Source organism: Ochlerotatus camptorhynchus, unplaced genomic scaffold (assembly GCF_037179485.1).
Source record: "Ochlerotatus camptorhynchus isolate MF236.1 unplaced genomic scaffold, CSIRO-AGI_Acam_v1.1 ptg000417l, whole genome shotgun sequence".
Lineage (NCBI taxonomy): Eukaryota > Metazoa > Arthropoda > Insecta > Diptera > Culicidae > Ochlerotatus > Ochlerotatus camptorhynchus.
Window position 1 is genome coordinate 803,183 of NW_027040903.1, and position 101,654 is coordinate 904,836.

The 101,654-nt window shown below is 39.6% G+C and overlaps 2 protein-coding genes across 2 annotated transcripts; one reads left to right on the forward strand and one right to left on the reverse strand.

The window, feature by feature from the left end:
• Window positions 1-4,777: 4,777 nt before the first annotated feature.
• LOC135711073 (L-dopachrome tautomerase yellow-f-like) lies at window positions 4,778-14,727 on the forward strand. Its single transcript, XM_065233820.1, has 4 exons — window positions 4,778-4,935; window positions 5,010-5,242; window positions 5,302-6,069; window positions 14,454-14,727. The coding sequence occupies exons 1-4, from the start codon at window positions 4,815-4,817 to the stop codon at window positions 14,592-14,594; spliced, it is 1,263 nt and encodes a 420-aa protein (XP_065089892.1). The 5' UTR covers window positions 4,778-4,814; the 3' UTR covers window positions 14,595-14,727.
• Window positions 14,728-15,610: 883 nt separating this feature from the next.
• LOC135711062 (uncharacterized) lies at window positions 15,611-100,402 on the reverse strand. Its single transcript, XM_065233806.1, has 8 exons — window positions 100,222-100,402; window positions 79,450-80,341; window positions 46,544-47,591; window positions 25,781-26,015; window positions 16,197-17,769; window positions 15,977-16,135; window positions 15,778-15,912; window positions 15,611-15,693 (listed from the first exon to the last, which is right to left on the reverse strand). The coding sequence occupies exons 2-8, from the start codon at window positions 79,546-79,548 to the stop codon at window positions 15,613-15,615; spliced, it is 3,330 nt and encodes a 1,109-aa protein (XP_065089878.1). The 5' UTR covers window positions 79,549-80,341; window positions 100,222-100,402; the 3' UTR covers window positions 15,611-15,612.
• Between the last annotated feature and the right edge of the window lie 1,252 nt (window positions 100,403-101,654).

Here is a 101,654-nt window from a genome sequence, read left to right on the forward strand (position 1 = left end):
TGGTATAACCTAACATTAGAATTATACATTAAACTGGTGCATCAATAACCGCAACTGGACCTGAAATATTACATCAAAGATTTGCATACTTGCAAATCATTTGCATACTTCAACAATATATAAATATTTTGTATATAATTTAATAATGTAAAAAATATTATCAATACCGACATCATAAGTAATGCACTACAATATATGAATATAAATATTCCAACTAATATCATGAATCTGAATCCTGCAATTTGATAATTCAATCGAAAGAATCAACAGCATGGAATACGAAATAGACATATGTCATAAGATTGAATATTATATAGGGGAATTTACGTATTCTCGGCAACCTAAGCAGCGACCTTCTTTCTATAGCCTTTTTCTCTAAGGAACGCACACATATGCAGTATTGGTTTGTTAACAATCTATTACTGCCAGCTGCTCTAACAATTTCAGTCGAAAGAATTGTCAAAAACTGTTTTGAAACGCTTTTACAAAGCTCCAATCGTCTTTAGTGAGAGCGAGTATTGTCGGCAACCAGTTTTTCTTCGGCAACCGTTCCATTTGAACTGCATGTAAATCTGCTGTTCTATTATCGGCAACTCAAAATCAGCTACAATTTGTAGTGCGTGTGTTTCATTTCAAGAAAACCTTGCTAGATTGCTTTTTCTCAGTGGTAAAAATATAGTCAAATTGAAGCTGAAAGCATAAAGAATCGTTTGCATGCATTCAGCGAAGTATTTTCGTAAGAAAATCCAGTGAAAATAGTGTTTCAATTTGGGTTGCCGAAAATAGTCTGTCATGCCGAAGCCGTCATTTCCCCTAGTAGCATTTAAAATCAAGAGCAAATTTTCATTACGTCGAATGTAACAAAGGTAAACAAAGTCGAGCTATCAGTGTCAATCGATGCTCCTGCTATTACACTATATACTGTCCGAATATAGGATCACATACCATTTTTAAATTTATTTACCAGTCAAATTGCTTTTTAACGTAATCACCTTCCGATCAAAATAGTTTTCGATGTTACTTAAGTCACCCGATTTCTATGGAGATGCCGTTTGCCTTAAGTAACAGCACTGAGAAACCCGTGAAAAGTGTACTTTCGTCGTTTCGCTTTCTCATTATTAAAGTGAATAAATCGAACTGTTTGTTGCTAAGATGATTTCGGTGGTCCTAAAATGATGAATGGGCTGCACGTAAGGAGACGTAATTGATAATTCTCCCGAATATCCTGGTAAATACACTTTGACTTAAGTAACAATAGGGGCCACCAAACGATGTATAATAACTTTTGACTCAAAAACCAGTATTTCTTAGCATGAAAGCTAGCGATTTGCCTTTGTATGATTAAAACCCGGCTGAATATGTTAAGGGGGGAAGTAGAATTAGAAGGCCTAAAATGAGGCCTATCTTTGAGAGTGGATTGCGAGTAGGGAAATAAATTAATGTTAGCGATTCTTTATGTATGTTATTAAGGATTTAATAAAGATTAATTATCAGTGACATTTTTATAAAATTTTGCAATTTAGCCCAATTATTATAAATAATGTGAAGTCAATTTTTTAAAGCAGCACTTCGCGCCGTGCAGTCCCTACGTCCATGATCACGTCTGAAAAAAAAACAGGACATTAAATTTGAAGGTACAACGCACAACATGAATTAATTCGTATGTAAAAATAATGTTTTTTTCACACAAAAAATTTGAAGTTGAAAAAAAAAATTTAAAAACCCTTTTTTTCGACTTTGTTTATAAAAAAAAAAACATGTTATAACAAACAAATCTAAAAAATCTTTCTATTCATGTTGTGGAGAATTTAATTATGAACATAAAACAGAAAACCGGAATCGATTTGAATGAAAACTCTGACCTGTACATTGCACGGCGATTTTGAAAACACTACTTTTCAGTAGAAGCATTTAAAGTTCAACTTTGACATGTTCAGCCATTTGACATGTACTCACTGAATTGCGTTCATAATATAAGTTCATGCTTTTAAAGGCTCATTCCCAGATACATATAGAGTAAATTAAGCCAACAAAATTTTTTTCGAAAAAATAAAAATTCTAATTGTACTTTCCCCCCTAAACATTGCTATCACTATGAGATTATATGTGTTTAATTGGAAATAGGAATAACTTTTCGGTCATCAAAACAAAACTTTATTTTTGGATCGGTGCGAATGTTACTTACGACATAATGAAAATTTGCTCTTGAAATATGACATTGAAAGAAAAATATATATAGCGCCAGGTACCGAGCAACAACAACAAAAATACATTAAATACGTGTTGCCAAAATCTGATCCACACTGCTGAAGCCTGAAATAAAGTTAGTTAGTGAGATAATACGATTATGAGAAATACTTAGCATCATAGCATCAAAACATAAAACTAAAAACCAAGTGACCACCTCGACCATCATGATTGAAAAATATTAATTTAAATTAATTCATGATAAACTTTAACACAAATTTAACTATGATTATTTAATTGCACATTTCAGCTGATCTGGCAACATCTGGAATCTTAAATTTATGTTTGTTCCTCATGGAGCATCTCATTCGTACTCTCCTGCGTTAGTTTACGCTTTTCTGTCGCTTACACACATTCCTACATGCAACTAGCCGAGCTATATTTTAACCATTTTCTCCATAATCAACGGAACCGCAAAAACTCTCGTATGACCATAAAGTATGCATCCTCGAATTTAAACGAAACACTCATAAAATGACTAAAATCTCACGCATCCATGAGTAGCTGCTAGTACACAAATGAATAAAAGTTATTCAATTATAAACCAGAGACACTCATAAGAGGCGTAAAAAATAAATAAAATAAAAATACCCAGATTCTAGGGGTATCCCCGCTTCCCCCGAATATGCATACTTCATAGTAAAAATTAAGTCCTTTATAGTCATTTTTTGCGTATTTTGCGGATTCCCACTAAACGCTTTAAGGTTCAATTTACTTCTATGCCTCCTCGAAAAATCCAAAAGCAGCACCCCCCCCCCTTACCCCCCCCCCCCCCACAACGCATCACTTTTGATTGCAAAAAGCCTGCGTCATTCTTTTCCCTTTGCTATTTTACAGAAAATGACGCGAGCCTTCTGCAATCCGAAATCACGCGTCGAAAAAAACCGTCTCCGAACTTCTCGAAAATGCACCAAAGTCCGTTTATTATTATCTTCTTTGCTTATTTTAACTTACTAGGGATTTCGTAAGTCTACAGCTCAGAGTTATATTATATTCTTTCTGGATTCATAAAAACAGCATGGTATTCACATTGAAAATTCAAACACCTGATATGATGTAGAATTCCTCGAAAGGTTTCCAGATAGTAAATTTCCTTGTAAATTTGATTCTATCCTGTGGAAAAAACCCAAAAATAAATTAAATTGAACTAAATAGCTGTATCATGATCTACGGAGCTTCAATATAACATAGGACAGTTATGTGTCCACCGGTAGTAAATATATACTTAAAATAATCTGAACGTTGATACAATGCAAACAACAGACCAATCCACCTATTGGTGATATGTACCTTTCCGGTAAACAGTAAAAGACAGGGATACCCAATTTTACTATTTTGATTGTCGGATCCAAATGTCTGACTTCAACTAACAATAAGTCTTCCCCTACTCGATGCTGATGTCGAAATCATCGAGAGAAAACGTTGTTTACAAAAGCTGTTACGCCCTTCTAGAATTCTATCTAGAATTGTTTTCTATGGCCATTTTGACCTCTTTTAAAAAAAATGGCGTCACAAAGTTGTAGGAAAATAGATAGTCTTTCAAGAAAAAAATAGCATATGGAGAACAAAACACCAATTATGGTTTAAAAAATAAACAAAAAGGGATAAAACATTAAATATTTGAATTTTGTTATCTGTAATTTTAAAATTGGGAGGTCGATGATGATAACGATGGTCCCACCTATAACCCCTTAAAATGTTAGAGCTCGATGATTTACCAGTTCCAAAATTTAACCAATAGTTAATGTTCTGCGATTTTTATTGATTATTAAAAGTCCAAACATAAAAGTTAGCATCTTAGAAAAGGTTTTAACTAAAACATATTTTAATAATATTGCGTATTTACCAATTCAATTGTTAAAATTTGTATTTTTTTGACAAACTGTGTGGATTTCTTAAATATTATACACGCCATTTTGAGCAATAACCCGAGCAGGAGAAAATAACTAATAAATACCTCATTCTGATCTGATACCAAAATTTGGTATTGATAAGCATGGCATAAGAGGTAAAATACCAAACAATACCCAAAAATTACATGCAAAATACTTTTTAAATAACAAAAAATGATATTTGGATACCAAAAGAATACCTGTTTAGTAGTTTTGGTATTGCATTATCATAATTTGGTATTGGAATAGTATTGTGGGAACATTTTTTTTGGTATGTATTTTTTAGTTTTTTACCTCTTATGTCAGGCTCGTCCATACCAATTTAAGGTATCGAGATATTCGTTCCTGCTCGGGAAGTCAGTCAAAATCGAGAGTCAAAGCGGCAGAATTCTAGCACAAATTTCAAGGATTGTCCATAGTGAAAGAAACATGGAAATCTGAGAAGATCAAATCTGAAATGTGTGTTTGTTTTTCGTTAGTCAGCCTTTATTTACTCTTAATATAAAGTATGCAATCGGGACTAAACATTTAATGCTGGTGATAAGACGATAGAAAAAGACACACAATTGTTGGCATCAGAACCAAGTACAATTATCACTCTCTTCAGTTGCCGGATTGTGCTCAACCGGACTGGTCGCGAAAAAAAAACAACCGCATAAATTCACTACCCGGACAATGTACCACTTGGGTCAGGTTTTTCTGGCTAGTGTTCTTATTCTTTTCACAGTTCGATGCACTGCTGACGAACTGGAACTCGTGTACCAATGGAACCAGCTAAAATCCGGCTTAGAAACGGGTTTGTCAATTGTAACCGTATCAAAAGAAGCATTTAAATTAATTGTACAATGCTTGTTCCTGTAACAGGTGGAGTCGATATATTCTTTGATGCAAATTCGCCAGTTTCGAGAGACAATGAACAGTTCAATGCTTATGGAAATTTACCGATGGGTGTGAGTCATCACAAAGGTCGTCTGTTCGTAACGATACCCAGGAGACGCCCGGGCATTCCAGCAACGCTGAATGTAATTGACATGAGCAAAACTAAAGGCACGAATAACCCTCCCATGGAGGCATATCCGAATTATTTAGTCAATAAGTTGCATGTAAGTTGCTATCAGTACGTAGCATGAACACCATTAATATCCAGTAATCTTTTCAACAGTCCGATTACTCAGCTGATCCCCGACATATCATCTCGGTCTATCGTACTAAGGTGGACATATGCGATCGCTTGTGGTTCGTAGATACCGGATACTTGGAATATCCCGATAATCCACGACAAGTTCAGCGACCAGCTCTTTGGATTATGGACCTGAACACGAACCGTCGTATTCAGAAATTTCAAATTCCGAAGGATATCGTGGAGTTGGGCTACGGAATACCGAGCATTACAGTCGACGTTGAACCAGACCGATGTGACGAAGCGTACGCTTACATTCCGGATTATGAACACCAAAATTTATATGTCTATGATTTCGCAAAAAACCGTATGTGGCGTTTTGAGCATAGCTTCTTTTCGTTCGAACCACGCTACGGGCAATTAAACGTGGCTGGATTGCAATTTATCTGGAATGATGCTGTGTTTTCGCTGACGATTGGAAGACGGGATGTCGAGACCGGAGTTCGACCGGTTTACATGCATGCGATGGCATCGATTAGTGAAATTGTTGTGCCGAATAGTGTTTTGAAGAATGAGACGTTGGCAGGTTCGAGTGCCAATTATAATACACTGTTCAGACATTTGGGTTCGAGGGGCCCAAATACGCAATCTTCTATACATGCTTTCGACGAAAAAACGGGAGTTTTGTTCTATGCCGAAGTCAACCGCAATGCCATCGGATGCTGGAACAGTGCCATGGAATTTAACCCGGATAACCATGGCATCGTGCATTTGGACAACAAAGAGATGATCTACCCAGCGGATGTTACGGTATGTATTTGAACAAAATCGAATTGAGCCAAAATAGAGTAGGAGAACATGCTATCAAACTAAGTAAATGGCTTAAAAACCACCCTTAACTATGGAATCCCTTTTCGCCTAACGTTCATCATATGACAAAAAGAGTAAGTGATTTAAAACTTATCATAACCGATGCTACCACTTTTCTTCAAGTGATGCAAAAGGTAGTACAGTCTTTAAATCATAATCTGACGTTATTTTAGAATTCAAGATCGCGGATTGGTATGCATTGATGTATGTACAACACGTTAATGCATTAGGGTGGTTCAAAATATTGATTATGCTCCACCCTAATTTGAGCTCATTTGGATGCGAACTCGTACTATACTGGCCCTTTTGAGGAATTACTATGGGGAAAGTTAACTTTTTGAACTCTCATGTGAACTATTGTGAAAAATTTTCCAGCTACAAGACCAAATTTTAATTGAACGTCAAGATAATTAGTTATTAATTACCACTGAAAATACCGGGAGCAAAATACTTACGCGGAATACCAGGTTCACGAATCACTCGGTCCTAAATGTTCAACCAGCTGGATCTCGTTGGTTTCGCAACCAATTTTCAAAATTCTTTAATCAATGTCTTACTCATCTCATCTAGTTGAAATCTACTGAACATTGGTGGTTTTAGGGGTGTTCAAATTTCCTCTGAAGCAGGGAACAATTGCAGTTTTTCACCATAACATACGATTCGACGGCTCTTGTGTTCACGGATCTTCATGAATAGACTAATATGTCTTCTTCTTATTCGCATTTCAAGCTTATTGCATATGGCATATTAGCTTATTTATTTATTTATTTATTTATTTATTTATTTATTTATTTAGGTATTCTGATATATCTTGATATTTTTAAAGATAATTTTCGACAGAACTTCTCTGCACTTCGGCAGGACTGCTGAACTAGCAGGAGTTTCCTGGACTTTGACAGGCCTTCCCTGAACTACAGCAGGACTTCCCTGAGGTTCGGCAGGCCTTCCCTGAGGTGCGGCAGACCTTCCCTGAACTTCATCAGGAGTTCCATAATTTCCAAGAATTGAAATGAAAGGACTTCCCTGAACTTCAGTAGGACTTCCCTGAACTTCGGTAGAACTTCTCTGAACATCGGCAGGAGTTCTATGAACTTCGGCAGGAGATTTCTTTTATATGACTTTTTCAATCTAGGTCCAAACTGTCAGTTATGCATTTCCCTGTTTGGATTACCCTAGACTGAGAACGATGTATACAATAAATCTCCATACGTTCCGTACCAGTACTTCGACAGGATTTCCCTGAACTTTGGCAGGACTTCCCTGAATATCGGAAGAACTTCCCTGAACTTCTCTGAATTTCCTCAGAACTTCCTGAACTTCGGCAAGGCAATTAATATAATTATACAACAATATTGTGTTTACGAATATGTTCAAAATTTCAATACTTCCCATTTTTCTAATTTGCAATGCTTGTTGATATTGGTGCATTTCGAATTTGGGTGTGGTTTGAACGGGTGTGGATTCAGTATCAACGGAAAAGCATTAACTTTCACCTTAAGGAACGACCTCGAATCAGTCAAACCGTTTAGAGCTTAACATCTAAATTACGAAGACACGAAATCGCGCAAATTGGGTTCTTTAAGGGTATTGAGGAAAATGCATATTCGTAATCTGTATTAAAAATGGAACCCAAACCCAAAATTTCATCAATTTTGGTGTCACTTTGTATGTGAGAGAGCTGTCAGTTTGTTAGTTTAGTGGCAAATAGTGAAGTTAGTATTTTGCTTTAAATCTTGATTCAAAAATCCAGATGAAAGTGTGTGGGTTCGAAAAAAATACCGCTGTGCTTAAAAAACGAAGCTCTTTCAGATGATTTCTAAAAATAGATACATTTTTCAAAAGTAAATAACCCAATTGCGAACGCCGCGCGAGACAACCGTAGAGAAAAACAGCTTATTATCACTTGAAGAGAGTGCCACCAAAATAAATGTGATAGCCTATTGTTTATTGTTGGCTGTAGCCCAAATGATGTTAATAATACTAATCATAATAATAATAATAGTAAAATTACATGTCAAATAATCACAGAAAGAAAAACAAAGCAACATGGTCAGAATGTAAAAAAACATAAATGGAAATACACTAATTTTCTCTGTCAGTCACTGCGGCCGGCAAAAACAGATGAGAATCTTCGACGAAGCGCATCACGTGTGAGGTGAAAGTCGACTACAGATGCGACTCTGTTGAACACACGCTGTAGTCCGCAAATCGCACCATATGCCCCGTAGTTCGTGCGACGCAGTGGCAGTCTCAGCATGAGGTTGTTACGAAGTGGTCGGGGTTGCACGTTTAGGTCAATTTGCCTTAGGATAGCCTCACAATCTATTCGTCCCTGTAGAGTGTCGGCGATAATCAAAGCTCTGTTGGTGTCCCTTCTAATCCGGAGTTATCAGTTGGCAGCGACTCTCGTAGCTGGGCAGCCGAAGCGGATCTCTCCAGGGCAGTCTACGAAGCGCAAAACGAAGAAAGCGACGTTGAACAGATTCGATTCTCTCGGCACCATTGTTGTAATTCGGATTCCAAACCGCAGAACAATACTCAAGCGTCGATCGTACGAGGGAGCAGTAAAGAGATTTTAAGCAGTAGACATCGGTGAAATTCTTAGCTATCCTGAAGATGAATCCTAAAGTCCTAGACGACTTATTGATGACATAAGAAATGTGTTGCCTGAATGTTAGCTGTGAATCCAACACCACACCCGGGTCTTTCACCTGATTCACGCGTTCGAGTGTCGTTCCAAGCAGGTCATAGCTGAATACAATCGGTTGCTTTTTTCGTGAGAACGTTATGGCAGAGCACTTTGCTGGGTTCACTACCATTTGATTTAAAGTACACCAACTGGCGAAGACATTAAGCTGATGTTGAAGATTGTGGCAGTCAGCGATCGAGCAAATTCGTAAACATATTTTGAGGTCGTCTGCATATGCTAATCGAGGTCCTTCGATAACCAGGTTCACGTCGTTGAAGTAGAGTAGAAAAATCAACGGTCCCAGATGGCTTCCCTGCGGTATACCTGATGTGGCAAAGAAGCTAGCTGATTTGCAATCTCCTATAGCAACCATAAGTTGGCGACCAGTAAGATACGAACGGAACCAACTCAAGAGATTACCGCTCACCCCAAGCCTGTCGAGTTTAGCAATCGCAATGTCATGATTCAACTTATCGAATGCCGCGGATAGATCGGTATATATAATGTCCGTCTGTACCCGTTCAGTCATACTATCGGTAATGTAGGATGTGAGGCATAGCAGATTGGTGGTTGTAGAGCGACCGCCAGTAAACCCGTGTTGATCAGCACTAAGATACCGCTTGCTGTGAGAGAGCAACGGTTCCATAATAACAAGCTCGAATAGTTTCGAAACAGCACTCAGCGATGTAATTCCACGATAGTTTCCACGGCTCGTTTGCTTCCCTTTTTGTGGACAGGAAACATGTGTGCACATTTCCAGAAGGATGGAAATATACCACTGGAAAGAGACATCCGGATTAGACGGTGAAGTGGAGTTAACAAGCAAGCAATATGTTTCTTCAAAAACACGGACGGAACTCCATCGGGTCCAGGGTTGAAGGACGATTTGAGCTGCGTTGCAGCGTTAGAAATCATCTCAACGTTGACATCAATTGCACTCAGCGTTTGACCATTTAGTGGGATGTTCCTGGCTGCGAGGGAAACATGGTCGTCACTTAGTCTCTCATCAGTGAACACACTGGCAAAATTGACAGAAAAAAGGCGACAAATATCCTGCGGAGTGGAAGCGACTTCACTGTTCAATTCCATTGACGATGGGAGGCCAGATTCTCTGCGTTGCTCGTTCACGTAGTTCCAGAAGGATTTCGGGTGTAGTTTAAGGTTACGCTGAATACCTCGTTGAAATCGCAGAAAGCATCGACGACTGGCTCGCTGATACTCGTGATTAAGCCTCACGTAGTGATGTTTCAGAGGAAGCGTGCGATACTTCGTAAATCTTCTCAATGCTGCTCTCTTGGTCGACTTCAACCTACGCAGCTCAATCGTCTACCAGGGAGGGTGAGAGTCTTTGCGTTGAATTCTTTTCGGAACGTGTCTGTCAATGACATATGCCAAGACATGAGAAAAAGTTTGCGCAACGTCGTCATGATCGAGAATGTTTTCCCAGTCCATGTTTGACAACACATCTACAATGCTTCGATGGTCGGCCTTTCGAAAGTCATTAGAAACCGCAGCAGGAAGACTATCGAAATCACGAACGAGATTGTCCTCAACAGTGACAATCAGAGGAGGGTGGTGCGGAACAAGCTTAACTAGTGGACAAGGTGCTGTGGAAATGAACGGAGCATTGTCCTGAGTGCTCACGAAGCAGAGGTTCAAACTACGGTTGTTCTCGTTGACTACGTAGTTAATTTGAGAAAGCGTTGCTACGCTATAGTTATCGAGAAGGCCGATAGCTCCTGCATGAAATACAGAACGTTCTGGATCTGGATAGAGGAAGCCGCTATGGGATGGTCTCCACGAAACGCCTGCTAGGTTAAAGTCCCCAAAAATGAATAGCTCATCAATTGGAGTCGCTCTTTCCATTACTGTGAAGACTGATTGACAGTGAGTCTCGATGAGTTCAAGATCACGAACTCGATCTGGAGGCATGTACAATGCGCACAAAAATAATGTGCGATCGCCCAGTTTAATGGCTGTCCAAACCTGTTACACACTGTTCCACGATTTATTTTCGATTGCTCTCACCTCAAATCCGGAACGGACAGCCACAAGAACGCCACCACCAGTAGATTTTTGGCTGTTGTTTGGATTCCGATCGCAACGAAAAACCTCATAATCGGATCCGAACACCTGGCTGGAAAGCGTTCGCGATACGAGCCACGTCTCGCATAGGACAATCACATCATAACAACGATCCGATACAGCAAGCTGGTAGTCGTCAACATCAGAATTCATTCCACCGGCGTTTTGGAAGAAAATCACGATGTCCTGCTTGCGGCTTACAATCGAACGTCTGTTCTCCCTGGAAATCACGGAAGCATCAGGCAGCGAATGAACATTAACAATACCATGCGGATACTCGCCATAGTGACTGGGTTGGAAGACCCCCTCTCCACATCCGACTACAGGTCCGGAACGACTATGGTGAGCGGCGGCAGCAAATGGCTGGACTGAGACGGAGGGATCAGGGGCTTCCACGAGGCTTTCTACGGCGCGTTCCGGGCTCCGAGGTACGAGAGTTGATTCGGCGGCATTCAAGGTGCTGAAATTTGGATCGGCATCAGACATCGTATTTGCGCTATTAATTATGTACTCGCCTGTTCTAGCAAGTTGGAAGACCCCCAATCCACATCTAAAGTCAGGACCAGGACGACTATGATGAACGCTGACAGGAATTAGCACGACTGAGTTAGAGGAACCGGGGGCTTCCATAAAGCTTTCCACGATGCGTCCCGGTTGCAAAGCAGATTGGTTCATCCAGAGTTCAGAAGACATCGAGCTTACTACGTCGTTTTCAGAAGGCGAGGTTGGATCGGATGGTTGCGTTAAGTATTCGCTGCTGGAAGCGGAAGGTGGCTCAGAAAAAGAAGGTTTTGGAACGTATCGATACTTGCCTGTAAGTACAGGCTGGAAGACCTCGTCACCGATTCCAAAACCAGGGCTAGGACGACTTCTGATGATTAGATCTACAAACAGCTCGAATGGTTCGGAGGGTTCGGAGGGATCAGAGGCTTCCGAAGCGCTGTGTTGTTGCGTCCCAGATCCGCCCAACAGCACGTTAGTAATTGAATTTCTTATGAGAAGAGGCATTGAACGTCTCCTCCGGTTTCTTGGAGAGTATTGTTGATGGTGGGGATGACAATAGGGTTACATTGATGCCATATTCGTAGTCGTCGTCATCATCGTAGTCATCATCCTTACCAGTACCATCATTATCAGTGTTTAGGATGGACGAAGAACAGGAAAGAACATCCGCGATGGATTTGCTTTGAAGTCGCAATTCCTCTACTTCCCCTTCTCTATTATTTTCCATCTCTAATCCACTCATACTGTTGCGGTCTCCTGGCTGGTCTTCCCGTCCGCCGGATAGTGTTATTCCGAATTCTTCGGTGGTCTCTCGTCCTACAACAGTTCCTTTCCGACAGAAAAAAAAAACCCACACCACACCTTGCACCGGACAACAATCCAACAGCAGCATCAAGGCAGGATCAGCCAGCGCCAGCTTCTACGGGGTAGCCATGGTAGGCGGACAATTTTATTCTTCGCTCCCTGTCCGTCCGTACCCTAGCCGTTCACTTTGCGATCGGGATTGCTTGTTCGCTTCTAGCTGCTTTTTATCTTGTTCCGTCCGTCCGTCGGACGAAACCCCACGCACACCACACACACTCTCGGAAGCTCAGGGATAGGAAAAAAAATAACCAGCCAAAAAGCAGCGGAGAAAGGCTAGCACTGCGGCAGCAGCAGCCCGAAAGAATCTTTCGCACAATCTTTTCCCGATCGGAAATGCACCTTTTTTGCGGTCACACTTGGCACCAGCTGCTTCCCGCGGCTTCCGGCAGTAATTTTGCACCACTTTGCGACAATTTTTCACTAATTTTCACCAATTGTTCGATCACTGGGAGCCACCAAAAACTGCGAATATTGCCCCTTTGCTCAGTGCGCGTTCATCCAGCTGCGAATATAAACTCTGTGGGGTTGGTGCAAAGAATTAAAAAAAAACAAGTCATGGTATGATTTCACATCAGCTGGAAGCGACTTTCTATCTTGAAGAGTTTTAAAAATTAATTTAACATTTTGGTGGTAAAAACACACACAAACAGTATGTGTGCCACTCGTTCCTGCCATAATGCAATGCTTAGGACGGTATCCTTGAAAATGGCATGAACCTCTTGCAAATTACACAATACTAATCTTCGTTGTATATAAACCTTACCATCAACATTTTATTGTAATAACATAATCGCGTTTTCCTGGACATGCTCGGCTTATTTCGTCACTGGTATAGAAATCACGCACGAGTGATAAAGTTTCTTCTGCTAAAGACGCCCTGCTCAGCTTTCTTCCTGGTGTCGTCATTATCCCCTATTGAGAAACACCGAATTCCTTCGTTATTTTATATGCTGACCAGCTTCTAGGTAAAATCGTGTTTCCTTGAGTTGCTGAATGATTTCATCATCGTTTGTAGTAGGCACACTGTCAGTACTACTGATCAATTGTAAACTGGGTGCTTCTAGTGACTCTGAAAATGAAGTTAAAAAAACATATTTGACATTACTGTTAACACTACACTAATTTCGGTGAAGATACTTTAAAAAGCCTATTAAAATCTAGATCCATTCGAGCCTGACGTTGCAAAGTTTTCAGAATGCTATAATGTGACGTCATGCTCGTTTGACTCATGGCTACCGATGTGAATACATTTTTTTAAATACAATATTCACCTTGGCTGTTGACAGCAGGAACTCCGGATGGTCCAACGGTGGGCCATTCGGGTGCGGGTTTATACAGTTTGAGATAGCAATTTCTGCATATGAATGAACTGCCATCTAATTTCACTTTCTTCATCACCGAATGAACTTGAAGGGCTTTGGGTGAGATTCTTCTTTAACGCATTTGAAACCCACAAGCAACAATAAGAACACTTAAAATTCATCGTTTGTAAAACACCGGTTGTACAGTACAGCATATCTTTGGATTAACAGAGCTTTTGTTTCCTTACTGATTATTTCACTTCTAAGTTCATACTTAAATATACCACCATGCAGTGTACCTACGAACGAACACCTTACCTACCAAGTTTTCCGTATGATTTTAGCATGTGCTCTGTCTAGGTAGCTATTTACTTGTTGAAGTATTCACTTTGAATAAACAAGCCTATACCAACATAAGCAGAAAATTGATATGGAATATGTGAATATGTCAACTATGTACCAATGGAGACGAAAGGTAGTCTAGTCGTATTGGAGCAATGAGCGAAATTTCTAAACATGATAATTTCAAAAAATCGTAACTCAAAAACGAAGAAAAATACATCGCTGATTTTTTTATATGATGTGTACAAAAGCCTAAATTTTCAAATAAAAATGCACGCCACAATGGAAATCCCGAGCCACAGTTCAAACACTTATCCCAAATCAGAATGAAACACATATAAGATTGTCTAATGGGTGTGTCCTGCAACAATGAGTGGTATCCTCTACATGTATACATTACACACAACAAGATTTGAAAGAAACAATTATTTTCTGTGGGATACATTAAATTTAAGATATACTGCCTATTTAAGGCTATTACTGTTGTATTTTGCGCTTAAGTGTTCTAACTTAATACATGCACTATCATTTATTTTTAGATCGATAACGACGGCATGTTGTGGGTCATCTCCAACCGGCTGCCAATCTGGATTTATTCGAAGCTGGACGTGAATGATTTCAACTACCGAATCTGGCGACAGCTTCCGGAAAGGGCCATCAACGGTACCATTTGCATGTAAACGGCCAAACCAACCAGATAGACGGTGAATACAGGTTCAATAAAACTAAAGGCTTTCTTTTGTGTTCTAACCTATGTGAAAAGCGGAGTTTTTACTAATGAGTCACAATTATAATTCCATGCATTTAGAAAAAGTTCCAGCATTTTTTTTATTACGTTATCGAAAAGAATATACTTTACGGAAAGAAAGTTGTATCACCTACGTTTTTGTCTGCTTTGTTTGTGAAATTGGTTTAGCTGAGCTGTCCTGTTAGTAAATGTTCTTTATGGTCAAAAATGGTCTAGTATAAAAATATGTTCATTTCTATGCGTTTCTTTTCTTCTATTAGATTTATCCCTTGTAGAATCAAATAAGTTTTTACCGAATTGTGGTATTTCTACTGAAATTTTTATCAATAATGTTCATATGTTGGTTGCTTTCAATAGTACGTATGAGAATGTTTTCTAGATATTCGATATATGGGGAAAAATGCATCCTAATGCTGCACTACAGTGGGAGGGGGACTCAAATTTGGAATATACCTTGGAAGGATCCACATTCCATCGTAATCAGTACTTGTTTGTTTAATTTTGTTTGCTATTAGAATCTAAATATGTATATATATTTTCACCGTTTACTAGTACAGCCTTTAAAGTTTCTTTGATTTGTATTGTAATTGGTTAATTTACGCCTAAAAGTTTACACGATCTATTTGTTTTGGAAGTTGATAAATTTTGAAAACCATTACCTAAAACAAGGGTCTAAATTCGAAACGAAAAACAAAGACTTTCTGATTATACCGTCGGAAATACGAAAAACAAAAATTGAAAATTGTTCCTAGCCCGCCGCAGGCGATTGGATCTATCACACATGTAGTAGCACTGCTTGGACCGCAGCACGTATATAACGATTTAATTCGTTTTCGATTTATCCGATAGCGATTGTTTGTTTGCTCCTGGTAAAACATGGTAGGTTTTGAATAAATATGTACCTACCTTTCGTGCTCGATCACATGCGGTTTGCAGTTTGTTCCTTTCTTCTATTGCACAATAAAGTCTTTGTGGCCACGCAGAGATTTCAGTTGCTTCTTCAATTTGGTCACCAAATCGGCTGGTTGCACCTGGTTAGGGAACAGAAAATAGTTATTAGGGACAACCTTACATATATAAAAGTAGTAGTTTGTTAAATTTTGATTACCACTTACCAAAATCGAGATGTCTCTTCCGACGGCATTCAGACGGTCCCGGATCTCATTATCCTTGAAGAATAGATTCAGCGGCCGTCCATTTATTTCCGTCAGCACCCAAAAGGTGAGCGAAAGACCATCACAGGATTGAGCCTGTTAAAACAGGAGTATTGTTATATTCTTTATCGTGTTCGATGAAACAATGATTGAACCAAACCTTCGGAGGCAAACCATGCCTCGCAGCTAGACTATTTGGCACCACGTCAACTATGGTTGCAGTGTTTCCATCGCGAATCAAACCCAAGCACTGACCATCCAGCTCCCGTCGGATGGCATAAACCCGACCGAACGGTATCCTTCGGATAATCAATTCCACCTATCAAAAGAAACCCATGAATAATTGAATTTCAGTTGAAATTTTGTTTCAAATATCTTACAAAAAGTCCCGGCGCTCCTCGGATTGCCTTGTGTGCCTCCGCCGCACTAGTAATCGCCTGACCTGCCACCGAAATCAGCTGGTCGCCAATGTGTAAGGCATTATACAGCACCGGGTGTTCCTTCTGTTTCCAACCGGCAACCCAAACAGCACCGAATGCGTCCACCAATCCAATCGAATTTATGCAATCCTTACGGCGCAACTGCAATCGAACCCCACCGGGATGCATCATTTCCCGACGCAACTGCATCACCTGTTGCTCCCGTAAGGTCATCTTCCGATTGGATCCATTCATCGATTCCAGCTGATTGATGAGTTGATGGTGAGGTCGGAATGGTTGCGGAGGTGATTGCAACCGGGACGCTCCGTTTAGTCGAGCCCTCATAACGGGATTTCCGGACGATTCAGGTTGCGCATCGGAAGTCGACGAGCTTCTTCGTCTCTGCTCGTTGATTTCGTTCCGAAATTTATCAACCGTTTGTTGAACGACTGGTTGGCGCCCTCGGGCGGGATCTCGCCCTCCAGCTACGACTGCATTCGTTGACCTGCTTATAACCATTTCGGTAAGTCCCCGTTGCAACATAGGCCTTTGAGGTTGTGGAGTATAGATGTTTTTATCCACTGGGGCCCGCTTTGAAGGGCTCAGATTACTGGAAGGAACTGCTGGGCTACTTGCCGATGGTAAGATTCCATTTTTATGACCAGACGTACTTGCAGCACCACCCTCCCCTTGATTCTCCTTATTTCCTTGGCCGTTTCGGAGAAGTTTGACTCGATTGAGCTGAATTTCGGAATGACTAGATGAACGTTGCTGTTTGCTAAGTAATGTGACTTTGCTCTTATTCAGCTTGGCTGCCACTGAACTGCCCGACAAAACCGGAGGTGACTGCAGACTAAAGGGTTGATCCAGATTATTGACTACTTGTATTGGTGAAGGCAGCAGAAACACCTGCTCATAGTGTTGCTGGTGCTGATGAGGAGGAGTTCTAGGCCTATCACATGACGAGTTAACCGAAATTTGTGTTACTGTGCCGAAATTGCTATCACTTTTGATTGGTGTCGATGAGGTCGCCACCGCCGCTATCACTGTGGACTGCACTGTTGAAACACTAGTTGAGCTGATGGTCACACTCCCACTGCTGCCGCTATTTCCATTATTGCCACTACTGCTACTAGTACTACTACTACCGTTGACAACGAGATTAGGTACTTTAACGGTTGTGATCTGTCGATCGTTGATCGATGCAATGATCGACGGTTCCTGATGATCCTGGAGGCTTACGTGTTGATGGTGATGATCGTATTCAACGTTGGACGGAATAATTTGCACGTTACTTTTGTAGTTATCATCGCTCAGGTCATCGGCAATCAGGGTACTGCCGTTGGACAGTTTCGTTACCAATTCCGGCTTCGGCGTGCGAAGTTTTGCTTTCGGCGAGGCCATCAGCTTCACTGGCGATTCACTATCGCTTGAACCGTTCGACACTTGGATAATGGTGACATTGGCGGAGGATTTGTCCGACTTTTGCGCCGATTTCCGGCGGGTTTTCTTCGGATCATCACGATGCCCGTGTCTGGAAAAAAAGTTCAAATATACAGTTAATAGTATAATTCGCGAAATACTGTTTTGTTTTGCATGTTTGCAAAAATGTATTTGAACCCACATATATGAGAAATCATAGTTTACCCAACATGTACAATCTAATTGAACCATCATTTGGCCTAAATAGCCAGACATATAAACAATTCAAGACCAACAATTGAAATGGCCTTAACTCCATTTTGTAAACAAACCTTGTAAGGCAATTTTCTCGCGAACCGAAACCTTCATTCGCAAACCTAAACCACAATCGAGTAGAGTAGAATTTTCCCTACCTGTTCATTATGTTGGTTTGCCTTTGCGGACTTCAGTTCTCGAGAAAATGGCCTTACAAGGTTTGTTTACAGAATGGAGTTAAGGCCATTTCAATTGTCGGTCTTGAATTACTAAATACAGCCCAAGTAATTTTGTTATTATTGAATAACGCAGTAGTCTGTGATAATCTGTGTCACTATTGTAAAGAAAAAATCAAGACCAACAATTGAAAAGGCCTTAACTCCATTTTGTAAACAAACCTTGTAAGGCCATTTTCTCGCGAACCAAAACATACATTCGCAAACCTATCACACAATTGGGTAGAGGAGAATTTCCCCTACCTTTTAATTTTGTTGGTTTGCGTTGGGGGCCTTTGGTTCGCGAGAAAATGGCCTTACAATGTTTGTTTACAAAATGGAGTTGAGACCATTTCATTTTTTGGTCTTGAAATATAAAATAAAATTCATTGCACTGTATAACGTTAACCAATAAAGACGTGTTTCAATCGCACTCTACAATTGGTTATGGGCTCATGATCCCTAACCGGAATATTCAGAAGATTTTTCATTGAAGCAGCAGTATGTCCACAAGCGGAATTTTGCGATCCGGACAGCAAGTTCAAGGGAATGGAGATGGCAACGGAAGAGGCAAGACTGAAGCAGGAAGCGTTCGAGTCAGAAGTTCCGTTGCGCTGCCAGCCATTGAAAAGCTGAAAGGAAGAGAGAATTATACGACGTGGGCTTTTGCGATGCGGATGATTCTGATCCGTGAAGGAAGCTGGTCTGCCATTGACGGAGACGGTGAAGATATTCCTGAAGACGTGAAGTTGCAGCCTCTCGAGACGATCTGCCTAAGTCTGGAGAGCTACAACTACAGCCTGGTTCAGGATGCGGAAACTGCGAAGGAAGTTTGGACGAAACTGTAATCTGTAGTTAATTTATCTTTTCAGAAACTGTAATCTGCATTCCAGGACAGCGGATTCCCCAGGAAAATAGGGGTGCTCAGAAAATTCACGCAATACGGCTAATCAATTGTGCCAGCGTTGAGGCGTACGTGGACTTATTGATGAGCACAAGTCACAAGCTCGCATCCGTGGGATTCAAGGTGGACGATTCTTGGCTCGCGGCGGTTCTGTTGATGGGACTTCCTGAGCAGTACGAGCCCATGATCATGGGACTCGAAGCGTCCGGTACGGCCTAGACAGCAGCAGCACAGCAAAACCAGCCGAAAGAAGTCCGGCGAGCTAAAGGACGGTAACAAAGGTGAGAAGCTGTGCTACAACTGCGAGAAACCGGGGCACTTTGCAGCCAAATGTCCCAATGCCAAAAAGTCGTCTTTGAAGCCAAGCAAGTCAAAATGACTGTGCTGTATTTTCGCTATTGGAGATGTAAGGACCGATGAGTGGTATCTGGATTCCGGTGCCACCAGCCACATGGCACGTTCGGATCAACCTTTCGTCAACGCGGTTGCCATGGACCATGACGGTGGAACAGCAAACAACAGCAACATGAAGGCCGTTGCAAAGGGAACAGTTTCCGTGGAAACTGCAGAAGGAAGCGTGAAATTTGCTAATGTGTTGAAAATTCCGGACCTAGCAACCAACCTGTTATCGGTCAGCGCCATCTGTAAGCAAGGAAACAAGGTAGTATTCACGGCGAACAAGTGCGAAGTCTGGGATGAAAGCGGCGAGCTTGTCATTACCGGAGTTGAAGAAGGCGGTCTCTATCGTGTCAGTCGGCCGGAAAATCGTTTCTGGTTAACAGCATCGAGTTGTGGCATCACCGTCTTGGCCATTTGAATGAAGGAAGCTTGAAGAAACTCAAGGAAGCGGCTAGCGGAATCGACTTCAAGAATGAAGCACTTACCAATTGTGTGTCGTGTCTCACGGGCAAACAGGCACGATTTTCGTTTGCCACCAGTGGTTCAAAAGCGAAGGAATTGCTAGAGCTGGTGCACTCCGACCTGTGCGGCCCCGTGAAGGTACCATCGTTTAAAAGAAGTCGCTACTTTATTACCTTCGTGGACGATGCCAGTAAGAAGGTAGTAGCAACAATCAATACGAAACTAACGATTTTAAATTGGCTCACTACTTGACTAGTCTATTGGTCCCAAGCAAACGATTTCTAGTCGAAATTCTAGTACTACGCAATGTTTGTTTTGATTCGCTATGAAAGTTTGACAGATAAAATGAGGGGTTATTGATTTTTCCTATGTTTCGAGGGGTGAATCGATTAGCTTGGGACCGAAGAGAGTACCAGAGCTGAGCCAAAAAGTTGAGCACGTCATTTCGGGACCTTCTAGTCTTAGAGTTACCTCTATGGTAGTAGTGTTCTTTCTTGAAGGGAAGAATCAGACGCTTAAAGCATTCAAGAAATTCAAAACTAGAGCCGAGAGACAAAGCGGGAAGAAGCTGAAGATTTTGCGCACAGACAATGGGACGGAGTACATCCACAAAAGTTTCCGTGAAGTTCTGGAACGTGAAAGTATCCGGCACCAAACCACGTGTCCGTATACGCCTGAACAGAATGGTGTTGCAGAACGCATGAACCGCACGTTGGTGGAGAAAACACGGTGCATGCTCAACGGTGCAAAGCTTAGTAAGCAGTTTTGGGCGGAAGCTGTTTCGACAGCTGCCTATCTGGCCAATCGATGTCCAACGCGGTCATTGGAGAACATAACGCCAGAAGAGGCATGGTCTGGAAAGAAGCCGCACCTCAAGCATCTCAAGATTTTTGGATCTCAAGTGATGGCACACATTCCGTGAAGCGAAGCGGAAGAAGTTCGATGCCAAGGCCAGAAAAGCGATCTTCGTCGGCTATTGTGAGGACACCAAAGGCTACCGTTTGTACAATCCTGACAGCGGTGAGTTTCAAATCAGTCGAGATGTTGTAGTCCTAGCAGAAGGTGAATCAAGTCCAACTTAGTGTTCTAGATGTACACAAATATATTTTTCCATTGGGGCAACCTAGTTTTGGTATTTTTACGATATTTTCTGAACAAAGCGTATAACTTTTAGGGCACATTGTAAAATGCCGGTAGTTTACAATTGATTCTAATGGATAACTCATTTCTGACAAAAATCCATATGAGACTGTTATGATTTTATGGGCGTTCTTAATTGAGAGATTTCTAAGCTTGGACTCTTTTTGCATTAGTAAAGCTCGATTCAAAGTAAATCTGGACGCACGGTTTAATGCACCACCGCGCCCCTGTGGTTGGAACAAAAACATTTGACAGGCATTTGTTGCTGTTTAATTGACGAAGAAATTGGTCGATTGATCGACGCATCCCGACATTACGGATCATGGAACTTGAGAAAAGAAAATTTATTGTGCACAAACATCTAAAGAACCCTTCGTGGTCTGCCTCAAAAATAGCAAAAGTGGTGAGTCTTGTAGTCAAACGTTACAAGGATACTCTGAGTGTGGATAGAGCACAGCGCATCTATCATAAAAGTGGCACTAGGGACAAAGAGCTGAGGAGAAAGGTGTTGAGGTACGTGAAAAGCAACCCAGGTGTCTCCATACGTGATTTGGCAAAGAAATACGATTCCAACTTTTCCACCGTGCGTAACATCCTTTCAAGAGAAGGATATAAGTGTTTTTGTGCCAGTAAACATCTGAATCGCTCCCTGAAACAATATTTAGTGGCCAAAAAGCGAGCACGATTACTATACGAACGAGTTTTGACGAAATTTGATGGCTGTATTTTAAAGGATAACGAAACATATGTCAAAAGGGATTATAAACAAATCCCCGGACGAAAATTTTACCTGGCAACTGGTCGTGGTGATGTCCCTTCCAGGTATAAATTTGTTTTTGTTGATAAGTTTGCTCGGAAACTAATGATTTGGCAACGAATCTGCAGTTGTGGCCTTAAAACCAAGGTTTTCATCAAATCTCACACAATGACGTCGAAGGTTTACATTAAAGAGTGTCTGAAAAAGCGGATTATAACCTTCATTCGGCAACACAAGACCAACGTTATGTTTTGGCCGGATCTAGCCGGCTGCCACTACTCTAAGGAGGTACTAGAATGGTATGCTGTAAACAATGTTAATTTCGTCGCCAAAGAGATTAATCCTCTGAATTGCCCTGAGTTCAGACCGATCGAAAAATATTGGGCAATTGTCAAGCGAAAACGTTGAGGATGCGGTAAAGAAGTGACAAATGCACAACAAATGCGTTTAAAGTGGAATAAGTTCGCCGATTCAGTGTCACCAGCGACTGTGCAGATCATGATGGCATCGATCACAAGTAAAGTGTGACAGTTCGTTCGAAACGGTGAAATGTAATAACTTGTTATATATCGTTTGAAAGCTGAATAAATACCCTTTTGTTTGTGTTGTTTAATTCTTGAGTTTTATGGGGGAATTTGCGACATTGCAAAAACATCCGATCAGAGATGAACCAGCCAATGGCTGAAAGTCTCTTTAATAAAGAAAGATACAGATAAAAAAAAAACATCCTCCAAAACTCCAGCAATTTCCGGAAATATTGGAACAACCAAAACATCGATGTTTGAGAGTCCCAGGAGTTCAAGGCACGTTGTTATTTTTTGGAGTGTCGAGAGTTCTGAAAGTACCAGAGTACCGACCGTAATATTCCAAGAATTATGTTAAAGGAATTTCACAAGTTTCAGGAGATTTGCAATATCTACACAAGATTTCAGCAAGTTCTTTAGAGTTCTGTTAGTTGCTGTAATTCTAGGAGCACCGTATGTTTTCGGAATGCATGAAGTTCAAAAAGTTCCAAAAGAACAGAGAGCGTTTAGAGATTTGTTTTTCCTTTGGTCGGGTTGTAATTACTGCTACCAACACACTGATCTTATGTGATGTAAGGGTAATGAGGTATTCGTATTCGTATTCGATACAGTTATCATTCATATATGCGCTTCTCACAAGAAGTCTTATTCAATGATGATGTTAAACATCATTCGAAGAGTTCTGGGATCAAAATAGGTCTCACTACAAGAATCCTTATTCGATTGTGATGTTCCGTATCATTCTAAAAGTTCTGGGACCTCTACAAAGACGCGCCAAAATGGGTGTTCTTAGTGACAAAAACAAGCGATGATACTGATATTTGACCATGCATCAGAACCCTGGTTCAAACCTTTTGTTATTTCCCATCTCAGTTCCCTGGCTCATGATCGTCAACAAGAAGGGGCAGACTTCGATGTGGTAGATCTTACATCGTTAACGTAGCACGAAAAGGTTTTATACTCTAAGGGGGTTTCGAGAATTACTTGAGTTTCTGGAGCTCCCAGAGTTAACCTTACATATTAACCTTTCTGAAACTGCAGGAGTATTCTCAGAATTTTGTTTACCTTCTGTGTTCTATGTTCTATAGAACTATGATTACTAGACTGATGCAAAATTTGAAATTTTCGCTCCACAGTGTTCAAACGGTTTCAAATCGGGTCCTGATTAGCCTACGAAAGTTTTAACTCATTTGATAAGAAACTGACTTGGCACAAACCATTTGAAGTTTATATGGAAATTACTATGGGAAAACAAAACTTTTTGTTCATTGTCTTCTAGCCTCTTTAGGTATAGTACTGTTACCAAATTCTATTAATATTCACATGGAAATTTTTATCAGCTACAACTTTGCAAAACATCGTTTTTCAGCCAAACGTCAAATTAAATAGTTATTAATTGTTTAAGAAATTGATAATCTTATGACATGATTAAGCAACTGTATTGTGGGCAACACTGTATTCTGCAGTGTGACATAGTAGCCATGATTTTTGTCCTCTATTCTACGCGCCATAAACACCAATGTTGCCTGCTGAACAGTTGATTGAGCGTAATCATAAGACATCAGTGAGTTGAATCATTAATAACTTTTGTTCCTTACATTTGATCGACAACTGGTCTTGAACAAAGTTGTAGCTCAGAAAAGCTCAGCTATCGTTTTCTAAAGTAGAGTTAACTGGTGAATTTTGAGATAGATATGAACCGAAATTATGGTTTCTCCACAGTAATTCCCATATAAACTTAAAATGGTTTGTGCCAAGTCTGTTTCTCACTAAATGAGTTCAAATTTTATGAGGTCCCAGTTTGGAACCGTTTGAGCGGTTCCAAACTGGGACCTCCATGGAGTAAAAATTACAAATTTTGCATCAGTCTAATGATTACCCGTGCAATTCTCATAAAATTATTAACAATTCTTGCTGTATTCCCTAGGAATTACACAAAGAATTCTCCTGAAAACATCTCTGTTGAGTATTTACTAAATTTTGGAATAATCTTCAGAATTCTCTATATATTCCCTAAGAACTCCCGCCTTGGGATCTCTAAAGATGATTACAGGAACAACCTTGAAATTCTACATACAGATTTCCGTGCAACTTAAAATACTCCTAAGAGTGCTTTTGGAATTAGAATTTTTGGAATTCTACTTACAAGTACCGTAGTCCGAGGGAAAATTGATCACCGGGGAGAAATTTTTCAAAATACCTTGCATTTTTTTTTTTTTTTGTCTCGCACCTAATTTTTCAAGATGGCGTATTCTATATTTTTCAATAGCACATAAACGACCCATCTGATCTAAATGACGTCTGAGATAAAGTTGGCCCCTAGCGAACAATTATGCAAAGTTTCATGCAAGTCAGAGTGGGAAAATAAAATCGATTCGTCAGTTGACGTAACTGCTCTATTGTGAAATCCACAAATATCCTGCGGCCATTAAAAATGATTGACGAGATAAATCAATTAAACTCCATGTATCGAACCACCCGAATAATAATCGGAGCATATATCTGCATCAGCGCATTAGGAAATTCCCAGCACACAATCGCCTAGTGCGAATCTCAATTCGACAAATCAATAACTCATAAATTGAAGCAAAAAGCTGGACAGGTATCTATTTGCTGGTCTAAAAATGTGGGCCGAGCCAAGCTCGCTAATGGATCTAGTAATAGTTTGAAATTCAATCCTGGCTCAACGGACCAAATCATGGTTTTCCCGAACTGAGCTGGAGATGCTGATGATGATGATGCTGTTGGCAGCCCGGCACACGTTTCAGTTCAGAATCACAGATAAAGTACACCTACCAATAGTACCAATCTCGAGCGCTCTGTGAACCGTACTTTTGCAATTACAACTAGTGTCGGAATTGGATCTAACGAACAAGACGTAGGAGTAGAGTAGGTACCCTCACCCCACCGCTTGATTCGTGCGAAAGCTCAAACCCTATATTTATAGAAATATGTATCACACAGCCTGGGCGAAACTAATGTATGTTTTTCAATAAAATGATAAATATTACCATTAGTCTATCTCCGAAGCGTACATATCTACGCCTCAGCAGGTTCTCAACCGTTTGCAACCGGCCGGTACGCCGGTGAAAAAAAGGCGATGGGATGAAGAGATTGAGCCTGATGGCCGTATGCAGGTGAGGGCACTGCTTGCGTCAAGCTATTCTGCAAGTGCAAATGTATTTCAAATAACATTTTAGTATCACATTTAGCAAGCTTTGGGGGTAGGTTGTTAGCGAGTTTCTGCTCTTTTACTTTCAATAGAGTTTTCTTTGGATAAACAAAACCCCTAGTCACGCTTTGGTTGGAGCCTGACACAGGAAATCTAATTTTAAAACTACTTAAACCCTTTTTCTGCGTGCTCTGCTCTGTTCTTTCGCTTTGGCAAAATAGCCCATCCCACACCATCCAGATTTGTATACGGAAAGAAGAAACCACCAAATTCATCTCTGGGGAACCTAACTTACCTTGTCTTGGAGAACGGTGATGAAGATATCGTGATTGGCTCGATGGAGGATTGGGATCCTGCCGCCGTCGCTGATAATAACGATGATTCATTGCCACTTTCCTCCCCGATTGCTCCGTTCCGGTTGATGCCAACACTACTGCCACTTCTGCCGCTACTGCTGCTGCTGCTGCTGCTGCTACTGCTCCTACTACTGCTGCTGGAACTGATGGTACCAGTGCTGTTGCTGGCGTCAGCTGAAATGGGAACCGAAAGGAGGGGACACCATTATTGAATCAAATTTAATATGAAAGAGGAACCAGTCAGTCAGCGCCAAAGCAACATAGCACAAACACAAAAAAAGACAGGAAAGTGGTGAAATTGAAAGTTTTCGTCGTACCTACATAGGCATACCCTCTGTATGACAAGCGCGTTCTTTGTGTGCTACCAAACGAGTCGCAGGCACGAATATATTTTGCAAACTGCCAGTGATACGAGGGATAGGCGGAGCAGACGTTTAAAGTGGATAGTCTGTATATTATTCGTTTGGGTCTGGTCATGGAAAGGTGAGTCACGTGAGAAAGGCAGGAAAGCTGAATGAACTCGTAGAATGGGACAATTCAAACGATTTATTTCACACTTATTTGCAATATCCTGTTGCGTGATTGTGGATCCTATATTTCAAAGCAAATCTAATAAATTTGGTAAACATGACTAGTTCGATAACTTTGGTATTACCGATAGTAAATGGGTATTTTGTAGACGTATATATCCAGTCTCTCAAACTTAATTATTCAATTCACTTCTTCTTTTTCATCGTGAGTATCACACCCTAAATGGAACCCAAGGCAATAGCTTTTTAAGCACTTTGACTACTTCTCAACCTCTTATCATTATTGCATTTGTATATTGTGCGGCAAACACAATGATGACTCTAAATTTCCAATCTGAATATCTTTTTGGCCTGACCAACAACCTAGCTCATTATCCACGTATTCCATGTATACCAGATATTTTAGGTTCTCCTATCGTCCTGGCGGAGTACAGATCTACTACTAGATCAATCACGACTGGGACAGTTCCTTAAAAACGAACAATGTCCAAACAGATTCACAGAGTTTAGGCGCACAATTTAGGGGACAGGGCTGGTAGTGCTGATGCGATATAATAGCAGTGACTTTAGTGACTAAAATTACGGAAAAAGTGACCAAATAGTGACTTGTAAATACTAAATAAGTAACTATTTATATGGTAACTTAGAAATTCAAATACGGATTGATATTGAAATAAACTTTTTATGTCATGGAACTTAAAATCAAATTTCATAAATTCCTAATTTAATCGAATCTCACAACGGAATCTCCTGTGAAGAGCATTTCAAGTGATTTGAATAATTTACTTTTGTTTACGTTATACATAATGACTAGCAAATAGTAAATTCATTTTTTATGATCTTAAATTTGATTCTGCGTTCGAAATCTTTAAATATTTGATATATCTAGGTAGATAACTTTGATAAGTCGCTAAGGACTTTTCACAGAATTTCTTCAGAATGATCTCAAGAACTTGTTTAGAATAATTCCCCTTCTCTTAAACTTAGAGGTAAATAAGCTTTTACAAAAATAATATTGCACTCTTGAAATTCTTTGCTGAACAATCAACAAAATTCTTATAAATACATTATTTTCGTAGTTGTAAATGCTTAATATCAAATATCAGAATTTAAGTGGTCATTTTATACGATAGATGAGGAGATGAAAGTAAAGAGTTGATAGTTCCGTTATAGTGTGACAGTGTGAAATTTGTATATAGAAAGTAGAAAGCGAACAAAGGACAATTTTGAGGAAGGTACGAATAGGGAAAACCTTCTCCTTTACCAAGCTCATCCATTAATGAGGGATGGTGAGGGGTTTTTCCCCCTACCACCACTGGCAAAAGGGATGATCGCCGATTTGCTCATATACCTCTGATGTGCGGTAACAGTTCTATCGATTGTTTCACACTCAAATCGCCATCTGACGTAAACAACTACGCGATTCGTACCTTCCTCAAAATTGTCCTTTGCTCGCTTTCTACTTTGTATAAACAATTTTCACACTACCGTACTATAACGAAACTATCAACTCTATTATTGAATCTCCTCATCGATCGTATAAAATCTCCACTTTTAGTCTGATATTTGACGTTAAGCATCTCCGACTATGTAAACCGTTAAATTCACGCATGAAGTAATAACACATAAAAAGTTAAAGTAGATTATTTTGAAGGCTCCTTCCATAAATCCATCCTCAGAATTTCCATGGAATTAACCTCAGAAATTTCAGAAATTTCTGCTTAGAATAATCTTGAACTCCTCCCTTGCATTCAATTGGAAATTCAATTCGTATTCTCCTTAGAATCCCCATAGTATTTCCTCAGAATTCTCAATACAAAAATCCATCAGAATTCCTTTAAGATTGAACCCTCAAAATTCGATTCTATTGGAATTCTTCTCGGAATTTATTTCGAACTCTTTAGAATTCTCTTGGAAGTATTGTCAGAAATCACCCAGAACTCTTTAAGAACTATCCGCAGAGACCATCTTTGAAGTTCACGGGATTTAAATGAAATTCTCATCAGAGCCCCCTTAAGCAAAATTTCAGAACTAATTGGACCTAGAATCCTCATGCAATCATCATAGAATTCTTCTCAGAACTCTCGTTAAAATGCACTCTCAATTATATTAGAATTATTTCCAAAATTGTTTCGGAGCTGAATTTTGCGTCTCTAGTAATTTAAACAATAATCAAAAGCGACGCTCGTATGTGTTAAGCTATGTTTAACTATATAGGTAAAGCTGGCTTAAGATTTAAGCGGAGAAGAAGAAATTGGTCCTAATTTTACATGAGACTTTCGTAGTCTGTGCTTTGGTATTCTTCTCTGATATATTATTATTATTATTATTATTATTATTTAATTTTTTTCATCGGACTATTGTCTACATGAAACAACCTTAAAGCTAAAACAATTCAAGTGTTTCTAATCCGTGCCAAAAAGCGAGATGAAGATTCCCCAAATTCGAATAATTCTTCGACAGCCGTAAACGTACGCATCATAGTTGTTAGTGGTTCGTTGTAACCGAACGCCGTTCGATGGTACCGCGGTTGGAAAAGGGTACCACTTCGTAATGTTCTCGGTGGTACCAAGATCGCTGAACTGGTCGGTTCTTTGAAGAACCACACCGTTGATGGCATAGTCAAAAACAATCGGCTGCCTGATGCGGTAATACGACATTACCATACATTTAGGAATGCTGAGGGTAAGCTTATTCCGACACCAATCAACGAACAGATCCAATACCGATTGAAGACGAATGCAATCCTCAGCAGTCCGCACCACGAAGTACAGCTTTAGGTCATCGGCATACGCAAGCTTACAGCCATCTCCAAGTAGAAGAAGTGCGTCGTTGATGTACAACACAAACAGCAACGGGCCAAGATTGCTACCCTGTGGTACACCTGACGAGTTCGTGAAATACGAGGAAGTACTGGAATCGAGTTTCACTCGCAGAGACCTGTCAGTCAAGTTGGAGCACAACCACGAAGTCAAACGGTCCGACGCACCGAGTTTGGATAGCTTTGCCAACATAATGTCATGGTTGATCGTATCAAACGCTGCTTTTAGATCAGTGTAGATGACGTCTATTTGTGCCCCATTTTCCAGTTGCTCAAAACATGTCGTGGTAAAATTTAGAAGATTTGTGGTAACCGATCGTCCAGGCATGAAGCCATGTTGGTCACTAGAGATATAGCATTTGGTGTGCTCAAGAATGAAACCACTCACAATTATCTCAAACAGTTTTGATGCTGCAGAGAGATTAGTAATTCCTCTGTAGTTTTTAACGTCACGTTTATCTCCTTTCTTGTGTACCGGAACCATAAATGACTCTTTCCAGATTGCAGGAAATTTCGACTCTACAAAAGATTTGTTGAAGATTCTGCAAAGCGGTTCAACAAGCGCTCCAATGGTACGACAATACACTGCAGAAGGAATGCCATCTGGTCCAGGCGAGAAGGTACATTTCATTTTCTTGGCGGCATTAGTTACCATAACGGGCGTTATTTCAAAAGTGTTTATGTCAACAAGGTTTGAAGACACATCCGAAACAGCCGAGACAAGTTCAGATGGATTCTGCGGCAAAAACCGACGAAAAATGAGCAGCAAAAAGCTCACATTTCTCCCCGCCTATCGACGATTCAATGTCATTGAAAAAAACACTTGCAGGCATTGTTGAATTTTTCCTCTTCGAGTTTACATAGCTCCAAAAGCTCTTGGGGTTTCGCCTTAAATTAGTTTGCACTCGTAAAATGTACGATTTGTAGAGCGAAGAGTTTAGATTACGGTACTCGTTACACGCCAAGTGAAAACTACGCTTATTTGCCAGGGAACGGTATCGCCGAAGTCTACGTTGCGAAGCATTTCTATTTCGTTTTAGTTTTCGTAGCAAAGCGGTGCTCCACGCAGGAGAAACAGCAGGCCGACGAATCGGTACGTTTGTATCCATCCAATTATTTAGCACAGCACACAACGTTTCAGCCATTTCATCAGCATTCAGTCCATCGAAAAGAAGATCCCAGTCAGTGACGGAAAGGAAGTCCATTAGAACATCGAAATCAATCTTGCTATAGTCTAACGCAAGCTCATCACTCGCATTCAGCAGCAGTGCACCGTCATCAACTAGAGATGGTAAGCAGACGACTAGTGGCGGATGATGAAGATCAACTGGCAAGAGTGGTGAAACAGATCTCGAGATTTCCACAGGAAAGTCCGTATGGCAAAAGAACAAATCCAGGATGCGTCCTAAGTGGTTGCGCTCGAGATTTCTCTGATGCAGGTTGTGGAAATCCATGCCATCAATCAAGAATGAGCTAGCAACTGGTAAAGGAACAGAGTTCACAGGTCGAATCTCGCCATCAGCCCAACTCCAGGATATCCCAGGTTGATTGTAGTCACCGCATACCAGCAAGCAATCGCTGTCAGAGCCACTGTTACAAAGCTCTTGGATCGATTCAATATGCCCATTCAAAACGCTGAGATCCTTGCTCTTGTCTGGAGGAACGTAAATTGCACACAGCAATTGTCGCTTGGATCCAATCCTCGTCGATACACACACTTGTTCTATCGTATTCTCCGCTCGTTGCAACGACACTGCTACTGATGAAACGATGATGTACGGCAATTAGGTACACATTGTAGTTGCTTCCGAAAAGCTGCGTCGAATTGATAGCCTCGTTAAGCCCCGTCTCGATTAAAATGATGACGTCAAAATTGTACTCCAGGACGTTGCAGTAAAAGTCGTCGATCTTGGTGCGCAGTCCACGTACGTTTTGGTAATAAACCCATAAACGACTAGCGTCACGGGTCGTGTTCTGCAACATGGACATATTTGGCGCGGGAATATTTGGTGAATGGTACAGATACTCACCTCTGGTGGAAACCCTAGGGTTTCCACCGTCCACAGAATGTCGCAAAGAATGATTATTGATAATGGTGCTAACCCTAGGGTTTCCACCGTCCACATGATAGAGCCTTAAGTATTTGTCAGTGGATTGCCGTTGGATCCAGACTGGTTTTTTGAGTAGTCGGTGAATTCACGGAATAATATCCCATCAGGCCACGTAGAAGCGTCGAGAGCTAGTTCTTTAAGCGATGGATCCAAGCCAACTTTGAAGGAAATGAAAGTCAGCTTCGTCATATCCACTTCCTTGGGAACGAGACGCACGACGTCAGCAGGTGTTGTTAGATCCAAGCAGCGAGAAGTAATTTTTTGAATGTCCTCAGCAGTTATTAACGGGTGTAATCCGGACAGGTAGAGCCAGAACTTTGGAGGGGAGATCGGTGGTGTTAGACACGGTACAGACAAGTCACTGAGATCAATTGCATTGGTCCCACGTACAGAAGAAGTGCCAATCGGTCCACCTTCATTACCAGGACGAAGTTTAACACCAAGTCTGGGCCAGGCATTTCCCTTCCTTGATCGATTCGATGGTCGCTCAGCAGGAATATCCATGGAAATGCACTTGTCAACTTTATCACTCAGCGATTCCACCAAGTTGAACAGTTGTTGAACCTGAGCCGGTAAGCCATCAGGTGACGGAGTCGTGTCGTGTGTGAGCTCATCAGTAAAATACTGTTTCACACTTCTGCCATTCATTTTATCCCGGCAATTTGAACAAACGAATACAGCCTTGCCTTGCGATAATAGGTCTTTGCTCGCACGACTGAGGTTGAAACCACAACATTGCATGCTGATGTGGAAGTAAACCTCACAAAAGCCGCAGCGCAACGGCTCGATTTCGTTGATTTCCAACTGGCATTCTCCGCATTGTTTTTTCTCCATCCTTACAGCGAACAAAACAAAACTCAGTGAACAGCAACAAATGATAGCGTTAGCCCGAATACAGGAATGTGGTTGAAAATTAAATCCTTCGGAATCGTCCAAAACAGCAAATTCACAAATCAACTCCACAATTTAGCGATGAAAGCAGGTCCAGATAATACGTCAACGTTGAAAAAACGATTAAAAACTACAGTCAAACGAATTAAAAATAACTTTTAGCGGACAAAATGTTAACGCGAATGTAACACACAATGGAAGCGATATGCTTCCTATCTTGGTGTCATCCCTAAAATCCTTTAAAATTTTCTTAAAATTTACTTTGGAGTTCTTAATCATCCTTGAAAGACTTTTGAAAATCTATCACAGACAAATTCCTTTGGAAAATTTCCAGGATTTACAATTTATTTTTTGGGAAAGGAGATATATTTTTCCCGATTTCGATTAAATCGAAATTGTAGGCATTTTCCAATAATTTTCCTGGTGTTCTAAAAGTTTTGCGGTTTTAAGCTCTTAATCTAATGAATTAAAATGCCTGATTTTTACCGAACAGTTCAGCAGTTGAAAGTTCGGTAAAAATTACCGAAGTCGGTAATCATTTCTAAGTGTGAAGCCTATGGTAAAATTTAACCAAATCTGTATAAAATTTACGCGTTAAATGAAGTGAAAATTGATCTTGATTATTAAGTACTTTCCCTAATTTATTTTGATTTTCAGAAAATTTCCTTTTCAAAGCATAAAAGTTTTATCACGAACCAAAAAAGTCTTAATAAGGCAGGAAGAAATATTAAGTTTCACTTTTGTAGATACGAGACATCAGATATTAATAAAAAAGTTTTGATGTTTTGAATAGTCATATTGAAAGCATTCTGGATTTGATAGCTACACCGCGACACGCGCGCGAGGAACCTAAGTAAAAAAAAACAGTGAAGAGTTATTAAGGTAATTCAGTTATAGATACCTTAGCTGTTTCGTAACAAGGGAAATTAAGGTTTGAACAAATCTTCAAGATTTTGGTACTCGAATGTTGTTCATCATTCTGGAACTCAAACTTGCAATACGCAAGACATGGAAAAATTCAGTAAGCAACAATGAGAAGGAGAAGTTTGCGTGATTCTGAAACAAAATAAAATAATTTGGGAGAGGAAAAGTTCTTAGCGCAAACCGCAATTTAGCATATCAATACAAACAAGAACCTGCTGCAGAAATTTAGATTGAGTTCTTATTCGAACCGTAATTCATTCGTAAGTTGGGAACCAAGGGGTAGTTAACCTATGTAAAACAAACGTATCGTGCAATTCTTTCAGAATGAATCATCAGGCAGTGAAAGCTTAGCTTCTACTAGGGTTCCTTCACCTTCTTCGCGACCGCAAATAACACATATATTGTTGAATATACCAAAGAATGTACATACTGTAAAACGGAGTAACATTGACAGTTTTTTTTTTGTAATTATATTCTTAATGTTTTTTTACAGCAATGAATGTTTTTCAAATGTTATTTTTTTAAAGTACTGGATCTGCAGTCAATTCAGTAGTTATATGTTTAATGGAAATTTCTTCATTTGCACTATTTTTTAGTCTTGTAACCGAACATCAGTATTTTGATTTAAGGTTACTTTGATAATGCTCGATGAATGTAGAAAAACATGCGTGAAACTCAAATAATTTAGTTTAAGAAATATGAAACATTGAATGGGAAAACATCATAAGCAAAAAGCAGACAACATTGAATTTGTAATGGCTATATCGGAAATGCATTTCATAAGTGATTGTTTGAGTGCTTTTTCGAACAACGAAGAACAACAAAATTGTAAGACATGATGATGATGATGATGATGATGATCCACTCATTGTAGCACGGAAACTAAGTCCGATAGCAGTAGGCGCTCCTCACTGTTTGATTTGATCAAGCTTAATAACCTCTGATTGTCCTCAACATGTCACTGTATGAAGGGCGAAAAACGGTTTTGGTGGATCGATAGGTAAATTCACCGAGAATCTCCTTCCAGCCACATGATCATACAATTGGTCAAAAAACGAGCCGTCCGACAGTAGGATACCCCAATGATTGTGGAGAAGAGCATGCCCTTTTTCCACGAGACGTTAACAACAGGGAGTTGATAATTTCACTCTCCCCATCCAAATCGCTTATATCTCTTGTGCCTTGATGGTCTCTCCCAATCCCAGCATTGTTTTGTATATATGAGCAATATTGAAAATTTAAAATTTAAAACGATCACCAACTTTCGCTGTTTCAGAGATACCCCGTTTTACGGTACCTGAATTTAGTCATCACCCACAACAACGGGTCCCCGCAGACCAAATTGTAAATCCCAACAGACCTGTGATTCAATGGATATGCACTTTGCATATCCGGTCAATCATCATCGCACGAACCGGCAGGGGAGCACCATTCACCACTAGTGAGCTGTAATGCAAGAGGAGACGACCGACGTAAACGTTACTTAAACCTAGGTACGTTCCATTCTGGGACGAATTGTAAATAGCGAATGGCGTCGCGGTCCTAAATTGTTCAAAAAAAAAAGCCGGTTGTCTGTTGGGGTAGTTGGTTGTGGAACGAGACGGTGGCACGTGGCGCGACTAATTCAATACAATTGTCCTCCGCTGCAAAAACGCTAGTAAGCTAAGAGAGCTGAAGTGCGGAGAAAAGCGTCGCGCGGCTTTGGTTAATGTTTTTTTTTTTCAAACAATAGAACTAACACGCTTCGATGCGAAATCGTCAAATGCTTGTCCAGCACATCATACCTCGCGCTTTGCTATTCGCAGCCAAGCAAAACGTGAGCTTTTTTGTGCAGCTACCATATTTACCTGAGGCGCGATTGGCGTTGTGCTGCTTTAGGGTTACATTTGCAAACGCACCATAAATTAGGACGGCGTCAATTATCTGTCAGTACGTACTGTACTCGGTAGACTTTCATTGGAAAGGCTTGCTCTGCCAGAAGCAATATTTTACGTAGACCTACTGATGACGGGGTTTGTTGGGAGTTGTATGATTGCTCAATGAATCATGGTAACCGCATCAGCTCTCTGATATTGCAAAAACCTGATTGGGCAACTCATCGATAGTTCGGCGTACGATTTATTTCGATTCCAGACTTTTGGATGACTACGAATAAGGGGAACTACCAGAAATTCCGACAAAACTGCCGTTTCATTCAAAGTCTTATTTTACGTCTTCTTGGCTATTCTGACACTATTGTGCAAATCTTGCAAATTTATAAAACTCCATCCATCATAATTTTTTTACTATGTCCCAGAATCATGACAAATTTTCGCTCACAAAATCTTGAAAATATCTTCATCTAGTTTGGAATATTGGAATATTAACTCTCTCTGGTATTCCTTCATAATTTGATCTATAATGCGCTAGGAATTTTCTGCAGAACACTCTTTGCATTAATTTTTGCAGTATTAACTTGAGATTCCCCAAAGAAATCTCCTGAAAATTATTATGGCAATTATCCTCACCATTCACATGGAATTATTCTTGGAGCTTCCTTTAAATTATCGTGTCCTATAAATTCAATGAAATGCTTCTAAGAATTCACATGGAATAACACCTACACTGAAAAAAGTTTTCATGTAGCTTTCATTGGAAACGCACATGATTTTCATTCATAATCAAAATTAATGGATTTCATCTGAATTTCACATAACATTTATGCGATCACATGAATTGTATGTGATTTTTCATATGAATTTTATCGGCCTCATAATATTCATGTGATTTTGTGCTGGGATTTGCTGCTATGTGATCACAGGAAATTCACATGGATTTCATTCATTAGATATGTGTTACATTTTTTGAGTGTAGTAATTCTCTTGAAATTATTCGGTATTTCCTCCAATTGAATTTTCAGCTAATCAATCTTAAAAAAAGATTGTCTAGTGCTATTAATCTCCGTATCAAAATTCAAAATATCCGCACCGTAGAGCCACACTCTGTGTTTTCACTGAAGGTACACTTGAGAGTGCTCTCGACAGCATTGCGAAATCTGGTTCTGGGTTCTGAATGTGACCAGCAGCTTGCTTGGCACTAGTTTGAAACTTAAACATGAAACTAAAATGTTTTTAAGTTTCTGACATGATGAGGTACTTCAATACATTCCTTTTTTAATGTTTTCTAGGTTTTCCTGGAAGACACCCTGCGATTTCATACTTATGGCGGGTACTGTAATAGGAAGACGCCTGTGATTTAACCCACGATCTTCGGTTAAGTAAGCAAAAACGGTCGCTACTAGACTACCGAGCTCCTTTTCTGGGCGGTTTTCTTTTGTGGCTGAGAGATTTTGCAAGCCTGTATTAGAGCATTTTCAGGTGAAATCAGCCAGAAAAAAAACAAAATTGTGAAACTTTCAACACGAAAAAATGTATAAAAGATTATGATTTTCCATAGATTAAGAGACCATTTCGACTCAAGACTAATTTTGTTTTCACATATCAAGAGCAACATGTGAAAAGGACATACAACTTTTTTGAAAACGAACCTTTATAGGCCCTCTTCTCGCCAACCGATGGTCGCCTACGCAAACTAACAACATCATCGGGAAGGGGAAAGCTTCCCCTATCTGGTGATGTTGATGGTTTGCTTTGGTGTCATATGGGTGGCGAGAAAAGGGCATAAGAAGGTTTGTTTATAAAAAAGCTTGTATGCCCTTTTCACATGTGGCTCTAGACAAGGGAAAGACATCTGTACTTAGAGTTAATATATTTGCAGCGAGTAAATTTGAGCTACTCACATTTACTCAAAAATGATCAAAGTAGTCTCGATTTTCTGATCAAAGAAAATATCGTCTGACAACATATTAAATATGCTGATTTTGGTTTTTAATATACACACAGTTCTTAAGCACTACTCTTGGCCAGACCAAGGATCGATTGGTTAAAATGATGTCGTTGAAAATGTTTGGTGATGTGGTGGTGTTATTTCAGGACCGTGCATGTTGATACTCGCCCAGAGATTTAAGAAGATTCTGGCTTGTACGGTAACAGAGTCCTCTCATCTTGTTGATTTAACTTCGGAATCCTACATAAAAGTTGAGGTGTATCGTAGATTAGGTTAGCTGGTGCCTCCCTTAGCTCAGTCGGTAAAGGCGCAGCTACAAAGGAATTTTTCGGGTTGGAAAATTTCTCGACTACCCTGGGCATAGAAGTATGATTGGACTTGCCACACAATTATACCACTGCAAAAATGGTACAGGCATCGAAAGCTGTCAATTAATAACTGCGGAAGTGCATCTAGAACACTAAGTTGAGAGCACGCAATAAGCTAATATGCAATATGCAATAAGCTTGAAATGCGAAGAAGAAGAAGAAGAAGAAGAAGAAGAAGATTAGGTTAGCTCTGGCATGTTCAGTTTATGTTGATTGAACGTTGAAGTAATTCTCTTTCGTGAGAGTTGGTAATATGCTGGTTCACAATAAATTAATTTAGTATTTGTTCATATCTAGGTTCATATTGTATTCAGTTTAGTTTAGTTCAAATTAAAGTTCTTTAGTTTTAGGATTTAGCTTTAGTTTATAGTTAAGATTAGGATTAGGTTTATACAATATTAAAAAAAAACATCAAGTTTTAACTATGATCCGGCCACATTCAGAATATTGTCATTCTTGATCATGACGATCTGTCCCACCATGGCAGCGAATTGAGGTTTGCAACCTTTCGTTGCTCGATACTGTATTTGATCAAGATACTCTGGGTACCATCAGGCCCAAATACGCTGGAATAACTTCTGGGTGAGTTGCCAGTGGTCCAGACGGTTGTCCGGCGTGTTAACATGACTTGGCACCGGAACGACTTGCAGGCTTGAGCCTACCATGAAATCGCCTGGCGTTAGAGCCTCAGTGAGATTGGATGGAACCGGTGTTAACGGTCTCGAAATGTCATCGTCGCCCACTGGTCAACCACCATAACCGGTCGAACTCCGGACGAAGCTAGAACAGCACTACCGTTCATACTGGCGACAACGCTCTGATGAGACAACGAAACCCTACCCCAAGCTCCTCCCCTGATCCTATCCTTCAAAAATGTACCCTTCTAACCTCGAGTAAGCCGCGAGTAATCGGCCCAACTCCTACTAGACATAGAATTAAGTGAATTTTGTTACATACAGTGAACAATGAATTATCGGCTCCGTAAAGCTAACGCGATTGAGCCTTCCAAATAAACGAACTAGATAAAAAAAAACGGTCTCGAATTGAGGCACATTTCGATCGGTGTTAACAGCTTTATCATGCCCTCTTGAGGATGCTGATGTTTGGCCAATTTCACGTTTATTATTGTTTTTGCACTTTTCGTCGCAGTTCTAATGGAATACTGGAATAGATTATTAGAATAATTTTTAAGATTGCTCATCATTGCGAACTGGACAGTACTAGTTTCAACCTTGCTTTCAAAATAACAATCGTAATCAGGTTGCTATGATGTGTATACGATATTGAGCAATGCGATTTACTCAGAGCTACTCAAATTTAACTCCGGTTTTACACATGATCGGTAGGTGTCTTGCCCCCAGGCTTTAGATATGTATTTTTCAAAAAATCATAGCTCAGACATGATTGTAACAAGTTGTAGTGAATCAATTGAATCAATGCTCGCACACCTGGACCCTTCTTACACGAAACGAAAATCAATTATTTTATTCATGTGCTTCACTTATACATTTTTGCCAAAACCTAAGCCTTATACATTCCATAAGACATACCACATAGGTCATATAAGAATGCATTAAAGGTATGTGTGACCGCTTATACATTTCATTTGACACATGATCGTCATTAACTTTTTGCAAGGCGTCTGTTTATTACTTGACTTATACATTTTATGAATAATCAGCAATAGAAATTTGCCAAAAGGTATAAGGAGATTTCTATCCGTGTATCGACTCATCAACTCATGGACCGAGGACCAACGGATGATTAGTATTTGATGTAATCTATCAGCAGTGCTGTTAATTTTTATATCATTCGATTGAAGATGAACCAATACAACAATTCAATCAATTCTGTGAAAACGAATTCTCACATGACCATAATTTGAAGAGCCCCTTTCTCATTCGAAGCTCATTGTCACTGTCAATTGAGTCACTCACTTTCATTTGATATACGACAGTGGAGTATGGAAGAAACCATACAAAATGGTCCGAACAGACAATTCGAACCGATGTCGACCCAATGTCGTGTTGTTGTCGGGTCAATTTTGGGTTTATGTCGAGTCATCGTCGGATTGGGATTTGGTAGAAGTCAGGTTGGTATCGGGTTGGCTTAGCTTTTTCGCTGGAATGTCGACAAGAGCTCCGTTTGTGTGTAGGTTACACTCAATTGGATAATATCAAGCGTTTTTCAAATGAGAATGATCCATGCCTTCGTCGAATGAAATCCAAGCCTCGTTACATTACTGAGGTGATATATTCAGGCCTCCATTGTAAAAAATCGTTAATAATAGAAATCGGTGGAACGATTCGGAAAAATAATACGTATATTTAGATAACTGTGGCGTACGCCTGATCCGGTTCGGAAGACATTGTTAACTGCTTTCGAGGATTTAATTTAATTGAAATAGTTTATTGTAACCGATAATGAACGATCGTCGGTCATAGCTTGTTGTGATGTAAGTGGCACGGTGGCCTTAGAGCGACCGTTTTTGCTTACTGAGCAGAAGATCGTGGGTTAGAACCAAAGCCCCTTACACTACTGAGCATAATGACATTCGGTTAAGAAAACGAGTACGTAAAAGAAGCCATATTTGAGTTTAGGGAAGACCTGTTGATTGGAGATCCATATCAAATTCTTCTCAAGAGCAGTTGTTGTCTTCGTTGGTGAGGTCGTCGAAACATAGTAACAACAAATTAAACGGAAATTTGATCGTAATTGTTTTGTGAGCAGTTTCTATTGCATGCACTCCGCAAGTTAGGTTGGACTGTATTTCTTCTGCAATCTTACCCAGCTCGATGTATGCTGATAAATATCCAGGCATTAAAAGAGCGTCGTAAATATGCTATGATTTCATTCGTAAACGATATCGTATCACATCGCATTGATTCAATAGAACTATTGTCATCCTTAAATTTACACATAAACAGGCGCGTCCAGATAATTCCCAGTCAGCAATCCAGCAGTTCTACTACTCAATCGAATGGTCCAACTAACAGCGAACCCCAATCTCTCACCCAGCCGAATACTGACAATGCTAGCCAGCGTAGTACCAGCAAAGCCACCACCCTGACTGATAGTGGGAACACGAACCACCCTGGTGGTAACAGGAATAGTACCGGGCCTTTGAGCGTAGCAAGACTAGGCCAGACGTCTGACGACACGGTAGCTTTTTATGTGACCCCGTTTGCCCCAAACCAGAAAGAGGACGACGTAAAACAGCATATCCTTGATATTGCAAATGTTGATTCTTCGTCGGTGAATGTTGTCAAGCTAGTTCCTCGTGGGAAACGTTTGGACGATCTATCATTTGTTTCCTTCAAGGTGATCGTTTGCAAAACTGTATCCAACGTGGTGGGTGATCCTTGGTACTGGCCAGAAGAAGTCACTGTCCGTGTGTTCAAACATGTTCAAAAAAAAACGGTTCTGCTGCATCGCGTCCGAACCTGCCGTGAAAAAAACAATCATCAATCAGCCAGCCTCTCATAGTGGATTTAAAATAAACAGTTCCATCCCGGGATGCAACAACCCAAGCCATTTGGAAGCCCCTTATCCCTCCATCACAGTCGTGTCTCTCCGGCCAGCGCTCAGCAGTCAGCCCGGACCTGTGTATGGTTAGGGAGACCGGGTCTTCCAGGCCATCACTTCAGGCAAGTTCACTTCCTCTGTTTGTCATTATGTACCTGATACTCGCTACGTTTCCAGCCGAATTCCTTCATCACATTATCCTGCATCATCATTCATCAGCCCACTGGGATGCATGCCTGCAAGCCTCATGGAAACCCCTAATCCTCATTGCAATCGAGCCCCCCCGGCCAGCGCCCTGCAGTCATCCCGGTCCTGTGTATGAGTATGGAGAGGGGATCTTCCAACCAGTTACCACAGGCAAGTATACTCACGTTACGAACTATGCACTTCCTGAATCGTCTATTGCTTCCAGTTGCTTCATACCACCACGTTTTCGTGTGGAAAACAATATTGCCAGCGTTCGGAGTCAACCCGATCAACAAATTGCATCGCTTGGAATCAAATCAAAACCAAATCCGTCTGAACAGTTCATCTCTATTTATTATCAGAACGTCAGAGGCTTACGGACCAAAATTGTTCAGCTACGCTTACTACTGTCTGGCTGTGATTATGACGTGCTAGTTTTCACACAGACTTGGCTACGAGAAGACATCGGCAGCGCTGAAATTTCTTCGGATTACACCTTATTCAGATGTGACCGCAGTGAATTGACCAATCAGTACTCGCGTGGAGGAGGAGTGCTCGTCGGGGTCAAAAACAACATCGTTTGTGAACCTGTCACTTTGCCGAACTGCGACCAACTGGAACAAGTGGCAGTTTGCGTAAGGTTGGGGCATCGTTCCCTTTACATCGTCACCATTTACCTTCCGCCGAATTCATGCTCCGACTTATATTCAGCTCATGCAAAAGCAGTTCAGCATATGTCAATCCGTTCTTCAGAAGGTGACATTATTCTATCACTGGGCGACTTTAACCTGTCGAATTTGCGCTGGCATTTGGATGGTGATATAAATGGTTACATTCCCTCAAACGTTTCTTCGGAACACGAACAATTCCTCATCGAAAATATGTTTGTTAACGGCTTCCAGCAGATAAACAGTTTCGTCAACATGAACGGTAGGCTTCTCGATCTCGTGTTCGTCAACCTACCTGAGCATCTAGACGTCATCGCACCCTCTACTCCACTGTTACCCGTTGACAATCATCACGATCCATTCATTTTACTACTCGACGAGAGCAGCGACGATCTGGCTGCAATGGACGACCAAGACGAGAGTTTCAACTTCGATTTTAAAGCATGCGACTACGATCTCCTAAACAACGCGTTTGCTGGTATCGACTGGGATCTTCTACTGCAGAACAGAACAGTGGACGAAACACTTGCAGTTTTTTATGAAAAGCTGTACGAAGTTTTTATCGAGCATGTACCTCGGAAAAGGCGACCCATTACCTCAGTTTTCAGCAAACCATGGTGGACTATCGAGCTGAGACATCTCCGGAATAATCTCAGGAAATGACGCAAACGGTTCTTCTTAACAAGGACTGATAGCGACAAAGTTAACCTCCGCGAAGTGGAAACGTCGTACAAGGAACTTCTTTTCTCGTCATATAGAAACTATGTATCGGGAATCGAATCTTGTGTGAAACAAAACCCTGCATCTTTCTGGGATTTTGTTAAGAAACAGAAATCTTCCACCCGGATTTCATGTAACGTTCATTACGACGGAACTCATGCTTGCACCAACGCTGAAGCTGCTGACCTGTTTGCGACGTTCTTCGAGAGTGTGTTCACTAATGTGTCACCTGTACTTCGACATGACAGCTTTGCCCATATTACTACACATAACATCACGCTTCCTGTTCTCCAGTTTTCTTCACAGGAAATTCAAAAATCTCTTGAAGATGTAGAAACGAACAAAGGGCCTGGGACAGACGGCATTCCTTCACTGTTATTGAAACAATGTTCGTCCACACTGACATCTCCAATCGCTCGATTGTTCAACCGTTCGCTGCAGGACAGGACTTTTCCAACTGCGTGGAAAACGGCATCGATTGTACCAATCCATAAATCTGGCAGCTGTAATCGCGTGGATAATTATCGTGGGGTGTCTAAACTTTGCTGCCTAAGCAAGGTTTTGGAAAAGTTGGTCCACAAGTTCTTGTATAATGCCTTTTCCTCGATTATCTCTGAGAGCCAGCACGGGTTCATGAAACATCGGTCTACAACAACAAATCTGATGTGTTACGTCACCAAACTGTCTCGTGAAATTGAACAAAGAAGGCAAGTATACGCGTACATTGTACATTGATTTTGCTAAAGCGTTCGATACTGTACCGCAAATTCTAGTCACTGATAAAATGAGGCACATAGGATTCCCCGATTGGATAACAGAGTGGCTTTTGTCGTACTTATCGAATCGAAATGCTTATGTGGTTGTTAACTCTGCTCGATCCCATTCATTCAACATCATGTCTGGTGTACCGCAAGGTAGCGTTCTCGGTCCTCTAATATTCAACATTTTTATTAACGACCTGTGCATAATACTTTCATCATTCAAACTTTCCTCATCGGCAAATCTCAAAGTGTATCGCATCGTTGCCTCGTCTTTAGACTGTGACGCTTTGCAGGAGGATATAAACGTCATGCTTATCTGGTGCGGTGACAACGGCATGCACGTTAACAGCAAGAAGTGCAAGATAATATCTTTCACTCGCTGTATCAGTCAAACTCACCATCAGTACTATATGGACGCAGAGACACACGAACGGGTAAATTCCATCTGCGATCTGGGAGTCACCATCGATTCAAAGCTGAGGTTTAACGATCATGTAGGGATTATATCAGCCAAAGCTTTTTCGGTATTAGGATTCATCCGTCGACACGCTTCTGACTTCACCGATGTATATGCTCTAAAAACACTCTACTGTTCGTTGGTGCGCAGTATCCTGGAGTACGCTGCACCAGTTTGGTCGCCGTATTACGTAACACAGACTCTGACGATCGAACGTGTGCAGAAAAGGTTCATAAGATTCGCTCTTCGTCAACTTCCTTGGAACGATCCAGAAAATCTTCCTCCCTATGTCGATCGATGCCAGCTGATTAAACTCGAACCTTTTTCTGCCAGGCGAGTCAACATGCAACGCTTGTTTGTCTTTGACCTCATCAAAGGATTCATCGATTGTCCTGCACTTCTCGAACAGATTCCACTGAATGCTCCACTCAGACGCTTCCGCCACTCGCCACCCCTAGCGGTTCCTTATCATAGGACAAACTACGGCCATAATAATCCATTCGACTCGTGTCTTCGAGCATTCAATAACGTTAGCGATGAGTTCGATTTGAATTTGTCTAAAAATGTGTTTAGTTATAGGATTAAAGATAAGGTTTATGTTTAATTATAAGTTATTCAGTCTGTACGACTAAGTCGAAGATGGTGTAATAAATAAATAAATAAATAAATTTACAATATACACCATCTAGGCACCTACGAAATAGAAATAAATTTTCAACAAACCGCCATCGTACGAATTATGCCAAATTTGGACCCTTTGACCAAATGATGGACACATAACACGCTGCGATAACATAGACTTTACAATGACAAAAACAAAATTGAAGCAATATTTTAATTCCTTGCGTAAAGTCTCCTAAAAATTAATATAACAAAGACAAAAATTTAAACAATAGCACTTAAGGCAACTATTGTAAAACGGTCTACACTGATTGACGACAAATAAAAAAAATAAATAAAAATCAATAAATAACTCAATTTCCGTGAAAATCCGGAACCGTTAATCCGACGTGACCAACAAGTATGATTTATGAAACTCTGATAATTTCTCGATTATTTGCAGGGTGTTTGGTTTATAGCTGCACCACTGAATAAGGTAAGGGAGGCCCCGGTGGGAGTCTACCAACCAAAACTGACTCTTTAGATTCTCATGCAATTTCACGCAATCACACTCACATTGCCAAAAACTGATTCCAAGGTATAACTAAAAAAACCACTCGAACGTTAATTGGTGATGATTGATCTAATTTCCGTCATACTAAGCACAAACCGCGCTTTACCTCTCTTTTCTGAACGAGTTTAAACAAAAAATGGAATAGGGTAGAGAACTACTTCGGCCTAATCACCCATTTTGGGCCTATAGAGCAGAAAACTTCAAATAAATCCATGATTTCAGAGTTAACGGTACGATACTTCAGTTAATAAGCTACAGAACGAAATCAATGAGAACGCGTGATATGAAGGTTTGCACCCATAATTCCCAAAAACAAAAGAAGCGCTCCGACCGAATCAATTTTTATCTTCATCCGATAGGCCGAAGTGAATTCATTGGCGTTTCAATGCGTTAGGCCGAGTTTAGAATCCGTAGAACGAGTTTGGCGTCAAGAAGCAGTGTTAGACTTTTGACAATATCTCAACGATTGGTTTCTCTTTATCAAATCTTACGGTACATACGGAAAGGTAAATACATTTGGAAGCCATCAGTAAAAATAACATTCCGTTTGGTGCTAAGCTGCGCTAGATTAAGAAAGACTAAGTGCGGATTTTGCTTAATAGGCCGAAAATGGGGTAGTTAACCCTATTTCTGTCAAAGATGGCTTCTAAATTTATTCACCTTTCCATACGTACCGTTGGATTTGATAATGAGTAACAAATTGTTGAGATATTGTTTAACATCTAATACTGCTTCTTGATTCTAAATTCGTTCTACGGGTTTCAGTTGCGTCCTAACGCATTAAAACGCCATTAGATTTTCTTCGTCCTACGGATAAACCTAAAAAAAAGGATTCGCTTGGAGCGCTTCTTTTTTTTTTTGAGAACAATTAGCGTAAATATTCAAACTAACGATCTGATCGATAGAACGGAAATGGGCGATTACGACTAAGTAGCGCTTTACCCTAGTATGTTTTGTTAGTTTTCCATCGAATAGTGCAAAAAATAACTACCAAAACATAATGCAAATAAAATGTCATTGGTGATTAAATTTCGCAAGGCAAAACTCCTAGGCGAATAAACTCATGCCTAAGATTTGAGTTTTTCTCAAGATTGTGGGCGGGAAAACCATCAATTTTGAAATTCCCGCATTTTTCTTGCATTATCCCCCCACATCCAACAATTACAATCATTTTTTTTTTTGTATGGACCATTGATTAAATTCCCCCCACATAAACTGTCCATATGGCCCCTAAGGTGCGAAATGCCCAAAAATTTTGAGTGCTTAAAGCGTGCATAATGTAAAGAACCTGCAAATTGCAGGTAACATTTAGCACCTAACAAGTTAGAGCACAATAGAGGTTATTGCGGTGTCATAACTCCATTCCTGAATCGTTCATGCGTTTTCTTAATAAACATAACCATGATAACAACAAGAACCATCTTTATTACACTATACTATTATTTATGAAGTTAATGCTAAAATAATTTCCTACCTATATTGTCATCCGAATGAATCATCCAATTACGGACACTTTCTTAGCGTTCAGTGCCAGTTAAATACCAATAAATTTACAAAACGCTCATATAACACATTCCACCATTCTCTCGTTCTTCTATTCCACTTCTGGCATCTCCAACATCACACAGAGACCGTTTGCCATTCCTGGCAAATAATAATTTATACACTCAGGCAGCATTGATCTTAATTGAACTTAATTAAATCGGTCGCTATAGAGAACAGTAAAAAAATCTACACTTACCTTCCTCATCACTCCCACTATCGAAGAACGCAGCGGCGAAATCGTCCGCTTTCACGTCGACCAGCACTTTCTTGTCCGTACGCTTGAGTGAAGTTGTGCCGGGATCGGCCAGTACGTTGTTCACAAAGGTTGTGGCCAGGGACGACGATGCCATTGGGGCGCCACCGTTCTCCTTGACCGATTTTTGAGGTTTACCCAAATTCGACGAACCGCTACCCGATGGAACGGCCAGTATGCTACCGGAGCCTGACGCCAGGGTGGCATTGAGTGGTGGCGATGCTAATGGACTATTGTTGGATATGAATCGTTTGATAAGATCACTCGAATACTCATCCAGGCTGCCGTCGGAGAGATCGGAAGATGCTAGTGATATGGCATCGAAAAGGTGCTGACTGCTAATGTGCTGATTGTTTATGCTGCTCACAGCTTGCAGTGGATTCGTAAGCAGGTTCATGAGATTCTGAGTTGAGGTGTTTGACATGGCAGTGGTCGGAGGGACATGCGGAGTTGAGGAGGATACATTCGAGGAGTTTGACGCGGTGCTTGTAGATGGAACCGCCGGAGGTATACTGGAAGGTTGCGAGGATGTAGAGGTTGTCGGAGAGTGGTGATGTAGTTGTAAGGAGGATGGCTGCACACGTTCAATGCCAGGTACAATGGCTGCCGGAACTGGTGGTGTAGCCGGTAGGGGTGATGTAGGATCACGCGTGGGCGCTAGTGGAGGCCTCACTTCTGGCAGCTTGGAATAGAGATTCTCCTTGGGCGAGAGCAGTTTCATCTCTCTCAGCTTGGATCGCAACGAGTCGACCCACTCCTGCATGCATTCCCACGTGTTGGTATTGAACCGGGCCACATCGGTGCTGAGCGTTATCACAAATTCGAATTCCTGCTCGACCGGAACGAGCGCGTGCGAGATGTGCTGGACGGTCTGCAGTGAGAGGGACCACTCTGGGCTGTGCGACGGCGCCTGCCGTGGATCGACGTAACCCTCGAGAAACGCTTCGCAATCGTCATGGACGCAGAACACGACCCAGTAACGGTCCGCTTTCTAAAAGCAAAAGCAGAAAAAAAAGAAAGGCCAATTAATCAACGGCGAATTTCGTCGCTTTTGTTTTCGTTTCGGATGCACGGTGAATTCAGAGAATTAGGTGATGGGTAAAGGGGGATTAATGGGTTGAATGGTGAATAATAATGATCACGATTGATTGGCTTGCTGATTCTTTAAACAGTATAGCTAGGTCTTGGGAAAATTTCAAAGGGTCGTCGAACCAATTCAGAAAATCTCGTTCATAGTATTCACAGCGATATTGACTAGTTAGCTTTTGTGAGATGAGATGACATTTGAGTGCCAAAAATGACTCAACAGTGCAGAGAAGATGTAATTAATGATTTTGAAACGGATTTACAGCTTTCCGGTTAACTGATATATAACGGGTTATACCTAATCAGCATAACAGTAGTTCCAGGCCACCGAAAAAATAAATAAATTTTAGATTGTTTCCCCAAGAAACTTCCCATAATTGTTCGCTAGGGGTAATGAACAAATTTTGTACTAAAATTCGTCGATTTTGACTCCCGCATATATATTTTATTTTTTTTTTTGAAAATAGCGTACTCAATATTTTTAATACACAGCAAAAAAATAATTTTGATATCACATCAAAGTGGATGCACTACAATCATGTCGAAAATTTCATGTAATTTTTATGACCACATAAATAAACAAATGCAGTAAAAGCAGCGTAATGTCAGTTCATGCATTGTATTTATGATAATTTTGTCCTTTTTAGCAAGTAATATTACACCATATTTTCGACATGATTGTAGTGCATCCACTTTGACGTGATATCAAAATTATTTTTTTGCTGTGTACATCATAGCACAAATACGGCTCAACTAGCTAATCGAAATGACGTGTGAGACAAAGTTGTACGAAACTAAATTGCCTTTACAGACAAAAACACACACTGGAAAAAAAATCACAAATTTTCGTCACAAAATAGAAAAAAAGCAGCTAAAACTGCAATAACAAAAAAGAAACGCCTAAATTGATTGATGAGCGTTTTAGTTGAATAATTGTATATCCTATAACGTTGTTTTTGCTTTTATTTCTACCATGTAACCATCTAATGCTGTAACTTTGAAGTTTTAAAAAGTACTGTAAAGCAACCATTAATGGACTTTTTAAACTGAATCACGAATTACAGGTCTTTTTGTGCGTACCAAATTACTTTTAGTTAGCCTTTAGTCATAACGAGTGCTCCAGGTGTACCCAGGGTAGTTCCCAGTTCCTGTCATAGACACACATTGGTCACATCCGGATATGTTCCGGATACCTTCGGGGAAGCCAAAACCTAATATGACCAAAACCCTTCATACGACATATTCCATCACAGAAGATTTTAGCATGAACATGAGCCCGCGGTTGCTGCTCCGTTATTGCCAGAACAGCTGTAATTACACAGATAACCAACAGATGATGCTTGTGACTACCTATCATCCTCAATGTGTAAAAACTGATGATCTTAAACTTTATAATAGGCAATTAGTGCCGACCGCGACCGAGTGCAGGATTATTAAGGAATGGTTAGCAATATGTTGACGTGATACGCTTTGTTACAAGCCGATAAATCCTCTGCACTTCCACTAGAAATCACTCTGGTATTGATTACAATGGTTGGGTGTACAGCAAGGTTCGTTTTGGTAAACGATACGCTGAATTCGAGTGATGTGTTCATATTAACATATAAAGCGACTAACTCATCTTGAATGTAAAAGGGCTTGAGATTAAACCCATGATGTTCTGCTCAGTAAGCAAAAACGGTAGCTCTAAGGCCACCGAGCCCCTCATATCTACATCATAACATCTATTTTTTTTTGGATTTGAACCACTGCGACTATAAATCTTATCTATTGTGGTATACCCCTGTTTTAATATCGCATCTGTTCAGAACGACGAGTTACCATTTAGGGTAACTGCCATTATTGCCTGATAGTGCGGAATACCCCAATCTGGTATGATTCTTAGAATGAATTCAACCATCACTTTGGGATTATCTAACCAAATGTCAGAAGGAATTAGTATGCCCTTGTTAAAATATTGACTTCTGTGCACGAATAGTGCCAAACAGTCGCAGAGCAAATATTGAGAGGTTGCTGTCTCACAGGCACAAAACCGACAGATATGTATTTGACTTCGATTCAAATGATATCTAACGGGACAGTGTAATTTTTTATTTTAATATAGTATTTTTTCCGTAATTCCTTTGTTTGGAGTTATAAAACGTTTGGATTGCCTTGAAGTATTCGTAGCAGCCCAGTATGACTGTATCTTATTGTCGTCCAATTTCATTATTTCCATTTGTTTTACATATTTAGATACCCCACAGAAAGTTTCTGATCCTATAAATTGGATACTTGAGCCTTGTCTTGCGAGTAAATCGGCTTTTCCGTTTCCTTCGATTCCGCAATGGCCTGGTACTCAGTACAGATAAACCTAGTTTTTGACTGCCAGCTGCTTCAGAAATATTATACCAGTTTGATTGGCATGTGCTGCCTGGCTATCTGAAAATATCCTAATTCGGGTGTGCCGAAAATTCTTTTTTAGACAAATATATACACATTCTAAGATATCGTACATTTCTGCAAGAAAACATTTATCCATCTTCCCATTTGTATTGAAACGTTAAGCCCTGGGCCTGTGATCCCAGCTCCAGCTATCATTCATTTTTGAACCATCTGTGTAGAAAATAATTGATCCTGGTGGAATGATTGGCCCTACTAATTCCCATGTTTCGCTGTAACCTTTAACAACTTTATACGGTATATCTACGTATAGCCTTTTTTCTATCCAGTCTTCGTCCATTACTACTAATTTAATCCAGAGAAAATCATCTGCGTAGCCTTAGCGCACTCTTTTCAGTTTTCATTTGCACGTAAGAACTGCCTCCATGGGCTTTGATGATGTGCTGTGCATTGCTCCTGTTATGGCCATGCAGTACAAATGTTGATTTTTTTTTCTAGATTGTTCTGGGTCACGCTTTGTTCGTTTTTTTTTTAATTTAGGCCACCAAACTAATTGAGCGTGTACTATTCTAGGTCTAACAATAACCGTGTAGATCCAATGAATAATTTTTGGATTAAGTCCCCATTTTTTTCCAAATATTTTTTACTAACCCAGAGAGCATTACCTGCTCTTAGTGTAAGTTCTAATTAAGTTTATCATCTAGAATGACCCGATTCAAACAATTGTCATCCACTAACCTCGCGAGTGACCGCGAGTAATCGGTCAAATCGTTTGATTTTAGATTTAAGACATTTATAATGTATAAAGAAAATGATTACTTGGCTCTGTAAAGTTTATTCGATTGAGCCTGTAGTATCCGTCTATATTCCGCCGAGTGCAATCCAGGGTAGTCAGGCCGCACTGAATGAGTTGTTCGAGCAACTAAACGGTCCGGTTATATTTCTGGGCGACTTCAACGCGCACCATCTCGCTTGGGGGTCACAAACATCAACCGCTCTCGGCAGATTCATTGCCGAAAAAACCCTGGACAAACAATTAGTGATTCTCAACAACGGCTCCGCTACTCGTATCGATCCGGCTACAGGTAACACTTCGGCAATCGACCTGACATTCTGCTCCGAGTATCTGGCACGTAGGTTTATTTGGCAAACCCTTTCGGACACTTTCAACAGCGACCACTTTCCGATAACGGTATCCATTCCCGGGTGGTCGTATTCGCAAACGACGCGACAAAAATGGCTTTACGAACAAGCCGACTGGTCGTTATACGAAAGCATCACAGCCGAAAGTATTCGATCAGGTATCGAGTGGGACGTCAACAGTTTCACCGAAATTAACATCGACGCAGCAACTAAGTCCATACCACGAACCAGTGGTCGTGTTGGACCTAAAGCGGTACCATGGTGGTGCCCCGAAGTAAAGGTGGCTATTCGACGGCGAAGAAAATGTTTACGATCTCTGCGACGTCTACAACATTCCGATCCAAACCAACACGAAGCATTGGCTAGATTCCAGGAAGCCAGAGCAGCGGCACGACAGGCTATCAACCAAGCCAAAACGAATTCGTGGGATAAATTCGTAGCGAAAATCTCACCAACTAGCTCGACCACCGATTTGTGGAGAACGGTCAACTCTCTGCGAGGCAATCGACAACAACGGACCGTAGTGCTCAAGCGAGCAGATGGATTCAAGGACAAGCGGAGGAATTAGCGAAATGCTATAGTGGAAGATCAGCAACCTCTAGCTACTCTTCATCTTTCCAGATGATTAAGACAGCAGCCGAACGAGAATCCATGGATCAAACACCGACACCGACCGATGATGTCTACAACATCGATATCACCCTTAACGAACTCCTGTGGGCCCTCGACAAAGGGCAGGTCCCGATTTAATTGGGTATCCGTTACTCCAACGTTTGCCACTGTCCGTGAAAATGACGCTTCTTGAGCTTCTTAACAGAATCTGGGACGAGGGTGTGTTTCCCGTTAGCTGGCGGAATGCTGTCGTCGTACCCATTCCAAAACCGCACTGCAACGACTCCGGACCTGATGCTTTCCGTCCAATATCGCTCACCAGTTGCATGGCGAAGCTGTTCGAGGGGATTCTAAATCGGCGATTGACCACCGAGCTAGAATTGAGTGGACGTCTTGACAAACGTCAGCACGCCTTTCGTACAGGCCGCGGCACTGATACCTATTTTGCCGAGTTGGAAAGATCGCTGCCAACCCAAGATGAACACTGCCTGATAGCATCCTTGGACCTGTCGAAAGCATACGATACCACCTGGCGACACGGTGTTCTGCGGACACTAAAATCATGGCGATTACGTGGGCGGATGATGAACATGCTGCAAAGCTTCCTTTCGGAAAGGACATTCCAGGTGTCCGTAGGAGGACATATGTCTCGTAAACACCAGCTGGAAAATGGAGTACCACAGGGTTCCGTTCTATCAGTGACGCTGTTTCTCGTCGCAATGCAGCCTATCTTCCGGGTGATACCAAGAGGAGTCGACACTCTCTTGTACGCAGACGACATTCTTCTCATAGTACGAGGGGCTAAAAATGAAGGCTTACATCGTAAACTGCAGGCCGCCGTCTAAGCTGTCGACAAGTGGACGAAAAGCGTTGGATTCAGCATATCAGGTACAAAGTCGTACACCTTTTATTGCAGTCCGAATGCACGTCGAGATCCTGAGAGTAAAATCGTAATAGACCGAGTATCCATCCCGAAGACAAACCGTTTGAGAGTCCTGGGTGTAACCCTTGACCGAACTCTGAGCTTCAAACCTCATTGTCAAATGGTGAAGAAAGCGTGTGAACCTCGGTTACGAATCCTTCGGATGATCGATGCCAAACATCCACGTGGTGAACGAAAATCGCTACTGCAGGTGGGCTCGGCCCTAGTGACCGCGAAACTGATGTATGGAATCGGAGTAGTTAGCCGAGGAGGACCGGTAACTCTGCAAAACCTTGCCCCAGCATACAATAAAATGGTACGGTTTGCTTCCGGAGCCTTCGTCACTAGCCCGATACAATCGATCATGGCTGAAGCGGGACACTGCTAGCAGCACAATCCATCGCGCGAATTGCAATTCGGATACTAGCAAAAAATCACAACAACAACAGCCTCCCTCTCATTCGACGAGCATCGGATCGCCTCAATGAGCTGACAAACTCAGCGCTCCCCGCTGTCGGTCAACTTGTACGGCAGACCGATCGTCCGTGGCACACACGAAAACCTTCGATCCTGTGGGACGTTAAAAAATGTGTACGAGCCGGCGATCCTCCAGAGAAAGTTCGCCCGGTAGTGCAACAACTACTGTCGACCCGCTTCCACCGATCAACCGTCGTCTACACCGATGGATCCTAACACGACAACACTGTAGGTGCCGCATTCCATAACAATGGTTTAGCGGGAAAGTACAGCCTCCCGAAGGAATGTAGCGTAACATTTCGAATGAATTAATCATTCTTACGGACTCTGCAAGTTGTCTCCAGGCCTTAGAAGCTGGAACATCTAAGCACCCGTGGATTCAGGAAGTGGAGCAAATATCACGAAACAAATCCGTCCGTTTCTGCTGGATACCTGGACACGCCGGCATCCACGGAAACAACGAAGCTGATCGGTTAGCTAATATAGCGAGAACACAATCTCCCATTGATGTACCAATCCCAGGCGATGATGCGCTGAGAATGGTGATGCAAAACATTCGCCAACGATAGAACGACCAATGGTTCGCGACCAGAGACTCCAAACTAAGAGAAGTCAAAGACGACACGCACAAGTGGACGGAACGGGGAAGCACTTTCGACCAGCGTGTGCTAACATGACTAAGAATTGGTCACACGCGGCTAACCCATACGTACTTGTTGAAGAAGGAAGCCCCGCCCAGTTGTTGTGGAACGGTTTTAGACGTGCGACACGTGATTTTGCAGTGCAAAAACTATGAAAGGCAACGACAAGAGAACAACATTGACACAACAAGCTTACGAGATGCGCTAGGAAACTCTGAGGAGCAAACCACAAATATGCTGAATTTTCTTCGGCAAACTGGACCGTACCGAAAAAATTTAAGGATGTAGAGAAAAGAAGAAGGAACAGCCGAAACCCGGTGTAATGGCAATGAAGATTAAGCAGATAACGGAGCAAGAAAGGAAGGAAGAATGTGAAGAAGATGGAGCAGCCGAAGCCCAGTGTAGCGGCAAGAAGGTAAAGCAGTTAACGAAGCAAGGAAGGAAGGAAGAATGTGAAGAAGATGGAGCAGCCGAAACCCGGTGTAGAGGCAAGAAGGTGAAACAGGTAACTGAGCAAGGAAGGAAGGAAGAATATGATGAAGGCAAACATGTAACTGGATGAAGATCAAAGAAGATGAACTGAGCTGGACCAAATTGATACGGTCATGTAAAGAAGGTGAAGGTCATTAAGAATACAAAACGGATAGAGCATGGAAGAAGAAGAAGAAGATCAACAAAAATTTAATGAAGAAGTAAAGGCGAAACGTAAAATGAAACGGATAAATACGAAGAACATCAAGAATATAAAGCGGAAAATAGCGAAATGAAGAAGACGACACCGAAAGAGAGAAATCGTGAAGACGTGGAAGAGTAACTCAAAGCAAAGGAAATAAAGAAGGATGAAGAAGCTAAGAAAATAATTTGAAGTATGGTGAGAAGAAAGGAGAAGATAGATTAAAAGTGAATGATGAAGAATACCAACAAGCAACAAATGATCAGAAGTGAAGAAGATATAAGAAGATGACAGCCGATTCAGCAAGATGAAGGAGACCCGTCAACAAAATATCAAGATGGCACATAACAAGAAACGGACGAAGACTACGAACAAAAACGAAGATGATGAAGAAAGTAGATGAAGAAAAGGTAGAAGAAGTAAAAGCGAAATTCATTGAGAAGAAGAAGCAAAAGAGATGCAACGATGAACCAGAAGGAGACGAAACAAAGCTAAGTGCAATCAACCATAAACACTAACACTCACACCCACATATCATTACAATAAACAGAAACAGACATGAATGCATCTATGGATGTGAAATGTCTTAAATAAATACAAAAAAAAAAATATTATTATAGTCACTTTAACACTTTTGGGTCATTCGTGACTTGTCCGAGGGTGAGATTTGAACTCGTGACTATGGCGTAAAAGGTATGGATGCTAACCACTACGCCGGGGTCGCCCAAACTTTTTTCGGCCACTATAGCTAAGGTCTCCCAGCTAGCTGTCTCAAAGTTACCTGAAACTGCTTTTTTTTCTAGCAACAATAAGCGCTATTTATAAACTAAAGTAATCGTTTGGACCTATTTACGTAGGGTAAGTGTACTAGTTTTGGCCCTAGTGGTCCAGTTTTTGGCCCTAGGGCCTAAATCAAATTTGAAATAAATGTTCTTGGTTTTATTTTCGTAGATTTATGGCAAAACATATTTAAGATAGGACCAATTTGAGGACCACTAGGCCCTAAAACTGGCACACTTACCCTAGTTTTACTTCTAGCTATTTTAGCAAAAAATTCAACTTTTTTTAATGTAAACGTTAATATCCATCAACACAATATTTTGTGCTGAAATCATAACATTCATGTGTTCAATAACATTCACTTATTGTAATTTCCGTATTGAATACAATGTATTTCAACCAGGCTGAAGAGACGAAGAAATATCATACAGATAAAAATAATATTTCTTCGCCTCTTCGACCTGATCTATATTACTGGTCAAGAGCGTTATGTTGGCTTCTGACCGACTTGAAAATACTAATTAAAAAATCCTTTGATAATCCCCCTGTAGAGCAAGTCGAAAATAGAATGACCGCATTACCTCGACAATTTACAAATTGCCTTTTCGGCCACTCTGTAACTCTTTACTCCTATGATAAATTCTCATCAGCAAACGTCAGTCTGTGTGTGAAACATGGTGGACATTTCCTTGCCCTAAATCCTATAAACTACTGTCAATATTTGCGTGATAAGCCGGTAGTTCACTGCTACCATGGTGGAGTGAAAGGATAGACAAAGTCCGCTAGATTTCATGCACAGATTGTCAGATGTTTATGGGATTTTACCATAGGAATAAAGAGTTGCAGACTCGTCGTCAACGTCAATGCTTACTGAGCTTGCAACCATACATATATCTGCTTCTCAGTCAGAACATGAATAAGGGAAATTGCTCTAATGTTGGTCTTTGAATCTAAGGTTGGGCCCATCGCTAAAAATCTGCTATTTATCAATTTTATCTAGATGAACATTGGGACGGTACCAATGGATATTTTTGGTCGCTATTGAAAATTCGGTCGATTGCTGAATTATGGGCCCAAATTAGGGTCATTTAGGCCGACATTACATTCATTTCCCCTATGTAAGTTTTGTTTTAAACCGGATACTTCGTCTAATAGGTACACACTAGCCCAGGCCTTCGCCATTCGGTAATGTTTGGCCTAAAACTCGAAAATTAGTAAAATGTTTTCCAAGTTTGTACAGACAGTGTTCAGTTAAACCCATTTAATGATAAAAAAATAAAATTTGTTTTTCCGACGTATTCACCTGTTCCAAAACCCGGTAAAAGTCTACCAACTTCGGTCAGCAATGTAAATATACCATCCATCTCAACATCAATTCTTGTCTAGTGATTCATTTTAAAACGTGCCTTAAGCATTTTCCAGCGCTAGAATGTTTACGCTACAAACAGCTGTGTTTTGTTTACGATTGAAAAACAAAATCGCCTTGCAACAAAACATACCTTGATGAAACGTGTTGAACGTGTGCTACGCCGGGTTTGTCCGTGTCAAGTCCGTCCATCGAATGCAGGCTAGGGTAAAAATCCTGTTCCATTGACATAACACTAACGAGCAGCTCGGTGGTGTGCGCCATACGCATATTAGTGTATACTTCAAGCCACTCATTCCGGTCTCCCTTATTGGTACAACAAAGCACGAAACTCAACGGAGGTGTAGGTACCAGTTTGGCGCAATCGTGTTGACACGGGAGACCTTGGACAAATTCGCCATAAATTTATAACCGACCGACATGACAAATGTGTTGACTGTTGTAAAGCGAATTCGAAAATCTGTCAATCGATATGAACCACAAAACCAGTCTTTGAATAGTGCGGTTCAGGCAACTCGGCACGATTCAGAAAGGGGTTGATCTACGCCTCTACACGAAACACGATAGAGTATAGTCATAGTTTGAAAGCCACTTTGAAGGTCAAGAGGCATACTTACGAAAAATGAAAGCGACTTTTCAAAGCCTGATGGATTGATAGCTGTCACGCTGTGGCGAGCCTTTGCTCAGCAGGATGGAACATCGAATCGCAGTGTAATGGCATAAATTTATAGTGTGCAATTTGAGCAATAATGTCACAGACCAGTCAAAACACAGCAGTTGCATGATATTTATGCTTCGCTGATGCTCGTAATTTAATCTGATTTCTTCGTTCCTATTAGTCGATTACGTGTGCTTTTTTACTACAGGAGAGTAAGCCCACGCAAGCGCGATTATATCGTCGTTATGGCATTTTCTCCACTCGTTATTATTGTTTTTGCCTAGTGCTGATGAATGATCTTCCGATGCATATGGCTGGCTGGTTGGCAGGCTGGGGATGTGGAGTCCAAGCGAGGTGAAATGCCAAAACGGCTATACAAACGAAAGAGAATTGAATTCGTAATCCATATGTACGCGGCTGCCAAGAAGAGTGAAAACTTTGCAGCAGTCAGTCTAGTTAGTGTTAGCATTTTTACGCTTCCTTGCTCTAGAGCTGTTTTCGCTTTTATTTTCATTTTCTCCAATTTATTTCGGTAACACATTGTTGTCAAGAAACGAACCCCCGATAGCAACCGTCACATGGCCATAGAGGCATGCACCACGCACCTCTGCCGCCGAAACCGAATTCATAAGGCTCAGACCGTGTGCCATCAGTATCGTAACCGGTAATTTTCTAATTATCGCTCGACTGCATGCCGTTCATTATTGCTGCTGGATTGGAAGTTTGTGCACTAATTAAGGCGGGTGTGAAGTAGGTAGTAAATTGTTAGCTAATTACATCAGTGTTTGATTTTTAATAGAACATTTTTTCGGCTGTCATGTATTGAATCAAAATGGATCACTATTGTGTAGTTCTGTTAAGGACAATATTGATAGAATTCACAAATGGCCGCAATCATGGCTGGTTTTACAAGGCAAATCATTCGTGACAACGGCCATTTGTGGATTATATCAACTTTGTAATTAAGTGGAAAAAATTATTGTGGAGTTATGCTTTCGGAAAAAAAAACACAGATGTACAATATTATCTTTTTGTTTGTTTTGTGGATTCAAGAGGCGAACCCGGAGTGTATCCAGATCTATTATAACTTTCCCACTAGCAAAAAATTTCGTCCCGTGATCGCAGTAGAGATGTAGAGAGGTATACAATGTTTAGGATCTTGAAAATTTTATAATTCCAAGTTCTGAAATTTTGTAAAAATTTAGTATCTTAAAATTTTGGGATAGCCTCATAATCTAAATAATTTTGTCAAGTTTGGGTATCTTGAATGTTTCTACTAAAACCTTTAAACCTTTAATTAGGGAAACGCCCATTAGAGTGGAGCTTACTTCAAAGTTTTTGTTTCTCAAATAGGCATAAAACCTCCTCAGCTTTTCGCATCGACAGAACAATACATTCCAAATGATGCAATATCAACTAAAGACCTTATTCTATTTCTTACTACTACCTATATTTTACTAACCTATTTTTATTAATTGAAAGTGACAGATGAAAGTCGAAGGCATGGCAACAACGATTGAACACGACACATACTACTAATAGATTCATTATAGCCATAATTAGTACGAAATGCCGATATACGAATTGGTGAGAACGGAGGATACGACGACGAATATCAAAATTCAACTCACGCAGGACAATCTATACGAGATTGAACAACATCCGATACAGTGGCGTCGCCCGAATCTCAATCTACCGGTTCAACAACTCTCAAAACGTAAACAAATAAAACAATATTGGTTCCACTGAACACAAATCTGTGAAACTAGAAAACCATGAGTTTTTTAAACTGATTTGAAAACATGACCCTAAATAACTTTTTCAAAGTTGTTGAACAGGTAAATAGTGAGGTTACGCAACACCACTGATCCGATATTAAAGAAACCGTAGTGACATTCCTGTGAACCAAAGAATGCCAAGGTCAATTAGTTTACAATGATCTTCATAACTAGGAAGATTATATCTACACATAGCTGGAAAAAGGGCCTGATCGATTCTCTGCATCAACTTTTTCTTTCGTTATTAACTGAGCTGCAACAACATTCCCTGTTGTATTTGATGATTTGGACGATAAATAAACACCTCATTTACCATGCTATGTTGCAAAAATAGAATGAAAACTGTTTGTATAGCCTTAGTTTGTATGGTTATCAAAACAGAAAGTCGATGAAGAGAATCGATCAAATCAGATAGACCCTTTTTCCAGCTCTGTAAAGATATGTGAACTAGGAAGATTATATGGTCCAAGACACAAGTAGAAGAGCAAAGCGAATACACTTATGTTTGATTGCTTCTAGTTGCTGTATGCTGTTCTGATAGTAAGGAGCCTAGACTACAACTGCATACTCCAATGTAGAGCGAACTACTACGGAACAATACTTCAAACAGTGAATATGCGAGAGTTCCCTTGCAGCACGAAAAATAAAGCCCATGCATTTAGAAGCTTTGGAGGTTACATATCCTACATGGTTGTTAAAAGTAAGATTCGAATCTAAGAGGAAACCCAAATCCTCAATAGTGTTCAAATCGGAGCGTTAGCGTCCACTGAGCATTTGTTGGCACTCAAAACCATACGATTAGTTGCGCACCATTTGGAAAAAAAGGTCAAGCTCTTTCTGAAGGAAATGTGCATCTGATAGGTTATTACATAAAAGAGTTTGAAGTAGTTGGCATACGAGAGCTTAAAAATATGAGCATTCAAAACAAAACCCATGGCGACCAGCAAATCCCGATTAGCAATTTCCCGTTTTTTCCTGATTTTCGGAAATTTTCCCAACTGTGCGATATATATTTAATAAAATAAAACCGAATGCGATTAAGTTGAAGAGATCACAAGGTTAAATGATGACGATGATGATTATATGGAACTACCACTCACTGTAACAAGACAACTGTTGACTGTCCTTGCTGTTCAACTTTATCAAGTTTAATAACCTCTCATTGTACTCAACCTGCCATTGTATGAAGGGTCAAAAACGGGTTGAGTACATCCGTGGGGAACATCGCCCACGTGCATCCACCCGATAGTTGAGAATCTCCTTCCTACAACAGGATCATACAATCGGTTAAAAAACAAGCCATCCAACAGGAGGATGCCCCAATGAGTGGTGAAGAACCCGACCTCTATTCACGAAATGTTAAAGATAGGGAGTTGGAATTTCCACTCTCTCCATCCATTTCGCTTCGATCGGGTGCCTTGGTGGACCCTTCCGTACCCAGCATTTAATGGTTCATAATAATGGAATGAAAGATATACCGCCGCTACTTCTGCAACCGGTGCTAAAAACACCACTCTCGCCATTCCTTCCTCACACAGCAGCGAAAATTTCCAACAACCACTAGCTGAAGAGATCACAAGGTTAAATTGAGCCTAAGACAGCATTATCTGTTTGGTTCTGTGTTCGAAAGCATAAAACTTTGTCTATATTTAAACTACCTCGAAAATTCGCCCAAAAATCTGTACAGGATTTTATTGTATTGATCTCAAGAATTTAGTTTTAATGATTTCTCTTTACTTAGCACACGAAAACGGGGTGTTTGTGGTGGGAAAAAAGTGATTTCCCTATCACAGATTACAAATTTCAGTGCCTAGCACCGAAAAAACCTCTGTTTATGCGTTTAGATTAGCATTGTAAGTCCTTCTTACATGGAGAGTTACGCTATGGAACGACTTGCTATACCCCGCTTCAATCAACAAAAAATCCGGGAAATTATAATTGAGGCGTAGCATAGCAAGCCGTTCCATAGCATAATTCTCTAAGTAGGAGGGACTTAGAATGCTAATCTAAAAGTATAAACAGAGGTGTAAGATGTAGCGTTCTGAAGAAAACTCTACCTTAGTAAACCTTGAAATTACAGACCTTCCTCAACGCTTCTGCTCTTACTGTTTATCCATTCCATTTCGTATGTAGCTTGTAGAAACAATTATCTGAATAGTAATAAAAGTAACAAATGTGTCTTGATTACAGACCCTACAACAGCGAGATTGCCCGGTCGACAGCATTAGTGCCTAATCATTCTTTATATTCCATTTGAGGGATATCATATAAAACAACAAACGGCCCCGTTTTAGGGCCACTATTTAAGACAATTATAGAGATAAATTAAAGATTTTTGAGCAATTAAACTTATCAATTCCAAAAACAAATGCACCAACCAATCACGGTCCTAAGTCAAGTTTCCGTTCGTGCCCCTAGGAACAGACTCTTCTACTTTTTAGTTTTAAAACATGTGCCAAAGCCAATATCACTTACGTGAAATTGAGAAACTGTTGAAATCATTGAAACAAGATTATTTTCCTGCTAGATTATTAAAATCCCGACTTGCCACCCTGCTAATTGGAATATATATATATCGGACTTAGAATTTACAATATCACAGACTTTAATTGAACTAGGTATTAACATGTATTTTAAGTCTCCAATCAAATTACAGGTTATTTTCAATTCCCAGTTAGTTCCCGGTTTTCCGAATCAGTGGCCAACTCTAGCTCTATTTCGCGTGAAATCTAACTTATTAGTATTTATTTACTCATTTGAATGGGGTTTAATATTTATGTAACATAAGGATAGACGCCCTTGGTGTTTTCGAACGGAAGGTGTTGCGTACCATCTACGGTGGAGTGCAGATGGATGACGGAACGTGGAGGAGGCGAATGAACCACGAATTGCACCAGCTGCTGGGAGAACCATCCATCGTCCACATTGCAAAAATTGGGCGACTACGGTGGGCTGGGCACGTCGTAAGAATGCCGCACGACGACCCAGTGAAAATGGTTCTAGAATGCGACCCAACAGGAACAAGAAGAAGAGGGAGCAAGGTGGATCGACCAAGTAGAAGGCGACTTGCGGACCCTTCGCAGACTACGAGGCTGGCGAAGTGTGGCCATGGATCGAGTAGAGTGGAGACCAGTGCTGATTAAAATCCTTTCTTCTACACTCAATTTAGCTGAAAATAAAGAAAACCTTAACAGATAGACCAACTACCTGCATGAATTTGAATTTTGATATAAACAAATTCCCTTGATCTAGGCAACCTCTGAGTATCAAAAATAACATTTGTTTTTCTTCATTCGTGGCTGGATTCTTATTATCGCCTCTGTTGTTGTAAATATTGATATTCGTTTTCATCTTGGTCGGGATGATATTGAGGATCAAATGCAAAATGATTATTTTCATTTTAAACAACTTATGATGTGTACCAATTATGGCCTATGGGAATTCCATAGGCCATAACTGGAACACACCATAATAGGAACGTATGGCCATAACTGGTACACCTACCCTATAGCGCTGAAGAACGTGGTTTTTAGACATAAGTCGACGGCAAATTATTGTCTCAAGCTGAACTGATGATAATATCGATGATTTAGGCAGTGTGGTCGACAATATTCAAAATAATCATTTTGCCCAAAATGTCGTTGATTATTTTGCTTTTGAGGATCACTTCTGATTTTGACAATTTTGGGTTTGATAATCGAGCACTGGTGAATATCAACAAACGCGTATTCGTTGATGTATAATAAACTCATTTGTTCATTTCGCTCGTTTCGTAACTACGAAGATGTTCAAAACAAACGCAATTCATCGACACCTTCGACTCCTTGCATGTGATGGTAAATGATAAAAACAGACACTGGTGGAGACGACTTCTTCGGACAGCAGAGGACAACAAGGCCTTAGTCTGATTGGTAAGGTAAGTAAGGATAGACATTTTAAATTTGTTTTTAAGTCCAATAACGCTGAAAGATCACCTTTTCGTGGTGCGTTACTGGTATAACATTTACAACCGAAGCCTGCTTCTAGCTACCTCTAACTACAGAACAGGATTATTTTTTTAATCAAAGGAACCCATATCCTTGTTACTGTTTATGCCTTGCTAATATAGTGACAAGACTCGGGTTTTTTCATCGAGGATAATCTTGATCGGATCGGATCTGGATTCGAACCAAGGACCTTGCGATCATTAAACCCATACTTTGACCACTAGACTATCAGAACTTGTATAAGATGGAAGGCAAAAGGCGTATAAGAGATACCTATGTAGTGTGTTTCATGAACACGGTTTGCCAGGTACATGTAACGCTTGTAGCGGTCATGATTCCGCTGCATTATGAAACCATGATTTTTTTTTCATTTCATGATTTTTTATTCATGAAAATTGAATCGGACTTGTTCCCGTGTATGTTATTCCTAATCTTTTATTCATTATTCTCTACTTTGAAGTGATTAAAACTAAACATTCTTTTCACATAAATTAGCAACTTGCAAGAAATGTTGCTTACAAGAATGGACAATTGCATATGTACAATTTATGGAATATTTCATTGCAAAATAAATAAAATAAGTGATTTGCGGCAAAACCCGCCAGTATCGCACCCAACGTCAGTGCCTATACGTAAGCGTACTACAACGCGGCTTTCAAATAAAGGAGTAATAAGTGTGATACTATCACTTCAGGCTAGAACTTTGGTTCTCTTATACAATGGTTCATCAGAGAGGGGAAGCTCAGTAATCCTCATCGCATGCTCATGACGCTATTCTGTCACGGCATAAACCAACGACGCCAGACCTAAACCAACCGTCTCCAACGCTCCACTATGAAGCATAAGATTAGGCTCGCTAACCAACGTCCAGGTTAAAAAACTAGCCAAGGGGAGGGCATACACATCCACTTTACAGTCATCCCACAATTATGGGCCAGCTAATAATAATTATGAATCTATCAACCCACCATGTAGGTCAACTGGAAGTGATCCTCAAATGAGAGATTAAAAGAAATAATAGCAAGTATCAAGTTAGTGATTTCTTAAACAATTTCTAAATTAAATCCCTCACTATTTACAATTCGGTCTAATGAACCGTTCAGCTCAATATCGTTCGGCTTAGTGACCATAAAAAATCCCATGACTTAGTTGTTCAGTAAGTTCTCGGGCTTTGCAAGCATAAGAGGTCTCAAACTTAGTAAAGTGATGCAAATAGAATTTTCATAGTACCTATCTCGATAGTATCATTTACTTTTGAATAGTCAAAATATTTAAGTTAACTAGGCCGAACGCTATTAAGCTGAATGGGTCATTAAACCGAATTGTAAAGAGTGAGAGATCGAATTAAGATATTGTTTTAAAAATCTTTAACTAGATACAAATTAGATCTAGGCAAATTTGTTGAAGATTTCGGAGTAAGAAAATGTTTGAACAGTCCATAGTCTGAATTAACAGAAATCATGAAAAAATGAAGCTTTGAGATTTGTTAAGAGCATTCGACTGCGATTTTTTTTTTTCAATATTTATAAAAAAAACAGAAGGGTATTAGATTTCTAAAATAAAAATAATTTGATTTATTTTAACTATGGTATTAAGAAACATACTCAAAACGTGGAACATTTGAAAATTTACTTCATCACAGATTTAAAAAATATATTGTTTTGATCCTGTAAACTTAACAAGGCTCTGCAAATTGGAAGAAAGTTCAGTGCTCCAGAAATTAAAAAAAAATAGAATTCTCTGTTCTCCGCAAAATGTTATTGGAATGTTTGAAAAGCTAGTTCACATCAATGGCCTTTGAAAAGTTTCCCAAGTCCAGAATCTCACTATAATTATTATTTATTACAGAGAGAGGATGAAGTAGCGTAAGGTGGGATAAGATAAGTCAATGTAGCCCCAAAGCTGATTTGAAAACCCAACCCATCATTGGGGTTGCGTGGAATCTGTTGATTTTGACAAACAAATAAATTAATAAATGTACTAGCTGATCCATCTTGCCCCACCTTATCCTATATTGTTTACGGTTTTTTTTCGATTTTTTAGATTTAGATTTTTAAATTTAAAGATGCGTGTGTGTGAATTTTCAATTTCAAGTTCTTCACTTTCTATATTGGTTGTGAAAAACGACTTCCTGACTGACTTGAAAATAGTGACGTAGCCACTTAAAAGATACATAAGTCTGTTTTCTGTTTTATAAAAGGTTGCAAAATTACACTTAAGCATACGTTATTAAGTTATTTATTCGGGTAATCAACAATTTGCCCTACGCTACAACAACCACAAACCGCAAACTACCAATGATAACAAAGCTAAATCCAAAGACTTTGTTGTCTGACCCGGTCTGGTGGATTGTAAAACAGTGCATTCAACTAGTGGCTGGCACTGCGGATGGTCTTTGCTGCAACCTCAACTCGTTACAGTCACAAAACAAACAGAAAGAAATATGTCTATATGAGCTACAAATCTCCCGCTCGACCCCAACCGAACCGAGCCAAACCGAGCGTGGGGCGTGTAGATCTTTATATATGCAGATCTCGGCATGTGCTGAGAAATTCTCATTTTCTTTTTCTTCACTATTTAAACAAATGAGATTAAAAGCCTCCCACGGTTCGGTTGCATTACTTATGGGGGTACGGACAAAACCCGTATATCGCTGTCGTCATCGTCGTCGTCGTCGTGGTCGCGGCATTTCGGTGTCCATTTGAAGCTGGCTAGAGGAACTTTCGCGCGCACGATATAAGTGTATCTCTTTACTGCAGCCATGCCGGCTGAGATTGAAGAGCGAAAAGTTCAAGTCAAACGGTATTATCGCGCTGTTAGAGGGCTCTAGACATAGGATTTGGTTGTTGTTGTTGTTGTTGTTGTGGCTGCTATTTCGTTGATTCATTCAAACTTGCGCCACCCGTGACTCGCGTGAAGGGAATTCGTACTTATTTTCCTTTCTCCAACGTCGAATGAACTGCCAAGCAATGAGTACGACTCTTTGCTTGGCAAAAGGTTAAGAAAAACCTAATGGTCTTATAATAACCTAGGTACATGAATGACTGCGCATCTGGCCAAATCGGTCACGCATGTTCCATCTGGGTACACCCAAAATTGACGGCATTGACGTTGTGCCTTTTTGGAACATTCCACTCCATTCTTATATTATTGGGTAGTACAGCTCCATTTAATGGGGCAAAACGGTCCAATGATGAATCGTCCACCTTCATAGTATGGAGCATTATTCTCCATTTCACAAATAGGGTTAAGATCTAATTTCCGTCATACTAAGCACAACCCGCACTGTATCTCTCTTTTTCGAAAGGGTTTTAACAAAAAATAGAATTTTTCCACCCAAGATGACTTTCTGAATTGATTTACCTTCCCATACGTACCGTTAGATGTGACAGTTACAAGTTGTTGAGATATTGTTAAAAATCTAATACAGTTTCGTAATTCCTATTCCGCCATACGAGTTTCAATTCCATCCAACACTTTGAAACGTCATTGGATTCACTTCGGCATACGAATGAAGTGTGAAAAAAATTGATTTGCTAGAAGCGTTTCTTTTGTTTTCGAGAAGAATGTATTACATTGAATGTTATATAGTTGCATTTCCTATCATCCTGATATAATGTAATGATTTTTTGGCCTTTTTAATTCTGTCTACGCTTTCGGTTATACAATAGGGGAAATGTAGGTAATGTCGGCCTACATGTCCCTAATTTGGGCCCATCGCTAAAAGTCTGCTATTTATCAATTTTATCTAGATGAACGCGTTATTGGGACGTTACTAACGGATATTTTTGCTTGCTATTGAAAATTTAGTTGATTGCAGAATTTATGTATGGGCCCAAATTAGGGACACTTAGGCCGACATTACCTGCATTTCCTCTATATAAGCTTTTTATTTATAACATTGTAGATCGACGCACACACTTGCCTCGCTTCTCTCCAATTCCCGTTCAGCAGAAAAAGCATACGAGAGGAAATGAGCTCTGCTTATTCGCTTCATATTTCGAAGCATGGAGAGAGCAGTGGAGAAAGCACAGGTCTGATGATCGCAACGTTCGTGGTTCAAGTTCCCAGTCGGCAACCTTTTTTTCATGACATGATTAATTTCACTTACTAATACACTCCACATTTTTGTTTCTCCATTTTCTTGCATTGGATCGCAGCTCGGTATATCGCATCCTCCGTTCATGCGGTCTCCACGAACATCCTGCGATGATAAAACCCTCATAATTGTAAGCATCGTACCGAACGTATGATCGATTCGTTCACGTCGAAATCATTGATAAATTTGATGTTTCTGCTTGATATGACGGAAATGGGCGCTTATGTCAAATTATTTCTCTGCCCTATTAATCCGTTTTATCAATAATATTAGGCGGAATGTTCCAAAACGCACCTCACCAATTTTGGGTGCATGAACCAAGAAGAGGTAAACAGTGGAGAACGGGCAGTTGGTTGGTAGAGCAAATTAGTTCGGAATTTGGTGTACCCTCTAAAAAGCAACCACTAGGATAGCCTCGCACTTTAGTTGGCAGCTACCTACTGTTGTACGCAAGCAATGCAATGAATTGTTCACATTTCGTTTCGGTCCCAGGAGTGAAAATTTATATAAACTACTTTTTGTAGATGGAAAGCAGAGTGGTGGAAGCTTGGATCTTCTGCGATGAATAAATAATCATTTTTCGTTAGTAGGGTCAGCAATTGGCTGACCGTATTTCAAGCTGAACTTTGCATTAGGTCCTAAGTAACATTGATCGATTATCTGTTGTGTTTGTCGTACTAGATGTTAGAGAAAAGCTTCTTTTATCGATCTGTGTGCTGAAATATTTTGGAATGTATTTACATGGCCGTGGGGATGCAAAGAGAAAGTCAACGAAGATAATATGTCAATGTTACTTAGGACCTAATGCAATGTTCATCTTGATTTATCTGTATCCGATGTGTGTGTGTGGTTCATGCATTTCACGGCTTATGAATGTAATAATAGAAACTTGTAGAACACATGTGAACAATGGAATAAAGGATTGTTGAACTTCGTATCATTTGCTGAATTTAAAATGTATGGCTGTGTGTGTCATTTAAGTACTAATTCAATGCTTCCGGATATGATCCGGCGATGACAAAATGATCCGTTCGATCATTAGGCCGAAGTTTTACAGGTATTTGAATTTAAAATCTGTTGAAATCAATCTAATTTTTTAAGATATCATGAAAATATTTTTAAGATTGAGGTTTTGTTTTAATCATACCATTCATGATAATCAAATCAACCACAACAATCATCAAATGTTTAGGTTACATTGCGTTTGTAACGTAGTAATTCGTAAATTGCATACTGATAACTGTCATGTATAAACTTTAACATTTATATTCTGATTGCTTGAGGAAAACTATTTGGGAGTGAATAGTTCTCCAATCAAAGTTTAGAACAGGAAAAGCATGACAATTACCATTGCCGGCCACGCCCATTTTCTCCTTTACTGGGGAAAGGAAGGATATTGTTGATGTAACATCTACTTAACGGGAGGCCAGCGACTCACCGACGCCCCTATAGATCACCAAATGGCATTAATAATCAATCTTAATCAAGTGCCTCATATACTGACGACCCCTTGGCAGTGGTTCTCAAACTTTCGTTGATTGTGACACATTTTGAGAAATTTTGTAAGCTCCCGACCCACAGATGTTTTAGACCAAAATGACCTTAAAAACACCAAAATGGCATTAAACCTCCATAGAAGACTTCAAGCTGTATAATTACCAGAAACACAAAAAAAAATGATGGCTAAGTCCGAAAATGGGTATAAAAGCTCGAAAATGGGCTGAAAATAACACCTGTAAACTAAGCACTTCAAAGTTCAAAACGATTAAATAGTCTAAAAACAGTGAAATCGAAGCCATCTACAAACGCAAAAAAAAGTTATAAATGGTTATATTACAAACGCCAAAATGGCATTTAATAGCAAAACATCTAACTTAAACTTTACAAATAATCTTGGAAACACCAAAATTACGCAACAATGCACAGTGGTCCAGAATGCAGATTTAGGTGGAATGATAAGTTTTGAGCCTGAAATTGAAACTTTAGACTAAAAGTCTCTTCTACAAAGTTGTTCCTTATAGTTAGGCCTTCATTTTTGTTTGAATAAATTAAGGTCATTTTTTATTTGGAATTTCTCATGAAAGTCACCTTCTAGACCTCTTTAAGATGGACGTTTTATAGTAATAATTGTGGTCTGTATCTCTTCTAATAAAAAAAGATAAACCCAAATAAAGTAAAAAAAATATGAATAAATTCAAATTGATTCATTATGAGTTTTAAAAATAACATAGGGTATACGTCCCTAACCTCGGTCTAATATGCAGCCATAGATTACGTTTTTAATCATAACTCATCAATTAATTTACCTGCAAACGATATTCTACTGCTAAATGGTATGCTTAGATATGCTTATCATGTCGTTTGCTATCAGGAACCGCAAAAAGTTGAAAAACTTACTTTTTTTAAGACAAAAACTCACCAGGGAAATGTATGTAATATCGGTCTATTGTCCCCAAATTGGGTCTATTTATGGATGCAACTTCGTCCTATCCTGTTTGATTCTCAAAAAAAACGCTCTTGGTAACGTTTTCTTATGTATTTTTTTTTATCACTATCACTGTTAACTTAATACTCTTCATTCCTCAAAACATTTCTTAGAGAAAATTTTACGAAAACTACATTAAATCACTCAAGTTAAAAATTAAAAATTAAAAATTTCGCTTATCGTCTTTCGACCGCAGAATATCTAAATCAAAACATTGTGATGTTCATTATACAGATTTGGCAGAAAAAATCTCCCTTCCTGTTCGTTCCTTATCATCCAAATGCAAACCACATTGTTGACGTTACTCTTATTGCTATATGCTGTCAAATGAATTTCATGGGCCAAAGTTAGGAACATAGAAAAGAAATGTGTCCCTAAAGTTGGGTCCATGATTTACTTGTGAAAACGTTGTTAAACAATTAAAATAAACATAAAATATTCAAACAGTAACTGTGAGTTTTACGTCTAGTGTGTATTATCAGGTAATTCCATTCAATAAATGCCATAATCAGGCCATTTGATGATCGTCAGTGCAACCTTCCCATCTTAACCTTAGAAGTCATGGCGGCTAAAAACTCCGAACAGAGTGATATTCTCAACCAGTTTTATTACTTACGAGAGCTGAAAATGTATTGAAATGTTGTGATATAAATTGATTTGTGTGTGGTACACATTTATCAATCATCAGTGATCAATATTTTCCTTATTTTTTGTGTAATATTCCTTAATTAATTATTTATTTGCGTGATAGGCCGAATGAAAGGACTAGACCCACATTACATACCGTAACCCTACCTCTAATTTTGTTCATTTCATTGAGTATAGCATACGCCATTTCAAATGCCGTTTGTTTTGTTTGCCCCAACCAGAGATATTAACATTTAAAAAGGGCATATTTTTAGTAGAAAAACGTCAATAACTCTTGATCGCCGACCGAAAGATATTGACAAGCTTTGTGCAGCAAAAAATTGCGCATTCTAAAGATCTAAAAGTTATTTGCAGACACATTTGCTGAGAAATTTGAAATAAGAAAACTAGAGCAAAACAACTGTTTTTTTAGAGACACCCTAACTCAATTCAAGAAAATAGCTCTAAATCGGTCAGTTTAAGAGATACAAAAAAGTTTTTTTTAAATTAGCTTTGCCGAAAAATGTATACCTTAATTTCTTCAAACAAAAAAGTTAGACTTTTGATTGTAATGATAATAAGAACCACCCTAGAATTCATTGTCATAGAAATGAGGGCCTAACTATAAGGAACAACTTTGTACAAGAGACTTTTAGTCTGAAGTTTCAATGTCAGGCTTAAACCATATCCTTCCACCTAAATATGCATTCTGGACCACTGTGCAATGGCCCGAATTGTCAAAATGGCTTCCAAAATACTGCAAAGGTCTAGTAGAATATTCAAATTGTATGTTTTCTTGGATGTTGGGTACATATACAGGAGCAAAGATTGATTTAGAGATACAAGTTGACGTAAAGCCAGTCTTTTGTAAACCAAGGCCAGTGCCATTAAGATTGGAGCCGATGGTTGACCAAGAAATCGAAACGATGGAAGCGAACTGTGTAATAAACAGATGTGACTCATCGATGTGGGGTACCCCAGTGGTACCCGTTCTCTAGGACGTTGAGAAACGAATTCGGTTGTGCGGTGACTATAAAGTAACGTTGAACAAAGTATTACAATCAGGGCTGATAGTGCTGATGCGATATAATAGTAGTGACTAAAATTACGAAATAGTGACCAAATAGTGACTCAGAAATTTAAATACGGTTTGATATTGAAATAAATTCCATTTTTTTATGGAACCTTTAATTACATTTCATAAATTCCTCTGATTATATCGATTTGAATAATTTCTTTTGATTACATTTTACATGATGACCAGAAAATATCAATTTTAAAAAAAATCGGGTTTTCCTAGAGTTTTGTAAATTTTACTGGTTGTGCCACATACATTTAAACTAATGTATAAACCAGTGATGGAAACGTTCGCGAAAACTCACTATGACTCGCAAACTTTTCCCTTGGTGAACTTCGTGAAATATCGCGAACTTTTCCAACACTGGTATAAACCAATGAAGCCACTAGGTTAAATAGGGTTAAACAGATCATTACTACAACTGCAGTATTTTTCGTCGATTTTGAATTTATTTCTGCGTTCGAAATCTTAAAAATTTCTATGTATCTAGGTAAGTTAACCTTGATTATTAGCTAAGAACTTTTACATAAATTCATCGCAATGTTCACAAAAGCTATGTTCGAATCATTAATTTACTTGAAGTCTCCTTAGAATTCACATGCAATTAACATCTGAAATGTCTTAAATTTTTTTGTTCTGAATGATCTTGGACCCTGAATTCGCACTCTTTAGAGTTTCCATGGTATTTCTTCAAAATTCTCAACAAAAAATCCATATCAGAATACCCTTGAAACTCTTCTCACAGTTCCAATTTGATTCTATTGGAATTCTTCTTGCAATTTCTTTCCTATTATTTTGGATTCTCTTGGAATCAGCCTCAGAAATCGCCCCAGAATTCCTTTACTAATTGCTGAGTTTGGAGACCTTTGGAGTTCACGGGAATCCTCATCCAATCGTCATATAATTCTTTTCAGAACTCTCGTTACAGTGCACCTAGAGCTCGTCCCTCAATAATCTTGGAATTCTTCCAAAAATTGTTTTGGAGATGAATTTTGCATTTTTAATCATGTAATATCAAAATTACGAGCTACAATGTGTCAGACAGTTTTAAGATTTAGCCGGAGGTGAACAAATCGACCCTCAGATCTAAATTTACAAGAGACTTTCGTAGTGTGTAGTTTGGCATTCTTCTCTGTAATATCTTGGTATCATCCGTAGAATTCTTTTGATATTCACTTCAAATTTCCTTTGGAATTTTCATTCATGTTTCTAGATAATTCATTCAGAAGTCTTGAAAATCTAGCATAGACCTATATCCTTGAAAAGTTTCCAAGGTGCAGAATTTATTTTCGAGAAAAGGAAGTTTTTTCCCCGATTTGTCCTCGAAATTCAAAACTATTTCAAGTTTGTTTAAAACACCGTTAAAATTCGTTGAATTTGTCTGGTTTTAATTGTTTATTTTTTGACAGATATGCATATTTCGTCATAACTTCTTTAGTGCAAAGTACTCAGTTTAAACATTTTGATGATATTTTTCACACTTTTTAGTGCCTTTTTAGTGACTGACTTAAAAATAGTGACCAAGCCACTAAAAAGTGACCTGTTACCAGCCCTGTGCGCCATCCCTTACCACGGGTAGAAGAGGTAATGGGAAAATTGGCGTGAGCGAATCAGTTCGAGCAGTCCGATGACTCGAAAAAGCTTTGTGCTCTGGCGACTATTTTTTCCTCTGGCGACTAACAAAGGTGTATTTTTAATGAACAGACTACCGTTCGGTTTAAAACCTGCGTCGGGAATAGTTCAAAGGGAACTAGAAAAGCTGCTCGCGAGCGTCCCAGGAGTGGTAAATTTTCTTGATGACGCGTTGGTATCCGGCAGTACGCGAGAAGAACATTTGGGTAGACTCGAGCAACTGTTGACAACACTGGATAATTCTTGACTGACTTTGTGTAAAGAGAAGTGCAGCTTTATGAAAGGCAGGGTAAGCCATCTGGGCTTCGAAAAAACCAAGGACAGAGTTCGTGCTATAGAAGAAGCCAAACCTCCAAATTGTGTGTCGGAGTACGCGCCTTCGCTGGAATGGATAATTACTACAACAGGTTTGTGAACGTGTGGGACCTCCCTTAGCTCAGTCGGTAAAGGCTCAGCTACAAAGCAAGACCATGCTGGAGGTGGCTGGGGTCGATTCCAGGTCCGGTCTAGGAATTTTTCGGGTTGGAAAATTTCTCGACTTCCCTGGGCATAGAAGTATGATTGGACTTGCCACCCAATTATACCAATGCAAAAATGGTACAGGCATCGAAAGCTCTCAATTAATAACTGTGGAAGTGCATCTAGAACACTAAGTGGAGAGCACGCAATAAGCTAATATGCGATATGCAATAAGCGTGAAATGCGAAGAAGAAGAAGAAGAAGGTTTGTGAATGGTTTAGCAACATTGATGTCACCACTGTATCAGTTACTAAGGAAAAATTGTAAGTTTGTGTGGACCAATCAGTGCCAAGAAACATTTGAGAAAATTGAGGCACAAATTGGTAAGGATATAGCCAGATCCAGATAAGAAAATAGTCGTAATTTGTGATGCGTCAAAGGACGGAATTTTTGCAGTTTTGGAACACAGGATCGATGGTCTGGATAGACCAATAGTTTTTGCCTCAAGAATTTGTAGTTGAGCTGAAAAAGCTTATAGTGTGTTACACATGTACGGCTAGAACGAACATTACTAAGTCTTCTATTTGATGGGAAATCGATTCGCAATTAAAACGGATCATAATCCGTTGGTATCCATCTTGGGACCACATAAGGGTAGCCCGGTGATGGGAGTAGGGGGGGTACAACGCTGGTCCAACTTCATTTGCGGTTTTGCTTACAAGTTGGAGTACGTGAAATCTGGAGACAACATAGCTGATTATCGGTCAAGAGCTGCTGTGGAATCATGGTAATTAAGGAAGAAAGATGGTTCATACCTGAATTTCATGAGTTCTCAAGAGCCGAGTTTTGTGGACAGAGCTGCGCTTAAGGTGAGTACGGGCAAAGACATAGTGTTACGAAAGCTTCGAGAATGCATACTGGATGGAAATAAAGGCATGTGTTCTGAACTTATGGATTTCATGCGAGATATCGAGCTGTAGTGTGTGTGTGTGTGTGTGTGTGTGTGTGTGTGTGTGTGTGTGTGTGTGTGTGTGTGTGTGTGTGTTCCCTCTAACCCCCACTGGCAGGCAGTGTTATTATGGAAGAACTCTCTCTACAGCTTTAGTCCGGGAGTTAGAAGGTGATAGCTCTATTGCAGATCCAGCAACCCATTTCAGAATGTCTGGAGAGTCATGCCCATTCCGAGGTTACTTTCACTCACAATAAGCCCTGCATGTATGCTTCACCGTTATCAAATGGATATTGGTGATACATACACACTTCCAGGTTCGAAAATATTCTTTTCAACCATGGCATGTATTTAGTTTAATTTTGATATTTAATTTGTACACAAAAATCTGGACAGCTCTCATCATAATCTGCTCTTCCGCCGCCGTTAATTGCTTCCTTTGGAATCCCTTGGACTTTTTCTCTAACGCTTCGTATTTCATTCCGTGCTTCGCCGTCAATTTCCTTCCGTAGATCGTCCTTGTTTGGTTGGTTCTAATATGATGCCGCCTTTTTTGGTCGGTTTGATGTCTACCATATGTTATTGAATTGCTATGATGATCTGGGGCGAGGCTCACGTCCAAAGTCGCTGGTCCACCGAGCGCTCCGTGTGCGAAAGGAGAATGAAAGATATACGAAAGGGATCAGTTTCAAGTGACAGTTTCATCAGATTCTCCAACTAACCGTACTCAAGCAAAGTAAGAATATACAAGCTATATTGCGACTATATGGTTACTTGGGTACTCATATGGCCGTCAGAATGGTTCATCGGTTGCGAAGTGAAGTATTTCTGAAAGTGATGCGTAATATTTCTCAATGTTTTGATTTTATCCTAACGTTACCTCAATGTTATATCACAGACAAGCAGACACAACACATTGAACATTTATCATTGTAAACCCTACCGCCATCTTTCGTATACACTATGATGGGCAATACACTCAACAGATGGTTGTAGTGTGTAAACGTCAAACACTAGGGAATTGATTATGTGCACCACAAGTGGCAGTACTACCAACTAAGAAACATTTAAATTGACCGTTAAGGGGAAGCAGACCGCTCCGAAAAAAAAAATTACGTTTTGATTTTTCTAAAAATATTGAAAAAAAGTATCAAAAATCTAAAAAAATCACATTTTTTCTAATTTTTTAAAGAAAATTCACGTGCAAAAACATGTTTTATACAAGGTTGCAAAGACTCATTTCAGCTAAAATAATGTTTTTCGGAATAATAAAACCAAAAGATGGTATGATGGCATGTTTTACTTGTAACTTACAAGAAGAGGTTACAAAGTATGCGTTGGAAACATAAAACCTGTAAATTTTGCTTTCTATGAGTCACAATCAGCGATTTGCTGATCGCTGAGTGAGTGAGTGAGTGAGTGAGTGAGTTTGTGAAAAATCGCTGATTATGACTCTCATGAAGTGAAATAAACAGGTTTAATATGTCAAACACATTCTTTGCAACCTCTTCTTGTATCCTACCAATTCAAAATTTGATCATGGCATCTTATTATTTCATAATTTAGAAAAACATTGTTTTAGCTGAAATGAGTCTTTGCAACCTTGGTTTTATAAGTCATTATGGCATAAAGTTGGACTCAAAAAACCACAAAACATCAACTTTTCGGTTTTTCTGAAAGTCCAATTTTTTTTCATGATGGGATGGAAATTTTTTTTTTGCATGTAATTTTTGACAAAAATCTAAGGAAGAAACTGATTTTCTTGGATTTTTGATAATTTTTCCCAATATTTTTAGAAAAATAAAAACGTACCGAAAATATTTTTTTATTTTTGGGCCGGTGAGCTTCCCCTTAAAAAAGATTTTGATGATCGTTTTAAGAGTGTTATGTCTGCTTGTCTGTGATCATACCTTCACTATCGCAACTTCTGCGAAAGTACTTGCATTTTTCTCAGGCACTTTTGATCTAACTACCGACCAAATTGGCACAAAGACGCCCTATACGCTCTCTGACCGAAGCGCAGGGGTTATCGAGCTGTAATACCGACGAAATTGCGCAGCCAACTGTTTCTAATACTTCATTCATCACATCCTGGAATAAACCAAATGAAGGGATTGGGGCTAGGGGTTGCATCTGGAGGCCCAATATCGATAAAGATGTGGTATTGCACGCCGGGCAATGCGAATCATGCGCGCTGGAGCAATCGTCATCTCCGTTGGCCAAGCTGATTCCATGGAACGTTCCAGACAGACCGCCAATGGCGTTCCAGACAGACTTGTCAATGGCTTTTGGTTCTTGATAATAATTGGTACGTTGACAAAGTGGCTGGAAGTGTTTTATACGAAGTCAACAACTGCTAATTACACTATTGAAAAGCTTATGGAATGTATGCCGAGATTTGTTCTAGTGCATGAGTTGGTCAGTGATAATGGCACACAAATCACTGCGGATAAGTTCCGATGGTTCCTTAAGGCCGATGGAATTATACTAAGTGCAACCGTACCAGTCGTTGCCATTTGCGGCACTATTTTACTTACGCATAGCGTTTCCATTTTGGCTTGATCACTCCTCTCCACACCGGTCGTTGCTATCAGAGTCATAATTTAAGTTACCGTTTTCCACACCGGCAAAACAAACTTTTGACGTTTATTCAAAATAGCAACCGTCTGATGCGTTGCTACCGGGTTGCTAAATTTATGAACTCACTACTTCCCAAGGTGCGGATTGCTATTTCCCCCACCTGAATAGCAACCTCCGGTACGCAAGTAGCGTTATGGTAGAGGTTGGTAAATGTGCCTTATTTACTCATTGGTACGGTTGCTCTAAGAGAAGAGGAGACAATTAAGGGGACTTTTATGAACCAATGATTTGTCAAACGTGAACCAGCGCCTGATTGCTCGGGCGAACGTATAGAAACGCGAGAATTTTTACGACAAGGAATCTATTTTCTTGTATTTTAACAGTCGACTGCGTCGCCCATAGTGAAACAGTTTTTGGACGGTCGTTTCCGCGAGAGAAGATGAACACGTCACAGACAACACACAGTCTCCTCTTCCTCTTAGCTCTTCTGAAATATCACCAGTGGTTGCTATGTCCAACAGGGATATTAAGACAACCCTTGACATAGCATGTCCCTTCATCCCTACACTTGCAGTTGAGAGCAGTGGCATCGAGGGAAAACTGGTAAAGCTGACCACTTCGGGAAGAACGATCAAGTGTCACAAGAATCAAATTGTCAAGCTTAAAGTATCCACATCGGAGGGCACTGAGTGGATTTCGAGAAGGGTAAAGAGATTACAGTAATCAATGTAATAATCCTGTTCCCGAGACCGAAGGACATCGGCTTGTTAAACCAGAAACTCATCGTAACAGGAAACAGAAACAATTATTTGACCTCGGCTTGTTGGGAAAACCTTTGAGAAAAAAGTTTAGAGAACCAAGAGAAGGGGAAGAATTATGTCGTTTTCGTTTTTGCGGTGTAGCTACACCGGTGCTACAATGCCGTACACCGAAATATTTTAGGGTGTAGATATAGAATGCACCTTTGTTTACAAACAAATGATGTTGAGCTGTCAAAGACTCGCGCTTATTCCTGCTTACACTACACCAGTGCTACACCGCAAAAACGAAAACGACATTAGTAATTTCCATTTAATTCCACTAACTTATTTTCTTATCCTTGACAGATACGCGTATTTCGTCTACAATGTGCAGACTTCTTCAGTGTCTTATACTAATACTCGACTGTATTAGTACAAGACACTGAAGATGTCTGCACATTGTAGACGAAATACGCGTATCTGTCAAAGATAAGCAAATAAGGTAGTGGAATTAAATGGAAGTTACTAATCCTTCTATCTCTCTTTTACATGTGTTCCACTAAGACGCCCACATTCATCAGGATTTAGAGAACCAGTTTTTGACTCACGTATATTTTATTGCTTACAGAAATCAATTTGTAGAAGTCCATTAAAACAGAGCTTTGAGGCTCCTGGAACTTCGATGCAGTACAAGATTGTAAGCCAGAGGATCATTTAGCTTGTTGTAGGGGTGTTCAGTGCCGGGTATTCGAAACTCATCCACCTACGATAGAACGATTATAGTACGAGTGTAGGCTTTCATCCATTACCCCCATCGGCAGCAATTTTTGATTAATCACTGCCTCTAAGATGGAAGCGATACAAGCTTCAATGATCGAGAACAATTAAGAAAAATGCAGAGAACTCTACGACCCCTCATAAGTGTCACGGGAGGGGTGAAATTTCGTTAGTAGGGAGGGTAAGGAAACGATTGCTAAACGTTATTGGTAATTTATCCAAGGTATAAATAATAAAGTGGACGTCCCGGAATTGAAATCACGACCTTTTGCTCACTGAGCAGACACTCGGTAAGCTTTGAGTATAGTGTTGCATGCCACACTGTTTTGCAAATTCATGCATTTGTTGGCATAGAAAGCTCTACACTAATAACTGAGGAATTGCTTCAAAGAATACTAAGTTTAGAGCAGACAAAAACTGGTGTAAGAACGGAAGAGTAAGGAAGAAGAAAAATAATAGCTTTTATATTGGTTCAGTTTAACCCTCTCCTTCCCATGATCCACAACTTTTCGGTTCGTCTTGTAGTTGTCAATCAACTATTGAATAGCGAAAACAATTAGAAAACTAATGACAACAAATTTTTTTTATTGAATTCGATAATATTAGACTGCATATAGATAATGATTTGTTCAAGCAATTTTTTTAAAAACGCATTTTTGCATCTCACAACACAAAACCTCCTGGAAAGGAAAAGGGTAAAATACGTATCTATGAAGATAACAAGAAATGTAAATTCCAAAATGTTTTAAACAAAATTTAAATCAAAACCAAATCAATTTAAATTGATATGCGTAAACTACCTAGGTACAAATATCTACGCTAGAAAATTTACATCTTTCAATATGCCTTCACGCTGCGAACACCACGAAATGAGTTTTCTATTCCAGTGAAAAATATCCATGCAAGTCTAAACTCTCACCTTTGCAAGCACAGATGGTCTCTTTCCGTCGCCGCTCAGCCGTCGCAGCCAGGTGTTTTTATGGATCTCTCGAAAGAGTGCCCCTCGTGGTTCCATCATTCATTCACTTGAGCCCTATCCGCGCTCTGGCTGCACCACTATTTACAATTAACACCGTTGATGTTGTTGTTGTTGTCGTAACTGTTGCTTTCGTTATGCGGTTTCAATCTTCCGAACCGAAACAGCTGTCTCAGCAGCAGCCGTTATTTTCTCCGAATACCGGCGCTGATCGAAGCCAAAACCAATAAACGGAACGTTTTTTTTTCCTTTTCACAAATTCACTACTAGCACTTGGCCGCCATGTCGCACACAACATATCGCTTCATTCAACAAGCAGCGTGGTAGCCTCTTCACTTACTTCACGCTTCTTATCGGTTGATTTTCGATTGACTTTCGAATAGCACTTCTCTCATCTCATCACCATCTCTTACATCTTCTTCACTTATTGCACTTTTGTTATCCAAAAATATTATTAATTCCGGTCGCACTCAATTTTTTCCCCAGGACCTACAACAGCCTTACACAAACTTACACTCTTGTTGCGAACTCGCGATCGCGTGCGTCCGATCAGGTTGGAAGATCTACGGCAAGTGCTGAGCAACAAACGGTCACTACTGCGGCGAAAAAGAAGGTGATCGAACTTCACTTTTGGCCATCCACGCATCCGTCCGTGGGGTTTTGCTCTTTTCGGACGTTCACGATATGTGTGACTCTTCTTCCCGCCTGTGTGTGATGTCTTCCGCTCACCAGCCGATGAGATTGCACCCGATGCGGATATTAGCAATAGCACACTGATCGCTCTCGGTGTTGACCCGTAAACGTTCAGCTTCTTTTCGTTGATCGTAATCTATGGCTATAGGAGACACAGAGAAGAAAAAAACAGACACTAATTATGGTTGCGCTTCTGCAATGCGGCAAATGGCAGTCGTCACCTGACGGTCCGCGTGGCCGTAAGTGGAAATGGAATCGACCAAAGAAACCAAAGTGGAGTTTTGGAAAATTGGTCAATTCGATTCGGTATGCCATCATGCAATTCGATTGGATGAAAAAAAAAACAGTGCCGCAACGGTTTATATTTTGATGAAATGTACACGGATAGGTAGGTACCTACTGTAACAGACTTGATTGAATCGGCAGAAACTGTATGTGTACTTTGTATGGTTTACGAAGGCGTGAAAGTGGCAAAACCGTTTGGAGTAAAACAGATACCTCCATGCGTCATCTACCAGGTTTAGTAGCACGTTTATCTAAATCAATTTTCTATTTTATGCACGTACTACTTCGTCGTATTTTGCTGTTCTATACGTTCATTTAGCTAGATCCTTTCACTTTCAGACAGACTGTCGTACCAAGTAAGTGATTTGTGTATGTATATTGACTAGTAAATCGCGAATAAAATATTCCTTTTAATTCAGTCTAAACACAGTCCAATCCAATGTGCTTACAATTTATTCAAATAAATCTCAAATGCATGTTCATCATTCGGATTTTGGACAATTAAGCGAGCATTGCCTAAGAACATGGAGAAATATTAACCCCCCTTCCTTGTACATTTCACGTCACAGTTTGCTTCCGAGCCTTTTGCTTGAGGCTGAAATTAACCCGGTGCCCCTCCATTAGAGTGATGCAAAATTTGAAATTTTCGCTCCACAATACTTAAACGATTCCAAATCTGATCCTGACTAGCCTCTCAAAATTTGAACCCATTTGGTGAGAAACTGAGATGGCACAAACCATTTGAAGTTTGTATGGGAATTACTTGAGCTTGATTGACCGCCCACGGTTGCTACTCTGTTACTGCCAGATCAGCTGTAATTACACAGAGAACCAATAGACGATGCTTGGGACTAGCAATCATCCTCAATGTGGAAAAACTGGTGATCTTAAATTAGGCAATACCAGCGCCGGCCGCGCCCGAACACAGGTCAAGAAAGGAATGGGAAGGATTGTGTTAACATGACACTCGCTTTGATGGAAGCCGAGAACACCTCTGCACTTCCACGAGGAATCACTGGGATGTTGGATAAGAGGGTTGGGTTTGCAGCAGGGTTCGTTTTGGTAAACGATAAGCTGAATTGATGTCCTAACAATCATATAACGCGAAGGAGCTTGGGATTGAACCCATGGTCTTCTGCTCAGTAACCAAAAACGTTTGCCACTAGGCAGACGAGCACCTTTTTAATCATCGAGTTGCTGTTATTACCATGTAGTCATATTAATAAATAAAACGATTGACGATTCTTGAATGTGGATGGGCCTGAGATTAGACTCATGATGTTCTGCTCAGTAAGCAAAAACGGTTGCTCTAAGGCCACCGAGCCCCTCATATCACATAATACCGTTACTCAAATTTGTGTATCCATTCAAACCCGGAACCAACGACAACAACGAGTTTCGCAAAATACACGATACACAAGCGATTTTACCATAAATCTCTTTGATATGTAAGGACCTGGGACAGCGTTTTTCTGCTCAGTAAGCAGGCCACTGTAACCGACGATCTTTCAAATCCGAAAACTAAAAACTACGAAAAAGTACTTAGGCCTTCATTAAGTTCCACTTTCACGCGACGTTCAATGACAGGGTCCTATCCAGGATTACATCTGAAAAATCCAAATCTGGCCAACGCCCACCTAAACCTGTTCTAATCCACCTGAAATGACTAACGAATGGAAGACTTTGACTACCCAGCCATGCAATAGTCTCATTCCGTGCCTTATGGCAACTTGATGATTCTATTGCGCTCATCTTTTGGCACCACCCAGGGGAGACTTGTTCCTGTACCCAATGCTTAACTTATCTCCATGCCACTCAGCTACTCGCAATTTCTTGTGATATAGTGGGCGGAATATTATTATATGAGACAATTCAATGCAGACGTCTTTCCAAATTTGGCAGATCGACAGGTAATCGGTGAGTTACCACGATAGTTGCTATTCAACAACTCGACAACGTCCCATCGTCAACGCCTGCTATGAGAATTTCCCATTGCAGACGTCATCGAGCTATCGATCAACTACCCTGGTTATCGCCTGGTACCTTATAGCACGTGCTAGGAGGCGAACCAGAAGAATCGATGAGCTACCTCTCCCCCTTTGAAGTTTGTATGGGAATTACTATGGTAAAACCAAGATTTTTGTTCATGTCTATCTAATAATTCACCATATCGGTTTGCTTCAAAAACTTTCAACTGTACTTGTAGGAAATTTTCCCAGCTACAACTTTGCTGAAGACCATTTTTTGATTAAATGCAAGGATCAAAAGTTCCTGTTCAATTGTTCAATGCGCTGATGTCTTATGATCATGCTCAATCAACTGATCAGCAGGCAACATTGGTGTTTCTGGGGCGTTGAATAGGACACAAACATCATGGCTACTATGTCATACTGCAAAATACAGTGTTGCCTACAGAGCAGCTGCTTGATCATGTCATAAGTTTACCAATCTCTTAAATAATTAATAACTTTTTTCTGTCTCGTTTTACATAGAAACGATTTTCAGCAAAGTTGTAGCTGAGAAAATTTTCTGTAAGAATTGCTATCGAACTGTTTCGCAGCTCAATATGGAAAAAGACTAGAAGGCAATGAACAAAAAGTTGAGATTTCCCATAGTAATTTACATGTAAACTTCAAATGGTTTGTGCGAAGTCTGTTTCTAACCAAATGAGTTGTAACTTTTGGAGTCTAATCAGGACCCGATTTGAAACCATTTAAGCACTGTGGAGCGAAAAAGTCAAATTTTGCATCAGTCTACCCTCCATCCTGCCCAACACTTGTTTTTAAACCCATCATAAGATATATCCGCGTTCCGATTAAGGAAATTAAACATCATTTATATTAAACAATTTCAAAACCCGTGGACTGGAAAAGGTTAGTCACTTTGATGAACTAAAAATTATGAGAATTTTGAAGAGATTTTAGAATGAGTTCTTGAATGTTTTTTCAGAGACAAATGCCAACAGATTTTTTGGAAGAACTCTAAGATAGATTTGACTAGAACTCCAAGTCATTTGTTGGACTTCAGACGTTCAGAGTAGAATCTCTTTAGGTAGTTCTTTTGGAAAATAATTGACGATTGTGAAGCGGATTAGAGGTGCATTTCTAATAAATATTCAAAATAAGTTCTTAGAAGGATTTTAAAAGTGTTGTGATGACAATTCGAAGTAAATTCTTAGAAAATTTAAAGATAATTGCATGTGAATTCTAAAGAGAATTACAAGTATCTCACGATAAATGCCAAGGGGATCGAATTTTGAGGAATTCTGAGATGAGTTTTATGAGAATTCCGAGAATAATTCCAAGAGCGTCTCGATAAGAAATTCAAGAATATTCTAAGGAGAATTTCAAACGTATTTTCAGAATAATTTAGAAGAGAGCTCCACGATTATTATGAGCAGAACTGTATGATAATTCTGAGCATAATTGAATGGAAATTATAAGGAGAATTCAGGCTAATTTTAAATAGAATTATATAAGGAAGCTTCAATGAATCCTGTCGAAGCGAATCTTACGACGAATTCCTCGATTTTTTTAGAGTGTTCTGAAATGTTGTATAGACATGTTCAAGGGTCTCTCGGAGAGAATCTAAAATTAATTTTAGAGAAACTCTAAAAATATCACTGTGATGGGAAATGATTCTAAGGGAAATTTGAGAACATTTCATCAAAAGTACTGTAAACAGTTTTGAGCGAACTTTTTCAAGATAGTTAAAAGATCGAAAAATCTTGATGACTTCTTGATGAGAAACAAACGATTCAAATATGACTGACATTTACTCATATTTTCTCCCGTCATCCCCGGATTTAGCAGCATGTGTCGAAGGAGGTGTCCTCCCCTTCGACCGTTTCATCACACTCACCATAGTTCGAGCGACGGAGTGTTCCTCCTAGAGGAGGCAAACCAGCTCCTCGCCAGCACAGCCAACCAGGCGCTCCTCTCAGTGTCCACGGTCCACTGGTGTGGAGCCAGGGGTGGAATCTGCCCAACATTTCTATCGATTCGACAACTAAAAATAATTGTACAGCAGGTGCTAGCCCCTCGCCGTGAACCAGTCACACATGGACCTTATACACCGTCAATATAAAAATCACACGATCCGCTATTACGATGGTTCTGTCGCACAATGTAGAACCGGAATTGAGATATCTGGCCGCGAAATAAGTATATGTCACAGTCTTTCCGACCAGTAGTGCAATATTTTCTCTGCTGATACAGCTGCAGCCTACGTCGCCATCGTGCTGTTCACGGATTCAGCCAGCGTTGTAGCCGCCCTCGACGCCGAGTACCCCAAACACCCGTGGATCCAGGCCATCATCCAGTCCGCTCCACCCAACTCCACCGTTGCCTGGATACCTGGCCACAGCGGCATCCAGGGTAACGTTGAAGCCGACTACCTCGCCTCTTCTGGTCGACTAATGAACAAACTGACAAGCGAAGTTCCAAGTCCAGACTTAATAAATTGACTGTTCAAAATTACAAGGCAGAACTGGAGCCAGGACTGGTTAGACAGAAAAGATCTTTTTATCCGTAAGATAAAAGGAGAGACGCACCGATGGGAAGACCTACCTGATCACCGTTCTCAAGTGGTGTTGTCTAGGCTGAGGTCAGGACACACTCGAATGTCGCACAACATTGCTTTCCTTTGGTTTGTTTTTTCCGTCGATCTTGTTTTCCGTGCTGAGCACCAATGCTACCGACGTGCCAGGAAGGCAGCTCCCACACCTGGACCCTACCTATCGACCCATCAACTCATGAACCGGGGACCAACGGCTTTACTTCCCATCCGAAGGAAGGCGTGATCAGAGATGTTATGCCTCAGAACATCCCGGCGGCGCCGACTGGGATTGAACCCAGGCCTACTGGGGTGAGAGGTAATCACGCTTACCATTACACCACCGGCGCCGTTGCACAACATTGCTGGGAATGGCGAATTCTATCGACGTTGCCCAATATGCCAGATCCATCAATCGGTGGAGCACTTGATATGCCACACACCAAAAAGTTCTGAATTCTACTGGCGATGTAAACATCCATGCATGCAAATATTCATACACGTAAACTTTCTTTTCACGTAAACTAGCAGCTTGCAAGAAATGTTGCAAACAAAAGTGGACAGTTGCATACAATATATGGGATATTGCATGACATGTCTCATAAATTTACACGATCTATAATCTAAACTTGTATGATTTATGACGCTCCATTTATGTGCATCATAGTAACGGAAATTTACACTACTTTTTTAAGCTGTCCACTGCCCACAAAACCAAGGAGCCAGAGGCGTATACGGTATCTCTTGCAACATAAAAAATGCCCCAAGGACCCCAGTCGTTCCGCTGCGCTATTGGCCTTTCTCCGCGAGACAGGCCTGTACAACCAGATATAACTCCACCCGATAGAGTCATCACCGCCTACAGCATACCGCGGATAAAGGGTGTCCACGATGAAATTGCCACACACAAAATTGATTCGCAAAATTCGAGTTTTCATCCGATTGCCATCAAATTTTCAGGGATTGAGAAATAACTATTAAACTTCATTTTACCATTTTACTCGTATTTTATTTACAGTCCATACGCAAATGCCCGCACCTTGGCCTTAACCCCGGCCATAAGATTCTGCACAACCTGTGAATCAACCGTTTTTTGCATGTAAACCCATACTTTCTTCAGTTCCTCGACTGTCTTCACTACCTTAGGTCGTTTAAGAAGGTGCTGCTTCATAATCGCCCAGTACTTCTCGATGGGGCGGAGCTCCGGAGTGTTGGGAGGGTTGAACATTTTCGGCACGAAATTGACCTTATTGTCCGCATACCACTTCAGCACGTCCTTGGAGTAGTGGCATGAGGCCAAATCCGGCCAGAAGATTGTTGGGACGTTGTGGGCCTTCAGGAGAGGAAGCAGCCGCTTCTGGAGGCACTCTTTTATGTACACCTGTCCGTTCATCGTGTCCTGGGTCACGAAAGGTGCACTCCGCTTCCCGCACGTGCAGATGGCTTGCCAAACCAGGAATTTCTTCGCAAATTTGGACATCTTCTGAGTGCGGACATGCTCCGGAACGCTGAACTTATCCTTGGCCGTGAAAAACAGGTTGCCGGGGATCTGTTTGAAGTCGGCCTTCACATATGTTTCGTCGTCCATGATGCAGCATTCAACTTTCGTCAGCATGTTGAGGTACAACTTCCTGGCACGGGTTTTGGCGGACTTGTTCTGCTTCTCGTCGCGATTAGGGGCCTTTTGTACCTTGAACGTTCGAAGCCCAGCCTTAGTTTTGGCCTTCTGGACAAAACTTCGGCTTAGGTGCAGCTTCTTAGCCACATCCCTAACGGAGGCGTTCGGATTTCGGTTGAAGGCCCCAACTACGCGGTTGTGATTTTTGGTGTTGTACGGAATACTTTTTCCTTCACTTCTGGGCTTCCGATCGGTGGTCAACCGTTCCTCGAACCGCTTAATCACTCGCGACACCGTGGAATTCGCGATTCCCAACGTTTTAGCGATGGAACGATGCGAGAGATCCTTGTTCTCGTGATGAATGCGCAAGATTTTATCACGCACGAGCTGTTCTTTCGACTCCATTTCCGCGAGTTTTGATCACAGGACTTTAAAACTTGCAGGATGTAAATAATGCACTATGAACTAAATCCACCCAAATTTTCATTAAATTCTACCCAACGGTTAAAAAGTTAGAGCAATTTCATAGTGTGGCAATTTCATCGTGGACACCCTTTAGAAACAACCACCGCTATCACACCATCAGGAACACCTTCAATAACTACGACCACCGCTACGAACTTGAACTTTCCCCTGTCAACCACCCTAGGAAACCCCCACCAGCATAAAACAGCACAAAAAGACAGTACTCCCTCTCTTTTTAGAAGTGTCCCCTATGGGCACTCAGACTCAAAATACCACACAACATCGACTTTTCGGTTTTGCTGAGAGTCCATTTTTTTATGATGAGATAGAACAAATATTTTTACATGTAATTTTTGACAAAAATCTAAGGAAGAAACTGATTTTCTTGGATTTTTGATAATTTTTCCCGAATTTTTTTTTCGGGCTGGTAAACTTTATAACTAATTAACTAACTACTCATATTTGAGTAAAAATTTACTCAAATGCAAATTTGAGTGAACGGGACTCACATATGAGTCAGATTTATTTGCCGTGTAAAAAAATTTGCATGCGTCTAGGACTTACTATCTGGATCTCAAAAAAAAAAAAAACAAATATTCCAGCATAAATTTTAGAGATTTTGGAAAAAAAATTCAATGCTGGGACATAAAAATTCGAGATCTCTAAGACAAACAAGTTAAGAAAATTGTGCGGCCTGGAATAAAGTTTTCATATTTTGAATGTATAGAATGTAAGTTCACAGTCCTAGAAAAATGTAAATACTTCTAAAACGTAAATAAAATGTTATGATCTTGGATAATAGATATTTTTTTTCTAAAATCTGGTCTTGGAAATGTTTAGACGAATACTAAAGTTACCGAGCTTCAAAGATTTTTCAAAATTATAGTCTTTGAAAAAATGTCCAGCGCATGTAAATTTTCCTAAACCATTTTTCGAAATATCTAAGGCTTGCAAAAGTAAAAAATCCAGGATATTGGGACCAGATTTTTTTTCGAAACTTTGGAAAATTTTTAATAAAATTGTCTATGACTATTTCGAGATTACAAAGGAAAGGGAAGGCGAGGGAAAAATATAAATTTAATAAACTGGTGTGAAATTTTTTTAAGATGACGGGATGGAATGTCTAGAACAAGGAGTTGGAAAAATAATCAAAATATTAGTGATTCCATTGGACAGTAACTCTTCTTTGTCGGACTTTTAATAAATCTTTTGAACACAATTGTGTTACCAAACAAGCTGTGATTTTTTACAGCCAAACTCTTTACTCTCGACATGATTGGTCATAAAAAAGTGACTTTAGTGACTAAATTATAAGAAATAGTGACTGTAGTGACTTTTGGTGAAAAATGTGACTTTTTAGTGACTGACTTGAAAATAGTGACCTAGCCACTAAAAAGTGACCTGCTAACAGCCCTGCAATGGCCTAGAACCGCCATTATGTCCTAAACACGCTTTTAAATCGAGCTTGTTTTTGAAAATATTAAAATAGTCTGAAGTTAAATAATCAACGGCTCTCACAAAAAAAAAACCAGAAAGGTTAAAGACATTGCAAAAAGGCATTGAAATTCCCAAATGGTTTACATCAATGAGGTACAGAGAGAGGTGAAGCAGATCGTGAAATATGGTTATATTAGTAAACCAAAAAATCAACGTATACGCAATTAGTGCCGTCACTAATTGCTTGTATCGTACAGTGGTTTCACTCACACAACTTAATAGATTGCTTCACCTCGGTAATCCAGCTCATTGGGTTTACATTTTAAGTGGGGGAAAGTTGTCTTTGGCAATGCCTTAACCTATTATCGTCAGGGGGTAAACAAAGTGCTAGAGCACTCAAAATTGGCCAATAGATGCTCTGAAACACAATGTATCAACATGCCAAAATTGAGCTCTGAAGGACGTTGTTTACTCCCTGACGATAATATAATAAGGTATTGCCGAAGTCGACATTTACCCTAAACAAATTACTCGACAAACTTTAAAAGTTGTGGCGTTTCGATTAATGAGGGTACACATTAATCGAAACGCCACAACTTATAAAGTTTGTCGAGTAATTTTAGGGGAAATGTCGGCTTCGGCAATACCTTATTCTATTATCGTCAGGGAGTATTCCAGTATTTCCGAATTCCATGAAACTTTGCATTATTTTACGCTATGGGCAATAAATCAAGTTTGTGTTGGACTCGGGCCTAATTTATCAAAATGGCATATGTGATGTTTTAATACATCATAGCACGAAAAAGGCTCCTTTAATCGAAATGACGTGAGGCAAAATTTTAGGAAACTGAATTGCCCTTTTCAGAAAAATAAACAAACTCACTGTATACAAAATCAAAATGTTTGGTCATAACATGAAAAAAACTTCAATATTAAATCATTTATAATTTTTATTTTATTTTTTATTTATGTTTAATGCAAACTTTTCTGGGCACCTAAGTTGATACAAATAGTATACATCAACATTTAAAAAAATTTCACATATTATTTTTTATTATTTTTTAGACTTGCGGCCACCACGCCAAACCACCGCCGACAACGTTTTTGAGTCGGAACGCCGCCGTGTTGATTTTTGTTACGCCGCCGTTATAATTTTTGATACGCCGGCAATGTAAATATGTGTTTTGCACTTTTATATATTATAGAAGACGTGTTTCTTGCCAACCACTGCACAGAACTACACAAAAAAGACCAAACTAATGGTATTTTTACTATAAAGCAGATTTTATGAATCAGTCAACTGATCCGGAGATATGGGCACAACATGTTCAGTTTAGTGTGTATCAATAGACTATGATATATCATATAATATATAGACCCCTGAGCAACTGGTCAAGTTGTATTTGGCGTTTCGAAGGCTATTGATGATGCCGTGCCATAACTGATTAAGCTATTTAATTCAGGATAATTATAACTACTGTGAAAACCACCAGTTCCAATAGTGTTCCAAAATGTTGCAACGATGTTTTATTTATTTATTCATTTATTTATGTCGTCAATCAATCGTAGACCAATTACAATGAGTACTTATTAACTATGTCTTATATATTATTGCCTGGCAACCCTTGAAAAGAATGCTTTTTTTAGTGTTATTTTATTCATTATTATATCAATTGATTAGGAATATGCGTTATAGCAGGACATAATTCTATTAAAAGGCCCATTTTTAGCATAGTCTGTTCTTCGATTGTTAATGTAAAACAAATTCCTAATCCTCAGAGAGCGAGTGGGAGCATAAAAATTTATATTTTCTAAAATTTCCGGAACATTAAACTCTTTGAGCAATAACATCTTTTATAAATATTACCGTGGCGAAGATTCTTCGTTTTTCCCGTCCATCTAAATTTATAAACAAACATCGTGATTCATAAGATGGACGTGGTAATCTCGTTAAAACTAATTTTCGAAGGGCAAACAACAAAAACTGTTTATGATCTGACTCAATGCGGTTTATATATGTATCTTGATACGGAGCCCATACTACGCTACAGTATTCAAGAAGAGGTCTCACATAGGCCACATACAATTTTTTGATAGTGTAAGGATCATTTAAGTGCAGACTAAATGTTTTGATAAACCCTAGCATGTTACTTGCTTTATATATAATGTTATTGTAGTGATCTACACATGACAACTTAGAGTTGAGAACAATGCCTAAGTCCCTTACTACACCTTTCAACTGTTTTCTCATCAAGGGAAATTGTGTCATTTACCATGGCATGCTTTCTTGTAAACGATATAGAATTACATTTACTAACGTTAAGCTCTAACAAATTCTTCTTACACCAAGTGTAAAAAATGTCAACATCTTGCTGAAATAGCTGTAGATCAGATGCTTTAGATATTTCCATGTAAAGTTTCATGTCGTCTGCATATATTGAAACATGAAGCAGCTTCAAAATGTATTCTATATTATTGACAAATAAGATGAATAGTGGTGGACCAAGATGCGAACCTTGGAGCACACCAGATGTTACATGAACGACAGACGAAAATTTTTCTTCAAATCTTACTCTTTGCGTTCTCCTTGACAAGTATGACTCGGTCCACTACAGTAGCCTGGTATTAAAACCTAACTTGGATAACTTGAAAATCAACAGTGGTATATCCACTCTATCGAACGCTTTACTAAAATCAGTATATAATGTTTCTACGTAATTTCCCTTAGCCATTACATTTAAAGCATATGTTACAAAATGTATCAATTTAGTATGTAGCTGTAGATCGACCTTTAACAAATCCTGTTAGGCAACAGTTTTTAAAATGGTGTTATCTGTAACAAGTCACATATACAGTTATACAATATTCTTGTTTGAAGTGATGTTTAAAATGTGTCATTTTGACAGCCACCATAGTAAAGACTCCTTCAAACTAGCGCAATTTATTCGCGGCGGCAGCGGTAGCGAATAAATCGAGTTTGCCGAGGCAACGAAATTTGCGCAGTTACCGACACCTGAGCTGCAGTTTTGCCGCTGTGTCGCCATCGTGTGCAATGGATTCGTTGTCGAAAAAAGTTGCGCTTTCCTGGCAAGCAGATGAAACTTCCTGGACTTGTAATATAACATTATCATTTTAACAATATAACCATTGATCTTGTTGTCTCATGGGGTTTGAGTTGTCGGATGTTGGCCACTTTCTGGATTGATGATTCGCATGATAGATTTTGGCTCATGTAAGATTTTGGCCACACCCAGAATGGTACCCGGAACACAGAGCCAACAATTCAAATCACGTCTCAATATTCTCTCGTGATACCAGGTAACTCAGAAAATTGTCAAAAGATTCAGGTGATCAGAGTTCTTCTCTAGATATTTTTTAAAGACATCACTATGAGCAGGTATGACACCTGAAGATATTATACTATCCGACAATTCAAATCTCTTCTCGCAGATATTCCCTCATATAAATTATTCCCAAGCCCTTGTTATTCAGATATTATTTTGAAGGTTTACAACTGTCCAACAATTAAAATCACACTCCAGATATTCTCATATAATACCATTCTATTATAGTAAGGTATTTTGGAGATATCTTTTTTTTTCTCTGTTCGGGACATTACACTACTGCGACCAGTAATTTGATCTATTGTAGTATATCCCGTGTCCTTAGTTTAGTGCATGGCGTATTACTTCATCCCTATTGAGAAATGATGAAGTATTCGGTTTTGATACAGTTGTCATTGTTGCCTTCATCGCAAGGAATCGATTCTAATTGAAAGGTATTTATACCCGTCGGAGTTGGAACACTCTCCAAAGGCGCGCCCCTTTGTCAGTCAAAATAGGATTCCTTAGCAACAAAAACAAGCAATGACACCGATAATGACCATGCATCAGAACCCTAGTCTTAACCACTTCAAACTAGGGAACAACGAATAGAAGATTAGGAATCACAACTAACTCAGTTTTTCCTTGTTTGAAGATCATCCTCGGTCTAGGCAACCCGAGGCCTTATCACTATCAACAAACAAATCATATCTTTAAGATATTGTGGCTCCAGTCCGCATCGTGCTCTCTTGCCGTGCGGATCTATTTGCTTTTTGCTTAAGGAAGTGTTACTACTACCTAAAGCTACAACAAATTTAAACAGCACTTTTCAGTGCTCAACCTGTAAAAATTTTCTACCTTGTTCAACTCCTCTTATTCCTCTTCGATCCTTGTTTGGACCCTACCCGAGGTAATCCTTCTTGGATATCGATTTGGAAAATTCCTCTTCGATCCTTCAGATTCTTATAGTAATCTGCTTGGAAGTCGATTTGCATAATCGCATAATCGCACTTTTCAGTGCTCAACCTGTAAAAATTTTCTACCTTCTTCAACTTCTCTTATTCCTCTTCGATCCTTGTTTGGACCCTACCCGAGGTAATCCTTCTTGGATATCGATTTGGAAAATTCCTCTTCGATCCTTCAGATTCTTATAGTAATCTGCTTGGAAGTTGATTTGGATAAAAATTTACTGCCGCCATGGCGCCTAAACGCAAAAGAAAGGGGCAAACTCTTGACCCCCCTTCTGATGAAATTAATTTGAGTAATCAATTTGATTTGCTCACGGATGATGAGAATGATCCATCATCCAAGAAAAATTCTAGTAAACTTTCCCGGCTTAATGCCAAGAAAGAAAAGATTCCCCCTATTGTGATAACCACTACCGATTTCCATGCTCTTCGCATGGAACTTTTGAATTTCGTGAAAGTTAAGTTTTCACTACAAATTGGACGTCGGGGTGAATGCCGTGTATTGGCTGAAACCTTGGACGGATTTAAATGTCTTCTCAAGTATCTTACGGAGAAGAAGCACAAATTTTTTACTTACGACACCAAAACTGAACGTGTGTTCAAGGTTGTCATGAAAGGACTGCCCAGTGGTGAATCCCTGGATCAGATCAAAGATGAACTGGCAAAATTACTTGGAGTTGTGCCACTCCAAGTAATCAAAATGAAAATGAAATCCCGTCCTGGCGATTCGCGCAACGGGATTTCTAATGATTTTTATTTAGTTCACTTCAAGTCTAGTGAACTAAACAACCTTAAGGCCTTAGAAAAAGCTAGCCTTATGCTCCATGTCCGAGTGAAGTGGGAACACTTCAGGAAGACTGGAGGAAATTTCCAAAACCTCACTCAGTGCCGTAAGTGCCAGGGATGGGGTCACGGAACTAAAAATTGCTACATGCCAGCTAAATGCATGAATTGTGGTGATTCCTCTCACGCAAAGGACGACTGTCCTGTGAAGGAGAATCCTAAGAAATTTAAATGTTCAAATTGTGGTGAAAACCACAAATCCAATTTTTGGGAATGTAAGACTCGCAAAGCGATCCTACAATCTCGTTCTAACCGACAGGTAAGAAACGCTTCACGTTTCCGACCAGGTACAAATTCCTCTGCTGGTAACAACGGTCAGCGAGGAACAAATTCTACATTCGTACCCGTAGGTACAAATATCACCCCTGCTTCAAATGTTTCATCTGTACCTACTCCCCTCGCTGCTAACAATGTTCAGCGAGTTAATGGAGCTACCTATGCTGCTATTGCAGCGGGTAGAAATCAAAATACTAACCAACGTTCTAACGGAAATTTTGACAATTTTGACTTAGGAAGCATTACTGCCCCTAAAATGGAATTTTTACAGAATTCATTAATTGACATGATTTCTGATATGCTTAAATCTAACTCCATGTTTGATGCTATTCAAACTGGAGTAAAATTTGCTAATAATATTGTCATGACTTTAAAATTCAGTAATGGATTTTAAAGCATTAAACATTTTAAATTGGAATGCTCGATCTCTTAAAGATAATGAAGACGAGCTATTTAATTTTTTGAGAGTTCATAACGTGCATATTGCCGTTATAACTGAAACGTTCCTTAAACCTGACCATAAGGTTAAGAAGGACGCAAATTACTTGATTTATAGAAATGATCGTCTTGATGGACCCTGTGGTGGCGTTGCCATCATTATTCATAGACGAATCAAGCATAAAATTCTTTCTTCATTTGAAACCAAAGTTTTTGAAACTTTGGGAGTTTCTGTTGAAACAAAATTTGGACAACTTACGTTTATAGCTGCTTATTTGCCATTCCAATGCGTAGGCCAGCAAAAGAATTTTCTCAAGGGTGACCTCCAGAAACTTACCCGTCATAGGTCTAAATTCTTCATTATTGGTGATTTTAATGCAAAACACCGCTCATGGAATAATGCTCAAAGCAATTCCAATGGTAATATTCTGTTTGATGATTGTTCTGCAGGTTATTACACTATTCAATATCCAAACAGCCCAACATGCTTTTCTTCTGCAAGAAATCCCTCCACTATTGATTTGGTCTTAACTGATTCATGTCAACTTTGTAGCCAATTGGTTACCCATGCTGACTTCGGTTCTGATCACCTTCCAGTAACTTTTGAAATATCCCAAGAAATAATTTGTAATCCCAACAGCTCTACTTTCAATTACCATAGAGCTGATTGGGAGCAGTATCGAACATTTATGGAATATAACTTCGATCCAAACATTCCTTTGCAAACCAAAGATGAAATTAATTATGCTCTTGAATCTCTGACTACTTCTATAGTTGCAGCAAGAGCTGCCTCAGTACCAAAATGCGAGGTTAAATTCGATTCAATTATAATAGACGATGATCTTCAGCTCTTGATCCGTCTTAAAAATGTCCGTAGGAGACAATTTCAAAGAACACGCGATCCTGCCATGAAAGTTATCTGGCGGGATTTGCAAAAACAAATTAAAAAGCGATTCTCTGCCCTGAGGAACAAAACTTTTGAAAATAATGTTTCTAAATTAGACCCGAGTTCCAAACCCTTTTGGAAACTCACAAAAATTTTGAAAAAACCTCAAAAGCCAATTCCAGCGCTTAAAGAAGGTGGTAAAATTTTGATCACAAATTTGGAAAAAGCTCATAAACTTGCTAAGCAATTCGAGAGTTCCCATAATTTCAGTTTGGGTCTTACTAGTCCTATTGAGAATCAGGTTGCTCGGGATTTTCGGAATATTTTCTCTCGGGAAAATATTTTTGATGATTCCTGGGGGACTGATTTGGACGAAGTAAGGTCTATAACTAAAAAATTTCAAAATATGAAAGCTCCAGGTGATGATGGAATTTTCTATATCCTCATCAAAAAACTCCCAGAGAGTACCTTGTCTTTCCTGGTAAAATTATTTAACAGATGTTTCCATTTGGCATACTTTCCTGATAAATGGAAAAATGCAAAAGTTGTTCCAATTTTGAAGCCGGATAAAAATCCAGCTGAAGCTTCTAGCTACCGTCCAATAAGTTTGCTTTCTTCAATAAGTAAACTTTTTGAAAAAATAATTTTGAATAGAATGATGCTTCACATCAATACGAACTCAATTTTTGCAGATGAGCAGTTTGGATTTCGCCATGGGCATTCAACTACTCATCAACTCTTGAGAGTTACCAATTTAATTCGTTCAAACAAATCTGAAGGCCACTCAACTGGAGTTGCTCTTCTAGACATAGAAAAAGCATTCGACAGTGTTTGGCATGAAGGTTTGATTGCTAAATTGAAAAAGTTTAATTTTCCACTTTACATTATGAAATTAGTTCAAAATTATTTAACTGACAGAACTCTGCAGGTAAATTATCAAAATTCCAAATCTAATCGACTACCTGTTAGAGCAGGAGTTCCTCAGGGTAGCATTCTTGGGCCTATATTGTATAACATTTTCACTTCGGACCTCCCTGATTTGCCTCAGGGTTGCCACAAATCTTTGTTCGCTGATGACACAGGCATTTCCGCTAAAGGAAGAAGTCTTCGTGTTATTTGCAGCAGACTTCAGAAAAGTTTAGATATTTTCTCTTCTTATTTACAAAAATGGAAGATTTCTCCCAACGCTTCCAAAACTCAACTTATAATATTTCCACATAAGCCCAGGGCTTCCTTTTTGAAACCTAGTAGTAGTCACATAGTCACTATGAACGGAGTTCCAATTTCCTGGTCAAACCAAGTGAAATATCTTGGATTAATACTTGACCATAAATTAACTTTTAAAGATCACATTGAGGGCATTCAAGCCAAATGTAACAAATATATAAAATGTTTGTATCCTCTTATTAACAGGAAATCCAAGCTTTGCCTGACGAATAAACTTCTAATATTTAAACAAGTTTTTAGACCGGCCATGCTTTACGCTGTGCCAATATGGTCTAGTTGTTGCACTACCAGGAAAAAAGCACTTCAAAGGATTCAGAACAAAATTCTGAAGATGATTTTGAAGTTGCCTCCCTGGTACAGTACTACCGAAGTACATAGAATTTCGAATGTTGAGACTTTAGCACAAATGTCCAACAAAATAATTAATAATTTCCGGCAAAAATCGTTACAATCCTCAATTGCAACGATCAATTCCCTTTATACTTAGATAAGATTTAGTTTTAGTTATTTAGTTTTAAGCTATCAATTGTTATACTGACATGCAGGTTTAAAAAACCTGTTTAAAATACTGAATTGCCAAGACAGGAACAATGTAAAAACACTTAGATATATATCATAACAATTAAGGCTGGTAAGTTACTGTAGTAACTAGAGCACCTAGGTTAAAAATGAAATGTAATTTATTTTGAATTTGGAACAAATAAAGAGTTAAAAAAAAAAAAAAAAAATAAAAAAAAAAAAAAAAAAAGATATTGTGGCAAGAAAGAAGGTTGATCTATAATTATTCCATCGACCTTCAGATAATCAAGAACCTGCATAATGTTCTCTGGATAATTTGGTGATTCATCTGGTTGATAAAATTTTTTCTGAAGATCTTTAACTGTTCAATAAATCATGTCTGTTAGATGTTCTCATATCATAGCAGGTTGATCAGGAGTTATTCCAGAGACCATCAGATGATCAAAGACCTGCATCATGTTCTCTGTATATATATTTTTATTCTGGAGGTCTCCAGGATAGTCATAAATTATTCCAAAAGCCTTAAATTTTTCAAAGACCAGCGTAAAATATGTACTTTGGATATTTTGTCAAGGCAATTACCAGGAATTCTGACGATCGGTCAATAAATCAAACCATCCAAATTTCACAGGATTGCAGGATCATCAGCAATATTTTCACAGACTTTTAGTTGACCAAAGACCTGCATAAAGTCTTTTGGATATTTTGTGAAGACTTTTGGTTGATCTTGTTTCACTTCAACAGTTGCAATTAATTTGACACGCTCTTCTTAAACAAACTATCCTGTGGAAAGCTTAGCATTTATTGCGAATTTCGTTATTCGTTTTGTTGGAAGGAGTTTCTTTTATTCCCGCGGGTTTCACGTAAGTGTCTCTGCTTACGGGCCCGTCCAACCCCTTTTGACCCTTCATACAGCAGTATGTTGAATTCAGAATGATGACGGAATAAATGTCAAAATCGGATTCTAGAAAAGTTAGAAATTCGACTAAGATCAAAACCAAAGACCAAAAGTTGTTGTTGTATGGTTTTTGTCAATTTGTAAGTGGCCAAAGTATCAAACATTTCAATAGGTTGCATTTTTCATGAGCTTATTTATAAGACAAATTTCAGAAATATTGGACAGTAATTTTTTTTTTTTTTTATTTATGTTTTTAATCCTTTTTTTTGTATTTTTCACTCAAAAAAACTATAAATAAAATTGCATAAAAAGACTCTATTTTCCACTACAACTTTGTCTCAGCCGACATTTGGATTAGAAGTAACGTTAATGTGCTACGATTTATTGAAAAATGTCGAACACGCCATATTGAAAAAAAAAATGCAAGACATAAAATAGCTTAGTTTTAACACAAATGTGAATCATTGCCCATAACAAACAAGAATGCAAAGTTTCTTGCAAATCGGAGAAGGTCGTATCTGATCAATGAGTCATTTGGCGTGGAACTGCTTATCGCGATTTATTTTTATGAGTCACCGAACCTTGGTATTTTCCCAAGCCCCTGAATATCAAAAAAAAATAAGGTAAGTCACGTCAAACATTTTTTTCGTATTGCGGATCTTGAAATTTCGTACAACTTTCCGTATCTACAATCTGATATATGTTCAGAAATCATTATTTTTCTCCAAACCCCAAAGTTCAAAAAATTCTAAAATCCTCACATCTCGAAGATTGTTTCTTGTTCGCGATTTTGTATATGTTTCAAAGTCTGGGAGCTTGATATTGTTCAAGTCCCGAATTATATTGTGTGACGAAATAGTGTCAGGTTTTAAACGCTTATAACATGACCATTTATGGATGGATTTTTATTGTTAGTACCGTTTAATAAGATGTGATGTATAATTTGTTTGGCTGTAAATTATTGAAAATTTATTAAAATTGTCTCCTTGACTATTGAGTATTATTATTATTATTTAGCTTTATTAAGGAGGCTTTCAGCCTTGGGCTGGTTCGCCTCCAATTCTATTGAGTATAGACAAACTTGGCCGATAGCAAATCTCTACCATTGACTTCAATTCCAGATACCAAAGCACTAATTAAAGCTCAAATAATAGAAGCACACTAACACTAACTTAAATACAACCAAACTTGATGGCCAAAATCAACCACTGGCTTTCTTTTCCAAATCCGGGAACAAAACAACACATTAAACAAAAAAGGAATTATGTACATGTTAAGAGAACCGATAGCAATTTCCTAAAATTGCTTCTTAAAACTTTCTCTTCGAAATTGTAACGTAATGTGCTACGACCTTTGGGGCTGTCCATAAACTACGTAGACAGTTTAGGGGGGGAGGGGTTTGGCAATTATCCACGGCCCATACAAATTTTAATAATTTTGTATGGACAATTGTCTACGCAGGGGGAGGGGGGGGGGTCAAGAATCCCAAAAAATTGTCTACGTAGTTTATGAACAGGCCCTTTTAAGCAAATGATAGAAGATTCAAAATCACTGCTGGTGTTTTGGCGAATGTCCGCGGTCCATACAAATGTTTAACTATTTTATTTGTATGGATGATTTTCAAAGCAGGGAGAGGGCGAATCCGAAGGCGAACCAGTTATGGCACTACTTTAAATGTGCATCCGTATTGGCAATAAAAAGAAATTCAAACTTTTATTTACATCAATTTACTAAACAACAAAACATCAATTTAGAAGTTATGGTTCTGTCGTCCGTAGAAACAGCCATCAATATCATATTGCATAGCTTGGTGAAAGTAATTCGAGCACCTTTTTTTGTTTTGTCCATCCACAATCCGCAATGTCTGTAGTTATTAAAGTTTTCGAAATGATAAATAAATTTCGAGCTCTGATCAAAATTAGATTTTGATCCCCACTCCCATGAACAATAATCAGAAAACAGCAAAAAAAATATATAACCCCGAGTGGAGAGGTACTATACTGAGGTGGATACACTCTGCCATTCCACACTCTGGCTCGTGCTTCGTTCCAGTTGCAAACCTTTCCCTTGTGGTGGCTTCGAAAAGGGGCACGGAACCCCGCTTGCGCTGGTATTTGTGCAAATGGATATATGGAACGGATTCTTCTGCTCTTTGCTGCTGTCTCGTCGAATGTGGTGTACCTTGACCAAAAAAAAATCAGTCTTCCATTGTTTGCCCCTCAAATCCGATTGCCACTGTTTTTTTCATCCAATCGAACACTTCCCCACCACGCAACTACACTTACAGCATCTAGACTAATCATCAAAGCTGACGAAATCAAGCCAAATTACTGATAAAACTAAACGCACTTGTCCGGAGCAAACAAAAAAAAAACTCACACACAGAGAAAATTATGTTCAGTCACTAAAAACTTCTTGCTAAAAGCCAAACGCGGAGTCAAGCGACAAAACAAACCGAACCGAACTGCTGCCAGTGACAGACTAAACAGAGAAACGAAAACGAACAGCGAAAAATGCAACACAAAAGGGAATGAAGAAAATTTTGCTTTCGCGGAGCGACCTATACGCTTGGACGATGAGGTCTACGAATCAGGAAGAAACCGATGAAACGTCAGAAGAAAAAGAGATCCTGAAAATAGAGTCGGTGTAATATAGTCACGCAATAAATCGTTTCACCAAGCGTTCTATGCACAAAACTTCATGTGTTTGACAGGTAGCGAACATACACTCACAAAATTCGACACATTTTAATTGGCGAATTTCCATGTAAAATTCCACATGATTTTCATGTGTCCACACATAAACAGAGTCCGCCCTAATAAACAAATACAATAAACGAACTGTATCCCGGATGGGTAAACTATCCCACAAATGGTTCGGATGATACCCCGAACACGTCGTTAACCTCTCTTTTATGGTTATTTTTATTAGGGCGGTGCACACAGAATTTGAGAACAAATCATTTTGATGAGTATAATATTGTATTCACTTTTAACCTCGCTTTTACCAGTCCATCATCATGAATCATTCCGCATCGAACGTTCGACTGTTTCGGTCTAGTGTTGCCTGCACTCCGTTATCAGTACTAGTTTTTTTCCCTATTGAGGTTTTTTTTTCAATCCGCTTTCACACTGAGTGGTGTTATAGTATACACAAGTGTAGTGAGCATCGCGAAATTGCATTTGCCGCACAACCGTTCGAGAAAGGAAGCAGTCATTTCCGGCCGAGTCCGGCAGATGAGCTGTTCATCTTTAGCCAACAAATTTCATCGCATCACGCCACTGCAACATCAAGGTCATCGAGTTCACCAGCCGGCGAGCCAGCCGGTGCTTTGTTGAAAACACTCGAGGGCAACAATAGAACGATCATCACCATCCTCACATCAGTAGATCATCGTCATCAGCCACACTCCGTGCGCTTGTGTGGAGAGTTAAGTAACAAACGGTTATCTCCCGTTCTCCGCAACCTGATTAATCTCCACACAGCGTTGATTAACTTTTCTGACACCTTTTTGTTTTTTCCTGAAAAAGTTTTCCTTTTTTTCTTTTTCACTTTGGTTTTTTTTTTTTGCTATTAATTTTTGCTGATTAATCTCCTTATAGTGTTGATTAACTTTTCTGACACCTTTTTGGTTTTCCTGAAAAAGTTTTCATTTTTTTTTTTTTCTTTTTTTTTTCACTTATTGTTTTTTTTTTGCAGTCTGATTAATCGCCCTATA

Coding starts and splice junctions, on each gene's coding strand:
- LOC135711062 (XM_065233806.1), bottom strand. CDS start 79,548: ATGATGGAACCACGAGGGGCACTCTTTCGAGAGATCCATAAAAACACC. Junction 26,016..46,543: donor TAGTGGGAGTGATGAGGAAG/GTAAGTGTAGAT, acceptor TTCCCATTTCAG/CTGACGCCAGCAACAGCACT. Junction 15,913..15,976: donor GGCATGGTTTGCCTCCGAAG/GTTTGGTTCAAT, acceptor CTGTTTTAACAG/GCTCAATCCTGTGATGGTCT.
- LOC135711073 (XM_065233820.1), top strand. CDS start 4,815: ATGTACCACTTGGGTCAGGTTTTTCTGGCTAGTGTTCTTATTCTTTTC. Junction 4,936..5,009: donor AAAATCCGGCTTAGAAACGG/GTTTGTCAATTG, acceptor TAACAGGTGGAG/TCGATATATTCTTTGATGCA. Junction 6,070..14,453: donor TCTACCCAGCGGATGTTACG/GTATGTATTTGA, acceptor ATTTATTTTTAG/ATCGATAACGACGGCATGTT.